This window comes from Acomys russatus, chromosome 31, assembly GCF_903995435.1.
Source record: "Acomys russatus chromosome 31, mAcoRus1.1, whole genome shotgun sequence".
Taxonomy (NCBI): Eukaryota; Metazoa; Chordata; class Mammalia; order Rodentia; family Muridae; genus Acomys; species Acomys russatus.
Genome location: NC_067167.1, coordinates 43,365,401 through 43,509,579, shown reverse-complemented (window position 1 = coordinate 43,509,579; position 144,179 = coordinate 43,365,401). Strand labels below are relative to the sequence as shown.

The following is a 144,179-nucleotide window of genomic DNA, read 5'->3' as shown; positions in this document are numbered from 1 at the left end:
CACACTTCTAAGCGGGCTACGATGGAATATGAGGCGTCTGTTAAGTCACGTTTCCAGCTTTCTGTTCTTAGACGAATGTCTAAGAACATAAATCAGGGCTGGAGAGAGGGCTCAGAGGTTAAGAGCACTGACTGCTCTTCCAGAGGTCCTGAGTTCAAATTCCAGCAAACACAGGGTGGCTCCCAGCCACCTATAGTGAGATCTGGCGCCCTCTGCTGGCGAGTAGGTGTACATGCAGATCCACACACCATGTCCAGATTTACTCTGTGCTTCCTATGCTGCAGGCTGAGATGTGAGCTAGCTTCTGCTGTGGCTGCCAAGTGGGTGACACTTGCTGCATTGCCACTCTCATAGTGATCCCTTTGCCATCTTCAACCAAATTAAACCTGTACAGCTTGCCTAAGACATTGATTTATCACAGCAAAGAAAATGTAATTAAACACAAGCCATCAAGTTTCATACCTATCATTGAAGAGACTGTGAAATCTAAAAGGGATACCTAACTATTTGAATTCATATCTTTGGGAAGACTTTGCAAGTCAAAATAAAGAGGGACCATCATAATGTTTGAATAGATTCTGACACTTGTCAGCGTTGCTCCTCAATGAACACTCTTGTGTACTGAATGTCGTGTTGGCTAAGGATTTTACCAAATCCTGTACTGCCCTAGCTTCCCTCGTGTATGAGTTCTTTCGGGTCCGCAAAGACTACTGTGACATGCAGGGCTTTCACTGGTTGATTACACACTAAAGGTTTTTACATCTGCTGTAAGAAAACAGAAAGTGGAAACTTTACCACCCTGACTACAGTTAGGGGCTCTCCTGAAGTATGCTTTTTTTTTTTTCTCACGATGACTAAAACTGCTGCCACATACAAGTCTTTACCGCACTGCATACGTTTTCTCTGCAGAATGTGTTCATTTTATGTATTTGCAGGTAACTGTGCTGTGAAAGGGTTTGTGACATGGTTACATTTAATGGGTTTTCTTCGATGTTGTTCTGTCTTAGCACATTTCAGTACGTGTACGACTGGTTTCGTATATAGTTTTCATTATTGGTATGAAACTAAAATGATTGGCAGGTCTACCGCCTAGCTCAGGGGCTAAGAGCAGCGACTGCTCTCCAGAGGAAACCGGTCCAATTCCGCACCCACATGGCACCTCACAACTGACTGTAACTCCAAGATCCGACACCCTCACACAGACATATATGCAGGCAAAACAGCAACGCACATTGACATAAAATAAATAAATCAGTAAAAAGATTACTTTTTAAGATAATTGATCCTTTCTTTGTAATCACAGATTGCAGTCTGTCAGTGAAAAGCAAGCAACTGGCTAAAAAATTATCTTGCTTGCTTTCACTTGTTGATCTATAACACGCTGCGTAGTTTTGAATAGATGTAGGTTCTTGGGAAATAATTGGGTTTTCTTCACCTGCAATGTAAAAAGGTTGGGGTACATACTGTTTTTACATGGCCATTCACTAAAAGAAAAATAGAATGTAGTCACTTTATAATGCTTGGAAGTTGTTTGTTGGGATATGTAAGCTATAAGAAAAATAAAGTTGTTGGAACGTGCCTTGCTTTCATCTACCAAGTGTGCGTGTGTGCGTGTGTGCGTGTTGCTTTGTTCTTGTGTGCTTGTGTGTGTGTGTGTGTGTGTGTGTTTGTGTGGTGAATATTCCCCTCCTTTTTATTTTTCTTCTTGCTAGGGACAGCAATACTGGCCCCCAGCTGCTTGCCAAAGGGAGAACTGGCTCCAGTAAATCAAGCCAGATTCCTCAGAGAAAGTCTGGTGAGTGATCAGTCACCAATCTATTCCTGCCTCAATTTCCCTGTAGTGTAGTCAACTGGCCTTCAGCAGAAAATGTACAGAGGCTTCACCTTATTAAATACACTCACAGGCTTTCTCTCCAGGATGAACTTTTTCATGCCCTCGAAGATGACTGGGACATGGGAAGGCTTTACTATACTTAATCATTAAATGCATAGGGTTTCTCCCCAGTATGTGTTCTTTTATGGTATTGGAAACTACTGTGATGTGCAAAGGTTTCACCATATTAATTACCTTTAGAATATCTCTCCACAGTGAACTATTTCGTACCTTTGAGGATGGCTCTGATGTGCGAAGACTTTACCACATTGAGAATATTGAGAGTGTTTCTCTCCCGTGTGACTTATTTCATGCCTGCAAAGATAGTGAGGGCATGTGAAAGCTTTCCCACATTCATTACACTGAATTAATTTTCCTCTGTGAATTAATTTTACACTTGGGTATAACTGGAAAGAGGAACCAGATCTTAAGGCTTTATCACTTTGCTTACGTTCATGGTGTTCTCCTCTCTTCATGTGTTGAGTCTGTGAAGAGACCTATGGTAGTGAGAGCATTTATTACATGCCTCACATTTACAGCATCGCCTTTCTATATGATGTTTTTCACATATTTGAAGAGAACTGGAAGAACTCAGAGCTTTACCACACCGGTGGCGTTCACAAACTTTTCTATACTGTAAGTCATACCACATTTGAAAAGTGAACCAGGACAAACAGATTTTTCACATTCTTGGTACTCAGAGATTGTCTGCAGTGTGAGTTTGTGGAGGTTCACAATGATGGTGAAAAACCAATTAATTGTAAACTTGTATCACATTCATAAAGTCTAGTCAAAGTGGGAACTCCTACATATCTTCTCATGGTTCTAGAGAGAGGAATGCTTGCTTCTTCAATATCCCTATGCCACATGGCTAGTATCCATTGTGACCTAGGATACAGCCACTAAGAATAAAAAATGACAGGTTTCCACATCGTATTCAGTTTCGATTCTTGTTCCTCACAGACACGGTATGAGAGTAGGGGTTCTCCACAACAACATTCATGATTACCATAAACTGCCCTCTCACTGATCTTAGCAACAGGACTACAAGTCTACGTCTAACACTAGCAACGCTAGGGCCCTTTTTGCTTATAGAAGGTTTTGCACACATACTGATCACATATTCAATGTGTATTCCTTTTGCAATACCCTAGTACGAAACTAAACCGACTGGCAGTTTTACAGCACAGCTCTAATCGGGCTACGATGGAAATAGTGACGTCTGTTAAGTCACTGTTTCCTTGTTTCTGTTCTTAGACGAATGTCTTAAGAACATCAATCAGGCCTGGAGAGAGGGCTCAGAGGTCAAGAGCACTGACTGCTCTTCCAGAGGTCCTGAGTTCAATTCCCAGCAAACACAGGGTGGCTCCCAGCCACCTATAGTGAGATCTGGCGCCCTCTCTGGCGAGTAAGGTGTACATGCAGATCCACACACCATGTCCAGATTTACTCTGTGCTTCCTATGCTGCAGGCTGAGAATGTGAGCTGAGCTTCCTGCTGTGGCTGCCAAGTGTGGTGACACTTGCTGCATTGCCACTCTCATAGTGATCCCTTTGGCCATCTTCAACCAAATGAAACCTGTACAGCTTGCCTAAGACATTGATTTATCACAGCAAAAGAAAATGTAATTAAACACAGCCATAAAGTTTCATACCTATCATTGAAGAGAATTGTGAAATCTAAAAGGGATACCTAACTATTTGAATTCATATCTTTGGGAAGACTTTGCAAGTCAAAATAAAGAGGGACATCATAATGTTTGAATAGATTCTGACACTTGTCGCGTTTCTCCTCAATGAACACTCTTGTGTAACTGAATGTGTGTTGGCTAAGGATTTTACCAAATCCTGTACTGCCCTAGCTTCCCTCGTGTATGAGTTCTTTCGGGTCCTCAAAGACTACTGTGACATGCAGGGGCTTTCACTGGTTGATTACACACTAAAGGTTTTTACTCTTCTGTAAGAAAACAGAAAGTGGGAAACTTTACCACCCTGACTACAGTTAGGGGTCTCTCTGAAGTATGATTTTTTTTTTTTTTTCTCACGATGACTAAAACTGCTGCCACATACAAAGTCTTTACCTTAACCGCACTGCATACGTTTTCTCTGCAGAATGTGTTCTTTATGTATTTGCAGGTAACTGTGCTGTGAAAAGGGTTTGTGACACTGGGTTTACATTTTAAGGGTTTTCTTCGATGTGTTCTGTTACACATTTCAGTACTGTGTACGACTGGTTTCGTATATAGTTTCATTATTGGTATGAAACTAAATGATTGGCAGTTCTAACCGCCTAGCTCAGGGGCTAAGAGCAGCGACTGCTCTCCCAGAGGACCCCGGTCCAATTCCCAGCACCCACATGGCACCTCACAACTGACTGTAACTCCAAGATCCGACACCCTCACACAGACATATATGCAGGCAAAACAGCAACGCACATTGACATAAAAATAAATAAATCAGTAAAAAGATTACTTTTTAAGATAATTGATCCTTTCTTTGTAATCACAGATTGCAGTCTGTCAGTGAAAAGCAGCAACTGGCTAAAAAATTATCTTGCTTGCTTTCACTTTGTTGATCTATAACACGCTGCTTAGTTGTGAATAGATGTAGGTTCTTGGGAATAATTGGTTTTCTTCACCTGCAATGTGAAAAAGGTTGGGGTACATACTGTTTTTACATGGCCATTCACTAAAAGAAAAATAGAATGTAGTCACTTTATAATGCTTGGAAGTTGTTTGTTGGGATATGTAAGCTATAAGAAAAAATAAAGTTGTTGGAACGTGCCTTGCTTCATCTACCAAGTGTGCGTGTGTGCGTGTGTGCGTGTGTGCGTGTGTGCGTGCGTGCGTGTGTGTGTGTGTGTGTTTGTGTGTGAATATTCCCTCCTTTTTTATTTTTCTTCTTTGCTAGGGACAAGCAATACTGGCCCCCAGCTGCTGGCCAAAGGGAGAACTGGCTCCAGTAAATCAAGCCAGATTCCCTCAGAGAAAAGTCTGGTGAGTGATCAGTCACCAAATCTATGTCCTGCCTCAATTTACCCTGTAGTGTTTCAAGCTGGCCTTCAGCAGAAATGTACAGAGGCTTCACCTTATTAAATACACTCACAGGCTTTCTCTCCAGGATGAACTTTTTCATGCCCTCGAAGATGACTGGGACATGGGAAGGCTTTACTATACTTAATCATTAAATGCATAGGGTTTCTCCCCAGTATGTGTTCTTTTATGATATTGGAAACTACTGTGATGTGCAAAGGTTTCACCATATTAATTACCTTTAGAATATCTCTCCACAGTGAACTATTTCGTACCTTTGAGGATGGCTCTGATGTGCGAAGACTTTACCACATTGAGAATATTCATTGAGAGAGTGTTTCTCTCCCGTGTGACTTATTTCATGCCTGCAAGCAAAGATAGTGAGGGCATGTGAAAGCTTTCCCACATTCATTGCACTGAATTAATTTTCCTCTGTGAATTAATTTTACACTTGGGTATAACTGGAAAGAGGAACCAGATCTAAAGGCTTTATCACTTTGCTGACGTTCATGGTGTTCTCCTCTCTTCATGTGTTGAGTCTGTGAAGAGACCTATGGTAGTGAGAGCATTTATTACATGCCTCACATTTACAGCATCGCCTTTCTATATGATGTTTTTCACATATTTGAAGAGAACTGGAAGAACTCAGAGCTTTACCACACTGGTGGCGTTCACAAATTTTCTATACTGTAAGTCATACCACCTTTGAAAAGTGAACCAGGACAAACAGATTTTTCACATTCTTGGTACTCAGAGATTGTCTGCAGTGTGAGTTTGTGGAGGTTCACAATGATGGTGAAAAACCAATTCATTGTAAACTTGTATCACATTCATAAAGTCTAGTCAAAGTGGGAACTCCTACATATCTTCTCATGGTTCTAGAGAGAGGAATGCTGCTTCTTTCAATAGCCCTATGCTCACATGGCTAGTATCCATTGTGACCTAGGATACAGCCACTAAGAATAAACAATGACAGGTTTCCACATTGTATTCAGTTTGATTCTTGTTCCTCACAGACATGGTATGAGAGTAGGGGTTCTCCACAACAACATTCATGATTACCATAAACTGCCCTCTCACTGATCTTAGCAACAGGACTACAAGTCTATGTCTAACACTAGCAACGCTAGGGCCCTTTTTGCTTATAGAAGGTTTTGCACACATACTGATCACATATTCAAGGTGTATTCCTTTTGCAATACCCTAGTACGAAACTAAACCGACTGGCAGTTTTACAGCACAGCTCTAATCGGGCTACGACTGAAATAGTGACATCTGTTAAGTCACCGTTTCCTTGTTTCTGTTCTTAGACGAATGTCTTAAGAACGTAAATCAGGGCTGGAGAGATGGCTCAGAGGTTAAGAGCACTGACTGCTCTTCCAGAGGTCCTGAGTTCAATTCCCAGCAAACACAGGGTGGCTCCCAGCCACCTATACTGAGATCTGGCGCCCTCTGCTGGCGAGTAGGTGTACATGCAGATCCACACACCATGTCCAGATTTACTCTGTGCTTCCTATGCTGCAGGCTGAGAATGTGAGCTGAGCTTCCTGCTGTGGCTGCCAAGTGTGACACTTGCTGCATTGCCACTCTCATAGTGATCCCTTTTGCCATCTTCAACCAAATTAAACCTGTACAGCTTGCCTAAGACATTCATTTATCACAGCAAAAGAAAATGTAATTAAACACAGCCATAAAGTTTCATACCTATCATTGAAGAGAATTGTGAAATCTAAAAGGGATACCTAACTATCTGAATTCATATCTTTGGGAAGACTTTGCAAGTCAAAATAAAGAGGGACATCATAATGTTTGAATAGATTCTGACACTTGTCGCGTTTCTCCTCAATGAACACTCTTGTGTAACTGAATGCGTGTTGGCTAAGGATTTTACCAAATCCTGTACTGCCCTAGCTTCCCTCGTGTATGAGTTCTTTCGGGTCCTCAAAGACTACTGTGACATGCAGGGGCTTTCACTGGTTGATTACACACTAAAGGTTTTTACTCTTCTGTAAGAAAACAGAAAGTGGGAAACTTTACCACCCTGACTACAGTTAGGGGTCTCTCTGAAGTATGATTTTTTTTTTTTCTCACGATGACTAAAACTGCTGCCACATACAAAGCCTTTACCGCACTGCATACGTTTTCTCTGCAGAATGTGTTCTTTTATGTATTTGCAGGTAACTGTGCTGTGAAAAGGGTTTGTGACACGGGTTACATTTTAAGGGTTTTCTTCGATGTGTTCTGTTACACATTTCAGTACGTGTACGACTGGTTTCGTATATAGTTTCATTATTGGTATGAAACTAAAATGATTGGCAGTTCTACCGCCTAGCTCAGGGGCTAAGAGCAGCGACTGCTCTCCCAGAGGACCCCGGTCCAATTCCCAGCACCCACATGGCACCTCACAACTGACTGTAACTCCAAGATCCGACACCCTCACACAGACATATATGCAGGCAAAACAGCAACGCACATTGAAATAAAAATAAATAAATCAGTAAAAAGATTACTTTTTAAGATAATTGATCCTTTCTTTGTAATCACAAATTGCAGTCTGTCAGTGAAAAGCAGCAACTGGCTAAAAAATTATCTTGCTTGCTTTCACTTTGTTGATCTATAACACGCTGCTTAGTTGTGAATAGATGTAGGTTCTTGGGAATAATTGGTTTTCTTCACCTGCAATGTGAAAAAGGTTGGGGTACATACTGTTTTTACATGGCCATTCACTAAAAGAAAAATAGAATGTAGTCACTTTATAATGCTTGGAAGTTGTTTGTTGGGATATGTAAGCTATAAGAAAAAATAAAGTTGTTGGAACGTGCCTTGCTTCATCTACCAAGTGTGTGTGTGTGTGCGTGTGTGCGTGTATGCGTGTGTGTGTGTGTGTGTGTGTGTGTGTGTGTGTGTGTGTGTGTGAATATTCCCTCCTTTTTTTATTTTTCTTCTTTGCTAGGGACAAGCAATACTGGCCCCCAGCTGCTGGCCAAAGGGAGAACTGGCTCCAGTAAATCAAGCCAGATTCCCTCAGAGAAAAGTCTGGTGAGTGATCAGTCACCAAATCTATGTCCTGCCTCAATTTACCCTGTAGTGTTCAAGCTGGCCTTCGGCAGAAATGTACAGAGGCTTCACCTTATTAAGTACACTCACAGGCTTTCTCTCCAGGATGAACTTTTTCATGCCTTCGAAGATGACTGGGACATGGGAAGGCTTTACTATACTTACTCATTAAATTCATAGGGTTTCTCCCCAGTATGTGTTCTTTTATGATATTGGAAACGACTGTGATGTGCAAAGGTTTCACCATATTAATTACCTTTAGAATATCTCTCCACAGTGAACCATTTCGTACCTTTGAGGATGGCTCTGATGTGCGAAGACTTTACCACATTGAGAATATTGAGAGTGTTTCTCTCCCGTGTGACTTATTTCATGCCTGCAAAGATAGTGAGGGCATGTGAAAGCTTTCCCACATTCATTACACTGAATTAATTTTCCTCTGTGAATTAATTTTACACTTGGGTATAACTGGAAAGAGGAACCAGATCTTAAGGCTTTATCACTTTGCTTACGTTCATGGTGTTCTCCTCTCTTCATGTGTTGAGTCTGTGAAGAGACCTATGGTAGTGAGAGCATTTATTACATGCCTCACATTTACAGCATCGCCTTTCTATATGATGTTTTTCACATATTTGAAGAGAACTGGAAGAACTCAGAGCTTTACCACACCGGTGGCGTTCACAAATTTTTCTGTACTGTAAGTCATACCACCTTTGAAAAGTGAACCAGGACAAACAGATTTTTCACATTCTTGGTACTCAGAGATTGTCTGCAGTGTGAGTTTGTGGAGGTTCACAATGATGGTGAAAAACCAATTAATTGTAAACTTGTATCACATTCATAAAGTCTAGTCAAAGCGGGAACTCCTACATATCTTCTCGTGGTTCTAGAGAGAGGAATGCTGCTTCTTTCAATATCCCTATGCTCACATGGCTAGTATCCATTGTGACCTAGGATACAGCCACTAAGAATAAAAAATGACAGGTTTCCACATCGTATTCAGTTCGATTCTTGTTCCTCACAGACACGGTATGAGAGTAGGGGTTCTCCACAACAACATTCATGATTACCATAAACTGCCCTCTCACTGATCTTAGCAACAGGACTACAAGTCTATGTCTAACACTAGCAACGCTAGGGCCCTTTTTGCTTATAGAAGGTTTTGCACACATACTGATCACATATTCAAGGTGTATTCCTTTTGCAATACCCTAGTACGAAACTAAACCGACTGGCAGTTTTACAGCACAGCTCTAATCGGGCTACGATTGAAATAGTGACATCTGTTAAGTCACTGTTTCCTTGTTTCTGTTCTTAGACGAATGTCTTAAGAACATAAATCAGGCCTGGAGAGAGGGCTCAGAGGTTAAGAGCACTGACTGCTCTTCCAGAGGTCCTGAGTTCAATTCCCAGCAAACACAGGGTGGCTCCCAGCCACCTATAGTGAGATCTGGCGCCCTCTGCTGGCGAGTAGGTGTACATGCAGATCCACACACCATGTCCAGATTTACTCTGTGCTTCCTATGCTGCAGGCTGAGAATGTGAGCTGAGCTTCCTGCTGTGGCTGCCAAGTGTGGTGACACTTGCTGCATTGCCACTCTCATAGTGATCCCTTTTGCCATCTTCAACCAAATTAAACCTGTACAGCTTGCCTAAGACATTCATTTATCACAGCAAAAGAAAATGTAATTAAACACAGCCATAAAGTTTCATACCTATCATTGAAGAGAATTGTGAAATCTAAAAGGGATACCTAACTATCTGAATTCATATCTTTGGGAAGACTTTGCAAGTCAAAATAAAGAGGGACATCATAATGTTTGAATAGATTCTGACACTTGTCACGTTTCTCCTCAATGAACACTCTTGTGTAACTGAATGCGTGTTGGCTAAGGATTTTACCAAATCCTGTACTGCCCTAGCTTCCCTCGTGTATGAGTTCTTTCGGGTCCTCAAAGACTACTGTGACATGCAGGGGCTTTCACTGGTTGATTACACACTAAAGGTTTTTACTCTTCTGTAAGAAAACAGAAAGTGGGAAACTTTACCACCCTGACTACAGTTAGGGGTCTCTCTGAAGTATGATTTTTTTTTTTTCCTCACGATGACTAAAACTGCTGCCACATACAAAGTCTTTACCGCACTGCATACGTTTTCTCTGCAGAATGTGTTCTTTTATGTATTTGCAGGTAACTGTGCTGTGAAAAGGGTTTGTGACACGGGTTACATTTTAAGGGTTTTCTTCGATGTGTTCTGTTACACATTTCAGTACGTGTACGACTGGTTTCGTATATAGTTTCATTATTGGTATGAAACTAAAATGATTGGCAGTTCTACCGCCTAGCTCAGGGGCTAAGAGCAGCGACTGCTCTTCCAGAGGACCCCGGTTCAATTCCCAGCACCCACATGGCACCTCACAACTGACTGTAACTCCAAGATCCGACACCCTCACACAGACATATATGCAGGCAAAACAGCAACGCACATTGAAATAAAAATAAATAAATCAGTAAAAAGATTACTTTTTAAGATAATTGATCCTTTCTTTGTAATCACAAATTGCAGTCTGTCAGTGAAAAGCAGCAACTGGCTAAAAAATTATCTTGCTTGCTTTCACTTTGTTGATCTATAACACGCTGCTTAGTTGTGAATAGATGTAGGTTCTTGGGAATAATTGGTTTTCTTCACCTGCAATGTGAAAAAGGTTGGGGTACATACTGTTTTTACATGGCCATTCACTAAAAGAAAAATAGAATGTAGTCACTTTATAATGCTTGGAAGTTGTTTGTTGGGATATGTAAGCTATAAGAAAAAATAAAGTTGTTGGAACGTGCCTTGCTTCATCTACCAAGTGTGTGTGTGTGTGCGTGTGTGCGTGTATGCGTGTGTGTGTGTGTGTGTGTGTGTGTGTGTGTGTGTCTGTGTGTGAATATTCCCTCCTTTTTTATTTTTCTTCTTTGCTAGGGACAAGCAATACTGGCCCCCAGCTGCTGGCCAAAGGGAGAACTGGCTCCAGTAAATCAAGCCAGATTCCCTCAGAGAAAAGTCTGGTGAGTGATCAGTCACCAAATCTATGTCCTGCCTCAATTTACCCTGTAGTGTTCAAGCTGGCCTTCAGCAGAAATGGACAGAGGCTTCACCTTATTAAATACACTCACAGGCTTTCTCTCCAGGATGAACTTTTTCATGCCCTCGAAGATGACTGGGACATGGGAAGGCTTTACTATACTTAATCATTAAATGCATAGGGTTTCTCCCCAGTATGTGTTCTTTTATGATATTGGAAACTACTGTGATGTGCAAAGGTTTCACCATATTAATTACCTTTAGAATATCTCTCCACAGTGAACTATTTCGTACCTTTGAGGATGGCTCTGATGTGCGAAGACTTTACCACATTGAGAATATTCATTGAGAGAGTGTTTCTCTCCCGTGTGACTTATTTCATGCCTGCAAAGATAGTGAGGGCATGTGAAAGCTTTCCCACATTCATTGCACTGAATTAATTTTCCTCTGTGAATTAATTTTACACTTGGGTATAACTGGAAAGAGGAACCAGATCTAAAGGCTTTATCACTTTGCTGACGTTCATGGTGTTCTCCTCTCTTCATGTGTTGAGTCTGTGAAGAGACCTATGGTAGTGAGAGCATTTATTACATGCCTCACATTTACAGCATCGCCTTTCTATATGATGTTTTTCACATATTTGAAGAGAACTGGAAGAACTCAGAGCTTTACCACACTGGTGGCGTTCACAAATTTTTCTGTACTGTAAGTCATACCACCTTTGAAAAGTGAACCAGGACAAACAGATTTTTCACATTCTTGGTACTCAGAGATTGTCTGCAGTGTGAGTTTGTGGAGGTTCACAATGATGGTGAAAAACCAATTAATTGTAAACGTGTATCACATTCATAAAGTCTAGTCAAAGCGGGAACTCCTACATATCTTCTCGTGGTTCTAGAGAGAGGAATGCTGCTTCTTTCAATATCCCTATGCTCACATGGCTAGTATCCATTGTGACCTAGGATACAGCCACTAAGAATAAACAATGACAGGTTTCCACATTGTATTCAGTTTGATTCTTGTTCCTCACAGACATGGTATGAGAGTAGGGGTTCTCCACAACAACATTCATGATTACCATAAACTGCCCTCTCACTGATCTTAGCAACAGGACTACAAGTCTATGTCTAACACTAGCAACGCTAGGGCCCTTTTTGCTTATAGAAGGTTTTGCACACATACTGATCACATATTCAAGGTGTATTCCTTTTGCAATACCCTAGTACGAAACTAAACCGACTGGCAGTTTTACAGCACAGCTCTAATCGGGCTACGACTGAAATAGTGACATCGGTTAAGTCACCGTTTCCCTTGTTTCTGTTCTTAGACGAATGTCTTAAGAACGTAAATCAGGGCTGGAGAGATGGCTCAGAGGTTAAGAGCACTGACTGCTCTTCCAGAGGTCCTGAGTTCAATTCCCAGCAAACACAGGGTGGCTCCCAGCCACCTATAGTGAGATCTGGCGCCCTCTGCTGGCGAGTAGGTGTACATGCAGATCCACACACCATGTCCAGATTTACTCTGTGCTTCCTATGCTGCAGGCTGAGAATGTGAGCTGAGCTTCCTGCTGTGGCTGCCAAGTGTGACACTTGCTGCATTGCCACTCTCATAGTGATCCCTTTTGCCATCTTCAACCAAATTAAACCTGTACAGCTTGCCTAAGACATTCATTTATCACAGCAAAAGAAAATGTAATTAAACACAGCCATAAAGTTTCATACCTATCATTGAAGAGAATTGTGAAATCTAAAAGGGATACCTAACTATCTGAATTCATATCTTTGGGAAGACTTTGCAAGTCAAAATAAAGAGGGACATCATAATGTTTGAATAGATTCTGACACTTGTCACGTTTCTCCTCAATGAACACTCTTGTGTAACTGAATGCGTGTTGGCTAAGGATTTTACCAAATCCTTTACTGCCCTAGCTTCCCTCGTGTATGAGTTCTTTCGGGTCCTCAAAGACTACTGTGACATGCAGGGGCTTTCACTGGTTGATTACACACTAAAGGTTTTCACTCTTCTGTAAGAAAACAGAAAGTGGGAAACTTTACCACCCTGACTACAGTTAGGGGTCTCTCTGAAGTATGATTTTTTTTTTTTCCTCATGATGACTAAAACTGCTGCCACATACAAAGTCTTTACCGCATTGCATACGTTTTCTCTGCAGAATGTGTTCTTTTATGTATTTGCAGGTAACTGTGCTGTGAAAAGGGTTTGTGACATGGGTTACATTTTAAGGGTTTTCTTCGATGTGTTCTGTTACACATTTCAGTACGTGTATGACTGGTTTCGTATATAGTTTCATTATTGGTGTGAAACTAAAATGATTGGCAGTTCTACCGCATAGCTCAGGGGCTAAGAGCAGCGATTGCTCTTCCAGAGGACCCTGGTTCAATTCCCGGCACCCACATGGCACCTCACAACTGTCTGTAACTCCAAGATCCGACACCCTCACACAGACATGTATGCAGGCAAAACAGCAATGCACATTGAAATAAAAATAAATAAATTAGTAAAAAGATTACTTTTTAAGATAATTGATCCTTTCTTTGTAATCACAAATTGCAGTCTGTCAGTGAAAAGCAGCAACTGGCTAAAAATTTATCTTGCTTGCTTTCACTTTGTTGATCTATAACACGCTGCTTAGTTGTGAATAGATGTAGGTTCTTGGGAATAACTTGTTTTCTTCACCTGCAATGTGAAAAAGGTTGGGGTACATACTGTTTTTACATGGCCATTCACTAAAAGAAAAATAGAATGTAGTCACTTTATAATGCTTGGAAGTTGTTTGTTGGGATATGTAAGCTATAAGAAAAAATAAAGTTGTTGGAACGTGCCTTGCTTCATCTACCAAGTGTGTGTGTGTGCGTGTGTGTGTGTGCGTGCGTGCGTGCGTGCGTGCGTGCGTGTGTGTGTGTGTGTGTGTGTGAATATTCCCTCCTTTTTTTTATTTTTCTTCTTTGCTAGGGACAAGCAATAGTGGCCCCCAGCTGCCGGCCAAAGGGAGAACTGGCTCCAGTAAATCAAGCCAGATTCCCTCAGAGAAAAGTCTGGTGAGTGATCAGTCACCAAATCTATGTCCTGCCTCAATTTACCCTGTAGTGTTCAAGCTGGCCTTCAGCAGAAATGTACAGAGGCTTCACCTTATTAAATACACTCACAGGCTCTCTCTCCAGGATGAACTTTTTCATGCCTTCGAAGATGACTGGGACATAGGAAGGCTTTACTATACTTACTCATTAAATTCATAGGGTTTCTCCCCAGTATGTGTTCTTTTATGATATTGGAAACTACTGTGATGTGCAAAGGTTTCACCATATTAATTACCTTTAGAATATCTCTCCACAGTGAACTATTTCGTACCTTTGAGGATGGCTCTGATGTGCGAAGACTTTACCACACTGAGAATATTCAGAGTGTTTCTCTCCCGTGTGACTTATTTCATGCCTGCAAAGATAGTTAGGGCATGTGAAAGCTTTCCCACATTCATTACACTGAATTAAGTTTCCTCTGTGAATTAATTTTACACTTGGGTATAATTGGAAAGAGGAACCAGATCTTAAGGCTTTATCACTTTGCTTACGTTCATGGTGTTCTCCTCTCTTCATGTGTTGAGTCTGTGAAGAGACCCATGGTAGTGAGAGCATTTATTACATGCCTCACATTTACAGCATCGTCTTTCTATATGATGTTTTTCACATATTTGAGGAGAACTGGAAGAACTCAGAGCTTTACCACACTGGTGGCGTTCACCAATTTTTCTATACTGTAAGTCATACCACATTTGAAAAGTGAACCAGGACAAACAGATTTTTCACGTTCTTAGTACTCAGAGATTTTCTGCAGTGTGAGTTTGTGGAGGTTCACAATGATGGTGAAAAACCAGTTAATTGTAAACTTGTATCACATTCATAAAGTCTAATCAAAGCGGGAACTCCTACATATCTTCTCATGGTTCTAGAGAGAGGAATGCTGCTTCTTTCACTATCCCTATGCTCACATGGCTAGTATCCATTGTGACCTAGGATACAGCCACTAAGAATAAAAAATGACAGGTTTCCACATTGTATTCAGTTTGATTCTTGTTCCTCACAGACATGGTACGAGAGTAGGGGTTCTCCACAACAACATTCCTGATTACCATACACTGCCCTCTCACTGATCTTAGCAACAGGACTACAAGTCTATGTCTAACACTAGCAATGCTAGGGACTTTTTGCTTATAGAAGGTTTTGCACACATACTGATCACATATTCAAGGTGTATTCCTTTTGCAATATCCTAGTATGAAACTAAACCGACTGGCAGTTTTAGAGCACAGCTCTAATCGGGCTACGATTGAAATAGTGACATCTGTTAAGTCACTGTTTCCTTGTTTCTGTTCTTAGATGAATGTCTTAAGAACATAAATCAGGGTTGGAGAGATGGCTCAGAGGTTAAGAGCACTGACTGCTCTTCCGGAGGTCCTGAGTTCAATTCCCAGCAAACACATGGTGGCTCACAGCCACCTATAGTGAGATCTGGCGCCCTCTTCTGGCCTGCAGGTGTACATGCAGGCAGAACACATAAATCGAGGAGGGAAAAAAAAAAAAAAAAAAAAGAACACAAATCAGATTCCTGACATTGAGATACCTGGTTTGGTGAGAATGTAATAATCATCACTTAACTTAAAGCAGCGGGGTTTGGTGTTTTGTGTTTTTTTTTTTGTTGTTGTTTTTTTTTGGGGGGGTTGTTTGTTGTTTTTTTTTTTAGGTGTTTTTGTTCATTTGTGTTTTCTGTTGTTGTTGTTGTTGTTGTTGTTATGTTTGTCTGTCTGTTGTTTTGACGATTCTGAGTTTTATAGCAAACCATATTGTACAGACTTGGGGGTTTAGGGGTCCAGACCGGCTGGGTCCCTCACTTGCCTCTTGCTGCGGTGCTTTCTTCCCTCTCCCTTAAGCGCCACCTTAGTCAAGCCTTTCTCCAACCCCAGGCCCACCCCTCCCATCTGCCTTTGGTCTGCTCAGCCCCCACTCCCACCCCGCGCATCTTCCGGTAACCTGAGGTATGTGGATAGATTCCCCTTCCCTACACCAATGTGGTGCGATCCAGTTCCCCCTGGCCTAGATTGAGTGGGACCTGGACCCAACTCCTCCCTCAGGCTCTTGAAACTCTAACGCCAACACTGGAAGAAGGAAAGGCGTGGGGAGAGGGGAGGTGCCAAGAGTCTGTTAACTAAGTTCCCACAGCAACTGGGATACAAGTGTCCATGACAATGAGAGAATGGGATGAGACAAGCTGGAGGAGTCCCATCTTGCTCATCTTTAAGCTGACATCCCCCATCAGGTCAGAGTGGTGGAGCTGTTCAAGACAGTAATGCAAGAGAGCTGGGGGGTGGGACAGTCCAAACGGGGTGCCCACTAGCCCAGTTTAGGTCAAGCTGGTCCCCTCACATCACAGTCCCCCAGATCAGAGATTCCCCTGGTTCAGTACAGATGAATGTTCAAGTATCGTGTAGAGAGCCAGGCAGGGGTCTGGGCTACCCCTCACCACTCCCCTGGACCACGAGCTGAACAGCAAGTTGACCCGTGGCCCCAACTCCTTGTAATAGCTGCCATTTTCAGCGACGTTCAAGGAGTCAGGGTCAGGGAAAGAAATGAAATCTGGGCAGAATGAAGGGAGAGGGGTAACCACACAGAGAGGGAACGAGCCCCGCGTCTGCTCTTCTCCCAGCTCCCAGTCCTGGCATTTCCTGCTTTGTAGAGCCCCCTATCTGACTCCCGGATCCCCAACTGCTCCTCTGGTTTCCCCTTTTTCTTGTGTACATTTTATATATGGAACCCAGATAATGAGGCATAATTTTTGGTTTTGTTTTATCGAAAAATAGAAAAGGAAAAAGAAAAAAAGAAAAGAAACAAAAACAAAAACGGGCGGCGGTGGCGCACGCCTTTAATCCCAGCACTTGGGTGGCAAGGGCAGGCGGATCACTGTGAGTTCGAGGCCAGCCTGGTCTACAAAGTGAGTCTAGGCCAGCCAGGGCTACACAGAGAGACCCTGTCTCGAAAAACCAAACCAAACCAAAACAAAACAAAACAAAGCAAAAGAAAAAATAGATCAAAACAGAGACAGGGTTTCTGTGTCAAACAGCGCCGTCTGTCCTGGACTCACTTTGCAGCCAGGCTGGCCTGGATCTCACAGTGATCTGCCTCTGAGTGCTGGGATCAGCGGCGTGCGCCACCACACCTGGCTGATGCTGAGGCATCTAAAGGCTTAAAGAGTTTTTCTAGATCATGAAATGGTTCATGTAACAGAAAGAAAGCATGAGGGCTTGAAGCCAGAGAAACTCTGAATTGATAGCACCCTGAGCCTTTCCCATCTTCAGGCAGCCAGAGTGGATAATCTCATTGCAGACTGTACACTCCATGAGGCTCAAACCATACTTCTCTTCCTCTCCATCCACCTTCCTCCTTCCCCGCTTCCCCACACAGAAGGCACAGAGCTGTGTGTGGGAGCACGGGCGCAGTGCACTGCCGAAAGCAGGCAAGACTGCTTCATTCGCCCACCCTGCCGACGCCGCCAATTTCTTCATGTCTCCTCAAAAATAGCAGTCCCCCCAACTCAGTTCGCATACACATACAGCTGTGTGTGGGAGCACAGAGGCAGCGCACTGCCGAAGCAGGCATGACTGCTTCATGCACCTGCTCCGCCGACGCCCACAGCTTCCTCAAATCTCCTCAGAAATGGCAGTCCCTGTACTCAGATCACACACAGGCCTTGCAGCGGAGGCCGCAGGTTCCGCGTTGGTGCACTCCAGCCCCAGGGCCCTGGTCCAGTTCATTTCTCCTGGTGTTTCCTGGTCCTCTCTACAAGCACTGTCCTTTCCTTCCTGATCTTTCTCCTCCCCTCACTGGACCAGGGTGTCCCACCCTAGTCTCTCTTATTGCTCAGCACTGGCTAGTTGACTTTTATTGGAAATAAAGAGAACAAATGGTGACACAACTTGACACAAACTTGACACCAGAGATACATGAAATAAACATCACAATGCAAACTAGATAGTGGGGTAGAGAAATCAGCATGTGAATGAACAAGAGTAAACTGTACACAATACACCAACAGAATCTAGAAAGGCTCCTCCTACAAAAGCATCCATAAGCTCCCCAAAGAAAGCCACAAAGGCCAGACAAGTGTTGGAAGACAACCTCTAATGTACAAGTTTTTTGACTCAAACAACTGCATTCTCACCCTGGTCACTATAGGCTCATGGTCATCCTGTGACGCAAATGCATTTAGTCTAACTGTAATGATTCTAACAATCTGCAACAGCATGTTCACTGTCAAAATGCCCAAAGCAACAGCCTCTACACTGTAAAAATGCCCAAAGTCGCTTCTGCCGATTACAACAACCTCTTGATTTACACATCTTATAAAATCATTAAACAAGTTCTATCTTTACAACACAAATGGCACAGAATACTCCTTCTCATTCCAGTAAATAGGAATGTATACACAGTGAGGGAAGATTGGACAAAAGCAAGAAACATCTTCATGTCAAAGGACTTAGATGCTCTATTCCTGTACCTTTTCGTGCTTCCCTCAGTTTGGCTACTTCCACTCCCTATCTGCATCTCTCCATGCAGATTTCTCAATGGCTTGGGTGTCTCAACATCTTGTTTGTGGTCTCAAAATGCAACTCAGGCTTCATCCTCACAGCTTCAATGCAGTGAACTCTCTCAGTCTCCTCACTGGGACTATGAAGCTGCCAAACATAAATAGCGGGGACACTGCTGAGCTGAAACCACAGAGGACGAATCTTTGAATTTTGCATCTTTTTAAAAAAGGTTTAATTATTTATTACTATGTATACAGTACTCTGCCTGCATATATATTTGAAAGCCAGAGGAGGGTATCAGATCACATTATAGATGGTTGAAAGCCACCATGTGGTTGCTGGGAATTTAACTCAGGGCCTCTGGAAGAGCAGTCAGTACTCTTAACTGCTGAGCCATCTCTCCAGCCACTGAATTTTGCATCTTTCCTGTTTCCAGAGCCAGCACAATAAGGCGATCCTGTAAAGATTGGCTTCTAAGTTGGGATGGACCTTGCCACACTTGGACCACAGTAGCAGCAGGTTTTATATAAAATTTCTTCCTGGGACTAGGACTCACTTTGCATACTCTTTCCATTAATTTAAGGCTTAGCAGGAGGAAGTACTGCACTTAAGGCACCTTGTTAGGCTTCCAATCTAGATCAAGGGCCCTCTTTCTTTTCTCCTTGAAAAGTCCTGTCTCTGTTGCAGCATCTGACTGCCATCTGAAACTGCCTAGTGCTGTTTTTCTCTACAAACCGCAGACTTTGAGTTTAATTCTGGCCACGTTTTGCTTTTTTTTTTAATGTAGTTCTGAGTGAATCACAGGTATTAACCATTCAAAAGATTGAATATTCCATCTAAGAATCAGCCCACTGTTTTTTAATTCTGTCTCAGGGCATGAGCAGAATAAGAAACATTTTGGGAAATATCACACAAATGTCCTCTAGCTAAATTTTTCCTGGGGTCTATTTTCTGCTGAATCCTCATGACCCTAACTTCCTCTGTCTGCACTCCTCAAATCACTCTGACCTTCCAGGTCCTACAGGAACAGCCAATTAAGCTCAATTTCTGATATTTTCCACATTCCTCCTAAAGAGAACTTCCCAGGATGTGTCCAACAGCAAAATCACTTTTTGTGTACCATTTTTTGTTTTAACTTGCTCTATCCTCTAATCAAAAGCATCTCAGGTAGTAAATGGAAGTTTGGGATGGTTCTGTCAGATCACAGTCCATCATTTTGGGAGCTCAGGATAGAAACTCAAGCTAGAAAGTCAAAGCAAACACCATGGACAAACATTGTTTCCTGGCTTGCTCTATTGCAGGGTCACCATGTCATGTTTGGCTGGCCCAGGCCCATTTGCTTAGGGATATTGCCTCAGTGGATGAGCCTTCTGAAATCAATCATCAGTCACACAATCTCTCACAGACATAGCAACCAGACATTCTGATGAGAGCATGCCGTCAATTGAGGCTCCCTCACATGACTGTGGGGTCAGAAATGTTGAGAGCTGAAGCTAATTAGGACACAGAGACATTAATATATGAGAAAGTTTGAAAAACCCCAAATCAATGTGTTAACCATACCAATCATTTAAGTAACAAAAACCCAAACATTGATGATTATAACTGGAAAGCACAAACTTGCCAAGAAATAAGAGGCAAACCTTTAGGATCAAGAGACAACTAAAAATGTTCCTCCACAGAGAGTTCCCAAACTAACAAAAAGCTAAAGGAACTCATAACACTCAAAGTAAATAGATAACAAAGAGAAGGAAACAAAGAATCGGGCAGCAGTTGCGGCACCTGCGAGTCGAGGATAGGACAGGCATGGTCACACTGAGAGCCCAGAGGCCGCAGGGTCTGCGGCCCAAGGGGCCCACATGGGCGGCAGCAGCTCCGAAGCTCAGGGACTCTGGCCCTTTGCCTCTGTTACCCGGGCGGCGGCCCTAAGGCAGCCGGCACTGAGCGAGCAATCTTTGGTACAGAGCCAGAGCGGTGCCTCCCTTCATATTCACGCGTCTCGGCTCCATGTTCTATGGTAAAGATGGGGATCTGGCTCACGAGTTCTATGAGGAGACAATTGTCACCAATAACGGACAGAAGCAAGCCAAGCCGAGGCAGATATATAAGAATCTGATTCCTCAGGGCATCGTGCGGCTGGATACCCCGGCCCAAATCCACGTGGATTTCCCCCGTGTTGCCCTATGAAGTGGGAGCCTGTGGCATGGCAGACACAAGCACCCATTGCCCCAGCAAGAAACTCCCAGGATCAAGGTGTAGCTTCCGTTCAGGAATCCAGGCTAACGCCACAACCCTGAATAGACTAAACTCCATTGGACCAGAAAAAAATACAACAAAGCAAAACAAAACACCAACAACTAATAATCAATGAAACAGAGTGGATTCATAGCAAATAAAACAAAATAAACTAACCCTTATCCAAACTAACTAAAACACAGAATAATATGCAAAATGTAAAAATAGGAAACAAAAAGGACATACAACCAAACAATGAGGAAATCATAAGACTACTTAAGGACACACTTTAAAAACCTTTACTCCAACAAATTGGAAAATCTAAAAGAAATGGATAATTTAATTGATAGGCAACTCTTACCAAAGTTAAATCAAGATCAGGTAAACAACTAAAGTACACCTATAACCCCTAGTCAAACAGAAAAATTCATTACAGGACTCCCAACAAAAAAAATTCAGAGCTGGATGGTTTTAATGCAGAAATCAACGAGACTTTCAAAGAAGACTTAACACCAATACCGCTCAACCTATTCTGCAAAATAGAAACAGAAGGATTATTACCCAGTTCATTTTATGAAGCCACAGTTACCTTGATACCCAAAGCACATAATTACTCTACAAAGAAAGAGCACTGCTGACCAATTTCCATCATGGACATAGATCCAAATCACTCAATGAAATATTTACAAACTCAATCAAAGAACAGATCACAAAGATCGCACACGATGTTCAAGTTGGCTTCATCCGAGAGATGGTTCCACATACAAAAATCAGTAAATGTAACCCACCATATAATAAACTAACAGAAAAAAAGAAAAACACACAGGATCATCTCATTTGCTACCTACCAAGTCTTTGACAAAATCCAAAACCAATTCATGATAAAAGTCTTGGAGAGATTAGGGATACAAGGGACATACCTGTTGTGGTTAATTTATCAGTATTAGACCTATAATTATTATTACAGCATTATTTTCTACCCTGCTAGCAATCAGTCAAGACACAGACACCTGGTATATTTTAAAACAGCCTTAGTTAACCTTGAGCAGGGCAAATATCAAATCCATAAACTATTTCTCACACCATCTGCTTCTAATAATTTCTATCAAGCTACCTCCCACCCATAATCCCAAATACTTGCTTATTTTCAGCATCTGGACCAAATCTCCATCCACGCTGGCATATGCTTCTCCTTTACCCAACCCATGGCGCAGCCTTCATCCTCCTCTCCTCCCCAGGTCCCTTCTCGCAAGATTATCTCAGTCTCCCCAAAGCCAGGGAACCTTAGCCACACCCATCCCATTTGCCCTGCCCAGGGGTAATGGCCTTTTATTGGTCAAACAGGTTAGGCTCCTAGGCAAGATACAAGCTGGCAAGCAGTAATTAGCATCAAAATACACCAGACCCACCTCCAACACATAATAAAGGAAATCTGCAGCAAGCCTGTAGCCACCAACAAATTAAATGGGAAGAAACTCAAAACAGCTCCACTAAAATCAGGGACAACACAAGGCTGTCCATTCTCCCATCTATTCAATATTTTATTTGAATTTCTACCTAGAGCAATAAGACAACTGAAAGAGATCAAGAGAGTAACAGACGCCACAGAACTTGAGTTCTGGAAAGATGTCAAGTCCCCAGACAGACACAGGAAACTGAACCTGGAAACTACAAGAACAACCACTGCCCTTAACTGCTGAGTCACATCTGCCCTTTAATGGTTCCTTAAGTAGCTACTGTGGACTCTTAAATCATTGAATAGTGAGTCAGAAATGATGGAGCACCAAGGACACTTTCTTAGAGCATCAGAGGAGTGACAGCTCAGGAAAGACAATCACACACAAGTGGGGTGACAAAGAGAAGTCAAAAAGTTTGACAGCAAGAGGCTCAGGTTATGAAAGATATTTGCCCAGAGTTATGTGCGTGAGAGCTTTACAAGCATGAAAAGAATCTGAAATAGTATGTAGAAAGATAATAGTAAGGCTATGCGGAGATTAATGAACTAGATAGAGACTCAAAGATAGTACAATGATTCAACATAACAGAACTGTTTTGGTGCAGAGACTAAAGTACTAGCAAAGCATCATTCACCTAATTCAAACTGGAAAAGTGAATTTATATGTATTAGAAGTAGAGCTAACATGGGGATACTGCAAGATTTGACAAGGACTTCAGTGTTACCTTGTGCAGTGCTGTGGAAAGTCACATAAACCACAACTGAAGAAGACATGCTGAGTTCCTAGAAACAAGTGACTAAATCAGCCTCCTACATGATACAGCTACGACACACAGCAAGCAGCTGCTGAGACTGAGGCAGTAAGAGTTTCCGCCAACAGTGTCTGAGGACTGGACAGATTAACATGGAATTCTCCTTTCCATCAACAAACCTTATACGAATGCCAAAAGGAGAACACTGCATACAATACAAAGAAGAGGAGCAATAGAAAGCCCTCATGCAAAGCTGGCTTTACCTCAGTTCACAAAGCAGGGGAGCCCAAACAAATATATGAAAAAATTAAAGAAATCATAGAGCAGTTGCCAGGATCTACACAGACACAGAGATCATCTCCAAATAACACAGAAATGGAAAAATTGAGTTCACACCAAGAGTGCAAGGCTGTTTCAACACCTACAAACGAATCTATGTAAGACACCAAATATGTAGACTCAGTGAATAAAAATGGCTATGTCAATAGATACATTAAAGCCCCATGGTAAAATATGACATTTTCTCAGTTTAAAACCTCTCAAGATATGAGGACAGAAGGAACATACCTCAGAAGAATACAGTCAGACACAAAGCTAAAGCAAACAGTGTCAAAAAGGACAACTGGAATAATTCCATTCTAATCAGGACTAACTCAACACAGTGCATCAGTGAGTATATGGTTCTCTGACAGAGAATTAAGGGGACAATAAAGTCAGAAAGCAAATGGATCTCCTTAAAGGAAAACAACTACAACAACTCAGTCCAACAGTGGTGGCGCATACCTTTAATCCCAGCACTCAGGAGGCAGAGGCAGGTGGATCTCTGTGAGTTAGAGGCCAGCCTGGTCTACTAAGTGAGTACAGGACAGTGAAGATTACACAGAGAAATACTGTCATAAAAAAATAAAAATAAAAATGAAAAAGAAGAAGATGAAGAAGAAGAAGAAGAAGAAGAAGAAGAAGAAGAAGAAGAAGAAGAAGAAGAAGAAGAAGAAACCTCAATCAAACCACTCACACTGTCTTCAGATATCTTGGACTACATAGTAATACCATTAACAATGTCAAAAATAGCTATGCAGACTGAGGAGGAGGGCAGAGTCATCAGTGGTCACATCCCAATTTGGATCCTGTGTGCTACAATCCCAATCTGTCAGACATGCCCACTGAAGCCATACTGGCAAAACTCTTTTTAGTAACAAAAGCTTTTCTGGTTCAATATGAGGGTAATTGCACAGAGGGGCAAATGCACAGATTACACTTGGAACCTGACCAAAGCAAATGATAAGGAAGGTCACAGGCCCTAGAAAGGAATCCACTATGACATTTGCTACACACACAAATGGCTTGGTTCACACCCAAGGCCAGGGCTGCTTTCAGTCTGGGTCAGAGACTTTGTTTTCAATGGGCAACAGTTACTTCAGAGACTGGAAACTAATCAAATACAGGGAACTACTGAATGCTTACTGTACTGCCTATAATGGGGAATCCATTTTACCACATCTAACATTATCCTCAGTGAAAATTTCCAGAATCATTAATGAAATAGAATCTTGCAAAATCAATTTCATGTCCTGTTCCTATTGTCACTTCAGAGCCACCCCACACCATGCTCAATCTGTCTAACATACCTGGATCCTTTGCTGCAATCTCTGTCCTCACTATCTAGGGCTCTTAGTTGTCATTCACAGGTGAGCAGATCTGGCCGAGCAGGAGGAAACCTGCCCATGGGAAAGAGGTGCAAAGCACTTACTTTCATGGAACAAAACTGAAAGATGCTAACACCTACCAAAAGGATAACCATGAAGCAAAGACAAAATATCATAAAAATGTCTCTTTTTCACTGAGGATTTCACTTAGTCTATGAGATGTGAGACTCACTCACACACAGTTTACACACATGCAGAACCATTTTCCCGGGTAGCCTGAGGCAGGAAGACTGCAAGAAAACTGGATCCTGACCCACAGAATCCAGACTGCTGCACTGCTACCAAAGGAGGTCTCTGACAAAAAGCCCTGAGGCCAGGGTCCAGGCATTCCCACTCCTGCAAGAAGTATACAGTAAAAAAACTCAGTGTTAACAAGACATGGGTTTCATAACAAGAGTTTGGCCACATGTGCACAGGCACAGTGATTTCCTTGAACCAAGGAAACAGTTTTCTGATTTAAGTTAGCAATCACAACCACTCAAAAGGTGTATTCTAATTTTGTTGTAATCTATATTGAGTTTTCTATCTATAATAACAGTGTGGACTGATGTCATGCTCTCAGGACAAAGATTAACATATTAAAGAAGACATTTTTTGAGAGGTAATTTCTTGCTGCCTGGTTCCTCTGTAACCCCTAGTCTCTCCTCCCTTCTCCTTCTGTCCCCATCTCCTCCCCTCTCGGTCCTCTCAAGAGCTGGCTCAGTCTGGACCCTTCTAGATACATCTGGCTGTTTTCTCCCTCATACTGTAAAGCCCAAAATCGACCTGCAAATACCACCTGCCCAAGAACAAGATTAGCGACCTGGAATGCTGGGAGTTGTAGTTCTTCAAAAATAACAAAGCCACATGGGAAAGTATGGTGGCATATAGGTTTGTATTCATAAGCCCCTGTAGCTCTTGACCTAAGTCCATTTCTTGGTCAATATTTACTATTTATATTATTACCTGCTCAAGTGTAGGGGGCCACCCTTAGTGGCTCTTGGCCTAAAACATAGGCAGTTCCACCTTGCCTGTAGACTCCATTTTCTACACTTATGTTTGGCATGTAGCAAGCTGAGGGTCAGCCCAAGGCCACACCACCAGGTCCCTAACCCTTGTTTGTCTTATCTCTGCAGCTACATTCCTCAGAACTTACCTCCCTGTCCTTGAAGTTTCTACTACTGAGATATACAGCAGAACATCCTCATTAGCCCCTAGGAACCCGCTTGCTTATCACCTCTACAGCTACATTCTCTCAAAGTTTACTCCCTTAGCTGGAAGTTTTTACTACTGGGCTAGAGAGCAGAATAGCTGCCATTAGGTTTCCATAGCAACCATGCCCTTGCCTCTCTGAGACCCTATAAAAACCCTGTGAAAATTTTCAATAAAGGAGGTTTGATCAGAATACAGACTTTCCCTCATTTCTTCGTGTCTCCCTGTCCTGTCTCTTTTTCGGTCCTGCATCTCCCTCCCAGGTTCCGTTTGAACACCCCGCGGGCTGGGGCACTCAAGTGGTGAAATTGGTTTTTCTTCTGGGAATCTTAGGATGAACACGGCATAGAATAAACCTCAACCATACCCTGGAGCAGTCAGATCTTCAGTTTTCATCAGACCCAAGGTATAACATTAATAACTCAGCATTGAAGACACATTTCTGAATGCTGTGCTCACATTCAAGATGTTAATGCTTCAAACCATAACTATGGTGCTTTATAAAGTATATTTTCTGATTCAATCAAATCTGCACTGGTTCCACATAGCACCAACATGTACAAAGCTTTCTGTGGATGCCTACACCCCAGGACAAAGGACACACTCTTGAATAGGCAAATAGAGGAACAGGGGAGTTAAGAAAGCATGAGTGAATTTGAATTCGAGATTTGTAAATGCTGTAGCAGTGAACCCGGTGTGCAAATACACATACTGCAAATGATCCATGAGATGATTTTATGAAAATTATTCTAGCAACCATAAAAGAAAATTTTTAAAAACTCACAATAAACCCCCTACCCGACAATGGTAAGATATCATCAAGAGAACTGTGATAGTGGCATCCTTAAGAGCAGGAGGCAGAGGCAGGCGGATCACTGTGAATTAAAGGCCAGCCTGGTCTACAAAGTGAGACTAGGGCAGCCAAGGAAACACAGAGAAATCCCGTCTTGAAAAACAAAAGCAAAACAAAAAAACCCAACAAACAAACAAACAAACAAAAGGCAGCTGAGGAAATCACGCTGCTGCTCTTCCTCTGTTTCTCATGCAGCAACCCCTCTGACCTGGGAGGGTCCAGGGACACTGTGCTGCTGACTGGTGACTGTCCCAGGCCCGCAGCCAGGAAACTGCATCTGAGGAGAGTTGTTGGGTTTCTGTAAACAACCTGCCCCCACATGCCTCCCATCCACAGAAGGAAATGGTGCATATTCATAAAGACCCACCCACTATCCCTCAGTTCCAGTCACATGGTTCCCCTAAAACTTTTCAAGGGCCACCCAGATTTTTTCTCTTCCTTGTCACTCTCCTGGTTTTTAGTGTCCCTGCCCTGCAGAGACTGGTCCCTCCACCTCCTTCTCAAGTTGCAGGCCACACAGCTCTGTAGGCTCAGTTCTCTTAACTCACTTATAACCTGGCTAACCAAAACGACAGGAGAAGAGGATTAAAGAACACAGTAACAATACCGTAAGGATATCAGTTCCGAGGAACGATTCTCCTGGCATAATCAGCAGGATTTCTTCTGCTGGAACCTGGAGTAACCAGAACCCGGAACCTCAGCAGGAGCTGGAGCCCAAAAGCCTTCCCTCAAGCGGTCTCTCTAGGAGGGTCTCAAAGTGGAGCACTGAAAAACAAAAACTATCCCAAGTCTCCCAAGGCCCCGCCTCCAGTTCTGGGCTCCTTTAGATATCTCCTCCCAGAGCCTGTTCACGGGATCTTTTCAGCTGGCAACAATCAAGCTCCCGCAGGAGGTGGTTGGTCTTCTAGTGGATTAACCTCACCTGTTCTCTCACAAGAGTGTTCCTATCCCAGGCTTGGGATCGTAAAAAACAGGTTTATCTCTCCTTCACAGCTCCAACTGTCAGGCTGCCCTGGCTCTGCTCTGCAAGCCTCCCAGAGTTCTTGCTGCCAGCCTAAACCAGAACTGGGTCTAGTAGGCTGCTGCACCCCAATATCTGAGTCCTATAGTGAATTCTGGACCCTTCATATAAAAGATAAGCAGCCTAGCTTGTTATATTGGAATACAAGCCTCCTAGGCTAAAAAATGCAGGACAAAAGACATCCAACACCCAAATTCCAATTTCTTTTGGTCTCATTCACAAAACAAATTATTTTTTCTTTAAAAAGTACTAATGCCAATCACAATCATAGCTGTATCCCCTAAAAAGAGCAATTTAAATAATATCCAACATTCAAAACACAGTGTCATGAAGATAAGCACAAGGAAAATGGTTGATGGTATGGAAATGTGAGGAAATGGACAAAGGAACTAAGGACAATGTAGGATAAGAAAACTGCCGGGCATGGTGACACACACCTTTAATCCTAGCACTCGGAGGCAGAGGCAGGTGGATAGCTGTGAGTTCAAGGCCAGCCTGGTCTACAAAGTGAGTCCAGGATGGCCAAGATAACATAGAGAAACCTTGTCTGGAAAAACCAATAAATAAATAAATACATAGGTAAATACATATATAAATACATAGGTAAATACATATATAAATGGATAATATCAAAATATATGAAGGGAAAGCCTTTGTCCATATTGTGTAAGGGCATCAGATATTGTCTAACACCCCTTTAAAAATTTTTTTACACAAGAGCCGGGCGTGGTGGCGCACGCCTTTAATCCCAGCACTCGGGAGGCAGAGGCAGGTGGATCGCTGTGAGTTCAAAGCCAGCCTGGTCTACAAAGTGAGTCCAGGATGGCCAAGGCTACACAGAGAAACCCTGTCTCGAAAAACCAAAAAAAAAAAAAAAAATTTTTTTTTACACAAATGGTAAATTTATTTGTTACTGTTACATCTCAGGTTATTTTCAATTTTTTTATACTAAAAATATTTATGTAAAAATTAAGGTGGTTAAGTATAATCAAAGGTCTCTAGCTCTTTATCTTCTACTACATTACTTACTTACAAAAATTTTCACTCATTCTAAGTCAAGGATATTCAAAATTCCTGATAAAATGTAAAGCTTCTTTCTCAACATATGCAAGACCATGTGGGGAGGGTTGGGGGCAAAGATAAAATTCCAAATGAAAAAACTTCTTGTGAAAACCTGTAACAAAAAGGTTATTAACTAAAAATCTATACATAGGCAATCTTAATTTGTTATTGTATACTTATATATAACTTCAAATCAACTCTTATTGCTGGGCATGTTGACACACACTTTTAATCCAAGCACTCCAGAGGAAGAGGCAGGCAGATAGCTGAGAGTTCGAGGCCAGCCTAAAAACACAGAGGAAGTCCAGGACAGCCAAGGCTACACAGAGGAAAGTCTGTCTCAAAAAACCAAAAATAGTGCTGGAGAGATGGCTCAGCGGTTAAGGGCACTGACTACTCTTCTAGAGATCATGAGTTCAATTCCCAGCAACAACAGGGTGGCTCACAACCATCTATAATGTGATCTGATGCATACTGTTTACATAATAAATAAATCTTTAAAAAAATAACAAAACAATACAAACAAAAATCACCTCTTGTTATCTCTTTTTAAACTAAGGAGATAATAACAGGTCTCCAAGACATTTTGGATTAGGATGGATTTTTATTCTAAAACTTTTATTTAAAAGACCAACAAATTTAATAAATAAAACATATTTAATATATAAGATTAATAAAGTCCTAACATTTACACAGATTAACAATTACTGATTTAGAGATTACACGACATTCTAATGTTCTCTAATATACACAAGAATAAAAAACAAAACAAAGTTTCCAATCATTTTGTGGACTATATTTATGGTGTTATAAAACTACCAGTTTCTCTGTTGCTCTCAAGCAAAACTCCAGGCAAGGCAGGAGCCCCAGATTCTGTGTTTTGGTGTGAAAACAAGACTCCACACTTGTGAATTGAACCAGCAAAGTCACAAAGAGGAACCTGGAGTTCCCTCTTGCACTGTCCTGGGACACAGTACTTTCTTTCATCTTCTTTGTTCTCCCCTCTTCTCTCCTTTTTTCTTTCTGGCAATGAGAATTGAACCAAGGGCTTGTGATTGCCAGGCAAGTACTCTAGCACTGACTGTAACCCTAGCTCTGTTACTTCTTATAATTCAATATTCTGGATTTTCTCTACAAATTATAGTACAAGGAGGACACTAATAAAGTTCAGTTACCTGCTGTATTTTATTGTCTTTAATTCCTATATTTTTCTATTTCAAATAACCCCCCATTGGAATGTTAGCTCTGGGCAGATAGGACATTTTCTGTCATGTAACTGCTCCATTCCCAGGCCAAGCATCAAGCACTGCGGCCGATGGTCAACAAATGTTTACTGAATGAATACTGAACGCATAAATAAACAGTGAGGGAGGGGTAGGGGCTTAGTTTCTGGGAAGAGTCAGGTTAACATAAATAGGCTAGTGCTGCTAAGGCGTTTTGTTTTTATGTGTATGGAGAGAGGCGCATACAGAGACACAGATAGCTGGGCAGACAGGTGTGAACTTTGTGGAATGGAGAGAAAACACCGCAAACAGGCTTATTTTAGGATGAATGGAGAGCTTTGCCATGAAGCAGAAAGGTGCTGAAAAGGGAAGAAGGGTTGTGGAGTCATAAAACAAAAGCTAGCAGGGGTGTGCGGAGCCCTCTGTGAACTTGGAACTGGAACATGACTATTTCCAGGTGTGGCACAGGTGTGATGCCAGGTGTACATGCTCTACAAAGTGCTCCCTTTTCACAGCTGCACTTTTCGTGAGTGGGTCTGCATATTTAGGAATTTGGACCTGTAGATGTCACAGAGGGTTGTAAGCAAAGCCTTTCACCCCGCAATCCACAGTGATGCCAACTATTTATATTCTCAGGAGGAAATTGTTTTATTCATTATTTAGAAACCAAAGACCACCATTTCAGCTCCACAGGCCTAAAGATCTAACTCTTAGCCCTCACCCAAGAATCTCTGGGCTCTGAACTACTGTTTAATGTCTCCATTTCTACTTTACTGTTATTTTATAATGTTTTTCTATGAGGCAAATAGATCTTCCCTTTAATAACAATTACAGCTGTAAAAGGTGTGTTACTGGTAAGTGGATGCTAAATTTTCCCTTTATATTCTCACAAAGAAAACACAGTAAAGAAGGTTTAAAACAGCCGGGCGTGGTGGCGCACGCCTTTAATCCCAGCACTCGGGAGGCAGAGGCAGGTGGATCGCTGTGAGTTCGAGGCCAGCCTAGTCTACAAAGCGAGTCCAGGACAACCAAGGCTACATAGAGAAACCCTGTCTCAAAAAAATAAAATAAAATAAAATAAAATAAAAATATAGTCCTTATTCTTCTGATCCATGACAAACTATAGAAAGGTAAGAGTCTAAGCATGCCCAATGCAAAAAATTATTTGGCCTGTGAATTACATACAGCCATACTTCCCTAGTGACAAACTTCTCTGCCTGTTATTGCCTGGGATGATCCTGAGGGGAGAGACTGCAGCCATAGGTTGTCTCCTGACAGTGATGTCTATAGTATATGTAGAAATTTCTGGAGATTTTTAAGCTAAACAGACATTTTTAGACAGTAAACGCTGATGCTTTGTATTTGAATGGAAGCAGTGTCAACATGAGACAAGGAGGAGGGGACACAGTGGACAACAGAGCCAAGACCCAAAGCCCAGCAGCTTGTTCCAGGCTGGGGCAGCAGGAGGGTGGGTACTCAGGCAGGATGAAAGGTAGTGCTGCCACATGCATATTAGTTGGTAAACAATGATGTGTTAAGTAATTTTTGATTTCTGAGTAAGTAGGAATCAATTGGTGTCAGTGACTTAATGTCTTGTAAAGTTCTGTTAAAGATTTTGGTAAAGTATTCCTCATTACTTCCCCACGTGATGCTTTCTGTGATGTTCAATAAATACAAAGCCAGGCATGGTGGGGCACACCTTTAATCCCAGCGCTTGAGAGGCAGAGGCAGGCGGATCACTGTCTTATAACTTTATATTAGTAACTACCAACAAAACTTTCAACATAATATTTTATGGTAGAATGGGCCCCTTGTCAACTCATAATTCATACTAGTGACAGGAAGTAAAATATTACTTTTCTCATTCTAACCAGAATTATGTTCTTCACTTTGTAAGGCATGGTAGTGGAAACAAAAGAGTGGTGCTGCTGCGACCTCTTCTGGCCAAAAGTGGTCATGCGCTTGGCCTGAAGAAATGAGGATGTGCATCACCAAGTATGGGGCGCCACCTTGTGGAAGAAAGAATTTAGTGCATCTGATCTGTGTCTTGTCCAATAGTTGACTTGGTTTGCAGCTACTTGATAACATGAGGCATCCTCACCACAAGCACCTCTTCTCTCCCAAAAAGAAACCCAACCTTGAGCTGGGTGTGGTGGCACAGGTCTTTAATCCCAGCACCTGGGAGGCAGAGGCAGGAGGATTGATGTGAGTTCGAGGCCAGCCTGGTCTAAAGAAGAAGAGGAGGAGGAGGAAGAGGGGGAGGAAGAAGAAGAAAGAAGAAGAAAAAGAAAAAGAAAGAGCGAGTGAGCCTGTCAAGGCAGTGGCTCATTATTAGTGCAAGAACTGAGGACAGAGGTAGATATCAGGGTTCTGATCTACAGAAATAGCTCAAGACTAAATATAAAGAGAAAGAAAGCTTCTGTTCCAAAATATGATTTTCACTAATTGACCACCAAGATAAACATGTCTTTGCAGGTGTGTGTCCCTTCTGGGTGAACAGTATAAGATCAAGCTTTATTATGCCAAGAGAACATTCATGAGAAATTAGAATGAATCAACCAGGCAGATAAGAACAAAAGTGATTAAAACAGTAATATAAAAGTGTAAAACTAGAGCAGGGTGTAGTGGCACATACCTGTAATCCCAGCACTCAGGGAGGCAGAGGCAGGCAGATCTCTGTGAGTTCGAGGCCAGCCAGGTCTACAAAATGAATCCAGGACAGGCAAAAATACACAGAGAAACACTGTCTCAAAATTAATTAATTAATTACAAAATAAAAAGTAAAACTTAGTTTGACATATGATATTTTAAAAGCCAAAGTGGCAAGCCGGGCGTGGTGGCGCACGCCTTTAATCCCAGCACTCGGGAGGCAGAGGCAGGCGGATCGCTGTGAGTTCGAGGCCAGCCTGGTCTACAAAGTGAGTCCAGGATGGCCAAGGCTACACAGAGAAACCCTGTCTCGAAAAACCAAAAAAAAAAAAAAAAAAAAAAAAGCCAAAGTGGCTGACCTTGAAGTACTTTAAAAAAAAAAAAAAAGTAGGACTGGTGAGATGGCTCAGAAGGTAAGACTAAATCCAAGGACCTGAGATTAATTCATGTGAGTCACCTGGTAGAAGGAAAATACCAACTCCTGCAAGGGATGCATTTCTATCCACCTGAAAAAGAAGACCATAAACAAAATAAAAAAACCAAATAGGTTAGGTAGTTTGTATTTTGTTAAGAAATACAACTATATCCATTGCTGCTTTACATAAATGTTTTGGATGCTACAGCACCCTTTTATCTATAATACTCATTTCCATATCTCTGAGACCAATGGCTTTTATGAAACAACTTTAAACTATGTCATGTGTACTCAATTGATGGTTCCTGGGTAGCCATGCCGAAAGAGTCCTTGTATGGTTGTGGTAAGAAAATTTGTTTACTATTTTCCACCATGCAATTTTAACTATGCAAATGAGAGTATTTATGAAGTAACAGGCTGCAGGTAATTCTGACTGGTTGCATTTTTGTGGCACCAGCTGAGTAAAGAGAAACCCAGCGTTTTGTGCCCAAGGGATTAAAAAAAACAAGGTTTATCTATTATTTATACAGTATTCTGCCTGCATTGTGCTAGCAGGCCAGAAGAGGACACCGGATCTCATGATAGTGTTATGAGCCACCATGTTGTTGCTGGAAATTGAACTAAGGACCTTTGTAAGAACAGCCAGTGCTCTTAACTTCTGAGCCATCTCTCCAATGATTTTTTTTTTGTTAAGTTTATATTTTATTTTCCCCCCTAAGGCATTCTTTTGTAATGTGTTTGAAACTTGGACCTGTATCCCATTAGTCCCACCCTTGTATGGCTTTTCTTAATATCTCTAACCTATACCTCACCCAAAATCCAGCATTAGCATCAATGTTTCTGTGGCATACTTAGTGAACAGGAAAGTTGGCTTCCTACCCTCTTACATTTGTCAGATATTTGGAAGAAAGAATAGCAGGGTGTTTGAGAGAGAATGACTGGTGGAGATGGAGTGACATGTTCCCTGTAGGTGCCTCTGGATTGTTTAATATGCTCTTTGTCTTCAGGTGTCAACAGTTCTGAGTCTGTTTCTCCTGCATCTGAGGCTGTTTCTTCTGATACAAACCTTAATTTCTTCCTGATGTAGCTGCCTTGCAGGCCCTGAAGAGGAGGAAGAGGTTTGAGAAGCAGCTCACTCAGATTGACGGCACACTTTCCACCATCGAGTTCCAGCGAGAAGCGCTAGGGAACTCGCACACCAACACTGAGGTCTTACGGAACATGGGCTTTGCAGCCAAGGCCATGAAAGCAGTTCATGAAAACATGTGTGACTCAGCCTCCTCATCTTCAATGTTGAGAAATGCTTTGAAGTTATATTATGATTTTGGTGGGACTGGGTCACTGTTCAGTGTATTGAATTGAATGTTCTCTTAGAGATAGTTTCAAACTTACAGTGACAGTTTTTTTTTAATTGAAGGAAAAACATAATAGAAATTTCCTTTCAACATTTCTCAGTTCCTTTATGAAATCCCATCTGTGAAAACCATTAGCAATGCCAACATCAGTGAGGGTGTAAGAACTGTAGAATAGTGATTGCCAAACTTTGGTGGGCATCATAATCATCTAGCTAAAAGTGATTCAAGAGGTTGCAGAAACCCAACATCCCTCAAACAAGACAGAGATTAGACCTTTGTTTTTAACCAAGTTCTCCAGGCCAGGACTGACACTTGCTAATATTTGAAAACCACTGACATAAAATATTAGTTACAAAAATTGGGGTTTATAGGTTGTTTTGTTTTGTTCTGCTGTAATCCTGTTTCCACAATTGCCATGTACCCTGGCAAATGACTTTCTTCCAACTCAGTTTCCTCACCTGTAAGTTCTTACTTACATGGTCTGGTCATTGGGAATTCAGTGAGATACTAGATATACCTAGCACAGTTCCTGACACACAGTGAACACTCAGTCAGTACTTTGAATGCATTTGGTCTGCGTTCTCGGTGAGGAACGCAGACCTTGGGACCTTTGCAGATTATGTACATTTCTGTCCAAAAGATTAGAAAAGCAGCAAGTGCTGAGAGACAGATGTTGTTCCAGAGAATGGGAAGAGGGGACAGAAACAGCTGGGGTTGTGAAGACCTCTTTAAGAACATCTTGCCTCGGTAACTCATCAAGCAGCTGTTGTTCTTGAACCTCAGGGATCAGTGTGTGCATGGCTGGACTCCTGGTCCCCCCCAGTTGTGGTAAGCTGAGTGCTGAATGAAGTGGAGTGCAAAGCCAGCTTTGGCTCTGGCTACCTCCCTTAGTAGCATCAGATGATAGTGCCCTTTTGGACAGATGTTCAGTCACAGTCCCAAACTTCAGCCATACATGTCTTGTACTCACTTTAATAAATACATTTACTACAACCCTAATGAATATTGAGCATAGAGGGAGGTAGGAAAATGACAAAATAATTCTTTTCGGTATGGTAAGAGTCTGAGAAACTGACGAAAACATGAGTTCCACTGGGCTCAAACTTTCAGAGCTGAGGCCAGTTAATTATGGAGGACACTGTCACTTCTCTTCTAGCTAACCTGCTTGGCCTACTTTCTGCGCTGGAGGAATGATTCAGAAACACTGTTACAAAAACAAGACAAAACCTGACCTGTCCACCAGGAAGACTTTGAAGTAGCTGCCCTGAGCCTGGACCTCCCTGTCTTCATTTGCTGAGGTTGTGGCCTCCGTGAGGGCATGCTGGCTCAAGTCCTGCTGTCTTTAGTTCCCTCCCACACACAGTCTACAGGGGAAAACCTTCAAGGAGTCAGCATTTCGGAACTACTGTGCTATATAAAGTGATTTTCCTGTTTAAAGATTAGTGAGAGCTGCCTTGTGATCTCAGTCAAGTGGTGCCACATATGTTCTATCTACCACGTGCACTTTCCAAACTGATCTACAAATATTGTTAATGACAAAATTATGTTATTTCAAGTGATTCTCAAAGGTAGAAAGTAATATTGAAAATGCATGTGATTGTACAGAATTACTAAATTTTTTTGACATGAAAGTTAGTTGTTTGTTTTTTCATTTTTTTTTGTTTTTGTTTTTTACATTGGTGACCAGGAATTTTTGTTATGGTACTGAAATACCTAATGAGTATATCTGAAATTAACTGGTTTTCATATAGAATTAAGCCAAGGTTCGTAAGTGTCGGATGAAATTCTAAAACTTTAACAAACTGTTTCCCAGAGATCTAGACAAGATCGACGACTTGATGCAAGATATAACAGAGCAGCAGGACATTGCCCAGGAAATCTCTGAGGCATTTTCTCAAAGGGTTCAGTTTGCCAGTGGCTTTGATGAGGTGGGTGCAATACTACAGAGTGTGGTCCTGTGGCTGCCATGGAGGGCAGCTTCCGATCACATGATGCAGACAACTTGCTCATTGATTAGCAGATAAATTATATTTATAGAAAGTGAATTTTCTAGGAGGGAAATGAGGTGTTAGTAGCTGATTTCCAGGAAAGATGACTAGTTTGGGAAACAGCTTCTTAATTAGGTTTTCAGCTATTAAGGAAGAAGAGAACAGCACATGATTATGTAAAATTAGTGACTTGTAATGGGTGGAGAATAAATAGTCTCATTATGAGGAATTGAGCTCTCACATCTGGCCAAATGCAGCAGCGGTGTCACTCTCCAGGCAGCAGATGGATTGTGCTCTGTGGCTGTTAAATTAGGAGTTAGGCTCCCTCTGTTTATTACTCAGCCTATAAAACAAGTAATTGTGTAATTGTGGAGTGGCGTCATTTACACTCCCGTTCCATTCACACTATTCAGTCCCACAGCCCAGGAAGACTGTAGTTACATTGGTGGTGCCCACCGTGAGAATACCAGTGGTTCCAGCCAAGCCACATGTCCAGGATGAGTATGGTGTTAGCCATATTCCACAGGGACAGAATAGCGCAGCTTCCTGTTTCTATGTCATATGATGGAGGATGAGTCTAAAAAATGAAGATGTGGCCCAGGAGTGTTAGGAAACAGTTTGCGGCAAGTAATGTTAGAAAATGGTAGTGATCTGGGGCTTAGCACATGGGCCAGAGGTTCAGAGCACTGGTTGTATTTGCAGAGGAGCTTGGTTCTATTATTAGCATTCAGAGTGGATCAAACTCATCCATATTGCCAGTTCCAAGGGATCTGATATCCTCTTCTAGTCTCTGTGGCCACCAGGTACACATGTGGTACACTCACACACATGTAGGCAAAACACTCATATACATAAGGGGTTGGCAAAACATGGCCTGGAGGTCAAGTTGGCCATGGCTATTTTTGTGTAGTCTTCAAGGCAAGGGTGCTTTCCAGCCTCTTGAACTATAGGAAATAAGAAAGAAGATCCTATAACAGGAAGGTATCTGGCCCACAAAGCCCAAAATATTACTGTTTGGCCCTATGTAGAAGTGCAGGATTGTTAATTCAAGGTCAGCCTTGGCTATGTAGTGAAGTCAAAGCCATCCTGAGATATGAAAAGAGACCTTGTCACAAAACAAACAACAGCAACAAAATAATCACATATAATATAAATGTGTATGTGCATAAATTCAGGGATAGGCTCCCTGGATGTAGTGGGTACTTGGTTTACCATTGCTCTGACCAGGAATCAGATCTCAATAAATTTGTTAAATGATGGGCAAATATATAACTAAGGAATCTATTTGGATGGATATACAGTTATGATAGATCTTTTCTGATAGTTTTCTGCTGAAAGACTACACTTCCCAGCCTCCGTTGTAGAGAACGTGTTAAGTATTTCTGCCCCTATCAGGGACCACATCTCATCTTCTTCTGTAGGCATTTTGCCCATGTACACACGTGGGTGACACTATGCCCCCTTGCTGTGAATAAGCATGGTCCCACCTAAGGCAAGCCTCTCTTTCTGCCTTTTGGCTCTCTACAGTTTCTTATGGTGTCAGCTTCTGAAGTATAATGAAAAGTCTTGTTTCTACAACTACTCCCTTCTGGAAGGGCTGATGTATGCTGGAGGGCTTCCCAAGTTAGTTGCTGTGAGCTATCTCAGACTAGGCAAGAGGTGACCCACATCCTTCAAGTCTCAAGCCGACTTTAGCTTTCTACAGGTGCAGGGTACAGGATGCATTAAGATGAAGGCAGCCATCTTAACATGTTGGGGCCATTGCAAATGAAAAATGCATTACTCTAATTTTGAAGTTTGGTTAACACAACCACATGGGCTGGGGACATAATTAAAAAGTAAAGCATGAGCCGGCCGGTGGTGGTGCAAGTCTTTAATCCCAGCACTTGGGAGGCAGAGGCAGGCGGATCCTTGTGAGCTCAAGGCCAGCCTGTTCTACAAAGTTAGTCCAGGACAGCCAAGGTGGCACAGAGAAACTCTGTCTCAAAAAAAAAAAAAAAAAAAAAAAAAAAAAAAAAAAAAGTAGAGCATGAACAAGCTACTGCTGTGTTCTGTACCCAGCACTGAAAAAAAAAAAAATCATGAGAACACACAATTGATATTGACTTTGATGCTTTGATAGAGGAACTACGGTATCTTTTTTTCTTAAACTTTCTGTGCAATATATTTTCCTATGCTTGTTTTATTTTCAATAGCATTAACTCAAATAAACTATTTATTTCATTTAATTAAAGTTGCAGAGATTCTCAACAGGAGAGGAAAAAAGAGCATACTGGAAAAATAACAATCAAGGTGTGAATTTCCAGAACCTGAGGAGATTATATATTCAGCACAAATTACTTGAATAGCTGTTTACTGAAGTATTATAAGATTAACTACAACAAATTTGTACAACCCAAAATATTCATTTCTAATCATTGCTCAGTGTTGCAAAAAAAGTTTAGTCTTAAAATAAATATTCCGTTTCACTGGTTTCCCACATATCAATCGGGTGGCAGATGTTCTCCTTGTTGTGTTTAGGGAACCCACCCCCCTGAAACAGTAGCTTCATAATTCTTTCTTTCTCCGGTGTTCAGGAAGAGCTGCTGGCAGAACTGGAGCAATTAGAGCAGGAGGAATTAAATAAGATGATGACAAACATGGAGCTTTCACATGTGCCTTCTTCTTCCCTCCCAGCACAGCCCAGGCCAGCATGCCGTCCTCTGAGCACCGATCTCAAGCAGGTCTGTTACCCTCCCATGACCCGAGTTCACACAGTTCCCAAAACATTTGCCAGGCCTGCTGCTTTCAGTACTTATTTATATTTCATTTGTATACAAAGACACATTTTACATGCAATTCCTACCTTTTTTCTATGTAAATGACACTGATGACTGATTTTCCTCATTTTTATGTTCTAGCATCTTCCAGGAGAGCAGAGGAAGATGATGACTTCAAGCAGCTGGCAGCTTGGGCTACGTAAACTAAAGTGGAAAAATTGGACACCTAAATTATTGAACTACACATAAGACACAAATGCTTTTGCAAAGCTTAGAAGCTAGCAAAGACATATTTTATATAAGTAATTGTCTTTTAAGTAACAGTTAAGTCATTTTTGACATAGTCAGGGAATGGAAAGGGCCAACAGCATCTTAGAAGACCCTTCCAGATTGATGGGGTCTGTTTCGTTCTCTCCTGTATTTCTGCTCCTGGTACACACCTAGTTGATTATGTATATATATCAAACTGAATTCTACTGACATTTAATACATAGTCCATCTTATAAGCCATCCCTGAGGAATACAGTTACTTAGGGTAACTGTTGGGAAATATTTATGCAAATACAAGGCAGCTATGTGCACCCAGGCCACCCATGGTAAAAGTAAATACACTTTATGTATTACTTTTTTTTTTTTTTGAGACAGGGTTTCTCTGCATAGCCTTGGCTGTCCTGGACTCACTCTGTAGACCAGGCTGGCCTCGAACTCACAGCGATCTGCCTGCCTCTGCCTCCCGAGTGCTGGGATTAAAGGTGTGCACCACCACGCCCGGCTAGTAAATATATGTTAGAACAGATCTGGGACAGCCCAGTGAGTCAATACATACATAGTTTCAAATGAGTTTTATGGTTCAAAGTCTTCCAGGAGCTTTAATTGACATTTATTAGGCCCACTGAGCTTTGATTGGGGCAATGGATGCGTCTCCCCAAATGTCTGAAAGCACTAATAGTTTAGCCTGCTGAGCGGGACTCTCCTGGGTGTGATCAGCCATGTACAAAACTGAGTGGACATGCACCAGCCATTATGAGACTGTCTTGGTTTCACAGCACTGTTCATTCTTTTCTGTTTTGTGCTCTCTTGTACTTTAACAAAAACAAAACAAAACAAAATTCCAAATGCTTCACAGCATGCACTTTGTAAATATATTAAAATAATGGCAATTAAAAATACATCTTGAGTACAATTTTAGCCATAATTATCTTTGATTGAAAATAAATTATAAAATTAGGTATCATGTATGTCATATCATAGACTGTAAAATGACAAATACCAGGATGCAAGGTGTTTTGGTGTTCTCTTCTCTCATTTGAGCAGCAACCCTGTGGTTGCTGTACTGGCGTGGCAGTCTCTGGGCTCTTTTTTTTTTTTTTTGTTTTTTTGAGACAGGGTTTCTCTGTGTAGCCTTGGCCATCCTGGACTCACTTTGTAGACCAGGCTGGCCTCGAACTCACAGCGATCCGCCTGCCTCTGCCTCCCGAGTGCTGGGATTAAAGGCGTGCGCCACCACGCCCGGCGTGTCTCTGGGCTCTTATTTCAGGTTTGGAAGTCTAAGTGTTGGGCTGGATGACGCATGGGGTGCCACTGTGCCACAGATGCTCAGCGCTGGCTGGTTCTCTTGGCATTCTTCCTGCCCCTCAGAGCACACATACCAAATTCTCTTCATTCTTTAAATTCTGGCTAAAATATTACATCTTGGGAATCTTTCTTTTGGATTTCCTGGGCTAAATTAGATCTTTTTACTGTGTGTTTGTTTGTCTTTGTTTTTGTTTTTGTACCCTACTTAGTCTCACAGCATTTTCCATGCTCTCTATCACACCTGAGAGCTTTCTTATGCTGGACTGTAGCAAGGTGAGAGATGAGACTATATGTCTTTAAATAGTCTATTTCCAGGGCTCTTCAAACTCTCTCATGTACAGCAGGCAGTCTGTCAATATTTACTCAATGCACAGCAACTGGTAGACCAACATGATTTACTTTCTGCCCATAAACAATTGTAAGATTGGACCAAGGCTGTGAAGCAACAGTATTGAGGCACTGAACTAAAGACAGCACTGGACAGCAATGCCTAAGAGAAGGAGACTGGTGCAGAAAGCACACCAGTGGCCTGGCTCACTGAAGGGGACCTGAACAGACCAGGTGCTTTTGGTGAGTTAATATGTGTTGGGGAGAGGGGTGTGTGTCAGGGCAAGAAGGCATAAACTATAGTCTGAATGTTTGAGTGCCCCCTCCTTCTCCCATACTTGCAATCCCACATCCATGATGATGGATTCAGGCAGTTGGGCCTTTTAGGACATGCTTAGGCCACAAGGCAGAATCTTAGGAGTGGGAATTGTGGTCTTATAAAGTTTAAATATGAAGGAGCTTGTTCACAAACTTAATCTTTGTAAGAAGATGGCCAGGAGGTGGTCTCAGATCCAGTGTGAGTCCCCACCAGCCCTGCTGCCCTGACCTTGGCCTGCTCTGCCTCCAGAACGTGATGAATAAGTTCTTGATGTTTGTAAGTTTTAAGACAATGACATGGCAGCCAAAACAATCTATCAGAGGTAAAACACATGAGCAGAGGGGTCCCTTCATATCTACTGAATGGATCTGTAAACAAACATGAGGGAAGTAAATTTCATGGACAGGTACCTTGTGTAAGATCTGAGATGCTCTCTATCTGTCCTAATTAAACACATGACCCATCTGGCTGACAGTGCAGCTGGCTAAGAGGACAAGACTGTTTCCACGGATCACACAGTGCCAGGAACACCCTTCATTTTTCCCATTTTCCAGAGTGACTTCTTAATTAGGGCAGGAGGCCAAATTATACCTATACTGAAAACTCTTCTAGGTCTATCCAAAGAAAACTAAAAATGAGCCTGAAAGCATCAGACGATTCTACATAACTAATTTTCATCCATAAAAATATATCTAAACAGCTAAAGGAGCATAAAGAGCTTCTTGATACCCAATGGTGTATTGGAATCAGATATAGAGAAAAAAAAATCATAAAATAAATAAATAAATAAAGAAAGAAAGAAAGAAAGAAAAGAAAAGAAAAGAGTAGGAAAAGACTCAAACCAGCATGGATAATAGAAGGCAAGAATATTGAAGGGGCTCTTGAGTGTACACTTCATATAATCACTACAGCTGCTGCTTACGTGCTAGAAAGGTGAGCAAATTACACCTGGGATAAGAAGAAAAGCACATGTCATTAAAAAAGCCCAAGCTGAAATGCTAGGCATGACGCCTACAGCAACTGGATGGGTATTAACAATAGCTCAAGACACTGCAGAAGAAAAGAGGTGTGTAAGTGAAGACACAGCAAGAGATATTACCACAAACACACAAGCAAAGAACAAAAAGAGACTGGGGCCAAACAAACAAACAGAGAAAGAGTGAGTTGTGGCGCCACAATAAGCCAGTCAGCAATGGGAGTCCTAGCCTGGTGTGGATGTCCTGCATGAGTGAGTTAGAAGGCACTGGGGAAGAGAACCAAACAAAAAGCTTCTTGAAAAAATAATGGTCGGAGCCGGGCGTGGTGGCGCACGCCTTTAATCCGAGCACTCGGGAGGCAGAGGCAGGCGGATCCCTGTGAGTTCGAGGCCAGCCTGGTCTACAAAGTGAGTCCAGGATGGCCAAGGCTACACAGAGAAACCCTGTCTCAGAAAAAAAAAAAAAAAAAAAAAAAAAAAGAAAAGAAAAAGAAAAGAAAAAATAATGGTCAAACTTAAAGTTTGACAGAACGGTAAAGTTCTAGTTGAATAAGATTCAGCATAACTGTTGATCCATTTTCTGCTGCTGTAACAATACCTGGGGCTGGATAAATCACAAAAGACTTAATTGACTCAGTTTTTGAGGCTGGTAAGTCCATGTGCATGGTACCTGCTGTCTGGTGATGTGTGGAGGAGAGTGTGGCTAAGTGGGTTCCCATTCCTTAGAAAGCCTCCCCCAGGGCTAATGACCTCCTGAGGGTCCTAGCTCTGCATATGATTAGCCCGTGAATCTGAGGCTTGTCTCCTGTTGTGAACTTTTAAGGGACCCATCCAACCCACAGAAATAGCTCAAGCAGAACAGTTGTCAAGGGTTACTGTAGACATGTAACTTCATGGACAGGTACCTCGTGTAAGATCTGAGATGCTATCTCTCCGTCCCAGTTAAACGCATGACCCACAAGCCTGACAGTGTAGCTAGCTTTGGCAGTGGGAGTGGTCTACACAGTCTCCATCAAACTTGTGAAATGAGCTTGTTTAGAGTGGATTTTAATTATGCTAAACCTTAGCTAATTTAATGAAAAACTGTTTTACAATACATTTATTAGAATCATTGAAGTATTTCAACAACTTGGCTTTGCCCTTTCCACCATTAAATTTGTAGAGTCTGTCTATGGGCCAGTGTTTTCTCGATGTCCCGAACTGTCATTCTGCCTCCCTCCCTTGTTCCCTCTCTCTGAAGTTTTGAGGCTCACTATGTAGCACATGAGCTCACTTCACACTCCAGGCCGACTTTGAACTTCACTCCTCTTGCTTTAGCTCCCAAAGCTCTAGAATTACAGGCTCGCATCACTGTGACCAGTGCTCGGCAAAACATTTGTGGTGGAAATTTACAGCTTGGATTCCAAGGACTTGGTGTATAAAACTGTAAAATATTTCATTAATAATTGCATATTTACTATATGCAGAAATATTATTTTAAATGGATTGCGTTAAATAAAATACATTATTGGGCATTTATTCTACCTATTTTTTACTTTTTAAATATGTAGTTCCTAAGAAATTTAAAACTATGAGTACAGTCTCATTACATTTCTGTTGGTTAGTTCTGGGCAAGACCAGCTCCTCCCTATCACTGAGTGTCCAGCTACTGTACGGGTTGAGACTCTACAATGCTAAAGTATAAAAAAAGTTTATTTTCAAACCTATAAATAATATCATCCTGAAAAGAAGCAAAAATAATTTGAAATGAATCCTAATACTGCCCCGTGTTGATAATTAGGAATGAAATAAATAAGGTACAGTAAGGCAGACCATGCTCATTCTGAGGGGGAGGCTCTGAGTAGGCTACTGTGGCAGAGCATTCTCAGCCTAGAAAAATCTCTTTAGTCGCATCCTGGAACATTCACTAAAGCCATCCACGCACACCACAGTATAACATGGATCGCAGTGGAAGACCCCAGGCTTTGCTCCCTTGTCTTGTGAGAAATATACTCAAGATAATTAAAAACAAACAAACAAGCCCAGGCTAGTGATGAGAATCAAAGGAAATTCCTAAAATGCAAATGGAAGGGCATCCCAAAGCAGAAAGACTTCTTTCTCAGAGTGGCCAACTGCAGGGAACGACGGAACGACACACTGTATCATTTGAGCAAGTGTTCTCCTCAGAAGTCACATTACAGTATCAGAACATTGGACTGGCTCCTGTAAGTACCCCTGGGCCCTCCAAAATGAGAGATCAAGATGGAGGTGGGGGTTGTGATAATCAGTGTGACCTACCTGCGGAAGAGGGAGCTGCTGCCCACCTAAAACGTCTACATGCTACCTACCATCATGTATGTCCAGCCTACAGGGGAGAGCAGGTCAGCCCTAACTGTAGTATTTTCTTCCTTGGAAAACAGAGTCAGAGCACTGGCTTATTTAGTGGAAACAGTTAAAATTTCACAATGGCATCTGCCTTAACAAACACATTAGGTAGTATGGTAAAGCTAGCCTGCCTAACAAGAGCAAAACAAAGAAACAAACAGCAAGTATGCTACGACTAATAAGGAACCATTACATTACAGCTCCAGGAAATAAACTGATGATGTGTTGGTCGATTTCTTTCTGTCTCTCCACTTTCTTTCTCCCATCCCTTTAATTTAAGACAGACATTAATGATTCCTTTGAAGAAAGTGCTTCTTAAAATAGCTGGAATCCTCCTCCATCTCTAGGCTCAGTTAATATCTTTTTTCTTTTTTTTTTCTTTTTTTGGCTTACTAGAAGTTTTATCGCATTATATCCAGAACACTTGAGCTATTTTTCAAAAGAAAACGAGCTAGGAAACGTGAAGGGTGGGAAGCTAGGACAAGCAGGAGGGTCACTCAGAACGCGCATGCTCAAAGGCCGCGTTCACTAGTTTGCTCCGACAGTGAAGGCTGCTTCTGCTGCTGAGACATCGTTTATAATGTCAGTGAGTAACCGGTCCCTCTTGGAAGCAGGGAAAGTAATTTTGGCTTCTTTGTGGAATCTGATGTGCGAATAGTTATTATTTTGATTACAGAAGTGCCACACTACTCTCACTTTTGATTTTCATGGTTTCTGTTACCCATGGAAAGCAACCATGTGAACACTAAGAGGACAAAAAAATCAGAAAGCAGAACTTCGATTTTATCAAGCTGCTGATAAAATCCTACACTCTTGTGTGCCTCTGGCCTGGGATGTGACTTGTGTTTTGTTTTGTGTGTCCACATAATAGCTAACTAGTAGCTTTCTTGATTACCAGATTGTCACAGTATTACAGTGCTTGTGGCCAAGTGACCCTTATTTTACTTAATAATGTATTCAAAGAGGAGGAGCAGAGGCACATGTAATGTTATTTTATTCTATTGTTGGAATTATTCAATTAAGTTATTACTGTGCCTAATATATAAACTCTGTGTGTGTAAAGTACATGTACACATAAGAAAACACACGGTTTGGTCAGCCTATGAGTTTAGGTATTCTCTAAAGATCTTGAGCCATGCTCCCTGCAGATATGTGTACATGTAATACATATGTGTTAAGCACAGATTACACATATTCTGGATTACTTTGTCTGTGCTAGGCATACTTTTGAAAATCTCCTCCTTCTTGCTCTTCTTGTTTATTTTCTTGTGTTTTCTTAGCCCTGCCTCTTGCTTTCCCTTCCCTTGCTTATCATATTCACTGTGTCTCCATTACTCACCATCTCTCCATTTTGTAGTTTCCACAGTTCTTTAAGTTATACCTTGTTATGACCACCTTATAATCGTGCCTTTGTTTCAAAAGGTTGTTATGACCAACTTATTATGCCTATGTTCTGCTTCTGCACCTTGGCTTTTTTTGCCTGCCAAACTCCCCATTTGGAAAAAACTACTCTTGACCTATAAAAACATTATCCACTGGAGAGATGGCTCAGTGGTTAAGAGCACTGTCTGTTCTTCCAGAGGTCCTGAGTTCAATTCCCAGGGCCCACATGGTGGCTCACAACCATCTATAATGTGATCTGATGCCCTCTTCTGGCATGCATGAACACATGCAGATAGAACACTCATATACATAAAGCAAATAAATAAATCTCAAAAAAACCAAACGAAATTAAAAACCTTATCCTTCCCATGTTCAATACTAATCTGTTGAACCCCTCCTTAGGGGGAGACAGCCCATGTGCATGGATCAACCTTGCTTTAATTGGTTTGTCTGTGATTATGGTCAGTGGTCTTCCTTCTCAAATCTGTGGGATTAACAAGGCGACTGGGAAAAGAACACCAGACAGGCACGAGAGGGACCAATGTGGTTTTAGGTAAGAAATAGCAGGGAAGATGCAACTGAATAGACAGAACAATCCAAACTTAACCAAGCAACACGAAAGCTTAAAAAAAGATTTAGTAATGCGAGAGCAAAGACTGAAAAACTAAAATTAAAGGAGATCCTTCCTGGGATGGGTGCTGGATCCTTCCCTTCCTTGAGAGGTATTCCAGAGCACATGCTAATGGGAGAGCTGCTGTTGGTATCTCCAGTCCAAACCTGTTTGATAGATTCCTTTTGTGTGCAGTATCTCAGAGGGGTTCAAACAAGTAACCCTCCTCCTGTTGGATTAAATTTCTGCCCAGAAGTGAGTGGGGTCAGCCCTCCTTAAGAGTTATCTAGTCCTCGGGCTGGGTGGTGGTGGCACATGCCTTTAATCCCAGAACTCTGGAAGCAGAGGCAGGTGGATTGCTGTGAGTTCGATGCCAGCCTGATCTACAAAGTGAGTCCAGGACAGTCGAGGCTACACAGAGAAACCCTGTCTCGAAAAACAAAAAAACAAAACAAAACAAAGAGTTATCTAGTACTCGACTAGAGCTGCTCCAAGGTAAGTTTCACTCATCTTTCTATGCTGGATGGTCAGCTTCTTGTAAGAGTTTCAATGACTAGGTTCTCTAGGTAGCCAGCCCCATGTTTGTGTTTACCTTTTGGCCTGGATGTGCTGGTCTTTCCAGTGCATGAGCTGTCTGTTGGCTCTGGAGGGGTGTTCACGTGATTCTGGGGTTTTCCAAGTCTCTTGGCTGTGCCTCCTGCAGAACTACTTCTGTGGTGCGTGTGTGTGTGTGTGTGTGTGTGTGTGTGTGTGTGTGTTTGTGTGTGTGTGTGGTCTTTGCCTCAGCATGACTATTAAGACAAGTGATATAGACTGGCAGGCACCTGGTGATTCCTAGCATCTATTTCATGATGCCTGTGGCACCTCCTTCCACAAGTGTGTATCTTCTATATTCACTTCTGGAAAATTTACCTTTTCCAGTTTGTGTTCAAATCCATCCCTTGGGATAGGGAATTCTTTTCTTCCCTGTCACTTTCTTCCATGCTGTATGTTAGAGTCTGTAGTGTTCCTATTTCTTTGTGTTGTCTCCTTCATGCTTGCTCTTTATGAAGGCCCTGCATTACGCCCCCAGACTCACACCCTCCTTCCTGAGCAGCAGGTCAAGTGTTTTTGTTTTGTTTTGTTTTTCATTGATAGGGATGGGAGCTGTGGTGATTAATCTTGATTGATGGGATTGAGGATCACTATGGTAACGAACCTCTAGGAAAGTCTGCATGGGAGTTTCTAGATTGGGTTACCTGCAGTGGGAACACCCACTATAATTGTTGACTGCACCATTTTATGGAGGCTGGGACTAATCAAGCAAATGGGGCATTCCAGTTTCCCAGGCCACCAGCAGCCAACTGTTTCAGGCTCCTGCCACAAGAACATCCCCACCATGAGAACAAGCAAAGCTACCCTCAGTTACTTTTGTCAGGTTTTGTGGCAGCAATAAGACAAGCAACTAAAACAGTAACCACTCAGTATTTTGTATATTAAAAATTATGTCTAAAACCAGCAAGGCAAAAAAAGATATGGTTTGGATATGAGATATCACCATGGGTTTATATGGTGTACTCTTGGTTCCCAGACGGTCCTGGAAATGTTAGGTAGAACGACGTGTCAGGAGTTGGACCTCTGAAGGTTCACTCCTCCCTGGCTGCTTCCTCTCATCATGAGGTGAGTTGCCTCCTCCTGTGCATGCTCTTGTTTTCTTTCTAGTCTGCTTCATTACCAATCCAGAATCCACAGAACTGGTGACGTGCATCTTAAAGCTCTGAGGCCTGGAGCTACAATAAGTGTTTTTTCTCTTAAAATTTCCCCTCAGGTATTTTGACCACAGATACACACAGGATCAGTTTTATGTTCTCTTGTGATGGTGAAGAATTTGTCAAGAGAGTCTCAGTAAATGAAATACACTGTTGAAATTATTTGAGAGGTAAATGGAATGAATGAACACACTGATTTAGCTGGTTCCATTCTTAGCTGGGGTAGGCAGTCAGTCATCTAAGATAAGTCTTGGGATGTGCCTCCCTTAGGCAAGACCATGAAATATGAGCTGGTCAGTCATCTGAAACCTTGGGGTTTTTAATCCTGAGCCAGGCTGATTCTCCCTTGCCCTTCTAAGGAGAAAAATCATCATTGTGTTGTTACTCATAAGAGCCACGAGGCGGCACTCTAAGCCCATCGTAAATGCTAGGAAGGCGCACTGACTAAAATCTGTCTCTAATTGTGGGAAATTGGTAATAGTTTATATGTTATTAATTGGATCTTGCAAATGAAAATAGTTGCTTCAAAACGAGCCAGTAGGGCTGACCATATAGTTTAATGTCTTTGGAGAAGGCTTCTGTTGCCTTCTCTCTTCTCTCATCTCTCGGACCGCCGGGATCAGGCTACAGGTGGCAATGACATTTGACGGTACGTCCCACCTTCTACTACAGGTGGGTGGGACTGCCGCAGCCGGGATAGACGTCTATGCCTAGAGAAGAATTTATGGAAGACCCAGAAACCTTAATCAGATTAGAGCTTACTCATTAACCATCAGCCTCAGATGCCAGGTCTCCGGCTCCTCTTCGCAGAAGGGCTAGGACCTCATGACTCTAGCCTTGGCGGTGGGAACTACTGCCTACCTTACAGGGAGAGTACAGGCATTGCACCGTATTTACCTTCCATCCTTTCAAGAACCCACCTAGGTGAGCATCCATTGTCGGTTATTCTTGTAAAAGAATTAGAGGTTCGGAGAGCTTCACTCTGGGTTGCGAAGGGCCAGCGATTGGGGATCTGTCTGTTTCCAGTTGCTGATAACCCTATCGTCACAGAATGTAGGGGCTTGCAATGAGACACCTTAAATCATACAGGCCCGAATTCAAACTCTCAAAGGTTTCAGAATGAAGGCGACAGTAGGGCTGTGATTCCAAGGGAGAGTATCTCTGGCTCTTCATTCCTCTGTCTTCAAAGCCACTACGCTGCAGTTCACGATTATAGACAGAAGATGGCGCTCTGCATCAAGAGCGATCACACTGGGCTACCCTGAAAACCAAGGGTGGCTCTTCATTCTAAGGCCTTTCTTTCATCACATCTACAAAGCCATTCAAAAAGGATGGGGACATCTGGGAGCTAAGTCCCCACAACACTAACTTTACAAGTCAGAGTTCTGTTTAGTACTTTGAGTTGACACAAGTGTGGGGTCTTCTTGTCAAGCACTATAGCCTGAAACAACCTGTATAGGAATATCTCTGAGCCTTTCTAGGCATGGGTTACTAATGAACTCCTGGTGTGTGCCAGGTCTCCTGTTAGGTGGTGGCCATGCCGTGGTAAAAAACCGAACTCTTCTCTCTTCACACAGTGAAATGAGGGAAGTCACGGAAAACGGATGCATGTAAGAAGTCACACTAGGAGAAATTGCACTGGGGAAGGCTCTGGGGAGGGAGGGTTTAAGAGCAATGTTCTGGGACTTCTAAAGCAGCCATGCATTCAACGTGACTTTCCCCCCCCCCACTGTGGATTCTGTGTTGAGGAGGTTAAATAAATCCTTTCTAGAGTGAATTCTTATTCATAGTTCAAGTTAATTTTCTGAAAGAGTGTGCTCCCATTTTAGCAGAAGCTGGCGAAGAAAAGTGTGAAAAAGAGATCTGGTGTGAAAAGTGTGAAAAAGAATAAAATACAGATCTAAAATAGATGGAAGGAGGGAACTGGGTGGGAGAGGAGGTGGGAAGGGCAAAAGGGTGGGGAATCAGGTATGGGGAGAGTGGAGGTGGGGTGGGGGTTGGTTGGGGGAGGCAGGACCAGTAGAGGGAACAGAAGTGGTGGTGGGACATCCCTGGGACAGGGGAAGCTCCTAGGAGTATACAGGGTGACCCTAGCTGAGAATCCTAGCAGAGAGAGCTATGGGGCCTGACATGGCCACCTCCTTAGCCTGGTGGAATTTCCAGTGGAGAGAGGGGGACACCAACCCACCCATAAAACCTTTGGCCCAAAATTTGTCTCACCTAAAAGAAGTGTAGGGATAAAAATGGAGCAGAGATTGAGGGGATGGCGAACCAATAAGAGAGAATTTCTTATTTACAGCCTGGAATGAAAATGTCAGGCAAATGACTGGAATATCATGGCTCACAACGCTAGGTCTGATCACCAACACTGTTCTAACAAAGTTCTATTGTATTTTATGTTCACGGAGACATTTCTGAATGGCCACTGAGGGTGGTGTGGTATTCATTTCATTCTATATGTGCAGAAGAAGCTGCCATATTGTAGGCCAGGGAGGGTGTAGTTTGCTCATAATTCACTTAGAGCGATCAATATTGTAATCTGGAAAGCATTCTCTTCATTTTATAGAAAACAAATTGCATTTGTTAAGAATGAAACAGATGGTGGAACAATGCACACACATATGTATATATCAGTTATGTATTTGCTATATAATTATTACTGGCTTAAAGTTAATTAGGATATTATTAGTTTAAAATAATTGCTTTAAGTTACAGCTTAACAGAGGCTGTAGAGATGGATTAGTGTTTAAGAGCACTTTCTGCTCCTTCAGAGAACTGGGGTTCAGTTTCCAGCACCCACATAATGGCTTACAACTGTCAGTAACTCTGTTTCCAGGTTATCTTACCTCAGTGGGCACCAGGCATATACACAGAACATAGGCATACATGCAGATCAAACACACTCACACAGATAATTTTTTTTAAAGTTACAAATTAATATATATGCTAACCTTAGGAAAATGAGAAAATAAAGGCATACAAAAAGAAGAAAGATTAGGTCACAGTTCGTGGAGAAAAAGCACAGTCATCGTTTCACTATTTGCTCTTCCTGCGCAGAGATTCACAAACAGATGGCTTCCGGCCTCTGACAGTGAGACCCTGCTGTTTGTAGTCTCCTTCTTTCTGTACCACAAGCATCCTTCTTCCTCTTTGGCAGTGTCACTTCCCTAAAAGTGTAAGTGTAGGTTTGAGTGTCAGCAGTAACCTGACAGTTCTGTCCATAAGGAAACTTTGTGAGTGATGTGCTGTTCATCCTTTGAGACAAACCTTACATATCATGCATATGGCTTCAGCTTTCCTGTGGAATGATGGATATACATATCTTTGACAGCTGGATGGTGTTTATTATCTCTACCAGCCATACATGTTCATGTCCACACATTGCAGTGGAAATACCTTCACTGAACTTTTGACAGCCCTGTCCCTTCCTGTGTCTGTGGATGTCTTATATTTATGATTACTTCTGAGATCAAATTTACTGTATTTGAATGTCTTTTCCTTACATTTTGTTTTACATACTAAGTTTTATTAAAATAGGCAAAGATTAAATTCTGCGCTACTATTGAATTTCTCTGGAAGGAAAACATGATCTTCTCTGAAAACCAATTACTTGAGGGAAGAAAAACAAATTAACTGGAGGAGATACCTCGGTCTTGTAGGCATATTTCCATGACATTTTTCACCAAGGCATATTAGAGTCTTCTTCATTTAAGTTCTGCTAACACATGGGTCTCTAACACCCTCTAGACCAGTGTTGCATGGGCAAGAAATACAGAGATACAAAAAGAAGGTCGAGTATCTCTCAATTAATCCAACCCCAGTTCTATCTAGTCAGGGCTTTCCCCTTTGTTAGGGACAACTTTCTACTAGGGAGCTTGACCTGAACTGCCCAAATACTCATGGCCAGTGTGCTCTAGTGAAGCAGACCCTCTCAGTCAGTAACACAGCATGGACTAAAAGAGTATCAGCCGTCAAGACTGAAAATTTCCTTTGCTTTGACTTTTAATTTCTCCAATAATACAGTTTCAGGTTTTATGATGTCATTCATTCCATAACAACTGAATATGCACTGTGGTAGATATTTTTTTAAGTACAAGGTGCAGAGCAAAGACTAGAGGGAAACAGAAAGGCTCTGTTTTCTGGAGGAACTGCAGAGGAAGGCAGAGGATACAGACAATTAAAAAGTAGAGAGTAAACTTGGGATTTGGGAGGCTTTAGGATGCTGTAAAAAAAATGATTAGACTGGACTTGGGAAAGAGCCACCAGCATGGAGGTTGGGTCTTTTATTGTGGTCCAGGGATGTGTCAAGGTTGGGAGGCACTGGAGTCTGACATGCTGGACAACAGGTAGGCAACAAGTGACCAGTGGCCAAGCATTCTAGTTAGGTTTCTATTGCTGTGATAAAGACCATGATCACAAGCAACTTGAGGAAGAAAAATAAAAAGACCTGAAGGTAGATGTTAGACAGAAGACTAGTTGACAAGTTGGGAAGAGGGTGACCATCAATGGGAGAAGGATAAAAGAGGGTAATGGAAGATGAATATGATCATAGTACATTGTATCACATATGAACTTGTCAAAAACAATAAGACATCAGGATGGACGCTCAATGCTTGAGTAAAGTAAGTGATCACTTGAACATATATTAAACCTACTTTGCCAGCACCTCAATCTTGAACATCTTGCTTCCATACCTATGAGAAAATAAATTTGTTTAAGTAATCCAATTCGTGGCTTTTACCATAGTAATATAGTTATAGTTATATATTTTTTATTTCATATATACTTTGTCTGGATAAAGAAGTGTCTTACTTACTGTTCGATTGCTGTGAAGAGGCACTATGACCAAGGCAAATCTTAGAAAAGAAAACATTTAATTGGGATCTTGATTACAGTTGAGAAGGTCAGTCCATTATCACTATGGCAGGGAAAACAGTGGCAAGCAGGGCACTGGAATAATAGCGAGCTACATTCTGATCCAGAAGCAGAGGGGTTTGAGGGGGTGGTGGTAAGGGGGAAAGACTGGGTCTGGCAGGAGCTTCTGAAACCTCAAAACTCACCTGAGTGACACACTTTCTCCAATAAGGCCACTCCTTCTACTGAGGAAGGACAGCTGGTAGCCAAGAAGAGACTTGATACCCTATGAGAATATACAGGGGGAGGTAATCCCCCTCAGGAACAGTCATAGGGGAGGGGAATAACGGGAAAATGGGGGAGGGAGGAATGGGAGGATACAAGGGATGGGATAAACATTGAGATGTAACAAGAATAAATTAAAAAAAAAAAGTTCTACTCTCTGGTGAAAAAGTTCAAATATATGAGCCTAAGGGGAGTCGTTTCTACTCAAACTACCACATTCCAGGCCCTGGCCTCCCTAGGCTTGTAGCTGTATCATAATGCAAAAATGCATTCAGTCCAACTTCAGAAGTTTTTATAATCTCTATGAGTCACAACACTGCTTAAAAGTCTAAAGTTTAAAGCCTCTTCTAAGATTCAAGATAATCTCCTAACTGGAATCCCTGTAAAAGGAAAATTAAAAAAGCAGATCACATACTTCCATCATATAGTGGCACAGAATAGACATTACCACTCCAGGAAGGGGGAAGAATAGCATAGTGAGGAAATACTGGACCAAAGCAAGACTGAAAACCAACAGGGAAAATTTCAAACTCTTCATTTCCATGTCTGATGTCAAAGTGATCTATTGATCCTCAACTCCCTTCAGGTCTAAAAACAAACAAACAAAAAAACAAGCAAAAAAACCCACAAATCTTTCCACTACTTAGTTTTTGACTTTTTTCTCTTTGGCCCTGGCCCTGATTTTTTCTGGACCAGGGACAGTAGAGGTCTAAAAACAAACAAACAAACAAACAAACAAACAAAAAACCAAATCTTTCCAACTCCCTTCAGCTTTGATAACTGAAACACATCTCTCTCTCTTGGGCTGGTTCTACATCTAATCTTCAGCTTTATTTAGCAGGTATCTCATACCTCTGGCATCTCCAACATATTAAGGTCAGAAATGAAAAGGGAGACATAACAACAGTGAGGAAATCCAAAGAATCATTGGGTTGCACCTCAAAAGCCTATATGCCACAAAATTTGAAAACCTAAACAAAATGGACAATTTTCTCGATAGATACCAACTACCAAAATTGAACCAAGATCAGGTAAACAAATTAAATATCCCTGTATCTCCTAGGGAAATTGAGGCAGTCATCAAAAGTCTCCCAACCAAATAAAGCCCAGGGCCTGATGGATTCAGTGCAGATTCTACCATACTTTCAGAGAAGAGCTAATACCAATTCTCTTCAAGCTATTTTGTAAAATATAAACAGAAGGAACATTACCAAACTCATTCTATGAGGCCACAGTCACCTTGATACCTAAACCACAGAAAGACTCTACAAAGAAAGAGGATTGCAGACCAATTTCTCTTATGAACAGTGACACAAAAATACTCAATAAAATATTCGCAAACCAAATCCAAGAACACATCAAAAATATCATTCACCATGACCAAGTAGGCTTCATACCAGGCACGCAGGGGTGGTTCAATATATGGAAATCCATCAAGGTATTCCATCAGATAAGTAAACTGAAAGAAAAAAAAAATCACACGATCATCTCCTTAGATGCCAAAATATTTGACAAAATCCAACACTCATTCATGTTTAAAGTCTTGGGGGAGAGCAGGAATACAAGGCACATACCTCAACATAATAAAATCTATATACAACAAGCCTATAGCCAACATAAAACTAAATCAATTCCACTGAAATCAGGGACAAGACATGGATGTCCAGTCTTTCTATATCTCTTCAATATACTACTTGAAGTTCTAGCTAGAGCAATAAGGCAACTAAAGGAGATCAAGGGGCTACAAACAGGAAAGGAAGAAGTCAAGCTATCACTATTTGTGGATGATATGACAGTATACAAAGGTGACCCTAAAAATTCTACCAAGGAACTCCTTCAGCAAAGTGGCTGGATATAAAATCAACTAAAAAATAAAACAAAACCAGAAGCTCTGCTCCATACAAATGATAAATAGGCTGAGAAAGAAATTAGGGAAACTACATCCTTCACAATAGTCACAAATGGTATAAAGCATCTTGGTGTAACTCTAACAAAGCAAGTGAAAGACTTATACAAAAAAACTTCAAGTCTCTGAAGAAAGAAATAGAAGGAGATATCAAAAGATGAAAAGACCTCCCACGTTCATGCATCAGGAGTATCAACATAGTAAAAAGTCCATCTTACCAAAGATATATATTTATATTTATATATAGATTATATATAGATTTATAGATTGAATGTAATTCCCATAAAAATTCCAATACAATTCTTTACAGACCTTGAAAGATCAATTCTCAACTTCATATGGAAAAACAAAAAAACCCAGAATAGCTAAAACAATTTTGTACAATAAAAATTCTTCTGGAGGAATCTCCATCCCAAGTCTCAAGATGTATTATAGAGCAACAGTGATAAAAACAGCATGTTACTGGCATGGAAATAGGCTGGTTAACCAGTGGAATTGAATAGAAGACCCAGAAATAAACTTACACATTTATGGGCATTTGATTTTTGAACAAAGAAGCCAATTCCATACAATGGAAAAAAGATAGCATTTTCAACCATTGGTGCTGGCCGAACTGGATGGCTACATGTAGAAAAATACAAATAGACTCATATTTTCACCATGCACAAAACTAAAGTCCAAGTGGATTAAAGACCTCAACTTAAAACCTGACATCCTAAATCTGTTAGAAGAAAAAGTGGGAAGAGCCGTGAACTCACTGGCACAGGAGACAACTTCCTGAACAGAACACTAATAGCACAGGCTCTAAGATCAACAATTAATAAATGGGACCTCATTAAACTGAAAAGCTTCTGAAAGGCAAAGGAAACAGTCAACAGAACAAAATGACAGCCTACAGACTGGGAAAAGATCTTCACCAACCCTATCTCTTAAAAAATGGCTAATATCCAAAATATATAAAGAACTCAATAAATTAAACACCACCAAGCCAAATGTCCCAATTAAAATATGGAGGAACAGAGTGAAACAGAATTCTCAACAGAGGAATATCAAATGGCTGACAATGAAATGCCCAACATCCCTAGTCATCAGGGAAATGCAAATCAAAATGGCTCTGAGATTCCATGTTAGATCCTTCAAATTGGCTAAGAGCAAAAATTCAAGTGACAGCACATGCTGGCAAGGATGCGGAGATAGGGGAAGACTCTTCCATTGCTAACGGGAGTACAAACTTGTGCAACCACTTTGGAAATCAATCTGGCACTATCTCAGGAAATTGGGAATAAGTGTATCTCAAGACCCAGCCATGCCACTCCTGGGCATATACCCTAAAGAGTGTCTACCATACAACAAGGACATTTGCTCAACTATGTTCATAGCAGGCTTATTTGTAATAGCCAGAATCTGGAAACAACCAGTGTCCCTCCACTGAATAATGGGTAAAGAAACTATGGCTCATTTACACAATGGAATACTACTTAGCTATCAAAAACAAAGAAATATTAAAATTTGCAAGCAGATGGATGGAACTAGAGACAATCATACTGAGTGAGGTAACTCAGACCCACATGGCATATTCTCACTCATAAGAGGATGTTAGGCATGTAATTCAGGTTAACCACATCACAATACAGAGACTGATGTGCCAACCAAGGTCCCTGTAGGATGTGGACCTAGACCCTCTGCTCAGATGTAGTAGACAGGCAGCACAGTCTCCTTGTGGGTCCCACAATATGGGGAGTAGGGACTACTTCTGATGTGGACTCAGGCCTCCTAATGTTGTTCACTTCCCCCGGGCAGGGTGGCTTACCAGGCCACAAAGGAAGAGGTTACAGGTAGTACAGAGGGCACTGGATAAGTTCAGGTCAGATGTTAGGGGAGGAGGGCTCCTCTTTCTAAGCACCAGGGGAGGGAGGGAAAAAGGATGAGGGAGGGGGATGTAAAGAATTCAAACTGCAGAACAAGCAGGTAATTTATATTGTTAATCCCACTACATGGGAATAGCTCTAAGACTGGTTGAAATGTCTATGCACAGACAAAGCTTCATGTTGGTTACGGATTCTCTATGACTTATTATTAGAGGCCATTCTTAGTATGGCATGAAGGAAGATTTGCAGATGTCCTACTTTTGCTCATACAATGAGCAGAGAACCAGCCTTAATTGTTATGTGCATCCCGTGGACCTCATACAATTATAATGTTAGAACTGCATAGTGCTTGTGAGAAATTATGTTTTCAAAACAAAAGAACCAGACACTGTTGCTGGATCAGACCTGACAGGATTAATTCTTCTCAGCATGCTAGATGCTGACATCTTGCATCCTTCATGTTCTAGGCCCAGGCGCCTTGGTTGCTGTTACCCATCAGAACAGGACAGCGTTGTAGAAAGCTTCTGATTCCAATTGGTCCAGCATTTCAGATTGTCCCACACAGGACTCCTATTAAGCCTGGAATTGCTCAATATTAAGAAAATGGATCACAAATGCTACTTCTGGCTTGCTTAACTATTTTACCCAACTTTATTTGGGCCCCTTCATAGGAGTTATTTGCCTTAAATCAGTCTGAAGAAACCTTAAGACAATAATGTCCCATTTCCTCTAAGGGGCATTGGGTAGGTTTCTGTTTGCTCTCTTGGTCTACAGAAGCTTATTTTCTTTTTCTTTTTTTTTCCAGAAGCTTATTTTCATTGGGACTTGGTTATAAGTTATTCTTGCTCTTATACAGAGAGAATGCTAGGTTGGACTCAGGGACATCTCTCTTTTCCTTTATCTTTCATTCATAGGTAAGGAGATAAGAGCTGAAAAGAAAGAAAGGGGGATATAGAAATATAGAGGGAGGATAGAACAAAAGGTAGATTATTCAATCTGCTCCTCAACTCAAGGCCTTAATTGTTACTCACAAATAGGTTTTTTTAATTCACTGGTATAGAATTTTGTATATTGATGCAAAATAAGTATAATTCTGATACACTGGTATAGAATTCAAATCTAAGATTATTCTACACACACACACACACACACACACACACACACACACATACACACACACACACACACATTTCTACTCTAATATGAGGTATTATACCCATCCAACTCAATTATAATACAAGGTTTACTTCCAATACTTTGAAACTGGTGCTGCAGCCAATTTAGGATAATTAAGTAATACAAGCTAAACTGTTAGTTGAACAAATCATGGTCATGTCAAATACTAATCTAATTTTATCACAAGATTATATATTCTAGGTCATATCAGATAGATATGATTCTATACAAATAAAAGGTAAAATAATTAAATAAGTCTTCAAAAGCCCCAGAGACCTACAGAACATGGCATTTAAAGATGTTTTTATTAGTCTAAAGATTCTTTGACAGGACAAGTTACCTCTTGGTAACACTCAGCCTATCTCAAAGAAGATGATGAGCATCAAAGAACCTCCTTATGGAGTTGGCTTCAAATGTGGCAAACCAGATACTGGACAAAATGTCCTCATTTCTGCAACAGGCAGAATTCTGCCTAAAAATGGACAAGCTTAGATACAGGCAGAGTCAATGGCCGAACTCTGCCAAGACAGGGTAAGCAAGTCCTCAATAGTTCCTGCCTCGCAAATATGTCTGTCAGATATATTGGGCTAGAAGGCTGAAGATGATGCCAACTTTATAGTGTTGGGTGACTGTTCAGGCAGTAAACTGTCTCAATCATTTTTTTCATTTTGGAAGCTGCTAACCTGCACTTCCTGTTCACTTAGGTAATTAAGCTTTATTCCTTCTCAAGTGTCTGATGGGGTTGAAGACCAGCTATTTTAGTTTTACAACTAAGCTTAGTTGGTTAGGGCTTAAGATGTTTTAAGATCAAGATAGATATTTTAAGTTAATAGAGATATAAGATATTGATTTTCATTGACAATTTTAGACCCAGCAAGATAGGAAAGATGTTTAATTCAAGTTTGCCAAATATAAATAGCTAAATCATCATGAATATAAAATTTATATAGTTCCTGACTGTTTTGTGGTTCTTCTTGTTGTATATAGTTTATTTTATTCATATGTAATAATAGAAATGTATATGTTAAAAAAGAAACATAATAATAAAGCTTTAAAAAGGGGGTCCTAGAAACCTACAAGTAGAACATTATGATTGGCAGATTTGGGCCCAGGGGTCCCGCTCAAACTAAGGCACCAGCCAAGGACAATACAGGCGGTAAACTTTAAACCCCTACCCAGATCTAGCCAGTGGTCAGAACAGTCTCCACACTTGAGTGGAGAGTGGGATATGACTTTCTCACGTACTCTGGTGCCTCACATTTGACCATGTCCCCTGGAGGGGGAGACCTGGTGGCACTCAGAGGAAGGACAGTAGGTTACGGAGAAGAGACTTGATACCCTATGAGAATATACAGGGGGAGGTAATCCCCCTCAGGAACAGTCATAGGGGAGGGGAATAAAGGGAAAATGGGAGGGAGGGAAGAATGGGAGGACACAAAGGATGGGATAACCATTGAGATGTAATAAGAATAAATTAATAATAAAAAATTTTTAAAAAAGGGGGAGATATATGATGATAGGATGAAAGGTGCTTATTGAATTTACTAGTCTCAAATATTTTACATTGCTATGGTTTATTTTATACTGATATAAATCTAAGATTATTTTGTTCAACTTTTACTTAATATATTGTACATATGCAACTCATTTATTGTATAGTGATAGGAATCTAAGGATATTTTGTATAACTTTTGCTTAATGTACTATACAAATGCAACTCATTTAAAAATATGATGTAAAGGTCTAGTGTTATGAAAGCTAACTATTGCAAACTGTTCAGTTTGGAGATGCAAGTTAGTAGTCATCTATAAATAATCTTACATGTAGTCTTGTTAGATACTAGTTTAGCTAAGTACAGAAATAAACATTATGTACTTTCTTATATATGTTTTCAAGGTTAAGCAGATAGTACCTAGCTAGAAGCAAGTAATGCTTATCTATTTAGATATTCTGAGATAAGTGGTCTTCAAACACTTCAGAGATCTACAGAATATGGAATTTAAAGATGTTTTAATAATAAAAGGCTTTTCTGACAGAGAGACCCATCTGTTCCTGGTAGCACCCCTAATCTACTTCAAAGAAGAGGATGGGCATCAAGACAGAAACGTGGCAAGATAGGCACTGGACAAAAGCTGTCCTTACTTCAACTGCTCACAACAGGTTGTTCAAACTGTTGACAAGCAGGACACTGAGAAATTGACTGTCCAACTTTGCAGAGACTAAGACAAAATTCCTGATTCACAGAATATCTGTCGGATATTCAGGGCCAGTAGGCTGAAGAGTAGATGCTCCAATGACACAGAAAAACCTCTGCTGACTGTCCAGGAAGTCAGGTGTCTCTGTTATATAGTTCTGAATGCTGCTGGCACTGTTTCTAACATACGTAGGCAATATTTTCTTCTCAAATCTTTGATGGGGTTGAAGACTAGATAGTTATAGTCTTACTACAACTAAGCTTAAGTTGATTAGGAGCTAAAGACATGTTTTTAGGTTGATAAATGTTAGTTATGATAAGTGATTTAAGTATAGAACTTTGGACACTAGGATAGGACTTACTAGGACAGGATAGATAGTGGAACACATTCTCCAACATTGCCAAATACAAACGGATTGGACCTTGTAAATGTAATTCTTACCTTATAATTTTCTCAATCATTCTTATTGTAGTTTATTAATCTTAGAGAAAAGCCATTTTTTTTAAACAGAAAGAGAACATGTAGTGGAAATTTTGGTTTCTTTATGTAAATGTCTTTGTTTTAATGCCACGTGTGTGATGTGAGAATGCTTTTAGTTTATCCATACCTGCTAACAGGCTCGTGAGAGGGGTGTGGTGTTTGCCAGGTGGAAATAGCCTCGTGAGGGTTCTGAGAGGGTATAAAGATGAGAGCAGACTGACAGGAGAGGCTTCGAGACTCTGTAGGAGATGTTTGAGGAGACTGTTGCTGGTTCCTCCTGCTGCCGTTTGCTGTTTTAGCTGAACTGCTGGATATACTGACAACGAAGATTGAAATCACCCCAAGGAACTAAATCTAATAGGTCTATGTCCCCTGTTCCTTCTAACCTTTCTCTCCTACCTAGGGTCAGGGGTTGGAAAGGAGGTATAGGTGTTAAGGAACCTCAAATAAAGTAGGTTTAAAAAAAAAAATCAATGCCTACACCCTCTCACTGGCCATGTGCAAAATTGCCAGATGGTGGCAAATATCTGAGTACTCAGAGGAGAGTCTCATGCCTTACTCCACTTCTCTATGTAGGGGTGAATTGTTGACCAGCCTAGCTGGTGTAATCTTTTGTGTGTATGTGGGGTAGGGTACAGCTGAATTCCCCACTATGGTAGTTACTTGGCTTGGAGGACAGTCATATCATTATAGAGAGAAAAGCCTTCTATTTTTGAAAGGGCTTTTTCCTTTATAAGCTACAATCCAAATTTCAGATAGATTTTTTCTCAGTATAATGAACAAAACCCTCTATTTACAGTGGCTTAAGAAACAGTCTGAGTCTGAGATTTGCATCCTGCTCCATGTCCCTGTCCCTATATCATCATCTAAGTTTCAGGGGATGGGTCAGGGGAGGGGAATGGATTCATTTCAATTTAGAACAAGGGATAGGTGAGACTGTATGTACAGAGTGTCTTACAGAATATATTCCTAAAGTCAACCTGTTGCTTCCCACTTGTCTCATTGGCAAAAATCAGGGCATGCTCAATGATCTTCCTCCGGGGAGTTGAGAAAAACAGCAGTTTCCCCAATTCCTATCTCTGCAAACCATTAAGGGGTGCAAATAAATAGACTCTATTTTGACTTCGCTCATGGACAGTGGCTGCTGCCTAAAGAAGCAAGATTAGATGAGAAGACCAACTAAGAAGTTCATGGAGGGACCTTCACTGCAATTTTCCAAAGGACTTTAAGAGTATGTGAGGTACTACTACCTCTTTGATCATAATGACTTCAGCTACAAACCTTTCATAAGTCTGTTAAGACTTAACTTATCCTCATTAGGATCTATTACAAAGCATTCCATTTCATTTTTCATGCATACCCTGGCTGTTTTGCTATTTGTTTTGTGTTGATAATGACATAGATCTTCATAAATGACAAATGAAAATGGCAGGTGATGTCTCATTTCAGGCTATGGTCAACCTAGGGTGTTAACTATGTATTGTCCTTTAGCCAAGAGCCCTTTGATGGCCTCCTAATTCCCAGCATTTTAAATGTGCAATCCAAGGGTGTGTTTCTAAGGGTGCTCTAAGGGAGAAAAACTTCGCTTTTTGTAATCAGTAGCTGGAGTCTTAAATTGAAGTTGTAAGATTATTCACAAGTACATTTTGTTTCAACTACATCCCAATTTTGAAGTAAATACTGGTTGGTTTAAAGGGCATGGCACCTAGTTACATAGTCTTCACAGAATACCAAGGATATCTAGTATAAACCTAATAAGAATACGAAGTTAATTCCTTTCCTATGAAATGCAGCTCTTAAATGGAATTTGAGTTATGAAAGCTGCAGGGACAGGGAGAATAGAGGCAGCAAAGGAATGTGGCTAACCTTTGAGCAACACAGCTACTCCTGTAACTTAAAAAGTCATTTATTAAATGGGGATAATACTTGGGAGTAGAATATGCAGCCTCTAAATATAAATAATAGGATTTACCTAATAAACTTTGTCAGTCATTTAGAACTTTAAATATAATCCATGAAGCTGGACTTTAAATATCTAGTTCCCTTTAAAACAGAGATATAGGGCTGGAGAGATGGCTCAGTGGTTAGGAGCGCCACTTGCTCTTCCAAAGGTCCTGAGTTCAATTCCCAGCAACCACAAGGTGGCTCACGACCATCTATAATGTGATCTGGTGCCCTCTTCTGGCCTGCAGGTGACATGCAGGCAGAACACTGTATACATAATAATAAATAAATCTTTAAAAAAAAAAAAGAGAGATATAGAATATTAACATAATATATTTGGCAAAGATCACTGTTTTATTAGAGTCAAATTGTATTGATGTTTTTTGTTTTGTTTTGTTCTTGGTTTCTCGAGACAGGGTTTCTCTGTGTAACAACCCTGGCTGTCCTAGAATTCACTTTGTAGACCAGGCTGGCTTTGAACTCACAGAGATCTGTCTGCTTCTGCCTCCCGAGTGCTGGGATTAAAAGCATGCACCACCATGCTCAGCTGTCACTGAGTAATTTAAGTGATTTTTCTTTGCAAGCTTTTGCAAAGCCTACAATAACTTAATATGAATAACCAGGCTAACTTATTATTTTTCTATCTCTAAGTATTACTAAGAACACTTTTTCATACACTGTTCTGATTCGGAAATGTTTGGATTCAGAGCATATTTGTGTATTCTGACAGACTTAATTTTAGTGATTTGGTAAAAAGTATTTTCCTTGTAAGATCAAAGGTTAGTAGCATCAGTCACTGGATGTAATGACTTGTGTTAGGAGAATTTTAAACAACTTCACCTCAATATGTACCTTAAGACACTAAAGGAGAAATAAAGATGTTTTTCTATTTCTCCAGGAGGTTCTTTCAGGCTTTAGGCGGCTCATGTCGTCCATTGCCAACTGGGATTTCATGATGGTACTGTAATTACACTGCACATTAAGAATAATATGCAAACTTTGGAAATGGAAAACATACAAGTTGACACTATCAGGATGAAACAAGGCATTTTCACAACTGCACACAGAGCTGAAATAAGCATAGATGTTTCACAAGGCTGTCTCACAGACCCTGGGAGACTTCTCTACTAAGAGTAAAGACACTATATCATCCTTCAAGCTAACTCTATTACTAAAGAAACTCACCAAATGAACTTGGCACAAATGAGTTTAATTATCATAAAGTGCATCAGTTGGCTAAATACATTATAAACAAAATCAGCCATAATACAGCATAACATCTTCACATACATAGAAATACAAATGGAACACCAGGAGTCAAGCTACTTGGGAATTTTGCAGAATATATGGTTACTTATTTTGTTTTTCTATAACACACTTGCCTCAAAACTGTAATGTATTTTGAAAAGGATATGCCTTGATTAGCAAAAAGAGGTAGTGTTCTGAATGAGGCAAACCCCACTGAATCTATGGGTAGAAAATTGAGATGACGATTATGCAGAAAATATCCAAGTATAACATATTAATAAGCCCGGACACTTACAGTAAGTATCTTGACATTAATTAACCATCATTTAAATCAAGGCTGTTTTATCGCTTTGCCTATCTAATTACAGCCCAAAACACTTATCTTTGGTTCTAGAAAGTCATCTTCTTTTAAATAGTATTCACATTTTAAATAAGCAATTTTTTCTAGAGATGATAGGCATATCAACATTTCAAACTGGATTCATCTGTATCTTCCCTGTATGTTCACTGATTTAAACCTATATCATGTCTGAGATAGAAACATAACCCTGATTCTAACATGCAATTAATTTTCACCTAATATAACTGGTGATTTAAGATAAGCAAGCACACACAAACACACACACCAACACACACACGCACACAAACACAGTAGTTTGGAGCAATATATAGGCAACACACTGTAATAATTTATGTAATGTATTTAAGAATATGGGCCCTGATAACAATTCTAACTAGTTTTGTTTTTTTTCTTCAGTGTAGTAAATACAATGATGGGTAAAAGACAGTTAGAAGCAGCAGTGAATATAGTTCCTATTCTGATCACTTAAAAAAAAAACTTTATGTAAACTTTATACACGTGCTTTCTTGTTCTCTTCTGTTGCAGTCATTTAGGGTGGTATTTGCCACTCTGCTGAAAATCTGCTGAAATGACAAAATGGACGATCTGTCACCAGTGTGTTAGTCATCTTCAGCATTATATGCCAACTGTGCAACTTCTATGTCTGCTATTGCACTTCTGGTTTCTCTAGAGTTGAAGTGTGGCTTATTATCAGCTCTGTGAAGAAAGAGATTATGTCAGTGAAGGGGACAAGGGACAGACAGATACATACTCTCACTTTATTACCTTCCCACAGAAAGGCTACTTATACATTTAATGGAGAAGTAAGCATATGTTCAGCCAGAATGTATTTGTGTGTGCATGTGCATGTATGTATTGATCAGAGGTCAACTTCAGGTGTCATTCCTTAGATGCTACCCACTTGAAAGTTATATCCATTTCTTTAGATTATATGTGTGTGTGTATGACTTACGGGAATCGGTTCTCCCCTTCAACGGAGTGGGAAGAAGGAACTGGATGCTCACTGTCAGGGCAGGAGGCAAATACCTCTATGAGCAGTGAGCCATCTCACTGGCCTCCACCTAATTTTCCAAGACAAAGGCTCTTACTAGACTGGGTTTGGCAATTAGAAAAGGTAGGCTGGTCAGCAAACTCTTTTCTTAGGGATAAACTAGTGTATTCTCATATTCTCTCTCTCTCTCTCTGGAGACTTATGATGTAGCAACACAAAGCTCATAAACAGTACTCTGAATTTAAATGATCAGGTTGTAGTAAACTAAACATTGTGCTGGATAGTTTTATCTCAACTTGACACAAGCTAGGGTCATCAGAGAGGAGGGAATCTCAACCAAGAAAATGCCTCCCTAAGGCTAGGCTGGAGGCAAGCCTGTAAGGCACTGTCTTAATTAGTGATCATAGGGAAATGTCTAGCCCATTGTGGGTGGTGTCATCCTGTGCTGGCAGTATTGAGTTCTATAAGAAAGCAAACTAGGGGGCTGGAGAGATGGCTTAGAGGTTAAGAGCACTGACTGCTCTTCCAGAGTTCAGTTCTCAGCAACTACGTGGTGAATCACAGCCATCTATAATGTGATCTGATGCACTCTTCTGGTGTGCAGGTGTACACGAAGGCAGAGCACTGTATACATAATAATAAATAAATAAATCTTAAAAAAAAAAAAAAAAAAAGAAAGCAAACTAGTAAACTGCAACTCTCCATGGCCTCTGCATTAGCTCCTGACTCTAGGTTCCTAACCTGTTTGAATTCCTGTGTTGACTCCCTTTGATGATAAACACGTAAGCCAAACAGCCCCTTTCCTCTCTGAGTTGCTTTGCTCATAGTGTTTCAGCAGTCACAGCAACCCTAACTAAGACAATTATATACCTAGATTCTTCATCCAAGACATCCCGATTGACTTGAAGTACAGAGGACTCCACCCTGAGGATCTGTCCACCTTCTGCTCCTGACACATACAGTGATGACTCAGGTTCTAAAGACAGTGTTCTAAAAGTATGTTACAACAGAAAATTATTTATTCTGAGTAATATGTGTGCCTTCACTGTTGTGAAAACATGCAATATTCTTAGCCCCCAGCTGCTAAATCTACGTAGTCATGGGGCTATTAAGGGTTAAATAAGGGAATCCACAGTGAAATCAGCAGCTGTAGAAATTTAGACTCTTTCCTACATGCATTCAGTATATACTGATGGGGAGGCAAGCTCTAGCTTTTGTAGTCAGAAGTTAGCATATCATGAAATCACTTAACATTTTCATCAGCCAGAGCTTTATCGTCCTGAGGTTTCTTGTCCTTAAATGTTCAGCCTCTTGCATTCAAACAGTTACAAGGAAGTAGGCCAAGAGCCCAGGACTTTCAGAATCAGACGTTTCCTAAGTCACATTAAAATCTAAAGGACACAGAGCCTAGAGTGTTAGGAGGTGTTAGGAGTCAGATCAGCCAGACTGCAGCTAGGAGTGTGTGTCATGACCCACCTGAGTCTGCTCTCTAACGTTTCTATATGGAGTTGCTTCTCCCCAAGCAGTTTCTTCAGGGATTCCACCTCCTTTTGCTTTTCAAGCAGCTCTCTCTGTAAATGGTAGTTAGTCTCTTCCAAAGTCTCACAGAAAGCCTTTACAAACAACATGCAGGCAGAGGAAACATTATGTACTGAAGTAGTACTACTTCTCTCAAAAGCATTACTGAAGAGTGAGGAACACAGATATCAAAGTAATATGTGTACAAATCCAAGCAATTATTTCTTCATACTTATCTTTTTAGATTACTACTATTTTGGCACTCAGTTTCCATGCACGAGTGGTACTTCTATGTGCTCTTCACTGAGATAACTATAGTAGCAAACACTGAAAAGTGGATATATAATTACAGAGAAAGTAACTGAATATCATGTAAGAAAATAAAGAATAGCATTACATGGCTTTATTTTTAAAACTAGAAAAACTGTCAATTTCTATTAAAAAACCCCTACAAAACAGTTTTTCCTCGAGAATAGATAATCTGAATAAACTACAGCCACTTATTAAAAACAATAGAGTTGGTTATTTAAATTCTGATAAACTAAAGGAATTACCAGTCAAATTAGTCTTACAGGCAAGTTCTAAGAAGATTGAAGTAACAAAAGCCATTAACAGTATTCAAGTAGCTCTGGAGAACAGAAAAAGAGGAACTATTCTGAGCTTATGAGACTGGAACAGTTCTGACTCTAAATTCACCAAGAGATGGAAAAGAAAACAATACACCCAGGAATTTGATCCAAAATCACTGTCATCTAAATCCAGCAATTAAAAATGAATTTTATCTCAAAAATAATTCTTTATCATTTAAAAAAATCTATGAATAAAATTTGAGCTGATTAAAGACAAGGTTATCCTTACATATGTCAATAAAACCATCAAAAGCACACAGAAAACATATACCCTACAACATAGCAAACTTAGAATAAGGAATAACTTCCTTAATCTCAAAAAGATACATGTGATCAAACCACAACTACAATAGCTCACAGAAAACACCTGACATGATACAAGGTTTCTTCACGGTTAGGAAGAAGGGCAAAGAATGCCCACTGTGATGATTTCAATTATCTCCAAGAATATTAGCAAGAACAGTAATACATGAAAATGCCATGCATGGGATTAGGTACCAGAAAGGAAAAACTGTGGATGTAAGGATTTTAAGAAAACAATTAGCAACACAGACAATTCAAAAGGGTCAACCAAGATACAGTAGGGATGTGAAATAAACATACAAAACCCAGCAATTCAATCACAAAAAATTGAGATTATAAAACAGCAATTATCAATAAAGGATTAAGAGTAAATCCTTTCTTGAAAGTTAAGGAGAAAAAGAAATCAAACATTTACTGAAGAATATTCCCAGTAATATGCAAAAGGATATTCAACGAATTCACAAGTTGATAATACAATTCCTACAGGACAGCCAATTTTGGAAACAAAACAAAACAAAACAAAACAACTTGGAGAACCTTTGCTCTTCAGACTCTAAGCTTCTAAAGCTGCTCTACTTAATTGTGCATAACTGGCAGGAGGAGATACTAACTGAAACAGAGCTGCCTGGCTACACACAGGCAGGGTGAATGATTTACAGTTCAGGGAAATTTTAGCTCATGAGGACAGGTGAGCGCTTCCAAAGTCAGTATTGGGATGGCCATAAAGAAAGGCCAAGTCAATTAAAGCACTGGTGTGAAAAGTGAGCTTTACTATCAAAAAATAATTTAAAGATTACACTTGTGTCCTAGAGTGTAGTAAAATAAAAATCACAGAAAATATGATGAAGTATGGTAATGGGACAATTACAGAAGAGCCCTATGTATCTATTAATATAGACATTTCAGCTGGTAACCAAGAAAAGCAGCCTACAATTAAAAGGGTAATAATATTATAGATGAGTGATGATAGGAAGCACTGGGAAAACACATTGCTGATGTATCAGCTGACAGAACAAATATTGGGAATAACTCTCCAAAGTAGTGAAGCTGAAGAGTAAAATATACAGTAATAAAATCATTCCATTCTACAAATAAGCTTTCTATAAGCCTTTGGGTTTCTCCCAGTATTAAAAACCCTCTCTGCAAAGGAGCATTAGTTCTAGGGACTATGCTTTCAGAATAACCATTAGAAAAATGGTTTAGCTCCTAGTGAGAACTCAAAATACTCTGTATCCTTAGTAAACAACCAATCTGAAACAGCTCTGAATGACTTGTATTGTTAAATGATGACAGATGTGATGTACATAATCTTCTGTGACTAGCAGCAGCTTCTAGAAAACATGTCTCAACCAGAGGCATTCTTCACATGCCTTTCTGGTTTTCTCAAACTTAGAAACAAGAAAAATTAAGTTCCTAAGCTACAGAATACCTCAAGGTTGGAATTTAAGTGGGGGATAGAAAGTCTAAGATTTAGGTTTTTATTATTTGTAGTCATAATGTTTTCTTAAAACTTTTTTGAATCCTCAATACATTCTGTGATTGTTGAGACTGGGCATTCATATAAGTCAAAGCCAACACTGATCCACCTACTGGTGCTGGGATTACTGGTATGTGCCCCTCTACCTGGTTCTCATTACTGATTTCCTATCACAACCTCTTTATTGCTTGTGTGCTCCAACATCCTTTCTTCCAGTGATTTATTCCCTCAGAGGGACAGTTCTATATTTCCCAAAGAGGGCAGTCCAAGTTAATGTCCAGCCTCAGTGTCCTTTTTGGCAGAGGCATTTAGAGGGGTAAAAATGTCTCCTGTTAATATTGTGCAGGTTGAGAAAGTAGGAACAAGATTTACTGGATTGAGTCCCCTGATCTTTTGATTAATTTCAAGTTGTACTGAAAAGATGTTAATTATTGTCATTTTACATTCTCTAAAATAAGAGGCTGCTGAAGGAATCTGCAAGCCAATGTTATAAGCCATTGTAGTCAGTTTTGTTTTGAAATAAAAAAGCCAGAAGGGAATTTCTAAACAAATATTCATTTTCAAATACAATTATAAGAAACTACAATTATTTTACAGAAAAATTCTAGGAGCTACATTCCACATTGTCTTGTTGAATGCATAGGCTTAATACAGCTTTGATGATTTATTTAAACAAGATATTCCAAACAATTTGGCAATGAACTGGCCTTGCCAAAGAAGTATGTAGTCCCTAATGCAATATCATGGAGTTTCAGAAATCTGAACTAAAACCAACTCCCATTCTTTCCCAACTAGCCAAGTGTATATTTTGAATTAAAACTATGTAAAAGATTTTTTTTTTTTTTTTTTTGGTAAAAGGAAAAATATAAACCTTAAAGTGTCTAAGAACTGTCTTATAGGAAGGATGGGACTCAGGGGCTTGATAAGGTGAGGCAGTGATAATGCCAACTGTTCTGCAGTACAATATGGTCACCTAAATACAGCTTGCCGAACACAGCTTAGGTTTATGTAACAAACCCAGTGACTACATAGGTATCATAGGTATTAAACGAGGAGACCATTAACAACAGTCTATGGAGCAGATACCAGATCAAAAGCTGCTAAATGTGTGTGAAATGTCTCGTATTCAACAATAGAAAATATGAAAAACAAAAACAAGAGCAACAGTTAATAGACGCTATCTCCAAATGACCTCAAATAATGGTATACAGAATGACTTTTGAAGCAGCTTGTGTAAAGCCAAAGAAATTAAAGGTATATTTATTCTTCAGTAAATAGAGAAATGAAAATTCCAGGGAGAAGGGAGTAGGGAACTAAGAGTTACTTGAGGATAATGGCCAAGACACCTGCACATCTGAGGCACAGTGTCAGCCACCAGGTGCAGGGAGCTTGAGTACAATAAACACAGGGGACACGTGTTGATGCAGCACAATTACATTATTAAAGATCAAAAATAGAGATCTTCAAAACAGAGTAAAAGGATCCATCATATACAAGGAAATGACAATAAAAGTAAAGGCTGGCTTTTCTTCTAGATTAATAGAGAAGGCACGAAATGACCTATCTAAGGTCCTAGAAGAAAAACAATGTAAGGGGAAAAAGGAAGTTATATAATGTCACATGTCTGTGAGGGCATGGAGAAACAGAAATTTTTAAACTACTAGTGGGAAACCATTCAGGTAAAACAGTCCATTAGTCTAGAGATGTTTATCAGTTTCATTAAGAGGTTAAATATCAGCATGTGTTACAAGAAAATAATTCCTTTTCTAGGTAACAACGCAAAAGAAAGGAAGCACACATGTACTAGGGTTTAAAAGAAATTGTTCATGGTGAGTAAGATGGAATAAAACTGCAAACAATGTAAGTATCATTCAGATGATGACTAAGGAAATGCAATTTGGTGCACGCACTAAAAAGTGATAAAAGCACAACAGATAGAAGCGATAAATGGAATACCCTGTAAACATGCTATGTGAAAGAAAGTAGAAAAGATTAAAACATGTACACTCTACCATAACATCCACATCATATACACAAAAGATTATGTACACTGTATGTGAAAGATATGTATAAACATGTCACATACTACTGCATGAACAATATACACATATATGAAACAAAGAGAACAAGCAAATTTATAGGAAGGAAAGAAGATTGTGGGTTGTCTTGGGCTGGGGATGCAGACTGTAAAATGATGTGAGGTAATATGAATATTCTAAACCTAGATTATGATGATGGTTCCACAGCTGTATAAATAATAAAAACTACTAAGCTGTGTATTAACAATGAAATAACAAAATAGCAAATGAATAAGGCTTTTGAAGGTTTTACTTCAATAAAGCTGATTTTAAAAAAGCTACAGCATTTACTCCAACACAAAGAAGTGCTACAGTTTAACTGCACAAAACTACAAGCCAACCAATTACATCTGTTTCATTTAAATGCCATTAAACATTTGGGGTAAACGTGCATAAAATTCCAGCTAATCTATTATTACCAAATCTGTTTTGTGAATCTAGCCTATTGCTTTAAGAAATGGGCCACTTTAATGCGTCAATTATCGCAATTTGAGTGCCATCAATCATGAGCTGAATTGCTAACGGGACAATCCCGTCTACCGCTGAAGATCAGCTCAATTTGAATATAACAGCAAGTTCCTCACTTGAATACTTTAAAAAAGGAATGATCATCAGAAAATCATACTGCCAAATGACGTAAATCTAAATTCCTATACATTTTATTAATTTTTAGGCAGTAAAAATAAAGTAGAAAGGATTTCAGATTTTTATTCATTACATGCCATGTATGAATTTATTATTATTTTTTTTTTGCTAAACTCGATCCACATATTTCAATGAAAGAAATCTTTGATTCAAACATTAAAAGCTGTCAGTATAAAACCACTACAGTTTGAACTGATAGTATTTTGCTGTTTGCTAATCTATTCAGGAAACAATGTAGTAATTGTACTGTATTATTTATTCTTCTTTCATATGAAATATAATACAGCACTTACCCTGCTTTCTTCTAGGCTATCAAAGGGACCCGGTGGATCATCCAGACAAAGAAATTCTCTCACTGCAAGGCTTTTCAAAGGTAAAAAAAAATTAGCTGGCTTACAACTAAGTTTACAAAAGAGAGCAGAAAGCAAAGGGCACATTAAAGCTACACAGTGTGTGAGCAAACAGTTTTGTAATAATATAAAAATGTCTTCACGGAAGTAGCCACATGCAAATTTCAAACTACAAAAGACACAAAGGTATTATGCTATTCATAGATCTTACAAATGTAAATAAACACTACAAGACTGCTGTTATAAATATGTAATATATATAATGACGGTAGAGGACAGCAAGCTGAGTAGCAAAGGCCTTTCAGGGCATGAGTACAACAGCTGAAGAGTTGTCACCTTGCTATGAAGGAATTGCAATTCTCAATTTATGCTCTCCTCGGTGACTCCTTCTGAGGTCTGAAATATATTAACGACTGCCCTTGCTATGTTTATTACTTCATATACCTATTTCCCCCCAGATGTTAAGAGTAACAATTCTGACCATGTCATCAGCAGTGGGTGAAGACAGTGGACTTTCTCACAATAAGCATGCTCTCTTCTTCCAAACAGCAATTTATCCTGACATATATGTAGCTTAAACTTTTCTTATTTGTAAAAGACAAGAATGTTTAATTCACATACTATATAAAGGAGATGCCACCCTATGTTGAAAGAGAATAGGGCTTTGGGGTTACACTGGGACAGAGAGGTTTATAGTGACAAGGCTGTGTAATCATGAGGAGATTAAGATGGATATTCAATGAGATCTCTTCAAAAGCAAAATAGGAATATATAAATACAGTATGAAGAAAACCACAAAACTTCCAAAGAGAGCAAAGAAGCTGACGGTAAGCAAACTCTAGACTGTTACATATTTACAATACAACAGGAAAGAACACATGTTCAGGGAAGCTGAGAAAAGGCAAATGTCCATCCATAATCATGGAAGAGCCTCAATGTGATGGAGCTGAACCACCTACTTTGCCTTTTGTTCCTTTTAAACTTTGGACAACAGGTAATGCTCCATTTCTGTCTCTTATAGAAACCACCCTGTGGGTGAATCAGTTATTTTCTTTACAAAGTTAATTTGTCTCCCCTAGGCTTCTACTTATGAGTCTTCGTTCAGCACTTTGCACCATTTTGGGTAAGGCAAACCTTTTACATGACAACACCAAGTATTAAGGATGTTACTCCATTTCCTCTAATGCTTCATGTCCTAGAAAAAAAACACCAATACACTAAAACTTTCACACTGCGTAACAGCGCTCTCACACTCACAGCTGCTCTGGAAGGCAAGATACTCCTTTCTTTATCTCAGAAATGATACCAAAGTCTAGACAAAAAACTGACCTTCTCAGTAACATAATGCATGTGGTAGAGATGGACCCTACATCCGTCTTCAGAGTGTAAGTCTGTGGACATTTCTATATGAAAATTATTTTGCTTATGCCTTAGTTAGGTTAAATATTTCTTTGTGGGCCATTTCTCTCTGAACATATTCAGTTTGCATGTACCACTCTCAAGTTCTGGCATTTAGAATACTGCAACTGGTTTAAGAGCACAGAGTACAGAACAGGACTACCAGTCTTATGGTGTAGAAATAAAAACAAGCAGTTAAATCTAATTAATAAGCTGAACCAAGAATTTAGAAGAAATACAAATGGCTAATAAACATTTTAAAAATGTTTAACTTGTGAAATGCAAATTAATCCCAGCCCCCCTTATTCCATCTCACCCCAGTTAGAAAGAATGGCTTCATCAAAAACCCCAAACAGAGTTGGGGAAGATATGAGGAAAGAGGTATTTTTATTCACTGCTGTTAGGAATGCAAGTTGGTACAACCACTATGGAAATCTAGATGGAAACTCCCAAAGCACTAAAGACAGAACTACCAGTTATCCCACACTTGGGTATATATCCAACGATATCTAATACCAGAAATCTTTGCACATCCATGTCCATTACTAGTCACAGTAGCTAAGAATGGAACGAGCTAGTTCCATTAATGAAAGAATGTGGAATGGGTAATCAAAATGTGGTACATATATATACACAAAGAAATTTTATTCAGCTGCAAAGAAAATGGAAATCATGACATTTTCAGGAAAGCAGATGGAACTGGAAGTTATTAAGTGAATTATCTCAGAGTTGGGAAAATACCAACAGTTTTCTTTCATATGAGAACCCTAGTATATGGGTATATGTGTGTGGATATGCATGTGCCTATGCCACGAATCTTAGAAAGAAAACATGAGAGAGGAGGGAGAAGAAGGTTGTGGAGGGAGAAAAGAGGACAGCAGAATGTATGTAACATGACTGCAGGGGAGACAGTGGGGTGGAGGAAGGGTGAGCAAAAATGGGGACAGAAGAACAGGGAGGGAAATGGGAAGAGACCAACAAAGACAAAAGTAAAAATGAAATTATCACAGTAAAACTCATTACTTTGCATGCTGACTAAAACAAAGAAAAATTAAAAGGAGTCTGCTAAGAAGCAAATGGGAGCACATGGATCTTTAGTATTTTCAGTCCATAACAACTTAATGGGAGATGTTTTTTAACAGGCGTATACCTAGATTTCCTCATACTTCTCTAACAGGTATGTTTACCAATTAATTGTTGGAATGCTGCTACTTGGAAAGGACACATAGTTATGAAGTGTACTCACTCGCTTTATCCTCCCTCCCCCAGGTTAAAGGAGAAATTACTGCTGTTATAAACTCAATACTGATGCTGACACTGTACCCCACTGAAGGATGTGGGGTGGGGTGGCAATTTTATTTAATTCTCTTCTAAAATCTTTTATGATCTGTGGCTCACTAGTTGAATTCAACGGTTCCCCTAAGTTGTTTTCAATGTAGTTCTATTCCATGTGTAAACTGGTTCCAACTTTAACGTGGTTCTCTATCTTTCTTCTGCTTTAATAGGACTCAACTGGTAGAATAAGACACTCACATCCTCAAATGGAATGTAGTCAGTGTTTGAATGAGGACAAACAAGAACCTCCAAGAAGTGGTATTATTTAAGAAAACCAAGAAATGTCAAAACTTTTTTTCTTTAGGAAAGGAAGTCATTATATTTATTTGGGAATCACTGACCACAGAGCATTAAATATTCAGAATCAGTAAATATACATCCATTGCTCATGCATGCTATGGATCGGCTCAGTTTTACTATCATTGCTAATATATGATTTATGGCTCAGGTGGTCTTAATAATACATATGCACCCAAAGGCTCTATTCTATGACATAGATTCACTGGATTCTGTACTGTAACTTGAATCTTTCTTTGCTTCTCTTTAAAATGTGTTCTCAAAGAGTCCAATTGAACTTTCCAACTATGTAAACTGTCGATCATTAAACCTTCACTTTAGATTTACTTGTCCCCCTTTTCTTTCATAGATATTTTATTTCTGTAGACTTTAACAGTTTTTGGAAGATAAATAGTTTAGTAGCTAAATGGTCTTTATACTTCCCTCTGCATTTAAAAAGAAAAACGATCATAAAACAGTGCAGTGGCTATATATATGTATATATATATTAAAGACAGTAATACAGATTTTGGCACAGAAGCCACTGTATGAAAGTATTAGAGGGATTTCAGATAAAAAGACACACACAGAGATACTAAAGAAAACACTGAAGGTGAAAAGTTACAACTGGTGAGAGACGATTGTAGTGTATGATGAGACTGGTGGGTGGAAGTGAGGCTTCTGAAGTAGTGGGAAGTGTGGTACAGGGCGCTTAGGTAGATTCTGATCACCTTCCACGCGGATACTTTTAGCCCACTAGAGCCTCTAGTAGTCAGTTTGGTTCTTTGTGATCCAGAATACTTCAAGATCCCATTCACAGTTCTCAGAACTGGATAAAGCAATTACCTAGTCTAGTGTTAATTTTCTTCACAAGACTCCTGGAACCTATACCTAGTATCTGGAGCTGTATCTCATGCTGACCAGCGTCCACTCACGCTGGCTCTTACCCTGGATCAGCTTTCCCTGCTCAACCTGCTCTTATGCCTCATGGTCCACCTTATTTATTATTATCCATGAGAGTTTCTCAGTAGGCATAGTGTTAAGTGTCTGAAAGCCCCTGTGCACAGGACTTTCTAAGGTTTAATTGGTAGATTAAAGAGCTTAAAATGAGAAAAACATCGGAATTACTTGTGAAAACAGAGAACAGTAAAATATTGCTATGGCACACAATGGTGAAATGATGTTGGTGCTTTAACTATAAGACTGTGCAAGTAACTGTACCCCACTCTGACAAACCATTTTGTGTTGTTGCCAGCATATGGCCTGTAGGCTTTACTTCTCTAGTTTGAGTAGAAAATTGTCTTTCATCTGGCAAATCCCTGTTTACTATCTCAAAAATGGTCCAAATATCATTAATTCTTTAGAGAGCAGCTCAAATGTCATCTAGTCATAAGTTCTGACATTTCTTCCCCTAAGACATATTTCTTTCAATTATTACTTTTGGGGGTATATCTTTTCACTTAGATTTAATACAAGACTTAATTCATCTTTGTGTCCTCACACTTCCACACAATAAGCTCTAAGTAAGTATTTGTTGAACAGGTAAAACTTTCAATAAATCCTCTTATAATGGAAATAGTCTGCTTTTGTTTTTGCTGTGTTTTATCAATAGACCTGAAAACAATATTCTCAAGGAGCAATCCTAACAGTACTAAGAGCGGCTAGTTATTTAATGACAACAGCTGTGTTGTAAGGAGTACAGGCTATTAGACAGGAAAGTGAGAGAATAACTTAATACACGAACAATTATTTGGATATAAAGATACAGTAAAATTTATCTTCATTTACTTTTGATACTTTGATGTTTATGGGTGTGTTACCCTTGTGTATGTCTGTGCATTATACATATATACACACAGAAGAAAAAAAGGTGTCAGATTCTTAGAACTGGAGTTACACAAGGTTGTCAGCTGCCAATGTGGGTGCTGGAATTTGAAATTGGGTCCCTTGGAAGAGCAGCGAAGCTAATAACCAACACTCTAGTAGGAGCAAACAGGTTTCCTGTATAGGCCAGCAAAGTCCGGAAATTGAAATCCTCCTGCCTCACTTCCTGAGTGCTGGGAGTACCTGGTACACCAGAATACATTTCTTTGTAGTGATCTATCATAAAGAAGTATGGAGATTTTATCTGTTCTTTTCTCCCTTGGGATGAATTTCCTCTGTTCCCTTTCCAGCATAAGAAAATGAAAGACTTCTTTCCTATATTTTTAAATACTATAAAGTCTTGTCTTTGAACAGTGGAGTCTTTTCTTCCCTCTCCTATGTGACTTGAGATTGAAAAGACCAAAGAAATCTTATAGATGGAGTGCAACAGGAACAGTTCAACCTCTGACAGGCTGAGAAGGCATTTGTGTTTCTAGAAGACACCATCCTAAAAGGTGGAGAGACAGTAAGTACAAAAATAAAGCAGGGTAGCACTATGCCAGTTTTAACATTTGTCAATAGCTCTTTGGCAGCCTCAGACTTACTATGAATCTTCTGATTCCTCCTTTCTGATTCATACATTTTGCTACTCCCAATCTCAACCTTACCTTGTAGGTATACAAATCCTACTTCCAGTGCTGCTCCTCACTTCCAGGGCCTCTGCTTTAGTAATTTACATCGCAAGAACAGCATTTTATAGACTTCATTGTTTTATTCAAACAGGAGCCAAACTTAACATGACATGAAACTATGGAGTTCTGAGGCTAACTTTTTTCGTAGTCTGCCTATTTTTCTTTGAGTGCCACCAGGGCTCCCCATGAAGGGGAGGTCATCAAATATGGGGCACCAGAGCTCATGTCAGAGTTAGTCCCTGCTGTCCACATAACTGCAGAGGATGTCCTGTCCATTGGCTAGATCAGAGTAGGGGTTCGGTGTTTACTACTTGTATTGTCCTTGGTTAGTGCAATAGTTTGAGCAGACACCCCTGGGCCCTGATCCAACCATTACGATGTTCTTCTTGTAGGTTTCTAAGATCCTCTGGATCCTTCTATTTCCCCATCTCCTATATTTCTCTTACCTAGAGTCCCAGTAGGATGTCCTCACATCTGTCCCAATCTCTTGGTAAGTGAAGACACTCATGGGGCATGCCTTTTGGGCTAGTGTCCAATTATAAGTGAGTATATACTATGTGAGTCTTTCTATTTTTGGGTTAACTCACTCAGTATGATCGTTTCTAATTTCCTCTATTTGTCCACAAATTTCGGGAATTCCTTCTTTTTAATAGCTGAGTAGTATTCCATAGTGTAAATGTACCACAGTTTCTTTATCCATTCTTCCACTGAGGGACACTTAGGTTGTTTCCATGTTCTGGCTATTATGAATAAGGCTGCTATGAACATGGTTGAGCATATGTCCCTGTTGTGTGGTGGGGCATTTTCTGGGTATATTCCAAGGAATGGAATAGCTGGGTCTTGAGGAAGCTCTATTCCCATTTTTCTGAGAAAGTGCTGGGGCTAACTTTTACAATAGATGAACAATCCTCTTCACCCTCTCATACTAACCATGTAAGGAACCTCTTTCACTGTAGGATAAATGTTACACATCACTCAGAAGGAATAATGTATACTTTGTGACAAAGAAAGGTATTCCATTTTTCAATCCAATATAAGTTCTTTAGTGGATTCCCTAAATGTCTGATGATATAAGACAAAAGTAATAATAGACCTAGACCAATACATGTTGAGGTAAACGAGATACTTCTAAAGTTTTAATACTCTAAGATGTCAAGAAATTGGAAACTTTCACCAATTTACTTGATAAGAGACTTTCATTTTCCCGAAATGCACATTTATGAATTGAGCAAAGCTCAGTGAGTGTTTGAGAAATATTTTTAAAAATGTTTTTAGAGTTTGTGTGTACAAAGTGTTCTGTCTGCATGTGTGTAAGTACACTATGTGCATGCCTCCTGCTCAAGGTCAGAAGAGGAACTTATTTATGCTGCCTGCCTGCTAACTGAGCAAGCTCTTCTTCCTCCTCTTCCTCCCCCCCCCCCTCCTTTTTTTCCTCTTCTGTTTTAAGACAGGCTTTCTCTACATGGCCCTGATGTTCTGGAACTTTTTATATAAACCAGCCTGGCCTCAAACTCACAGAAATTTGCCTGCATTTTCCTCAAGTGCTGGGATTAAAGGCATGTTCCACCATGCATAGTTTATGTCTACTCTTTTTATTTGTATTTCTGGGTTCAAAGCCAAGACCCTGTGCATATAAGGCATATGTTCTCCACTGTCCCACAGTTTTCTTCTTTTTCTTTTTTCTGAGAAGTAGATTTGATTGATTTTATTTCATCAATTTCATTTTTTGACATGGCTTTCTATGTAGCTCAGGCTGAACTCAAATGTACACAATATTCCAAACTTTACTTTCCGAGTGCTGGTATTCCAGGTTTCTGTACTAAGCCTGTCTGCAATACCTTACTTTCTGTGACTGAAATCTATTACTGGTAATTTTTAAAAAGATGCATTGGAATAAGTTACATTTTGCTCCTTAACAATTGAGTTACAAGAAAGTTACTTAAAGTGGCCAAGAGTGTAATTTAGCACATTTTACTTACTGAATATTGGGCAAGAGAAAAAAGAAAGTAAGAATAGGTATATTATATTACAGTGTTTCTTTATGATATAGTATAAGATAAATTTCAAAGTCCTTTTTTATGATTTTAGTTGCTTTTTTTTGGTCCTGGCATATTTCTCCTTTTATATGTGTGTGTGTGTATGTGTGTGTATACATATACACACATATACATATACACATATACATATATATATACACATATATACACATGCACACGCATATATATTTGCACAAACTTCTCTTTTCTAATGGAATACCAACAGTCCTGCCATTCCTTCCTTCCTTCACTCATTCAAGAGACACTTACTAGGAGCTGCCTAACTCAACAGTCTGAGAAACATGGGACTGCACAGTAAATAAAATAACGACATAACTAGATCTTACAATCTGGCGAAAGAAACAAACCCAAATAATCACAAAAATAATGTGCAACCCAAAATGTGATGAAAGTCAAATATCAACCAGCCTTTCTTAACTGGGTGTGATGAGAACCAAACTGTATTTGTAATGGCTTAAGTGTTATCATCTAAATTCTCAAGACTGGTACAAAGCCAATACCATCCTACCTAGAAGATAAAGGCTCATTACACACCACAGGTGTCTTAAAGCACTAGGAGACAACTTTCAAAGCAGTGAAGGGCTTCTGCAAATACTACAAGAAAGAAGAGACTCTGTTTTTGGTGGTGGAGAAGGCAGGAACTAGCCAACAAGGCCGGTTAGCTAATGAAGTGAAGTCTATGTTGAAATTTTGGGGGTGTGCAGGAGTCACAGTGGGGTAGGAGTCTGAAACGCTGCCTTTCTAGGAAACAATGTGCTTGAAGACCACAAAGCATGATGACACTAGAGAAAGAGGAGATGGATATGGCACATGCACAGAGAACAGGTGAACGGAGGAGTAACAAACTCATGGCTGAAAAGATAGGCAAGGATGGGACCAGAATGATATCATCAAACTATATCACAAAAAGATAAGAGACTCTAGTGAGCCACAGAAGTGTGACTGAGGAGTGGAAGATAAGCAGGAAAGACTACTTCAATTAAGGTAGCGACCTACTAGCACCAGGATGAACATGGCAGTGACAGAGGAAAAGTAGATAAGTTTGAGTGGATCCTAAAACATAAGGGAAGATATTAAAGTAGTGAAGGATGTGCAAAAGACGACGATGCTGGAAATTGGTGTAAACTGTCAAGACTATTCTGCAAGCTGAGGCAGCACACACTGAAGAGCAAGATGCTCATATGGAGTGTGCAGGTGTGAAGGAAGACTGTAGGAGATATACATAAAGATAGAGTGAAAAAATAGGAGAAAAAGAGGGTTCCTTAGTTACTTTCCATTATTTGAAAAACTGCACACAGCTGCAGACATCCACCATATGCTCCTGCTCACTATAGTTTTTCAAAACAGTTCTCATTTTTCTAATAATGTAAATCCTTCAAGCAAAGTAATTCATTAAGGGATTTTCTTATATTCAGAAACAAAACAAGAACAAAAACTTCGGAGGATCCAAGATGGCGGCGAGCAGTGTGGACCGCGTTTGGAGGCTCCAGTGAACAATTCAGGGAATTGCACAGATTTCTGAGCCAGGAACACCGAGGTCCGAACATCACGGCCAGCAGGAGTGCTCCACGGTTCGGAGGGACCAGGGTGCGGAGGACCTGCGTGCCCCTGCACACAGGGAGGAGCGTGGTTTTTTCTCTGATCGAGCGGCAGCGGCAGAGGCAGCAGCACCAGCGGCACAGCAGCGGCGGCTGAGGTTTGCAGCTCATAGCCTTCCGGTGGAGGCGATTGGTGTGGTGGCTGGTGGGAATTGCTGCGGGAGAGGGGAATCGGGGCAAGGATTTGGGTCGCGTGGAGCCTTTGGACCCAGACTTGGACTCGGCGGACAGTTCGGCCCCAGAGTCCCGGGTATTGGCCCGGCCCAGCAAACAATTCTGCCTGAGGCACTAACTCAGCGTGGCCATAGCTCCCCTGCTGTGGCGCAGGCTCAGTTGAGCACGCTGCTCCACACTAGGCACTCACCTCAGCTCAGCGGCAGCTCCCCTGCGGTGACACAGTCTGGGCGGAGCACTTGGTTTCACCACAGGCGCTAACTCAGAGCAGCCGCAGTTCTCCTGCTGTGGAGCAGGCTTGGTGACGTGCTCGGTTCCATCCTAGGCACCACCTCAGCTCAGCGGCAGCTCCCCTGCGGTGACAACAGTCCGGGCGGAGCACTTGTTCCACCACTGGCGCTAACTCAGAGCAGCCGCAGTTCTCCTGCTGTGGCGGCAGGCTTGGTGACGTGCTCGGTTACATCCTAGGCACCACCTCAGCTCAGCGGGCAGCTCCCCTGCGGTGACACAGTCGGGCGGAGCACTTGTTCCACCACTGGCGCTAACTCAGAGCAGCCGCAGTTCTCCTGCTGTGGCGCAGGCTTGGTGACGTGCTCAGGTTCCATCCTAGGCACCACCTCAGCTCAGCGGCAGCTCCCCTGCGGTGACACAGTCGGGCGAGCACTTGTTCCACCACTGGCGCTAACTCAGAGCAGCCGCAGTTCTCCTGCTGTGGCACAGGCTGACAGAGCTCTCGGTCTCCACCAGCTCTAAGACTCTGGTTGGACACAGTGTGCAGTTTGAATCCAGAATTCCTGGCTGAGATTGGTGGGTCAGTTCGGGCCCTGAGTCAATAACTGACCACAGCACGCACTTTGGGCCAAAAGGCCCTAGTGGAGCTTGGTGCGTAGTCCCAGCCCAAAAATTCTGGCTGGACCCTGTGTGCATTTTGGGCCCAAATCCCTAGCTGAGCTTGGCAGACGGTTCAGGCCCTGAGAATCTAGCTGAGTTCTGCCCGTGGTTCGGGTCCCAGTGCTCCTGGCTGGACTTGGCAGGGAACACAGAAGGCTGTGGATACCTTGGCCTGACCCAACGCTCATTCAGAGACCCAGAACAATTGCAGGATCCACAGCAGAGAGGGGACTGAGGATCACTGGCTGTGAGAGACCAGAACAACAGGGCTAACCTCCTAACATCCACACCAGTGAAGCTTTGAGCTCGCAGCCTAGGGAAATCGTAAGAAAACAAGTGAATCTATCGTCAGACACCCTCCATTCAACTCTGGAAGCTACCCAACAAAAACAAAGACGGCAAGATGTCTAAAGGACAACGAAAAAGCATACGCAAAAAACCCCAAAACAACATGGCGTCTCCAGTTTCCAGCTATCCCAAAGAAAACCACCCAGAGAACTCAAATACAACGGAAATACAAGAAAATGACCTCAAATCCTTAGTAATGAGGATGATAATGGAGGAAACAAATAAAATTCGTAATCAAATGCAGGAAGACGCAGACAAACAGGTGAGAGACATAAAAGAAGCACATAGAGTGGAACTGGAAAAATTGCAGGAAAATGCAAACAACCAGATGAAAGAATAACTAAAACGGTTCAAGCTCTGAAGACCTATAAAGAGGCAATGGAAGAAACTCAGGAATATACAAAAAATCAGATGAAAGAAATCAAAAAATCAGTTCAAGATCTGAAAATGAAAATGGATTCAATGATAAACACACAGACAGAAGAAAAAACGAGAACGTGAGACCTCAGAGAAGAGGCGAGCAACACAGAGGTGAGCTTTTCTAACAGAATCCAAGAGATGGAAGAACGAATCTCAGGGCTAGAAGATACAATCACAGATATTGAATCAACCATTAAAGAAAATGCCAAATCTGGAAAACTCCTGACACAAAACATCCAAGAAATTAAGGACACCATGAAAAAGAGAAATTTGCGGATAATAGGCATTGAAGAAAGAGAAGACATCAGACTCCAGGGCCCAGAAACTATTCTCAACAAAATCATAGAAGAAAATTTCCCCAATCTAAAGAAAGAGATGCCTATAAACATACAAGAGGCCTACAGAACACCAAATAGAATTGACCAGAAAAGAAAAACTGCCCGCCACATAATAATCAAAACACAAAACATGCAGAACAAAGAAAAAATATTAAAAGCTGCAAGGGAAAAGGGCCAAATAACATTTAATGGTAAACCTATCAGAATTACACCTGACTTCTCAGCAGAGACCATAAAAGCCAGAAGGTCCTGGACAGAGATCCTGCAAACCCTAAGAGAACACAGATGCCAGGCCAGACTACTTTACCCAGCAAATTATCAATAACCATTGATGGAGAAAACAAAATATTCCATGACAAAAACAAATTCAAACAGTACCTATCCACAAACCCAGCTTTACAGAAAGGTACTAGAAGGAAAACTCCATCCCAAAGGGTCAAGCTACAACCAAAACTACCCAGGAAATAGATAACTATCCCATGGCAAAAACACAACTACACAAACGCTCGACTGGAAACAACATCAAAATTAAGACTCTTAACAGTCACTGGTCATTAATATCTCTCAACATCAATGGCCTCAATTCTCCAATAAAAAGACACAGACTAACTGAATGGGTACATAAACAAGACCCAACATTCTTCTGCATCCAAGAAACACATCTCACCCATAATGAAAGGCATTACCTCAGGGTAAAAGGTTGGAAAAAATATTCCAAGCAAATGGTCACAAGAAGCAAGCAGGTGTAGCCATTTTAGTATCGAACAAAATAGACTTTCAACCAAATTAATCAAAAGGGATGAGGAAGGACACTTCATACTCATCAAAGGTAAAGTCAACCAAGATGACATCACAATTCTGAACATCTATGCTCCCAATACAAGGGCACCCACATATGTAAAGATCTCCTAAAAAAGCTTAAACCACACATCGATCCCCACACAATAATAGTGGGAGACTTCAACACCCCACTCTCACTGAAGGATAAGTCATTGAAACAGAAACTAAGCCGAGAAATAACATCATTAACCAATGCATGGGTCAAATGGATCTAACAGATATCTATAGACCTTTCACCCAAACAAGAAAGAATACACCTTCTTCTCTGCACCCCATGGAACCTTCTCCAAAATTGATCACATCGTAGGTCACAAAGCAAGCCTCAACAGATACAAGAGGATTGAAATAATACCTTGTATCCTATCAGATCACCATGCTCTTAGGCTGCAATTCAACAACAACAGAAATAACAAAAAGCCTACACGTTTGTGGAAACTAAACAACTCTCTGCTAAATGACACCTGGGTCAGGGAAGAAATAAAGAAAGAAATCAAGGAGTTTCTGAAATTCAATGAAAATGAAGAAACAACATACCCAAATTTGTGGGATACATTGAAAGCAGTGCTAAGAGGAAAATTCATAGCACTAAGTGCCTTTAAAAAGAAATTGGAAACATCGCACATAAGCATCTTAACAACACAACTGGAAGCCCTAGAAAAAAAGAAGCAGAAACACCCAAGAGGAGTAGACGCCTGGAAATATCAAACTCAGGGCTGAAATTAACAAATTAGAAACTAAGAAAACAGTCCAAAGAATCAACAAACCAAAAGCTGGTTCTTGAGAAAATCAACAAGATAGACAGACCATTTAGCCAAACTAACTAAAAGGCAGAGAGACAGTATTGAAATCAACAAAATCAGAAATGAAAAGGGAGACATAACAACAGACACTGAAGAAATTCAAAGAATCATAAGATCCTACTTTGAAGGCATATACGCCACAAAATTTGAAAATCTAAGGGAAATGGACGATTTTCTTGATCAAGTTCACTTGCCAAAGTTGAATGAAGAACAGATAAACAAGATTAAATAGTCCCATTTCCCCGACAGAAATAGAAGCAATCATCGATGGTCTCCCAACCAAAAAAAGCCCAGGGCCAGATGGTTTCAGTGCAGAATTCTACCAGACCTTTAAGGGCGAGCTAATACCGATACTCTTCAAGCTACTCCAAAAGATAGAAATGGATGGAAAATTACCAAATTCATTCTATGAGGCCATAGTCTCATTGATACCTAAACCTCACAAAGACTCAACAAAGAAAGAGAATTTCAGACCAATTTCTCTTATGAACATAGATGCAAAAATACTAAATAAAATACTTGCAAAACGAATACAGGAGCACATCAAAGATATCATTCATCATGACCAAGTAGGCTTCATTCCAGGCATGCAGGGATGGTTTAATATACGGAAATCCATCAATGTAATCCACTCATATAAACAAACTGAAAATAAAAACCACATGATCATCTCCTTGGATGCAGAGAAAGCATTTGAATAAAATTCAACACCCATTCATGTTTAAAGTTTTTAGAGAGATCGGGGATACAAGGCACTTTCCTCAACATAATAAAGGCTATATACAGCAAGCCAATAGCCAAAATCAAGTAAATGGTGAGATACTCAAGGAAATTCCTCTCAAATCGGGAACAAGGCAAGGCTGCCCACTCTCTCCATATCTCTTCAATATAGTACTCGAAGTTCTAGCCAGAAGCAATAAGACAACAAAAGGAGATCAAGGGTATCCAAATGGGAAAGGAGGAAGTCAAATTATCCCTCTTTGCAGATGATATGATAGTGTACATAAGTGACCCTCAAAACTCCACCAGAGAACTCCTAAAGCTGATAAACACCTTCAGCAATTGGCTGGATACAAAATTAACTCAAAAAAGTCTGTAGCCTTCCTATACACAAATGACAAGCTTGCAGAGGAAGAAATTAGGAAAACCACACCCTTCACATTAGCCACAAGCAATATAAAATATCTAGGAGTTACCCTAACTAAGCAAGTGAAGGACTTGTATGAAAAAAATTTCAAAACTCTGAAGAAGAGATTGAAGATGACCTGAGAAGATGGCGTGATCTTCCTTGCTCATGGATCGGGAGAATTAACATAGTAAAAATGGCCATCCTACCAAAAGCAATCTACAGATTCAATGCAATCCCTATCAAAATAACTACACAATTTTTTAAGACATTGAAAGTTCAATTCTGAACTTCATATGGAAAAACAAAAAACCCAGAATAGCTAAACAATCTTGTACAATAAAAGATGCTCCGGAGGAATCTCCATACCTGATCTCAAACTGTACTATAAAGCAATAGTACTTAAAACAGCATGGTACTGGCACAGCAACAGGCTGGTTGATCAGTGGAATCGAATCGAAGACCCAGATATGAATCCACACACATATGGTCCACTTGATTTTTGACAAAGAAGCCAAATCCATTCAATGGAAAAAGGATAGCATCTTCAACAAATGGTGCTGGTCTAACTGGAGGTCTATGTGTAAAAAAAATGAAACTGGACCCATATTTGTCACCTTGCACAAAACTCAAATCCAAGTGGATTAAAGACCTCAACATAAAACCAGAGACACTAACTCACTTAGAAGAAAAAGTGGGAAAGAGCCTGGAACATATTGGCACAGGAGACAACTTCCTGAACAGAACACCAACGGCCCAGGCCTTAATGTCAACCATTAATAAATGGGACCTCATGAGGCTGAGAAGCTTCTGTAAGGCAGGAGACACTGTCAAGAGAACAAAGCGACAGCCTACAGACTGGGAAAAAATCTTCACCACCCTACATCTGACAAAGGTCTAATATCCAAAATATATAAAGAACTCAAGAAATTAAACACCACCAAACCGAATAACCCAATTGAGAAATGGGCTTGGAAACTAAACAGAGAATTCTCAACGAGGAGTATCAAATGGCTGAGAAACACTTAAAGAAATGCTCAACCTCCTTAGTCATCAGGGAAATGCAAATCAAAACAACTCTGAGATTCCATCTTACACCCATCAGAATGGCTAAGATCAAAAATTCAAGCGAACACCACATGCTGCGAGGAGTTGGGAGAGAGGAACACTCCTTCATTGCTGGTGGGAATGCAAACTAGTACAGCCACTTTGGAAATCTATCTGGTGCTATCTCAGAAAAATGGGAATAGGGCTTCCTCAAGACCAGCTATTCCACTCCTTGGAATATACCCAGAAGATGCTCCAGCACACAACAAGAAAATTTGCTCAACCATGTTCATAGCAGCCTTATTCATAATAGCCAGAACATGGAAACAGCCTAAGTGTCCCTCAGTAGAAGAGTGGATAAAGAAACTGTGGTACATATACACTATGGAATACTACTCAGCTATTAAAAACAAGGAATTCCCGAAATTTGTGGATAAATGGATTGAGCTAGAAATGATCATAATGAGTGAGTTAACCCAGAAGCAGAAAGAATCAAATGGTATATACTCACTTATATCTGCATACTAGCCCAAGGGGCATGTCCCCACGAAGCCTTCACTTAACAGGAAACTGGGACAGAGGGGAAGGCATCCTATTGGGACTCTAAATGAGAGGACGCATGGGGAGAACAGCAAAAATAAAAGGATCCAGAGGGTCCTAGAAATCTACAAGTAGAACAATATGATAGGCAGATTTGGGCCAGGGTCCCGCTCAAACTAAGGCACCAGCCAAGGACAATACAGGAGGTAAACTTTAAACCCCTTCCAGATCTAGCCAATTGTCAGAATATTCTCCACAGTTGAGTGGAGAGTGTGATACAACTTTCTCACATACTCTGGTGCCTCACATTGACCATGTCCCCTGGAGGTGGAGACCTGGTGGCACTCAGAGGAGGACAGCAAGTAGCCAAGAAGAGACTTGATACCCTATGAGAATATACAGGGGGAGGTAATCCCCCTCAGGAACAGTCATAGGGGAGGGGAATAATGGGAAAATGGGGGGGGGGAGGAATGGGAGGATACAAGGGATGGGATAAACATTGAGATGTAACAAGAATAAATTAATAAAAATAAAAATAAAAAAAAAAAAAAAAAAAAAAAAAAAAAAAAAAGAACAAAAACTTCAATCCTTTTCATACTATTCAATGTTTCCAGAAATTTTACTTTACTGCATGAATTAATCTAATGTCCTAATTTTTATATTACTTTGGAGAAATATAAAAACATTAGCCTCAAAGCCGTTTTTACATTAACCAAAAATTGACCATTATAAGAGCCATTTTGTCTAAAAGATTGCTAACATGCTGGGTACTAAAATCAAGGTACAGCTGGGTAGTTTGAGGACATTGTACACTGAGATTTTTCTCTTTACATTATGAAATGCTAAATAAAATCGTCATCTAAAAGAAAGCAAGAAAATTCCATGTATTTGAGAGAAGTAATTATATCCCTCCCTCCATTATGTGTGGATATGAAGTCGGGCCTAAACTTATTCTTTAGTTTAAACTGGGTTTTGAAATGATTTTATAATCTCTTACTTCAATTTGTTACATACCAGTTAGCAATGTCCTTGTGAGCTACTAAGTTTTGAAGAAATGCTTGTAATCCTAATTGTCTATCTTCTAAAAAGTCTGCGTTGTAATTATCTTTAAACCAGCGCTTTGGAGGAAGTGCTAATCGAAAGCCTGGAAACATCTCTTTTAACTGAAAGAGAAAGAAAGAGGGAAAATGTTCAATGCAGTTACATGAACTGAATACTGTTCTATAGCATGGGTTATTTGAAACTATTCACCAAACAAGTGTAAGATAACTAAGCTAAGCTTTTTTCTGCTTTTGCTTCTTCTTGTCTCCCACAGCTGTGTATGCGTGCATTCTGCTTGCTTCATACCAGTATCTGCTCATGGTATTTTCCACCTTCTGTGTTGGTCATCCTGGTGGGTAAGGAGTAAGAGTCACTACAGCTGTAATCTGCACTCTCATTTCATAGATACTGACTAACTGGCTTTGTCAATCTGCTCTGGTGCATTATTTATTCAGCTTTTGAGTAGTCCATGAAAAAAAGTTGGGCTGCAGCTTTAAAGATGGAGGAACCACATAAATGGACGGATCCATGCCCTAAGAATAATCTCTGGCTGACAGGCATCAAGCAAACAAGTGCCAGGCCCTACAACATCAAGAAACTAAACTCTGACCAAAACCTGAATGAGCTTGGAAGCTGATTCTTCCCCAGAGACACCAGATAAGAGTCCAGTCTGGCCACAAGCTTGACTGTGAGCTTGTCTGGTTCTAAGGAGCACCCACACCACTATTCCAAACCACTACTCCAAGTTTTAACAGTGTAGACAGCAACAGAACTAACATTAACATTACACAATTTTGTTCTCTTTCCTTTAATCCTTGTAAGTGATGTTAAATAGATTTTTCTCAAACACTTGAGGTTATATAATCACATATGAAATGTTAAGCATTTCATATTTATTGGAACAATTTTTCATAAATATGCTGCAAACTGTATAGATGAGACTGAACAACTACTCTAGTGAAATGGATGACATGGTTTTCTCATGAACCCACAAAGACTGTATAACTTACAAGGAAGGTGTACACAATGAAGATGCAGGGGACAGATGCATCACTCACAACTGAAAGACAGTTTGGGATGTGACCACTTACTTTGTCATTAAGCCTAGAGAAGTCAGTGTATCTTCTGAAAACTACCCAGCTTTCTTCTGGGGTTTTCTTTACTAGTATTTTATATACCTAGAAAGAGAAGAGAGAGGAGAGAGGGGAGAAGAAAGAGGGGAGAGAGGAGAGAGGGGAGAGAGAGGAAAGGGGAGTGAGAGGAGAGGGGAGTGAGAAGAGAGGGGAGGGAGGGAGGGAGGGACGGGGGGAGAAGAGAGAGAGAGAGAGAGAGAGAGAGAGAGAGAGAGAGAGAGAGAGAGAGAGAAATTGAAAAGGGGAAGAGGGAGAAAGAGGGGGCAGAGAAAGAGATCAAACATTTGTAGAAAACGTTACCTCATATATCAAGCAATTTTTATGCAAGAAATATTAAATCATTTAGAGAATCAAATATATGGAAGTGGAGACACCAAAATAATTTTTAAAAGTATGACGAAGACAAAATGCCACAGCACATGTGTGGCGGTCTGAGAGCAACATTCAGGAATTGTTCTTTCCTACTGTGTGGGTCCTGTGAACGAACCAAAGTTATGATGCACTTTACTACTCACCAAGCCATCTCACCAGCTCACTTCTACATCTTAGCAGCATCACCTTAGAGGTGAGGCTTCAATACATGAATCTAGGTGGTCACAAGCATTCATACCCTAGCATACTCTTAATGAGTATATATTCTTTTATAAGATGGGTAGGTCAATATAAATAAACAGCTATCAGGTTATAATTGGTAAAATGTTCTGAATGATAGTTTCATGCAGATTCTCAACCTATCCCATCAGTATGATACTGCATCCTATACTAGACTGTTTCTTCAAAAATCATGTCAATAGTTTTTCTTAGAGGTCACCTTCTTCAGGCATGTTATCAACATAAAGCAGCAGAGTAAACATAAAAACTTTACTGCAAGAAAATCCAAAAACAAACTCTTTGATCCAATGTAACTTTAGCAGGGTTAACGATAAACACATACAGGCCAACATGCATAAACACACAGTATTGAAGTATATAAATCAAGCAGGGTGAGGTGGCCCATGCCTATAATCCCAACATTTGGGAGGTAGAGGTTGGCAGATCTATCTGCATGCGTCCAAAGCTAGCCTCATCTACAGAGTGGGTTTCAGGGGCAGCCAGGGCTACATAGAAAGCATATAAACATAGATTTCCTCTAGGAGTATCCAAAGCATGGACAACTGCAGAACATCCTTAGGAGGGATTTAAGAGGGTAAAGCCAACATGTTCATCAGATATCTGTGGACATTACTGTGAGGATGGTGGTTCTCTCCAGTTTGCTTATAGATCTAACAAAACCCAACGCCCAGTGCTGTCCTGAGAAACAGCAGGGCCGGAGCATTGAAACGACTGGGTATCATGCTGTATTAAGCACTTTGCTAATCAGATTGTAGAACTGGTAAAAGAGAATGATGGAGGACAGGAAAGTGACCTTTATGATTTATGTCACAGGCAACATTGGAAGTGAAGAGCGCTTTAAATAAAATAAAATAAAAAAAAAAAATTAAGTGATTTCACAGAAAAATGTAACTGGCTGGGCCTTTCATCGTAACATGGACACAGGAATCACCCTTAGATGGTCTGCAGATGTAAATGTGAAAGGTCTAACAAGAAACTGTTAGACAAAAGCATGGGCAGCACCTTCACAGCACCAGAGGAGGCAAAGATTTTAAAGAAGTGCTTGCCAGAGCCAGAGCCAGGTGTAGTCGACATGCCCTAACCCTAGCACGGGGACCCTGAGGCAGGAGCATGGTGAGCCTGAGAATAGCTTACACCACCTAGCAGAGAGCATCTTTAGCAAAGGAACAAGAGAAAAGGCTGTTAGCAATAAAAGAAAATAGTAAACTGCGGCATGTTAAAAGCAGGCTACGAAGAAGAGACTTGATACCCTATGAGCATATACAGGGGGAGGAGGTCCTCCTCAGTCACAGTCATGGGGGAGGGGAGTAAAGGGGAAAATGGGAGGGAGGGAGAAGTGGGAGGATACAAGGAATAGGATAACAATTGAGATGTAATATGAATAAATTATAAAATATATATATAAAAAAAAGCTATGCTCATCACATGCCCCAAGGATGGAGGACAACAGAGAAGGAACAGTCACAACACACATATCTAAGAAAGAACTTGTGTCTAGAGCACAGAAAATGTAAAATGGAGATGTATAAGAGAACATGCAAATAGCCAAAAAGAATTTGAATGTTTTAATGTAACTAGTCATTAAGGAGCCGGGCATGGTGATGCATGCCTTTAATTATAGCACTTGGAGGCAGAAGTAGGCGAATCAATGTGAGTTCGACGCCAGCCTGTACAGAGTGAGTCCAGGACAGTCAGAGCTTTTATACAGAGAAACCCTGTCTCAAAAAAAGAAACAAACAAACAAACAAAACAAAAACCCAAAACAAAACAAAACAAACAAACAAAAAAGAAAAAGAAAATATAAACTAGAATACATAAAATAAGGAAGGAAAAAGGCAAATGCACCAGTAGGGAGGCGTGGAATGAGGAAAAATTGTGCACTGATATGGAAGGCCCCCTTCAGAGAGAGCATGGCTCACCAGCATCTTCCAAGGCTGGCCCTCTGAACTAGCTGTTTTACTCATAAGTAAATGTGTGCATGTGTATTGCAAGTGACCAGTACTGAACAGCGTCTGAAAGAACCCCCAAACATAAGTATTACCAAGAACAAGAACGAGCTCCCTAAATTCATGTGAGATTAATGGTGACTCTCAAAAGCATAGTGCTGAATCAAAACCAGATCCCAAAGACTTTATGCTCAATAATTACAATTATGTCAAATACAAGAAGAGGCAAAATTAATGGAGGCTAAAAGAAAAATACTGGGTGAGTAGGTACTGACTGTCAGGAGAATGGGGTGGTCCAAGTGTGCTAATGTTCTTTTTCTTCATCTGTGTGCTAGTTACAGATGGGTGGATGCCTGGTAGTAAAATATGAGTCTGCAGTAGCATGGCAGAACTCACTGGGCAAAAGGCACAGACGTTTAGGGTAAAGAATCTGAGCTATAGGCTTACTTTGATCAGCATACACTTAAGCACACCGGTAAACCAATCTTTTACATGTTACCAGCATGCAGCAAAAACCAATACTTACGGTAAATTTGGCTCGCTCTTCCATAACTTCATAACCCAGAATTGTAGGTGTAGAAGGTCTGTCTTCCCAATTCACTGCATCAGGATGCTGTTCTTCAGTGTCTCTTGGTCTAGCAGAATATTCAATGGAAGAATCTGTACCTGTAAATTTAGTCCTAATGAGAGGACTGCCACAGGCCGGTGATGTACTGTCCATCTGATCCTGAACGTTCGTCTGCTTAAAGTTACCCATATTTGAGTCTTCTAGTGGGCCTTTGGAAGAGTTTGAGCCTGTCGAGACACTGCCAAAAGAAGAGCTCCGTTGATTTCGGTTGTTTGTAAAGCTGGAAGCTGAATTTCCAATTGGCATAGGAACTGGGACATAAGGGGTTGCCATCTTCTTTGGCCTTGGCAGCAAACCTATACACCTTTGCGTCTGAACACTTAAAGAGCAACCAATAGACAGCTCATTATTTTCTTCTTAGGAATTCACTATCTAAAAATGAAAAGGACATATTCAAAGATTAGTCTTCAACCTAGAACATAATCCAAAAGAAAACAAAATGTTCTTTTTAATTTGTAGTACTCAATTATTTTATGAAGACATACTTCTAACAGCATCCTTTTGTCTAAATTATCTCTGTGGACGCCTTTGGAAGGTAAATTTAGAGAACAAGCTTTTTACATCTTTTTTCTTGACCTTCATAACACACATCATTATTTTTGTCTACTTTCCTTTATTTTTCATCTTCACTGGACTTAATCCCAACATACATACAAATACACCCCTGCCTCCTCCACCAAGTAATAGGAGATTTTTGTCATCCTCATAGTACTAAATGCAGCATAGGAACAGAAGGAAAAAAAATCGTTCATATTATTTTGTTAATATAATTACTGAAACTCCCAAGGACTTATACAGGCTAGTGATAGTCAACCCGAAGGTTAGGTTATTATTAAGGAGTGCTCCTTTGTTTTGGTAAGGTCTTGTAAATTCTACCCATCTCGCCTTAAAAAAATATTAATTTTTTAGAGAGGGTCTCGATAACTTACCTAGGTGCTGCCTGTAAACTTCTTGGGTCGCCCAAGTAGGCTTGCACTTTTGAGCTTAATCTAGCCTCCAGAGGTGCTGGGACACACACTGCACCTTCAAGCCAGCAACAGCTGTTCTGAAAGTGACATTTTTTAAAATTTTAACTTAGAATCAAACATATTTCAAAAGTAATCTTGATCAAGTCAATGGAAAGAACAAAAATGAAAAAGGGTTATCAGGTTTATAGTCAACCAAATTAAATGATTAAAATTTTGCTTTAGTTTCCCTGGGCTTGAGAATTCTCCCCGGGCTTGAGAAGCCGCTGAAACAGGGGTTTTAACCTCACGTGGCCAGTGCAACCTTCCTTATTGTTGAATATTCAAGAAACCTGAGCTGCTGATTCACATCTTGGATTCTTCTTGACGCTGCCTCGCCCCCCCCCCCCCCCCCGCAAGAATTACTGAACAGGATTCTGAGAGTTCCAGGCGCCACGGGGCTGGCCTCTGACACCTACCACCTGAGGCCCTGGCTGCCAAGGGCGGCCTAGGTGCGCACCCGGGGACTTCCACCCGCCGCAGCCGCCAAGCGTGCGGAGGGCGTGTCGCGTTCTTCAGAGGCGCCTGCGTTTGTCCCCCGGGAGGATGCTCTAGGGCTACCTGTGAGGTGGGTGACAGCAAGGTGGCGGAAGGCAGGCCCGGGGGACCTGGCAGCCCCGCACGGACCGCGACCCTTCGGGTCCGGCTCCCCGCATCTCCAGCCCTCTGGGGCAACTGCAGGCCAGGGGGTGCGGCGGGGTCCCGGCTCTCGCGGCGTCCCTGCCCGCAGCCTCCAGCCAGCCCGCCGCTGAGGCGGCAGGTGTCCCCGCTTCCTACCTCTGCGCGCTCCGCTGCCCGCGCCTTCAGGTGAACGTAGGTGGATCCTCTTCGACTGCGGCGTTTCCTTCACGGACACCCGGACGACTAACGTGACCCTCCGCACCGTAGCAGCCGCTCTGAGCCTCTGCTCGGCCCCAAACTAGGTTCCCGCGAACCGGAGAGAAGAGCTGGCTAACCCTGGGAAGCCGCTCCCGGAAGTGACGTCACACCACGGCGCCGCCTCGGGAGGCTCACACAGGAGTTTTTAGTCCCTGTCTTTGCTGGAGCCAGAACAAATCTAATTCCCTAACAGGGAATCGACAGTTTTCCCACAGACTTTATTACTCAAAGCGACTTCCTGTGTAACGGGACTAAGATAACTAGTTTCCCAAGTAGGTGATCAGAAGACTTCAATTCCCAGGAGGCACTGTGGGCAATACAGGTTCAGGCTCGAGCTTTGCATTATGGGACTTGTAGTTATCACTGGTTTGGGCTCTAGAAGATTATTAGTCATTTTCCATAATTAGCATCTCTTCGATGGATAAAAATTGGTTTGGAGAACAGGCAAATAGAACACTATTTTATTGCATATGCGTCCCATGTAATTTAGGATTATGGTAAAGATTCCTGAATTTCTTAGTAGTTTATCCAAAGTAATAAAAATATTAGTTTGCTTAGATTTGCTCATTTGAAAACCTGTGTTTCATTAACACTATTATTTGATGGATATATGTCATAGCTTACAGAACAATTTATCAATAGTATTGTGAAGCCTAATTTAAAGATCATCCCATGACTTCTAGGGTTTTGGAGCAATACCAAAAAAGGGGAAATTGATAATGATAATTCCAAAATGATTATGATTTCTGACATTACTGTAGATTTCATTGGAAAAATACTTCCTTTTAAGTATGAGTGAAACAGAATTCTTTGAAAACAGGAAGGTAGTTTTCAGGATGAAATTGACAATTTTGTCCTTGGATAATATCATTGAATAAAGGGAAGAAAAAAAGTAAAGCAATGAAAAATGAACCTTGGCTACAGGGGCCAAGGAAATCAAAACTTTCAAAAGAGTGTACAGATACAGGTACAGGAAGAATGATGAAGATCTTGAAAAGGTTGCTGGAATTTTACAAGATTTTTTTTTAAAACAGATTATTGAACGTAGCATAACAGCACACATACATACATACATACATACATACATATATATGTATATATGTATATATCATATATTTTCTTGTATTGATAAATGTCTAGATTTTGCTTTCAGGAAATATATAAATAGATTTAGTAACTGAGGAAGAACATTCTAAGCATAGTCAGATAAGGGCTACTACACCATCATAGACCAAATATACTGACCAATTCCTACTTCCAGAACTTTTAGTTTATAGTCTTTACAGAGTCCACAATTGAACTGAATTTTTCACACAACATACAAAGTAAGATTTTTTCTGACTTTTTGTTATTATCTATTATGTGTGTGTATGCATACATTACAATAAAAGGGCATTTGAGCTCATGCAGGGTATTGTTAAATAAGATGCATAGCTGTTATCAGTTTGAGGTAGTAGTGGGGTGAGAGGGAAAAACTACAACTGAAAAGAGGCATTTGAAATGGGAAGTGCTTTATCAGTCACTCACGGTTCCCCTTCTAAGGAATTGCTCTATCTTCTGTACATGTGGCTTCTCTGATGGCTAGGTTTATATCCTTGCTTACACATATTTTCATTAAACTAGTTTTTTTTTCAAATAGAGTATTTGATCCAACTTGTGTCCAACAGAAGCTCTTTCAAAAGAATTAAAATGGTTTGAGCAGGACCCCTGGGCCCAGATCTGCCCATCATAATGTTATTCTTGTAGGTTTCTAGGACCCTCTGGATCCTTCTATTTCCCCATTCTCCCATGCTTCTCTCACCTAGAGTCCCAATAGGATGTCCTCCCCTCTGTCCCACTTTCCTGGTAAGTGAAGACTTTCATGGGACATGCCCCTTGGGCTAGTGTCCAGATATAAGTGAGTATATACTCTTTGACTCTTTCTGCTTCTGAGTTAACTCACTCTGTCCCCTGGAGGGGGAGACCTGGTGGCATTCAGAGGAAGGATAACAGGGTACCAAGAAGAGACTTGATATCCTATAAGTATATACAGGGGGAGGTAATCCCCCTCAGGAACAGTCATAGGGGAGGAGAGTAGAGGGAAAGCGGGAGGGAGGGAGGGAGGAATGGGAGGATACAAGGGATGGGATAACAATTGAGATGTAATATGACTAAATTAATAAATATTAAAAAAAGAATTAAAATGGAAGTGGGAGTGAGGAACGATATAAAGTTGATGTCACAGAAACTAATGTCAAAAGAGTATCTATGGTGAGAAGTCCCTGAAAGTCCCACTGCCAATCCCTCTAAAATTGATCAGTTCTTTTCCCCTTCTTGACTTTCCTTGGACTCTATGAAATAACCTAATGATCATAATAGCTTTTTGCCTAAATCTGGTCAAAGTTGGTGCTTTAGTGTAAAACCAAAAGTGGAAATAACACAGACAAACTGAAAATGAATAGTAGACACCTATAAAAAGTCTTGTAAACATTTAAATTGGGCTGAAGAGATGGCTTAATGGATAAAGCACTTGCTGGACAAGTACCCACAGCCGGGAGTGTGTGTGTATGTAATCCCAGTTTTTGGGAGGCGGACACAGGAGATCCCTGGAACAAACTGGCTCTTGCCTATCTGAATTAGTTCTAGATCCAGTGACATCCCTGCCTCAGTAAAAGAGCAGTCAAGGATGAAATGTGGTCCTTCCTGATCTGCGTGCATGTGTACTAGCATCTTCATGTGGCCACATTAAAAAAATATATTTATTTTTATTTTATGTGCATTAGTATTTTGCCTGCATGTATGTCTCTGGGTATCAGATCTTTCAGTTACAGACAGTTGTGAGCTGCCATGTGGGTACTGGGAATTGAACCCGGGTCTTCTGGAAAAGCAGTAAGTGCCCTTTAACCTCTGAGCCATCTCTCCAGCCCCGTGTGCCCACATTGTGTAAACACACAAGCAAGCATGCACACCCCATACAGACATGCAAAGATAATAATTTAAATGTGTGATTTCAAAGTAAAGTGTGGCACTTCATTAGGGAACATCATTAATTCATCCCTTCAATGCCTCTGTGCTGTAATCTGATGTTTGTAATGTAGGAAAACAATTCCTCGGTAAATTATAACTAAATAAAACATAAAATAACCCCATTAAGTATTAAAAATTAATTTTGTGATGTGTGCTTGTTCTCCATGGGTGGTGTTCTTGCAATCTTGTTATTTAGGATCTGTACTCCACTTGTTCTGTTTGCTCACAGTCATGACATTGTGAGTCTAGAGAAAGAGCCACAGGTGACCTAGTTCCAGAGGACTGGCGGTCAGCAATGCAGCAGCATGGCAACACGACCCCTGACTCCGTCCTCATGCATCTGTGACCTCTCCATATTTTACATCCAGGGTGCAAATCATGTGATATTTGTGACGCACAGAGATGACTGCTGCCATTGATTATTTTGCATGCTGTGTGGGAGTCCTACTGGGAACATTTCAGAGGGATAGAAATTCTTCCTCCAAATCAGATTCATGGCCTTCTAGCTGACAGGGTGAATACTATCCATAAGGAAAAGCCTCTGTTCTACTGAGAAGGATCCTGACCATTTCCTTGAGCTTAGAAAGCCAATTTCATACTTCCTCCTTCTCCACAGTACAGCAATGTTCTGTCCTTTTCTAGGTGTCTTTGATGGTTTTTCTGCTACATTTTCAACTAGTAGCTGACACTTGGGAAATTACCATGGATTTTATGAATGTGAAAGTCTGCACTGGCCTTTAGGGGTTAGCAGGAATTGTTCAAGGAGGGAGGCTGGCCTTTCTGCACATAGAGAAAGGCTTAATGGAGAACATAGCACAGTATTGGGTGTGGAGGGAGGGTTAAGGGACAGCCTGATGCAACTGAAAAGTGTAGGGTGTAACTGGACATAGAGACAAGCTTCTGATTGTTTAAGTCAAATACGATCTTATCAGTCATGCCTTCCTGCTCACCGTGCATGGAATCACGGAAGCAAACCTGTATTAGCCTATTGTTCTTGGTTCATGAATGGAAGCTAACCTCATATTATATCATAAGTGCTTGCTTGTTCAGCCTCATACTGGATTATGCATTAGGTATCTACCCACCCACTGAACCTTAACACCAAATAAGGCCTAGTCCCCATGAGTACAATTTTAAAAATACCTGCCCTTTATACACATTCACATTTCTGCTGCCCCCACGGAACAACTCCAGAGGCAGTGAAGAGGAGAGAAGAGAGGTGGATCCGCAGCAGGGAGAATTGAGCAGGCAGTGAACAGCTGCTTAAGAGAAACCAACCGTTGATTGAACAACTAGCTAGAGGAACCAGTTGTTGAGGAACAGAGGAAAAAGAAATACTTGGAGGATCAGGTATATCTGGTACAAGCTGAAGGTCTCAAAGCCCAGGAGAACTTTATTTTCTGTCTTTCTGTCTCTTTCTTGCCTGTTGTCTGTCTGACTCCTTGTTTGTTGTCACTCATCTTTCTATCTCTCTTCTTACTTGTTGTTACCCATCTTTCTAGCTCTCTTACTGCTTGCTGTACCCATCTTTTTTTTTAACTCTCTTCTTGTTTGCTGTCACCCATCTTTCTAACTGTTTTCTGTCTATCTCACTCTGGCTTACTCTTTCATGTCTGTTACTTGCTTGCCATCTCCTTGGGCCAACCCCAGTATTTTATTTAAGGTGAAGTTCAATTTTTTTCACTACAGATTATATCATGATTTTTCTCATCTTTTACAATCAACAGGGCATTCAAAAATCAACAAAGTAAGAGAACAGTCTAACAAGGAAATACAAAAAGTTATGCATAACCTACAATAAAGCATAGAGCATAATAAATCAATTTCTTTTTAAAAAAGATTTATTATTTATACAATATTCTGCACACATGCTGGAAGACAACACTAGATCTCATTATAGATGGTTGTGAGCCACCATGTGGTTGCTGGGAATTGAACTCAGGACCTTTGGAAAAACAAACGGTGCTCTTAACCTCTGAGCCATCTCTCCAACCCCAAATCAATCAGTTTCTAAGCAACAGTCAGCATAACCTGATTATTATTTCTTAAACAATACCCAGGAAAGTTTAATCATAAATTTCCCTGGTCTAAAGCCATTGTGTTACAAGATTGTCATAGCAGCATAGCTTGAGCTAAATGTTCTCTAATAAGACACTAAATCGGTTAGAAGAAAAAGTGAGGAAGAGCCTGGAACACATTGGCACAGGAGACAACTTCCTGAAGAGAACACCAACAGCCCAGGCCTTAAGGTCAACAATTAATAAATGGGACCTCACGAGGCTGAGAAGCTTCTGTAAGGCAGGAGACACTGTCAAGAGAACAAAGTGATAGCCTACAGACTGAGAAAAGATCTTCACCAACCCTATATCTGATAAAGGTCTAATATCCAAATTATAAGAAGAACTCAAGAAATTAAACATCACCAAACCAAATAACCCAATTGAGAAATGGGGCTCAGAACTAAACAGAGAATAATTCTCAACAGAGGAATACCGAATGGCTGAGAAACACTTAAAGAAATGCTCAACGTCCTTAATCATGAGGGAAATGCAAATCAGAACAACTCTGGGATTCCATCTTACACCCATCAGAATGGCTAAGATAAAAAATTCAAGTGACACCACATGCTGGCGAGGACGTGGAGAGAGAGGAACACTCATTGCTGGTGGGAATATAAACCAGTACAGCCACTTTGGAAATCTATCTGGCACTATCTCAGAATACTGGGATTAAGGCTTCCTCAAGACCCAGCTATTCCACTCCTTGGAATATACCGAGAAGATGCTCCAGCACACAACAAAAACATTTGCTCAACCATGTTCATAGCAGCCTTATTCATAATAGCCAGAACATGGAAACAGCCTAAGTGTCCCTCAGTAGAAGAATGGATAAAGAAGCTGTGGTACATATGCACTATGGAATACTACTCAGCTATTAAAAACAAGGAATTTCTGAAGTTTGTGGACAAATGGATTGAACTAGAAATGATCATGAGTGAGTTAACCCAGAAGCAGAAAGACTCAAATGGTATGTACTCACTTATATCTGGACACTAGCCCAAGGGGTACGTCCCATGAAAGTCTTCACTTACCAGAAAAGTGGGACAGAGGGGAAGATTTCCTATGGGGACTCTAGGTGAGAGAAGCATGGGAGAATGGTGAAATAGAAGGACCCAGAGGGTCCTAGAAACCTACAAGTAGAACATTATGACGGTGGATCTGGGCCCAGGGGTCCTGCTCAAACTATGGCACCAGCCAAGGACAATACAGGCTGTAAACTTCAAACCCCTACCCAGATCTAGCCAATGGACAGGATATTCTCCACAGTTGAGTGGAGAGTGGGGTCTGACTTTCACACGAATTCTGGTGCCCCATATTTGACCACGTCCCCTGGATGGAGAGGCCTTCTGGCACTCAGGGGAAAAATAGCAGGCTACAAAGAAGAAGCTTGATGCCCTATGAGCATATACAGGGGGAAGCGGTCCCTCTCAGTCACAGTCATAGGGGAGGGGAGTAAGGGGAAAATGGAAGGGAGGGAGGAATGGGAGGATTCAAGGGATGGGATAACAATTGAGATGTAATATGAATAAATTAATAAAATATATTTTAAAAAATGTTCTCTAATAAAGAAAAAAATTGACTTACTCCCAGTCCCAAACTAACAAGTGTGCTATCCCAGCCTAGATTAAGTATCAAGGGGTCCTTTATTATAAAATATCTGTAAAGCATGACATTCCAAGCCCAGCTTATTTTGCTCTCAAAGCAGATATTAAAGAAAAATTTTTATAGGGTAACAGTAAATAGCCAGGTACTGTTTTGTCAAGGTCTTAACTTTCTTTCATGAAGTTTCTGCTTGGGTGCTCACAGTCAGAGCAAAAACTCTATCATTGTCTCAAGCCTTGGCCAGATGCCCTCTTTCAATATTATCTATAGGAAAAGTTTTCCCTGTATGAACTTCATTAGTACTGAGGAATACAGAGGAAAAAAACAGTTTTATGAGAAAGAGCAAATTTCTAGTCAAAATTACACCTAGGACATACATAATATTTAGGAGCAGTGGTGATCAGCTGGAGAGCTTTGCAACTTTGTCAAGCAAAGCCTCTACAATTTGTCCTCATGTCTGCGACACATTTCCACAAGACGGTTTTAGATTTTTGTACTTTCTAGTTCTAATTTGCAAAACAAAATACTTTTGAGAAACCTATACACTCCTTTATGAAGTTTATATTTCCCATGTAACAATCAGTTAGCTAAGCCCACCAATCAGCTCCTTCCTGGGTCCATGGCAGGAAATTCACTTCCAACTCCAGCTCTAAGCATCATTTGCCACTCTGAGCACTAAAGTTTTTCTCTATATGATTTGCTGATTCTTCTGTCTGTGATTTTCATATGTCCTGCATCCCAATTAAGGACCTTAGGTTAGTGTCCCTACACAAGTGCCCGAATGCCTTTTGACAAATTCCTGTGTGTTGTTACTCCCATCGCTGTCAGATATGCTTATCTCTGTGTCTGCCTCTTGAGCCAGAATGTAATAATCTTGAGGGCACGAAAGGTGGGCTTTTCTTCTCCATTGCTTGACAGAATCTCTGGCTAAATTTGGTAGGGCCAATTTGAATAAATAAATGACTGAAAATGAATGAGTGAAATTTTAATTTTTTTCTTTCAGGTTAGGAAAATCACAGGCAAAAGCACCCACACCTTTTCAATGGAATTTTGTTTTGAAGAAACAAATAAAATCTCTAAGAACAAAAGCAGAGTGACTGTGCTTAAGGAGAGTGAATACCAGTAATTACTGAGAGCAATTTGTAAGCCAAGGTAAGGATCAGGAGACTTGTAAAGTCTACTTCAGATCTGACACTTGGAATTTATGTTACTTGGAGTCAGAACTGTCTTTCAAAACAAACACCATAGTCTGGTTAGCAGCACAAAGGTCCATGAAAGGTCTTAGGAGAGAAAAGATAAACTGAAAACCAGGGAGCAAACTTCTGAACCTAAGCAGACCAATGAATCAGACTGTACAGGACATTTAAGCCTTTGTCTTAAGTTGGCTTGACAAATGCCCCTGGCATATGACTAAATAATGAAATCTCTAAGTTCCTCACAGTGTCAGCATTTTAAAAAAATTCTGCCTGTTAGAAAGCTAAGATATGGAAGGGCTACATGGTTCCCGGCTGCCAACACTGTAATTGTTGCTTATCTCCTAGTGGAAGGAGTCTGACACCTTCTCAGGGGATCTTTTGTTAGGCTCCTCTTCACTATTTCATGCACAATATGGTGCAGCACTCGCCCACAATTATTGTGAGAGTTGAAATGATCATGCTTCTCAGGGCTTCATACCGACAAAAGGAACAATAGCTCCCACTGCTATTTCCAGAGTATCGAGGCAGTTATGTCTAAAATGTGTGAATAGTAGCTGTGACGATGTACTTAGATACACATTGAATGAATGGATATTGGGCACCTCTACATAGAACTGCTTGCTATATTGGTTTTATATACATTAATTAGTATTTTCGTCTTTTCTCTATTGACTTCTAGTTACTTCTCTCTCTGCTTTATTGAGATAAAGTTGACAAACTGTATAAGTATAAAATGTCATGATTTGATACATATGTATTAGGAATTGTTTTCCTTAATAAAGCTAGTGAAGACATTGCTTTAATTTCCTCAATTCTCGCAATACTTTTTCAGACATCATTGTTACTGTGGATGATATTACAGAACTGTGTCTCTCTCTGTGTGTGTGTGTATTGGAGGAAAAGTTATTCTGAAAGGTGAGTCTGTAGTATGTTGGTATTCACACCTAGTTCTGTCTCTACCCTGGATCCTCAGGTTCCCACTATGTAAAAGTAACTTTTATTCTCAATTGTTGTCTGCAAGGCTTATTGCCTTCTTCTTCTGGCCTAGGCTTAGACCTGGAAGCTTCTAGCCTCTGTATAATCTAACCAAGGCTTGGAATGTTTTCAGCCTCTGAGACTTACTGCTTAACAACCTCACCCTTACTTGCTGGTTCAACTCAGCTGTTCTGGCTCAAACTCCTCTTCCAGCCGACTTATTTAATTTAGCTTCTCTTGGCCCAGAATTGCTCTGCTTGGTCTCAAACTGACTCAGCAATCTGCTCTAATCTTTTGGCTTCTTCTCATCCTCTGGCTTATTCCGTCTTCACCTGAGTTCTCTCTCTGAAACCCATTTTTCTATTACTGTCCTGGTAAAACTACCTCTTCTCTCTGAAAAACTGCCTCTTAAGTAGCTTCCCTTTTCTCTCTCTTCTTGTGAGAGTTGGGCATATCCTGTTCTGTCAAATCTTCTCTGATTCTTCACCTTTTCTGTGACTCAATTAGACATTGACAGACCAAAGTAACTCCATTTTGCTTAAAACTTCCATTTCTGTATTTGGGTGACCTATCCCTGAACTCTGGATCTAGAAAAACTCATAGAAGACACACTTGGCATAGGATTTAGGATAACTAATCAGCTGGAAAACAGGAAAGTACTAAAAGTCCAGACACTTTCCCAGATCTCCCAAAAAGTTATTCCTAAGAAGTTAATCATCTGTGGTTTGGCACCAGACTCGTACTGGACTAGTATGATAATATTAAAGGGCAATATTCCCCCACAAATATCATCCAATCATATACTGTAAATCTCATTTCTTTGTCTAAAAATTATAAAAACCACACACTTTCTAAGCTCGGGGCTCCCATTCCCAATCCACTGCATTGGTGAGGGAGGTAGTCCCTGCCTGGGCTTGAATAAACAACCCTCATGCACTTGCTTCAGAAGTGGCTTCCTGAGTTGTCTTTAGGGACCTTGAGATCTGGGCATACCAACATCACTTTCAAACATGGGTGATTCCTTCTACAAACTTTATCTTTGTTTGGAATTAAGGGTATGAACCACTATGACTGCATTTCAGCTTTTCTTTGCCTGATACTTTCTCTATACCAGGCTGGCCTTATGTCTGTCTCCTGGATTAAAGGCATGTTTATATTCCATCAGGATCACACAGACCTAGAAGATCTTTGAATGTGATCTCTTGCCAGCTGGATCACATAGACCTAGAAGGTCTTTGGATGTGATCTTTTGCCAGAACAGCTATGTTATGAACTAACATTCTTCTACACCACTCTACTATGCTTTTTATATCACTGTGGCAGTTGAGAATGGAACTTGACTTTCATATACTACACTGGCCAGACACTGGTTGAAGAATCACTCAACTTAGATACAAGAGTTGTATGATCATATGGTTCACATTATATCTAGAGAAAACTGATTTTTGTTTCCCTTTTCTTTTTCATAAAACATTAGCTAGTTCTAACATAATGTACCCATCCTAGCTATGTCTCCTGAAAATACACCTGCTTTGTCCTTATCCTTTTGCTTTTATCTTGAATTATACTCTGGCATTTGGCGAATGTCACTTCTTCCATTTTACTTGTTGAAAGACTGAATAAACCAGGAAAATTGGAAGTGGTTGGTAAGGTGAAAAGTGTTTTTGAAATAGAGTTTAAGGGTTTAGCTAGGTGGAGGACTATCCCCGGCAGGAGTATCCCGAATATCCCAGAAATTCCTTAACGTGTGATACAATATGGTTACAATTCAAATGAAGGATTAAAGACCTGATATTGTGTGTGTGTGTATGAGAGAGAGAGAGAGAGAGAGAGAGAGAGAGAGAGAGAGAGAGAGAGAGAAAGACAGAGAGAGAGAGAGAAAGAGAGAGGTGAGGTCTTGCTGTGTATCCCAGACTGGCCATATCCTCCTGCCTTCATCTCCCTAGAGACAGATTAAAGAAATTTGTCACCATGTCTGAATTTCCATCTGAGCATATAAAATGGTTTCAGTTCTGTGAAGAGCCCCATCTTAATATTCATCTAACAATATTTGTTGCGCACTTGCCATGTGCAGCAGTTATTGCTCTACATCTAGAGGAATTCACAAACAAGATATGTAAGATCCTTGTGCTCTTGGAAATCACATTCTGGTGATATGTGTGCAGAGGTAGTCAATAGGTACATGAAATAAGTTTTAAGAATTTAGCTAGACTTATATTCTTAAAGATAATAAAACACAGTAATATAGAAACAAGGTGGAAGCAGTGAAGAGTTCTCTGTTAGAGTTCCAATGCAAGTCTTTCTGGAAAATAAAGTCCTGAATTGCTGAGATTTTAAGTCTATAAGAAAACATTCTTGCAAAAATCTGGAGGTCAAGCCTTCAGGAAAGCAGCCACCTGTTTCCTGGAAGACGAGAGGAAGCAAACTAATTGGCAAAGCCTCCATTTTCCTTCCAAGTGCCATTTCCATTCCAGGAAGATGACAGGTGTTTCCCTCATCACATATATGGTCTGTGTGCCCCAGAGACATGGGATTTTTCACATTCATACCTGTTACTTCTAAGTCCTCACAAGCTTGTTAAGGAATCCTCATCTCCTCATTGCTTGTTCCCTTTCTAGAATATTTTCAGCATTTCTTGGGGGTGGATTCAATGCTCCAGGTAACCTTTTCTGGTTATTGCTCCCTGCCGCTCTTGTTGGATGAGCCACTGTCATTGTGTTTGCTGTTGGATGAGTCACATTTGCCTTGACAGCTCTACAGTAGCCTTAGCCCTGCTAGAAATTAGACTGTGCAGTGGCTCTTGACCTCAACCCTGACATGGCTACAAGCTGGAGCTCTGCCAGCAGTGATACCAGCCCCCTCTGATGAGGGAGATCCATGGAGCAGTGAGTGTAGGATCATTATAGTGAAGAAGCTTCCTTCTTTTTGGCTGGAATCCTAAAGCATTGCAGAGTGTTGAGTCAACCTTTTCAGTTTTGTTTTCTGGGGAGCTGGGTGGCACGTGGGTGGCTCATGTGAGAAGGTCTTGTAATAGCCTCAGAGTGGGCCTCACGGAATGCCCACACTCTGAATCTCTTTGTGTCAATGGCATTGCTGCCCTATGACTCACAAGAGGTCTGCACCCACGGCCAAACATCCCAAAGGGCATATGCTTGCCCTCTCAGGCCTTATGAGAACTTTTGATTAGATGAGCCATTGACAATGCCTGCTTCAGAGGTGTCTGGGATACAGGGACGAATGCTCAGAAGTTTGAAGGTTTGCCTTAAGAGTTGCTACTGTCTGTATTGTCCCAAGATTTCCAGAATTTATATAAGCTAGTTTGTATCTTTATATAAATGTCATATTTCTTAAATTGGGCAGAGCTTGTCTAATAGTGATGTGAAGAAACAAGCCAAGGGAAAGGCCAAGAGAAGAGCCTTATGACCCCTAAGGGCACATAAACAAGGAAGCACAGACTCTGATTGCTGTTGAGAGTCACTTTGAAGTGAATCAAGTACCAGGATGGCAGAGGGAAGCAGGACAAAGATTTTTTTTGTGACTGGAAGCAGGACACCACTGAGTCTCAAGCCTACTCTGCTGATGAACCTGAGATTGCCTGAAATAGTGCAGTTCCTAGTGTAAGTGAGTTCAATGCTGGATCTTCTGTTGTTATTAACTTTACAATTAATTAATGCAAGGCATAGCACCTCACCTTTTATAGAACTTAAATGTTTCAGGGACTTTTTTCAGTCATTCAACAAATATTTATTCAACATCAATGTCTTATTGACTTTATCATAACAGTAAGCCTAGTAAAAGTATTATCTATGTAGCTACATGTGGTGTATATATATATATATGGATGCATATAAATATTGGTATAACCCTGGCTATAGAAATAGGCACAGACATAGATCCAGTCATAAGAATATGCAACTAGGTCCAGGAAGATTATTCAGAGACTTAAAGGAGTTGTTGACAAGCCTGCCAACCAGCATTCCTTCCCTAGAACCAACATGGTAGGAGGGATCTTCTAAAGAAATACTGTGGTACTCATGTAACACACACACACACACACACACACACACACACACACAGAGAGAGAGAGAGAGAGAGAGAGACAGAGAGAGAGAGAGAGAGAGAGAGTCTATAAATACAAATAAATATTAGAAAAACCACTTGAGGAAGAAAAGGTTTATTCTAGCTCACAGTTACCAAAAATAAGCCCTTGTTGTGGGGAAGCCAAAGCTGCAGGAGCTTGAAGCAGCTGGTCACACTCAGCAAGCAGAGAGGGATGGATACATCTCAGTTTCCGCTCTGCACATATATAGTCGACGATTGGCCAGAAAATGGTGCCACCCACAGTAGGCAGCTCTTCCTTCCCCAGTGAACCAATCAATTAACGCCCCACCATAGGTATGCCCAAAGGTGATTCTAAATTCTAGATTCTGTCAAGTTGACAGTTAACACTTACCATCACATGGTCTTCTGGGTATGGAGTAAGTAATTGAAGCCAGTAATCATTTATTTTAAACATTAAAGTTTCTTTCTTTGTTTCTTTTCTTTTTACGTGTGTGTGTGTGTGTGTGTGTGTGTGTGTGTGTGTGTGTGTGTGTGTTTACACATGAGTGTGGGTGTTACAGTGCTCATGTGGAGGTCATTGGACAACTTTGTGGAATTGATTATCAACTTCTACCTTTATGTGTTTTCTAAGGAACTCAATCTCTTTCTCTCTCTTAAATAACGTTCTGTAGCTTATCTGGCATTTCTTCAATGCTGCTGTTTGTCCTTTGTGTTTTGGCCTGTTTTTCTCCCCATTCATTCAGTCAGCCTACACTTGAACACTTTGTGTGTGTGCAGAGGCTCTGGCTGCATAAAAATGAATATTTTATACTTGTTGGCCTTAGTCAGCAGTTAGACAGAGATAGGAATTTAAGTTAATAAACATGAAAGCATTCTGGATACTAGGTTGGATATTGTCATAGAATACCTCATCAACAGAAAGAAGAGAGGAACAATTTTACGGAGAGTTGGGGATCAATCATGTCAAGTTCAGTGCTTGCCACCTTGTATATGCTATTTCATTCATTTTTCATCATTAGCAGTACTTACTGAACACAAGTGGATGTTTTTCTGTAGCTTAAACAGTGGTGGTCTAAATAGAAGTGTTACCTTCACGTTACACATAGTATGGTTGGAAAGAGACAGTCACTGCACATAACTGGTAAGCTACAAACAGCTCACACAGAGAGGGGTGCCAAACCAGGTTGGGGAGTGCAGAGACAGCAGAAGATTTTGTAAAGAAATGACATCTAAAGTCAACATGAAGGATGAGGAGTTAGGTAGGTGTGTGTGGGTAGAATCCTGTGTGTGTGTATGTGTGTGTGTGTGTGTATGTGTGTGTGTGTGTGTGTGTGTGTATGTATGTAAGTGAAAAACAGCATGGGAGAATCAGATGCTTTAGAAGCAACACATTATGCATACACAAATACATTTATTTTTCTATGTATGCTTAACTTTTAAGGTCAAGGGTTCATTTTGTTGACTTTGCATAACTGAGTATTTAGTGTTCTCTCTCTCTCAATCCATCCTTTTTTTTTTTTTTCTCTCTACAGCAGATGTTGAGTATATACCATCTTCCCAGGGAGTTCTCTATGTGCTTTTTTTTTTGACAACATGTGGAAATCCAGGGCCTGAATCTGCTGATTGCCAGTCCCTTATAGACCATTCTAGAATGGATTAATTTGATCTTCAGGCTTGATTGGGAACCTGGAGTCCATGGACTTTGCATGTAATGGGGAGCTACCTTCATGGAGTGCAAACAAGAACCTTTGTGAGCTGCTTAGGATGGCAGACCTTTGGGAGAAGCAGCGTCAGATGGAGATTCTCAGAAAGCATTGGTGGGGACTAAGTAGCATCGCACTAGTATGGACTTTAAGAATCCTGCTTTTTCAGAGCTACTCAAACCATTTAAATGTTCAGAGACGGACCCATGAACTGTGGCTGCAATAACAACAGAGACTGGGTTTTGAAGGGTCCTGGGAATTACTTGACTTTCAGAAGGAAAGGTAAAACAAAGTAGGAAAAGTTGGCAGAGCCAACCCTACAGCTCATCCAATGAGTTTGGAGACTCAGGCTAGAACAAGGAGCAAAGGAGGACCAGGCTATCAAAGGCTCCAAAAGCAAGGGTGAAGAGCTTAGAAACGAACTACTTATTGGTGAAAGGAAGACAGGGAGAAGGGATCAGAGTTGTAGTGCAGTGCCAAGAGATTGCTTATTATTATTAAATCTACTGTGGCAAGTTTAATTGCATTGGCATGAGACCCTAAAGAAGCAAATCCCCCAAACACCACTAAAAACCACAGGGAAACAAGGGAAGGAAAACAGAGTTAGACTACCATTCAGACAGGTGCTTTGTGTCTAGTGTCCAGAGTAAATCAGAAGAGTGAGACTGAAAGCAGGTGGCTTGTGAGGGGAGCTGCCACCACTGGGATGCAGGTATTACAGCCACTCCTCAGCATCTACGTGCTTTTCACCCATAGATTCAACCAGCCTTAAATAAAACATAGTAAAAGGCACCCTTAGAGCCATTCTGAGCTGGCTTTCTTCCTTGTTATTATTTTCTAAGCATTTTAGTGTAACAACTGTTTATTAGACATAAGTAATCTAGGGAGAGTTTAAAGTGTCCAGAGGGATTGTGTAGAACTATATGCAATGAATATGTTCTTTATCATTATCTTTTGTGGGATACTAGAGATTAAACCTGGAATATATTATGTTCCCTATCACTGAGCTCCAGCACCATTTCACCATTTTATGTTAGGGACAGCAGCATCTTCAGACTTGGTTATCAGTGCTGTGTTTTCAAAACCAATACAACAGAAATTCTGAGCAAAGAAAGAAAATCATAGATGTGTTTGAAAGTAAACACAGAAGATGAGTACCCTGAACTCCAGATCCAAAGCTCACTCTTTCCTCAGAAGACAGCACTTCCCTTTGTACTAGGCCACACTGCTCTTCTGGTAGCTCTTTTGTTTTGGGACTGCAGTGTTTCCCATGGTCATTCATTTGTGTATGACTAACCACAGATGGAGTTGGGAATAAAAACTCTGATCTTGCTCCCGTATCTTGCCTGGCAGGCTTAGCTCTGCTCTATTTCCCATAGGCATGATCTTGTTGGCTTTGAGATGGTGAATCCACATTACACTCCTTCATATGCGTGTCTACAAATTGATGCCCTTGTAGTGCCCTTTGTACCTTAGATGAGTCTTGGCAGAGCATCCACATGACTTTTCCTTGTGTCTTCATAAAAGCAATAAGTGGGTTCCCTCGAAGGATGGCTCTGAAGTTCTATCATTATTTGATGGCAGTCTGTGCTATTAATCAGTACACCTCACTAAGACCAGCCCATATCCAAAGAGAAAGCATTAGACTTCATTTTTACTTTTTTGAGACAGGGTCTTACTCTAAAGCCCTGGTGAGCTTAGAATTTACTACATAAAACAGGCTGGTTTTGAACTCTGGGATTAAAGGCATGTAGCACCATTCCCAGCCCAAGAATTTGACTCTTGAGGGGAAGAATATCAAAGAATTCATCAATGACATTAAATTCACCACCATGGATTTAATAACAATAACAATAACACTTACAAAATACTTAAACATAGCAAACTCCTCTATGACCTTTAATTTTGTTGATTACTTTTTTATTCACATTGTATTATTATATTCACTTCCCATTGGAGGAAATCTGTTCTTCCCAAATTAATGCAGATTACAGCAACAAGAATAGCCACTCCTGGGACCCAGCCAGCATGGGTACTGGGTTTATTTATCTTATTTTATTACTTTTGAAACAGGGTCTCGCTACACAGCCCTGGCTGTCCTGGAACTCACTGTGTAGACCAGGCTGATGTTGAACTCAGAGATCCAACTGCCTCTGCCTCCTGAGTGCTAAGATTAAAGACAATGCATTGCCATGTATGGTGGGTGCTGAGTTTAGACGATTACTTTCCATGCTCTACTGTTTACTGTGGGATGACGTATAGTCTGGGAAAGTCTATCCTGCCAGAATGAATGGCTGTTTTGTTCTTTCAATTTCCCTCAAATGCTAGCAAAGCTGTTTCTTTTTTTTTTTTTTATTAATTTGTTCTTGTTACATCTCAATGGTTATCCCATCCCTTGTATCCTTCCATTCTTCCCTCCCTCTCATTTTCCCCTTACTCCCCTCCCCATGACTGTGCCTGGGGGGGACTTCCTCCCCCTTTATATGCTCATAGGGTATCAAGTTTCTTCTTGGTAGCCTGCTATCCTTCCTCTGAGTGCCACCAGGTCTCCCCCTCCAGGGGACATGGTCAAATATGAGGCACCAGAGTACATGAGAAAGTCATACCTCACTCTCCACTCAACTGTGGAGAATGTCCTATCCATTGGCTAGATCTGGGTAGGGGTTTGAAGTTTATGGCCTGTATTGCCCTTGGCTGGTGCCATAGTTTGAGCAGGACCCCTGGGCCCAAATCTGTCTATCATAATGTTCTTCTTGTAGGTTTGTAGGACCCTCTGGATCCTTCTACTAGCAAAGCTGTTTCTTAAATGAACAATTTCAAATGTTATCCTCTTCAGCTATTGAATGGAGGGTATGCTGTTGTGAAACTGGAGGTGAAAATCCTGGTTTTCCAGCTAAGTGTGAGAAACCCTGTCCTGGATGGCTTCTGCTGCGCAGCTGCTTTAGTCCTGTCTTCTGCATTAGTTACTGAGAGTGTGGAGGGTCTTTGCTTTTCATTAGTCTTCTTGAATTAGCATATAAAATGATGGGGTTTATGATGACATTTCCTTACTTTATTCTTTGTCCTCCTCCCCCAGTCTCATCTCCTATCCAACACTGGCCCCTTCCCTTCCTGTAAGAGACCTGTTTTCATGATAGCATGACTATCCTCTAAGAGATGAGTTACGATAAGGGCCTCCTGCTCTTACACACACACACACACACACACACACACACACACACACACACACACACACACACACACACCTTTGAGTTTCTCCCAATTTATTTTTCCCCCATTTTCTTAAACTGACTTCATTCCACTACTATTTATTTTAAAAATCTTTAAAGGACTATGGGAAAAAATTTGAGAGGCTCACATGATAGACTATAAGAAGAGCCACCTAGTGGCAAAATTTAGCATGCCACACTGAAAGAAATCAATAGAACAATAAATTAAAATGTGCTAATGCTGCATAACACCCACACAGTATGATTCCTGAACTATATCACTATAATTATATATGTGTAAAATATTATACTATTGATACTGTTGTTGTTTTGTGGTGTTGGGCATCAAATCAGAGCCTGATGTGTGCTGGAAAAGCACCAAGCCACTGAGCTACAACCACAGTTCTGGCTCTTGATCTCCTTTGAAAAATGTTCTGGGACAGGGTCTCAACAATTTTCTCAGGCTGACTAGAACTTCCAACCTTGTCAGTCTTTCAAGTATCTGGGATCACAGGCCTGCACCATCAGACCTAACTTGCGCAATATTGGTTTTTAATGTCAGTAGATATTATTCAAAGACATCCACTAAGGATTTCAAATGTCCAGATGAAAACATACAAGAGAGATTTATTTGGTATTGAGTTTACAATTCTTGGGTCAAAGCCTCTGTTTTCTATAGCACTCCCAGTTTCAGAGCTGACTGGACCTTAAAAATAAAAATTCCAAAGGTCCACTGAATTAGATTTTTCTTGATATCATATTTAATTTCAGTAAAGCTTAAATATATTTGAACTTTAGACTTTTAAACAGAGTTGAGATTGTGATCAAGCCAGATCAAATCCCAGCATCTCCCAGGGAGGAAGTTACAATGTCCCATCCCTAGCTGAGATCTATTGGTAATTGATGATGGCTGTGGGAGGCAAAGCCAGTTTTCTTTAGGGGTGCTGAAAGGCTACCCACACACATTCCAGTGGGTTTATAAAAGAACACATACAACTGAGAGGGAATGATGGTTGGCAGAGACAGGAGAGACATTGGCTGGGAAGGAGTGGGGGTATTTGATTGGTACAAATTATATGCATGTATAAAATTCTCAAAGTACTACAAGAAGAAAACAAATGACAGTGAATGCTGACAAGGATGTAGGGAAGGAGAAACCTTTATTAACTGCTGGTAGGAATGTAAACTACTGCAGCTTCCACAAAAACAAGTGTGGCGGTCCCTCAGGAGCTGAAAACAGAGCAAAAGAAATGATTCATTTATACCAGTATTGCTATATCCAAAGCTATGGAGGTACTTGCACTTCTGTGTTTATTGCTGTGTGAGTCACAGTAGTCAGGAGCAGGAACTAGTCTAGATGTCTATCACAGATACACAGACAAAGAACACAGGGCACTTACACAGTAGGATTTTATATGGCCACAAAGAAAAATCAAATCGTGACATTATATTCAGTAAAGCCAGACTCAAAAAGACCACATGGTTTCTCTCATATGCTGAAGCTTTAGTGTGTGTGTGTGTGTGTGTGTGTGTGTGTGTGTGTGTGTGTGTGTGTGTGTGTTTTCAGGCTGTATAATAGAAAGGGAATTATTATAATGTAAGATGAGATATTTTTCTTTTAAAATTTTTTGAAAGGACTCAGAGTACAGAACTTCAGGTAATATATGATCTATGTTAGACACTTAAAGCAAAATTTTGTTTGCATGAGCCTCCACAAATAGGGGCCATGACTTTCATGGACTTAATGTGTTAATGAACAAAAATATTTTAAAGCAATGAACTTTGCCATCACAGCAACGTATTTGGACAACATGCGTCTGGCTGTTTACAGCTGGGAACTTCTTCTTCTCATTACTTCCTCAGCTCTGTGAGCATTCTGCATTGAAGTTTATCAATCAACTGGAAATCTGTCTTCTGAGAGTAAGCTTAGAAAACAGGTCAATGTTCCTGTTATGTTTCCCATACTGCCTTCTCAGTGTCTCGGTAAGAAGATTTTAAGTGAGTGGAAAATAGGGTAATGAAAACTGTAGTGAGAAAGCAGAAGACAGGGCTAATTGGAGGAGGAATGAAAAATATCTGGAGGGCACTGAAGGGAGGCTGTGGGAAAGGGAAAGAAGTAAGTATAACCACAATGACACATTTGTATGAAGAGGCAAAGACAAAACCCATATCCTTGTGTGGAACCTGAAAAACAAGCAATCTTATAGAGTAGGGATTCCTAAAATTGTGAGGAGAAAAGAGTGACCATTTTTAGCTATGATATGTTCTGATAATACTCTCCATAAAAAGTTGTAAGGTCCTCTTCCCTTAGGTTATCCCCACATTCTTGCCAAAGTTGACATTAATGTGACTGAGCAGAGAAACTGTAGCACAGAAAGTAAAGAATTTCTATTTCAATGAAAGAAGGGCTATTGATTAAAGTCTGGGCCAGCATTTTTATGCTTCCTGTGAGCAGTGGTGTGATCTTGAGTAAATACTTGGTTTTTTTTTGTTTTTTGTTTGTTTTTTGGCCTCTGAGCCTCCATTTATACCATTCAGACAATGTTAACTTTTCTGGATATTTGAAAAGTTGAAGAATAAAAGAGCTAACTACACATATACAGTGTAAGATGTAAATCTTAGAATTGTACATTATAGTTGAACTAGCTTTTGCTTTTCCTCATTAAATCTGTATTTTAAAAAATTACTTTAGAATATAAACTTTGCTACAAAATTTTCCTTGCCTAGTAAATTTCAAAAGAAAAAATTTCAAAATTTCTTCTGAAATTATTCTTTCAATTGAAAAACACACCCAGAAGGATGCATTCTGATATTGTGGCTTTTACAAGCTATTTATTGGCCTATAGTCCTTTAAAGCTTCAGTTTTGTTTTCTCTGTTTAGCCACACAACACTGTTACATTTATTGATATACTTGAGTCTGTGCTGTATCATGTGAATTATGAAGACATGTTCTGTCTAGATTTTTTCCAAGCTAATATACTGCATTAAGAAACTATTTTTAAAAAGCCGAGTATGTACCTGCTCATGCCCACATCTCCCCCAAAAGTTAGACCGTATTACCACATCACAATGACAGGGTAACTTTTGATTGTTTTTCTATAAAAGTTGCTTGTTCTGACTGAAACTGTTCAGTTTGTAATGAGTTTGAGGAAAAAATGAAATATGTTTTTTAATTGAAAAGAGACTATGATTGTTTTTTTCCCCAATCTAAATCAAATTATTATTGTAGTGCTTTCAGGCAATTGGAAAGAGGAATTATTCTCTGGAAATAATGATCTCATTATACAGTCTAAAAATATAAGTTAGGAAACTCTTTAGTTGTCTTTATGCTGCGACAAATGATTTAAAAGTGAAAATATTTTTAGAGCACATCTGCAGAATTAACTTTTGTCTCAAAATACTGTATAGACAGTAGAAAAAATTCTTTACTGGAATTTCCATTTGTGCTACAATAAAATATAAATTATCTAGGCAAGAGATGCGAGGTTCTTTTTATTACATACAGTAATGTTTCTATTTTGATTTATTTTCATAGAAATTTCAATAAATTATTTTTAAATTTGCAACTTAGTATGGTTTAATTTTTATGGAGACTAATGTTAATTTTTATATCATATGTCCTAGGATTACTATTGCTCTGCTGAAACATGATGACCAAAGCAATTTGGGGAGGAAAGGGTTTATTTGACTCACATTTCCATATCATTGTTCATCATCAAAGGAAGTCAGGACAGGACCTTAAATAGGGCAGGACTCTGGAGGCAAGGACTGATGCAGAGGGCATGGAAGGGCGCTGCTTACTGGTTTGCTCCCTATGCCTTGCTCAGCCTGCTTTCTTTTTTTCACTATTTTTTTTTACATTTTATTAATTTATTCAGATTACAACTAAATTGTTATCCCATCACGTGTATCCTCCCATTCCTCCCTCCCTCCCACTTTCACCCTATTCCTCTCTCCTAGGTCTATGACCAAGGGGGACTTCCTCCCCCACTATATGGTCATAGGCTATCAAGTCTCATCTTGGTAGCCTGCTTATTCTTTTTTTGAGTGCCACCAGGCCTCCCCACCAAGGTGAAGTGGTCAAATATGGGGCACCAGAGTTCATATCAGAGTCAGTCCCCGCTCTCCACATAACTGTGGAGGATGTCCTGTCCATTGGGTAGATCAGAATAGGGGTTCGATGTTTACTATTGTATTGTCCTTGGTTAGTGCAATAGTTTGAGCAGAACCCCTTGGGCCCCAATCCACCCGTCATTATATTCTTCTTGTAGGCTTCTAGGACCCTCTGTGTCTTTCTATTTCCCCATCTCCTATATTTCTTTTACCTAGAGTCTCAGTAGAATGTCCTCACATCTATCTCAATCTCCTGGTAAGTAAAGACTTTCGTGGGATGTGTCTTTTGGGCTAGTGCCCAGTTATAAGTGAGTATGTACCATGTGAGTCTTAGCCTGCTTTCTTAAAGAATCTGGATCCAGCAACCCAGGGATGACACCACCCACAATGGGGTTGGCCCTCCCCTATCGATCTGAATTAAGAAAATACCTTACAGTTTTTCCACAACCTGATCTGATGAAGGCATTTTATCAATCAAGGCTCCTTCCCCTCCAGTGACTCTCGCTTGTGTCAAGTTGACATAAAACTATCTAGCACACTGTGCTAACACAAACATAATCAAAGCACACAAAATGAAAAGCAAAACAAAATCCAATGTATATGGTGGAGGTTGTCCTAAATACTGTTGCTTGTGAAGAAAGCACAGCCTATTAGGGCCATCGATAGAAGGACTATGTCTGAGTATTTGCTTTCATCATTTACATAAAATACTATGCTCCAAAGTCCAGTTCTCACTATACTTCTTAATAACTTAAAATACCACACAATTTAAACCCCAAGAACAACTATTAATCGTCTAAGCCGAGATGTTAGAAACAATTACCAAGGCCTTCAGTCATCTTCCCTTTCCCATTTACTGGTACATGGACCATGTAAATCATGATTCAAGTGTAGCTTTTAACTCTTGGAATCTTAAAATAATTGCAATTTCCACACTTAAGATACTGAGAAGTTGACTAAAAATGCAATAACATTTACCTGTCTGTCTGAGTATCATATACTCAGTTATGATATCTGTCAATCTATCTGCCCATCTACCTGCCTGCCTGCTTCTTACCAATTTGCCAAAAGAACTTACACCCCTCCCTCCCTCCCTTTCTTTTTTTCTTTCTCTTGTTTGTTTGTTTGTTTGTTGTTTTTTTTTTGTGACAGAGTTTCTCTTTGTAGCCTTCACTGGCCTGAAACTTGCTCTATAGACTATGCTGGCCATGCACTCACAGAAATCTACAGGTTTCTGCTTCCCTAGTGCTGGGATTAAAAGTGTGCACAACCCCTGCCAGTCTTACATTCCTCCTTTTGCTAAACATGAGTATGCTAGATTTTCCATTTCTATAACTAAATATCCAAGAGAATAATTTAAAGAAGAAAGGGTTTTATTAGACTCATGTTTTTAAGGGTTTCTTTCCAGGGCCATCTGGCTCCATTGCTTTCACATAGGTGGAGAGGCAAGATGTGAAGGAATGGCACAGTGGAAGATAAGCTTTTCTCCTCTTGGTTGCCAGGAAGCAAAGTGGAAAGACAAAAGTGGTCAGGGTCAGACATAGTCCCTAAGGACATGCCATGGGTGACCTTTTCCTCTAGTTAGGTTTCAACAAACTCCCAGGATGGTGCCATCAGCTGGGGACTAAACTTTCTTAGTATGTGCTGTAGTCAAATCCCAATGTACCATTGCTTTATATATATCTAGGGTCTCTTTGCTTTGTATACATATGGTAACTATGCTTCTTTCCCAGTTAAAAAAAAACTCAGTAGGTCCTGGGAGGATAGGAGGGTGACTCTAGCTGAGATTCCTAGTAGCAGAGGTCATGGAGACTGAAGAAGACATCCTCTAACTAGACAGGATTCATAGTGGATGGAGGGAAACATCAGCTCACCCACAAGAACTTTGACACAAAATTAACCCTGCCTACAAGACGTGTAGGGGTAAAGATGGAGCAGAGATTGAGGGGATGTCCAACCAATACCTGGTCCAACCTGAGACACACCTCATAGGAGAGAGCCAACCAATGACATTAATAACAATATTCTTCTATGCTCACAGACAGAAACCTGGCATAGTTGTCCTCCAAGAACCTCCACTCAGCAGTGGGTTGAAATAGATGATGAGACTCACAGTCAAGCATTGGGCAAATCATAGGGAGTCTTGTGGCAAAGGACAGAAGGACAGAAGGACTTGGAGGTAACAGGAGCACCACAAGAAGACCAACAGAGCCAACTAATCAGAGCCCAGAAGGGCTAGTGGAGACTGAAGCACCAAACAAGGACCATGCATAGACTGGACCTAGGCCCCCTACACACAGATGCAGCCAATGAACAGCTCAGGATTCATATGGGTCCCCTAGTAAGGGGAGCACGGGCTTGCTCTGACATGGATTCTGTTGCCTGCTTTTTTATCATACCACCTGGAGAGACTGCCTATCCAGGTTACGAGGGATGGTGGGGAAGAGGATGAACTTAGTCCTGATGTGACTTGATAAGCTGGGGTGACTTGGGTGGGTTCCCCTTCTCTGAGGAACAGGGGAGTGGAGATGAGGGAAAAGGGTGGAACCAGGAGGAGAGGAGGGAGGGTCCCAAGATTGGGATGTAAAGTGAATAAATAAATTAATTAATTAAAAACATTTCAAAGAAGGCATTTAAGATTAAATACTCAGAATGAACCCATCAATTAGCCCTTTGGCAGTTGCAATTTAGGAATACTCTTCTGTTTTGAGCCAAAGCTTCAGGTTCTACCCTCAGCCCCACTCCCATAATAAACAGCCAATTTATGTTGCCTGTAATGCTGGTCTCATTTCATACCATTCCCTTCTGCTTCGACCTTAGCAGTCTTCTCACTGCTGATGCCAGCTTGCTCTAAATATCTATCTCTAAACAAAAAGCATTTGTGAGCATGAGGACACATAGCTGCCCATCTTCCTACCCACTCCCTGCTCTGCATTCCTTCTCCTAACCTCATTCTCCACAGGTCTTAGTTGCAAACATTTCCAGAGCTACCATTTACATGCATGTTCTTGCCCAGAAGTTATAAAGTAAACCCGAGGCAATAAGCCAGTGGTAGTAAATCTGCCTCATCAGTGCAATTCAGATGCCTCCTCTATTCTTATGAAAAAGCCTTGTTCTAGCCAATTCCTCAAAAGCTTTCGTTAGCTCCACACAAATGCTGTTCCAGGACAATACAGAGCCTTTGATCCATCTTGTCCATTTTATCTTTAGCTCCTCTCTTACCAAACACATTATCCAAATAAGCTTGTTCTTTATCCTTTGACAGCCAAGGGCATGGTACAAGGGCCAGGCTGCCTGTTTTATTTTTGTTCTGTCACCCCTTGATGTATTCCTTGGGTAAGTTAATTTACCCAGTCATCTAACTAACTGTCACTACTGAAAAACAACTACTAATGTCTATTCACCCCTTCCCAGTGATATTTGAGCAAGCAAAAGTGTTACTTCATATAGGATTATAGAGAGTTGTTCATGACAAGTGGTCAAAAATTTAGATACATGTGTAGATTTGTGTGTGCAATCATGCATATATTTTGTTTGTGTGTACAAGTCTATATGTGTGTACATGTATATGTGCATGTTTGTGCATGTACAAATGTATATTTATGTCTGTGTATATGTACACAGTATGTGTACAAGTGTATGTCTATGTATGTGTAGATGTATATGTAGTGAAAGTTTTGGTTTATTTTATGTGCTTTTTTTTTTTTTAGTAACAAATATGGGATGTGGGAGTGATTTTCCACCTCTGAAGACAGTCTTGTGATGTTTGCTAGTGGAAAACAGACTAGTGAGAGGGCACATGATGTTTTACTGGAAACTGTGTTGTGGGGGGGCATGTGATGTTTTGCTGAAAGCAGACTCAAGAGGGCATGTGATGTTTAAAATGAATATAAATAGAGCCCCAGGGACAGTGAGAGAATGCTTTTGCATTGCTGGCAGTTCAATGGTTTGTATTGCTTTCCTGGTCTTCACTAAGCAGAGAGAAATGCTTCAGAGAACTTTATTTTTAAGAAATGATTTAAAAAAGATTCACTTAACACCCCAATTGCAGCTCCCTCATTCATTGCCTCCCAGTCCCACCCTCCCTCCCTGAACCTTCTTGCCCTTCCCCTAACATCTGACCTCAGCCTATCAAGTCTCATCTGGATTGTCTGTATCCTCTTCCTCTGTGGCAAGGCTGCCCTACCAGGGAAAGGCCTCCATGAGTGGGCACCAGAGTTTATGTTAGAAATATTCCCTGTTTCCCATATTATGAGAGCCACAAGGAAACTGAGCTGCATATCATGATATCTGATACGAGGGTCTATATCTTCAACACACACAGTCTTTGGTTGGTGTGTCAGTCTCTGCAGCACCTCCCTCCTTTGCCCAGATTTGTTAAATCCATTGGTTTCTTTGTGGAGATCCTGTCCCTTCCAAGTCCTTTTACCTCCCAACTCTTCCATAAGACTCCCTGTGCTCCACCCTGAAGTTTGGTTGTGAGTCTCAGCATCTGTTTGGATCTCCTGCTGGTTGGAGTCTTTCAGAGGTCTTCTATAGTAGGCTCTCCTCTTCCTTCTCTTCAGTGTTTATTCTATTTGTCCTTCTGAATGAGAATTAATATTTCACCCTATGGTCCTCATTTTTATATAGCTTCTTTAGGTCTGTGTATTGTAGTGTGGTTATCCTGTATTATGTGGCAAGGAGCTGATGCAAAGGCAAAAGAGGAGTGCAGCTTACTGCCTTGCTTTGCATAAAATACTCAGCCTGCTTTCTTATAGAACCCATGACTACCAGCCCAGAAGTATCTTCATCCACAATGGGATGGATCCTTTCTCATAAATTGCCAATTAAGAAAATTCCCTACAGGATTTCTATGGTGGTTTGAATAGGTATGACCCCCATAAATTCATGTGTTTGAATGTTTGGCTCATAGGGAGTTCCAACTATTAGGAGATACGGCCTTGTTGAAGTAGACATGGTCTTGTTGTGTCACTGTGGGGTCAGGCTTTGAGGCTTTTATGCTCAAGCTACACCCAGTGTGGAACACAGTCTCCTTTTGCTGCCTGTGGATCAAATGTAGAATTCTCAGCTCCTTCTCTAGCCCCTTGTCTGCCTGCTTGTTACTATGCTTCCCTCCATGACAATAACAGACTAAACTTCTGAAACTGTAAGCCAGCCCCAATTAAATGCTTTTCTTTATAAGAGTTGGCTTGGCCATTGTGTCTCTTCAAAACAATAAAAGCCTAAGACAGAAATTGGTACCAGAAGTGGGGCATTGCTCTAACAGAAAATGTTTAATGAAACACAAAGAATTCTGTCATCCTAGAGGGTTACAGATTGTTCCAGAAAAAAAAAATACAAAGAGAAGATTCATTTACCTATTTGGGTAATAAACAAACAACAACAAAAAAATTGACCACAAAAGGTACAGATCTGTAGAGACCAGTGTAAATGCAATGAGTTTCAAAACTTAATGGGTGATATTAACTGGCCGAAGCCTAAAATTGGATTAAGCACTTATGAGTTAAGTAGATTGTTTCAAACTTACAAGGAGAGATAGATATAAACAGTTCATATTTGAAAATGTGATATAAAGTTCTAGTCTTATGAAAGCTAACTATTGCAAACTGTTCAGGATGGTTGGAGATGCAAGTTATTAGTCACTTATGAGTCTTAGTTGTAGTCTTGCTAGATATTAGTTTAGTAATCACAGAAATAAGCTTTTTAAAGTGCCTTGTATATATTTTCAAGGTTAAGCAGATAGTATATAGATAGAAAAAAGGAGGATTTGTCTATTTAGATATACTGAGATAGATAGATAAATTGGTCCATCGATAGATAGATGATGGATAGATAGATATATATGAATACACACTATAGTAACTAAAAAAAGGTCTTCAAACAATTTAGATATCTACAGAATATAGCATTTAATAATAAAGGGTTTTTCTGACAGACACACCTGTTCCTAGCAGCACCTTCAATATACTTCAGTGACGATGATGGGCATCAAAGAAACAAATGTGGCAAAATAGCCATTGGACCAAAAAACTGTTTTTATCTCTAATGCTGATAGAAGGTTGACTATCCAAACGGTGAACAATTATGACATTGGGAAATTGACTGTCCAACTTTGTAGAGACTAGGTGGGCCAGTCCTTCAAAATTCCTGCTTCCCAGAAAAGTCTGTCTGATATTTTGGGCTGGTAGGCTGAAGATTGGATACCCCAATGATACAGAAAAATCTTTGGTGACTGTTCAGACAGTCATCTGTCTTTGTCATGCCTGTATTTTTGGAAGCCTCTTGCCTGAACTTCCTACATATTAGATAATGTATGTAGTTTATTTTGTATATGAGGAACAATACAAATGCATATGTAAGAATACTAACTAAAAAAGATAATATTTCCTTCTTAAGTCTCTAATGAAGTTGAAGTCTAGATAGCCATAGTATTACTACAGTTAAGCTTTAGTTGTTTAGGGTATAAAAACATGTATTTAGGTTGTTAAATGTAAGTTATGATAAGAAAGTGATTTAGGAAAACCTTGGACTCTAGGATAAGACTCAATAGGATAGGATAGATAGTGCAATACTTATTCCAACATTGTTAAATATAAATGTACTTGACCTTATAAATGTAACTTTTACCTGATAATTCTCATAATCATTCTTACTATATATAGTATTTTTTAATGGAAAGGGGGACATGTAATTGATGTAAAGATGATTTTGTTTTGATACCAAATGTGGGATGTGAAACCAACTTGTGTGAGCATGTGTGGTGTTTTCCATTGGAAACAGACTTGTGAGAGAACAGCACCAAACAAGAGGTTGTGCTTTTTGGTTTTGGCATTGTTTCCTATTGTTTGGCTGTTCATTGCTCTGCTTTGAGATGCTTCTAGAGAGAAATGCTCCAGAGAATGGTTAGAGGTTCCAGGTTCTGGCTACTGCTTTGGATTCTGGCTTCTGCAGTTGTAGTCACCCTTGCTGAATTGCTGGTTTGCTGTTAATAATGGGTCTGCTGAAATCCTGACTACTACTACTCCAAGGAACTGAGTCTAAAAAGGTCAATTTCTCTTGCTCCCATTAAACTCTTTTCCCTCCTATCTAGGGTAGGTGGGTTGGAAAGGAGGTATAAACATTAAAGAACCACAAATAAAGTAGTTTTGAAAAAGTTCAAAGCCTACACAGAGATGCCTTTTTATAAATAATTATTTTTATTCTTTCAAGGTATCATACATATAAACAATGCCTATTTATCACATTCATCCACCATTATTATCTTTGTTATAAGTTCCTTAGTATTCCCTACATCTTTTCCCTCCCTACTTAATATTTTCTTTTTAAAATGTTGCTATTGGACACATGTAGTGGCTCATGGTTTCAATTTCAGCACTCAGGCATAGGCAGGAGGATCTCTATGAGTCTGAGGTCAACTAGGGATCTATAGTGAGACCCTGTCTCAAGACACAACACCTCGAAACCCAACCTCCCCCTAAATAAAACAAAATAACACCAACAAATCCCAGAAAAAGGAAAAACAAAAACAAAAAGAAAAGAAAACCAAAAACCCCAAAACCCCCCAAAAAACAAAAACCAAAAACAAATAAAAGAGCCAACCACCCCCACCAAAAAAACCCAAAACCCCAACCAAACCAACCAACCAACCAACTAACCAACCAAACAAACAAAAAACCCAAAACCAAACCAAACCAAACCAAACCAAACCAAACCAAACCAAACCAAAATAAAAAACAAAAAACCTTCTCTTTTAGTGTCCCTCAATACCAAGGTGAAGTCACAATAGGTGCTACTGAGGTAAGTTCATCATTATTACTAAGAGATTCTCATAGTCCAATGTGAATACACATCATGGCTTTCTGTCTATCAAAGCCTTTCAGTCAATTAGTGAAAATAAAATAAAACACAGTAGCCAGGCATGGTAGCGCACGCCTTTAATCCCAGCACTCGGGAAGCAGAGGCAGGCGGAGCGCTGTGAGTTCGAGGCCAGCCTGGTCCACAAAACAAGTCCAGGACAGCCAAGGCTACATAGAGAAACCCTGTCTCGAAAAACCAACCCCCGCCCCAAAAAAACCCATAGTGGTTCTTTAATTCTTTTCATCTTTCTCATCAGCTTAGGCTCCACTAGGAATTCTTTGTAACAGCCTTCTCTATGGAAATGGTACCTGTAGATAAGGACCTGAGCAAACAAGCTTTTGTTAATTAAACAATGCTGCAAAAGAAAGGTATATCAACATTTACTTATTGTATTAAGAGTGAGGACCTCTGGAACCAAGATACCATGCTAACTGTATGCATCCCCAAAGTCTAGACATCCAAAGGGATGTTCAGTTAGATCTTCCAGAATCAGTGACCCTAATTAACCCTTTATTATTCTGTATCATTCTACACATGTGTAACCAGTCATTTTGTTCGTGCAACAGCTGTGGAAGGAAATGTTGTCTTTGTTAAATTGTAGAGATTATCATGGTATTCATGCTGTGAACATGTTTATGCACAAGTTGTAATGTATTCTTATATGTATTATTGAATATTACACCTCTTCACATTGTACAGTGGTCAAGCAGACACCTCAAACTTTAGCATTTACATTAAGTACTTTAATACATTTTAGGCACCTAGCACCAGATTTTATATTGCTTATTGCTGAGGGTAAAAGTGATATATTGTTACAGAATGGCCAAATATTTTTGATAAAATAGACATTTTATTTTTTTAATCTTAAAAACTTGCTTAACCATTCAAATGCATTTAATAATGTTGGCCAATAATTTAGCACTTATGTCTACAATATTTTTAAGAACTTTTCATATCCTTATTACTTTTTAAATTTTAATTTTATTAATTTATTCAGATTACAACTAAGTTGTTATCCCATTATTTGTATCCTCCCATTCTTCCCTCCCTCCTGCTTTCACCCTATTCCCTTTAGACAACATTTTATAAAATGGTATTATAATACTAAAGTTGTACCTCAAAAGTCTCACAAATAATTTGATCAAATACTCTGCACATCTTCAGACAACTTGTTTATGGCTTATTATCACTCTTATTATATGCCCTTTTGCAAATCATGACCTTCATTTTTTACTTACATGACCAAAATTTTTACTAATAAACTCCTGAACAAAATTGGTGTTGTTCATTGATGCATAGATGTGTGGCCATTTATGGGACATGAGGGGTCTACCAGCACCCCACCCTGGTTCCCAAAAGACAAGGATACTTTCAATAAAGAAATGCCCTGATGTATTGAATGAAAAGGTGTCTGGCCTACTTTCCCTTCTATTTTTATTGATTCTCTGTATGAATCCTTTGGGAACATGAGGAAGGCAACAGCTGTACACAGGTCAGCAGGCAGGTGGAGAGCAAATGAACGGCAGGTGGAGAGCAAGTGAGCAGGCAGGAGAGCAGGTGAACTGGCAGGAGGAGAGCAGGTGAACAGGCAGGAGGAGAGCAGGTGAACAGGCAGGAAGAGAGCAGGTGAGCAGGCAGGAGGAGAGCAGATCAGTAGGAACAAGCTGGAAAAAATTAGCTCATACATTCAAGTTAATGGGAAGCAGGAAGGAAATAAAGTCCATAATCAAATTCTTTTGCTATTGTGGTGAGAAATGCCAAAGAATCTATTTTTTAAACTTAATTTTCTGCTCAGTAGAAGCTAGAGGGATTGTGAGTACTTGGAATTGGGTTTCAAAGCCACAGCATGGCTGATCTCTTCATGAATGGGTATAGATCCTTCTGGGCCTTAACTGTATTAACCTAGTGCCAAATGATTTGTGAGCTACACGTCTTAAAAGAGTCCAAATGATGAACCAGGCACAGCAATGACTGTAGCTCCAGGTCTAACTTACTTTGAAATCAGTTTGTCTCTGAAACAGTTAGTTCTAGAAGACAAGAAATCCAGAAGCCAGAACTAGGATGAAGTATAATCAAAGAGCACAGTACCAACTCAGTGGGGTTTACATCAGGGCACTCAGACTGAGAGTGCAGTCTTGGGTTAGCTTGTTAACATGCTAGCAGGTTTATACCAGTTGTCTTGAAGCCATAAACTCAGTGGGAACAAACAGTAAAAGGTTAATTTTTATGTCAGGCATGGGAGGAGAGTATTTATCTTCTTTTTTTCCCAGATTGTGGCATTTGAAACCATGCTGGAAAGTTTAGGAGCTGTTAGTGGTTGGTGGAAGCTTCCAGAGGAAGGAGGCAGACTTCAAGAAAGCCCTTTGCCATATTCAAAGCCTTTTGCTTCTGCATTCCTCCACTGCACCTATGCCTCGTTTCTATCTATGCCTGATACTGGGCATGTCAAACCAGAAGCTTAGAGGTGTGGTGTAGCATATACAAAAGTGGCTGCCAGATCCTTAACACAGTAGCAACATAGGTCCTTTCTTTTTACACTTGATAGGCCTCCATGTAAAATGATTGCTAACTGCCCTTGGACCTTTGTCTCAGCCACAACTTCTTAGGATGCCGAACCTGGGAGAACTCAGGTTCAGAAACAAAGTCTTGCACCCAACCCTGCCTCAGTATGCTTTAGCCCAACCCTTTGGCAAAGCTCACAATCTTAATTCTTACAGCTGGCAGGTTGTAGTTGTGGTGTATGTACATATGATACCGTCCATAGTGAGAGCTGCTGTAACCTGTGGTCACCACCATGGGAAAAAAATACCATGAACTTCAAACCTTAAAGCCTTTCAAAGCAATTCAGAGGAGCAAAACATAAACAGCATCACCACTGCAAATTTCTAGATTGTCAAATGTAAATTTCTATACACGGAAAAATTAAAAACTGAAGCTATTTGTCGCACTTGCTTGGGAGTCTCAGTTTCTACCTATGTATGGCAATGTTCTGCCTTGTCATCTAGTCTCTGCTGCAAGATCCTGTGCTGTGTATATTATCAGACAAACCCTCATACACCCTCTTATAAAAACAATCAGTCTCCTTGTCCTCTACAGGCTAAATCTTACTTCCAGGTCTAGAACAGTCCAAAACAAATCTTTTGAGGGAGTTTGGTCCCCAAAGAAAGAACAGAAGAAGTGGGATAGCTCACGCCCAGTTTGTGCTATAGCAGCCACAGGCACAATTGCTTGGCAGTTTGTGTTCCATAGGAGCTGCTTCTGGGTAAATGACTCAACACCAGTAGTGCCAGGGTTCTGGTCAGTTTCTGAAGACTGTTTCCATACAAAACTTTGGATGTGGATTTTCATTGGTTTTGTAAAACTTTTGGAATGGCTTTATAGAAGGAGGCTTGTCTTACTCAATTCTCAGAGAGGGTTGGGCTCCAAAAGTTTTATCTCCTTTTTCATTCGTATTTCTCCAGATACATCCCTCATATCAAACCTCATCTTTACCATCCTCTCAGGGAACTCCAGCTGGTTGGTACTCTAGATCAGGTTGTTAGATTCTGCTCTTCTCTCTGAGGACCAAGTAAGGAGAAAGAAAAAGTGTGTGATGTAATGAGAGTTCTTCCCCAGTGAAGATAACATTGCAACTAACACAGACTTTGTCTGCTATATGATTTAATTGGGAGATGCTGGGCTATTTGTGTGAACCAGCTTTTCAACACCAAAACAAAATCCTGACACAGCACCATAAAACAGGTGATTGATTTGGACTTACAGTTTCCAAGGGTTCAGTATCATGACATGGAGGTGGATTAACTCCACTCACTCATGGTAGGTCCAAAATCAGAGCAAAAGTAAGGCCAGAGCCCACTCAGATCTCTCTCTTTTTTGCTTTTACTATTTGTGAACCTTCAGCTCATGGGATGGGGGTACCCACATTCAGGGAGGCTCCCCTCTCAGCTGATCCCTCTGAAACACCTTACAGACACACCTAAAGTTATTCCTTAAATTTCTAGATGATTTTACATCTAGTCAAGTTAAAAAGTGTACATATATGAACTTTGTCTTACTTTAGATACATCTACATAAAACATATAGTCATGAAATTGTCAGTAAGTGAATGCTGAGAGGGCCTTGATATGGCCTCAAAATGTTTAGTCATGAAAAAAACCCATCTGAGTGTCTTAGGCAGTGGGATAAAATGACATCAGTTATTGAAGTTTTACAATTTCAAATGATTGCTGTTGTGTCTTAGAAATGTTATGTCTTCTCAATTATTGCTTTAGTGCATTTATACTACTTTATTAAAATTGTCAGAATCCATGCAGTCACTGAGCTTACCAAGTCTGATTTGTTTCTTTCCTCCAAGGCCCATAGTCAGTCATTTGATTTAAAGAAGGCCCTCTTCAGAGAGCCTGAGATCTCTGACCTTCATTCCCCGCCTTCTAATGGTGCTCTTGTCATCTCATTTGACCTATTTCAGTCATCTCAGCCTCAAGGCTTTTCTTCATTCTTTCTCTTCATGACTTCAGTTGATTCATTTTATGATTTATAAATCAAATTATATTATACCCTTTCTCAGAAACTGCTTCCCATTATCTATCTGTAAGATGAGTTAAAACCACGATGTGAAGCAAACCTCTTAGGGCCTCACACTGATAACCCCTCACTCATGCCCATGTCCCAGGAGCACTGTGTCAGGGGATGAGCTTGCCTCACTTGCTGCTTGTTTTATTGCTTATTTAGATGATAGGAATTTCCCATCAGACTGAATTTTATTTCTCCTTCTTATTTCCTTCTCACATTCTCTATATTCTTTTAAGTCTGGCACAAAATAATATCCTCTCAAATAGCTTCCAAGATTTTCTCAGGAAGAATTGATCATTCTAATGTTTACCCTTAAAAGTTGCATATGTGGATCTGTTATCACACTCTTTGATTACACATTATCTTATCCACATGTCTCTGCTCCATTTGATTGTAAACATCAAGGAGAGCAGGCAATTTATGTTGGCACATGAGAGTTTAAGAAAAAAATTCTAAGATGTCATAAATTATCAATATCTGATCCTGGTACTTTATCTCCTGAGCCATCTCACTAGGCCTACAATTTAAAATTCAATATTATGAAATGCTTGCTTTTCAGGTTTGACCTATAATATGCTAAAACCCTTAAATTATATGATCACACGCAAGTGTCTTTTACATCACAGCTACAAAGAAAAGTATTAATTCCAAAACGAAATGAATGCCTTTTTTGGGTTATATTTAGTTGTTCCTTCTTTTTTGTTTTGCAAAATTATCCTAGACATAGTCCATTGTGCTCTCCAAATTTGAACTTCATAGATAGAATATTAAACATGAGTATATAGCTGAGTAACAGTATGTTCATGCTTGTATGTGCACTGTAAATGAAACAGTGATCTGGATACAGATTCATTTTAATAGTCTTTTATTTGTGTTTACTGAGTGAAGGGAGAAGACACATTACCTTTCTGGGTCATGATTTTTTCAGCTGAGATATAAAAGGTTTGGAGTAGGGTTATTGATTTATTAAAGAAATGCTGGATGCTAGCACTGGAAATACAAAGATGAGAAACATACATAGAGTTTCTATTATCTAGTAACTTAACAGATATAAGCATAATTTAAATTAGTTTTCTATTTAACATCGCATACACTTGACATAGCATCATAAATTAAATGAGATAGAACACGAAATATTCATGTTTACTTTTGAATTTATTGAAAAGCACTTCTTAGTGAAGTGTATTGTATTAAAAATTCTCACTGGAAGACTAGTTTTGTTATAAACATATTACTATTGTTTTTGTATTAATTGTTTCTTCACTGAAGAGAAGCGACCTGATGTCTAGGGTTGGAATAATCTGGAGGTGTGTGGTTTTGGCTGTCAAGTCCTAAACCAGGCCTGATAAATAGAGCACCTATACATGGCCTGGTTTTTAGAATATAGAAGTCTCAGGAGAGCTGTGCTATGGGGTCTCACAATAGGAATTGCTTTCAATAGCCATGGTTTGTATGGTGACTCAGTAGTCTAGAAGAATGGTCCAGTAGGCCAGATGGAGGCTGTGTTGTTCTGTATAACACCTCTGGAAGTAATTTTTTTGCTGTGTTCTATACTAGAGCAATAATTTGACCATCTAGGCTTAGATATTCTTTATATATGTATACTTTCATATTTTTATGTATCTGCTATTAAAAATTAAACTAATTGTTAGTAGCATTCTGTGTGCTGATTGGTGTTGAATGGTGGCAAGGCCATGATGTACGAGAAAGAGTGAAATAAAAGGTGGTGTTCTAGCAATCTTCAGAAAGTACAAAATCAGATCTTAAAGAATTCTTGATTCAAACATAATGCTGTCGGAGAAGAGTGGTCAAATAAAATGATCATTGGTGATAGTTACAGGAAAGTTAAAAATTTCCTGATACTCAGTTGAATGTGGTTCATGGAAATGTTTTGTTTTGTTTTCATTTACTGGTGGTCTAATGTAGTTATTTTACAATCCCACTGTTAGCTTAATCACAAGTTTAGATGACATTGTATTTTCTTCCAATGATATTTTAGCTGTAGTAACTGATCTTAGTCATTGCTGCCTACCAACAGGGGTTTCCACTTCATCTGTAGTTGTAATAGCTTTTAATAATTACTTATTTCTTATGATATCAAAAGTCCTCCATCTTGAACACTCCCCAAATATCTTTAACACACATCTCTCCCAACTATGAGCACACCTCCTTCAGGTCACTTTTCTTTGCTTTTGAAAATTATGAGTCTCTATGTTACTCCCCAAGTGATTAGCCCTCATGCCCTCTTTCCACAGTCCTCGGTAAAATTTGTGTTTCCCAACTTGCCTATTTATTAAATTAGACTGTCTCATCACTTATTTCATTTGTTGAAAAGATTATAAGCTATGGTAGCAGACACATACACTTAAATTGAGAACATTTATAATATCACATAATAAAATAACTCAACACCATGCAAAAACATTTAATTATAAAGTTTTGGAATGGACTAGAGGACGTCAAGCAAGCCCCTGAGAACATTCTCAGCAGTAGCTTCTATACCCAGCAACCGGGCAAAGTTGAGGAGGCAAAGACAAGCAAGTGGGGAAGGGGAGCATAGGGTCTATTTAGCTCTCTATTTTCACTGAAATTAAAGGAATTCTAGGAGGATGGTTTTCATTTCATTTTAATTTTTAAAAATAAATTTATTAAAAAAAATACATTTATTTATTTGTTCACTTTGCATCCGCATCATAGCTCCCTTCATCCCCTCTCCCCAGTTCCTCACCCTTCACTCTTCCACCATACCCCTCCCCTATTCCTCAGAAAAGGGGAGCCCCACCCACCCAGCTCAGCTCATCAAGTCACATCAAGACTGAGCATATCCTCTTCCCATGTGGCCTGGAGAGGCACTCCAGTCAGTGGGGGAGTGATCAAAAAGCTGGCAACAGACTACATATCAGGGACAGCCCCTCTCCTTTACTGGAGGACCCACACGAAGCCTGCACTTTCCATCTGCTACATCTGTGTAAGGGGATGTATGCATGGTCTTTGGTTGATCCTTCAGTCTCCACAATTCCTTCTGGGCCCTGGTTAGTTAGCTCTGCTGGTCTTCTTGTGGAGCTCCTGTCACTTCCAGATCTTTCTATCCATACCCCCACTTTTCCACAAGACTCCCTATGCTTTGCCCAATGTTTGACTGTAAGTCTCAAATTTTTTTTCAATTCACTTAGGGGTGTAGCCTATCAGAGGACAACTATGCTAGGCTTCTGTTTGCAAGCATAGCAGAATATTATTAATAGTGTCAGGGGTTGGCTCTCTCCCATGAGGTGGGTCTCAGGTTGGGCCAGGCACTGGTTGGACATTCCCTCCATCTCTGCTCTATCTTTATCCCTGCACATCTTGTAGGCAGGGTATATTTTGAGTTGAAGTTTTTGTGGGTGGGTTGGTATTCCTGTGTAGTTAGAGGGCAGCCTCTTCAGTCTCCATGACCCCTGCTACTACGAGTCTCAGCTAGAATCACTCTCCTATCCTCCCAGAAGCCTACTCTGTCTTAGGTCTGCAGTTAGTCACAGAGATGCCAACTCCCCACGGTTTCTCTTTCTCTGTAGGCCATCTGTTCTTGACATATCTCCCCAGGTCTGATCTCTACTCTCATTTTTCTCTGTGCTCCCTCCCCTACCTTGTTCCCTCTCTTTAACCATTTCTTCTGTCTATTCTAGTTCCCCTTCTGAGTGAGATTTAAACAAGGGAATGGATTTTAAACAGCAGAAGCATCCATAGTTTTCATGTGCTATTTACTGACAGCACCTACAAGTTTAAAATTTAATGTTAGCAAAATGTATTCTTGTAATCTAGTAAATACATTTAAATAGAATATGTCTAATATGTTTTGTTATTGTTATACAAAGATTCAAAGAAGGCAATCATGACCTGAAGCTATAATCGCCTTCTCGTTAGAACAACTTTGTTAGAAAAGACAGAAAATAACAAACGCCAAGGAAGAAGAACTCATACATTGTTGGTAATGTGATGTAGTATCGCTATGACAAAGAATTCCATTCACTCTCATGTTTGCCATAGCACTATTCACAATAGCAAAAGTATGGATGCAACTGAAGCATAGGTTGATGGGTGGATAGGTGATGACTACATGTACACAGTATTAAGCCCTAAAACAATGAATTTCTGTCACTCATGGGAACATGAGTTGGAACTGGATAGTATTAAATGAAATAAATCAGTCACAGAAAGACAAATGGTATATCCTTGGTTATATGTGGAAGCTAAAGGAACTGATTTTATACACGCAGGTAATGGGATGGAATTTGTATTGTTCCCCAAGAGCCCATGGGTGATGCTGAGAGAACTTGGATCATGAGGATGATAAATCTATAGATGGATTAATCAATAGATGAATGCAAAGCTAAATGGACTCTAAATGGTGCCTCTTAGAGAAAGCTGGTCACTGAGGGTGTGCCATTGAAAGGTATGTATTGTTGGAGACTTTTCTTTTTTCATATCTGCTACTTGCTTGTCATGTGAGGGGCCCACACAACTACAGCCTATCATTGTCATAAAGATTAGGAGGGGAGGTTAGAGGAAGGCTGCATAATGAATGTCAAAATATAGCTAGAAATAGGAAAAGGTTCTATTTGTTTACCACAGAGCAGGGTGAAGGTAGTTATGTATTTCAAAGACCGGAGAAAGGAGATTACATATGTTTATTATAAAGAAATTATGTTTAAGGAGAGAGAAATGAAAAATTATAACTTGTCATGTCACCATTTCCTTGTGAATCTCAAAATATCACACAGCACCACATCAACACATGCAGTTTTTGCCAATGAAAAAATAAAATCTCCTAGCTCCTTTACATGGAGAGGCATACACACACTCCTTACAGCTCATGAAAGGGAAATTTTTTAGTTCGCATTAAAGCAACCAGAACAGCAGAGCTCTCAGCTCTCTCATAAGTGCAGGTCGGCAGGTATGCTAGCCCAAGGTCCCAGATGATAAGTCACAAAGAATGCGGAGCTAAGAGACAGAGGCCTATTGAGTGTTCCAGGGACTGGCTGGCCGTAAAAGATAGGGAGGGTACACAAGGACAAATTCCTGAGAGAAACAGGTACCAGGCATGGTCGAGTGAGTAATGAGCCAAGACCCCTCATCCGATCTTATGGTGTTTGCTTAATCCCCCCTTGAGGCCCACACACAATGTTCCAGGTTTGAGTTTAACCAGATGTGTCGTTAGCTCAGATAAACATCTACCCTCGGGTTCTGAGAAGAACAGGAACCAAGGAATGTTCCGTGTGATTAAGTCTGACCTTATCCCAGATCTGCCTACGCAATTTGCTGATGTTCACATGTTTGAAACAACCAATCATGTGTGGCTGCGCCAAAACTTCCCGCTCCCCCCGACCTTTGGCCATATAAACCCCAAACCCCTGGGCTTCTGGGTCGACCCCTCTGTCTCCTGCGTGAGATACGTGTCGACCCAGAGCTCCGCCAATAAACTACCTCATGCGTTTACAGCAAGACGGTCGGTCGTTTGTGTGTCTTTGGGTGCGCGCCATCCCGAGGCTTGAGTGAGGGTCTCCCTTTGGGGGTCTTTCACTCATTGACATACTCACACCCACTCCATATTTATAAATTATGTAGAAGGAGCTTCAGCAAGAAGACACTCTTAGACCTAATTTCATTATTAGATAGAAAGCTATTTCTCTTTTGATGACATTTTCTTATACTAAATTATAGGCAGGCGTGTTAAAATAATTTCAAATTTCCATCAACTTTGTGAAATTACTAGTTTTTCTTAATTTAAGGAGGAAATAAAGAATAATAAAGAAGCTACAATTTAACTAAAATGATTTTTGTGACAAGATAGACAAACTGTTAGCCAAACTAATAAAAAGGCAGAGAGACACTATCCAAATCAACAAAATCAGAAACGAAAAGGGAGACATAACAACAGACACGGAAGAAATACAAAGAATCATATGATCCTACTTTAAAGGCATATATGCCACAAAATTTGAAAATCTATGGGAAATGGACAATTTTCTTGATCGATTCCACTTGCCAAAATTGAATCAAGAGCAGATAAACAAATTAAATAGTCTTATATCTCCTATAGAAATAGAAGCAATCATTGATAGTCTCCCAACCAAGAAAAGCCCAGGGCCAGATGGTTTCAGCACCGAATTCTACCAAACCTTCAAAGAAGAGCTAATACCGATACTCTTCAAGCTACTCCAAAAGATAGAAACAAATGGAACATTACCAAATTCATTCTATGAGGCCACAGTCACGTTGATACCTAAACCCCACAAAGACCCAACATAAAAAAGAGAATTTCAGACCAATTTCTCTTATGAACATTGACACAGAAATACTCAATAAAATATTCTCAAAAAGAATAAAAGAACATAGCAAAGATATCATTCACCATGACCAGGTAGGGTTCATTCCAGGCATGTAGGGATGGTTTAATATATGTAAATCCATCAATGTAATCCACCATATAAACAAACTAAAAGAAAAAAAAAAAACACATCATTATCTCCTTAGATGCAGAAAAAGCATTTGACAAAATCCAACACCCATTCATGGTTAAAGTTTTGGAGAGATTGGGAATACAAGGCACATACGTAAACATGACAAAAGCTATATACAGCAAACCAATAAGCCAACATCAAATTAAACGGAGAGATACTCAAGGAAATTCCTCTAAAATTGGGGACCAGACAAGGCTGCCCACTTTCTCAATATCTCTTCAATATAGTTCTTGAAGTTCTAGCCAGAGCAATAAGACAACAAAAGGAGATCAAGGGGATCCAAATGGGAAAGGAGGAAGTCAAATTATCCCTGTTTGCAAATGATGTGATAGTGTAAATAAGTGAACCCCAAAATTCTATCAGAGAACTCCTACAGCTGATAAACACTTTCAGTAAATTAGGTGGATACAAAATTAACTCTAAAAAGTCAGTAGCCTTCCTATATACAAATGACAAGCATGCAGAGGAAGAAATTAGAAAAACTACAACCTTCACGATAGCCATGAGCAATATAAAATATCAGGGAGTAACTTTAACCAAGAAAGTGAAAGACTTGTTTGAAAAAAACATTAAATCTCTGAAGAAAGAGATTGAACATGACATCAGAAGATGGCGAGATCTCCCTTGTTCATGGATCGGGAGAATTAACATAGTAAAAATGGCCGGACCCGCCAGACAATCAACTGGGACCCTCGGACCCCTAGGGAGAGAATGGGGGACAAGAGACATGAAGAACGGACAGCAAGTCTAGGAGTCTGATCAAGCTGACCAAATTTTATTTTTTCACAGGCAATTATATACCATTGAAGCAGGAGGCTGAGTAGGGTGATCCAGGTGGGTGATTTTTGCAAGATATCAGGAAGTCAGGAAGTTTGGCAGGGTGAGGGCCCCTGTGGTTCCGGGTCTAGGTGGAATTGTTAGGCATCTGGAACCACAAGGTGTTATCTATAGACTTTGTTTCCCTCGTCCTCCTAAAGCCTCTGTAATTCCAGGAATACTGAGAACAGCTGGAGAGTTACCTTGAGGGAGGGGAAGAGGTCACAAGGTAGCCTGCCCCAGGTCCACTCGATGTGTTATGCCAAGGTCCAAGATGCTTGCCGGCTATGGTCTTGGCTCCCCACATTTCTCCCTTCCTTACAGAATAAAAAGGCAAGTCAGTCCTTACAGAGAAGGTGGGCATTTACCAGAGGGGGGAGGTAGGGACCCAATCCCCTGTGATAAATAAGGCATCCTTTTCGAGGGGAGAGGCACAAGAGGATCCCATAAGGCTCCAAAGGGGACTCCTTTAGAGAAAATGGGAGCCCGAAAATCAATGCCAACCTCTATGCAATCGGGTTTGCCTCTCAAGGGGCTCGAAAGCAGACAGATATGGTCCTCCCTTTGCGGTACTTTGTCTCGCACCCCTTGCAAGTGCCCTTGTTCATAGACAGGCGTTTTTCGAGTCAACGCCTTCTTGCCTATATGGGAGATTAGTTGGAAACATACAGGGGAAGCCAGTAGCCCTTTAGTCCCTAGGCTGTTAGCTGTGGTTAGAAGATGGGGTGTCGGGATTCCTCCTCCTCCTCCTTGGCAATGAGTTTGTGGTAATGGACCTGAATAGGTTTGGCTGCCAGGGCGTCTAGCTGTTGTTTAATGAAGGCCAAACAACTGAAGGCCCCGGGGCCAAAGGAGACTACAAGCAAGAGTCCAACTAGTGGACCCGAGCAAGGAAGGCAAAAGAGTAGACAGCCAAGAGGAGGTTGTGAACCAGTTTTTGTACCATCCTTCCCTTTCTTCTCTTTCACGTTGTCTTTTCCTAGGCCTTCTCTAACCCTCCGCATGTTATCCTTAACTAGGTCAGTCTTTTTTTTTTTTATTAATTTATTCTTGTTACATCTCAATGGTTATCCCCTCCCTTGTATCCTCCCATTCTTCCCTCCCTCCCATTTTCCCATTATTCCCCTCCCCTATGACTGTTCCTGAGGGGGATTTCCTCCCCCTGTATATTCTCATAGGGTATTAAGTCTCTTCTTGGTAACCTGCTGTCCCTCCTCTGAGTGCCACCAGGTCTCCCCCTCCAGGGTGAACTAGGCCGGTCTTATCTGCATAAAAGTAGCATTCTTTCTTGAGAGCTGCACATAGGCCCTCTTGTAGAAGGAAAAGCAGGTCGCCAAGCAAATTTCGTGTCCCGGCCTGAGGGAAAAAATCAAATCAGGGTTCATCTCTGACCTCAGAATCATCAGCAAACTCATCCATGCCAGCATCCACTTGATGCACAAGCCTCTCAGGCAGCCAGCGTGCAGCATCATGTTCCTGCGAGAAAACACAAACAGAGCCTCCACCCCATATTAATACAGGGTGGGGTCCATTCCACTGTCCAGTTAAAGGATCTTTCCATGTCACTCTAGCGAAGGATGACTATTAGTGTGCCAGAATTGATCGGCTGCGGAATTTCCTTTGGCATCGAGCAGTAAAAAATTTAAAATAAAGAGAACATGACTCAAAGCATTTTAGGTGATTGGGGGTAAAGTTCCCCCTTCATTACTTTTTGTAAAGAGGTTTTTAAGGTAGAATGAGCTCGTTCTACCATACCTTGTCCTTGAGGATTATAAGGAATACCTGTAACATGCTTTATGAAAAAAAGAGTATTTTAATTTTCCAAATTCAGGTATATGAGTGATATCCATTTGTTAAAGTTGGCTAGGGACCAGTCCTCTGGGATTAACTCCCATATATGGTACAGGAAGAAACTGAGGAAATATGGAGCATGCCTTTACAATGGCTCGAGCTTGTTCTTTAGTAATCCTATATTGAAGTCTTAGAGTTTGGCTATTAATAATGTAAATTATGAGCTTTTTGAGCCTTTTCTACATTTGTAAGGCATACCAAATTTTGGTAGCTACATCTGTTAATCCAAGTAAATCAGTGTGAGCTCTTAAATGTCCTATAAAAAAAAGGATGTTTTTTCTTTAGAATAGCTGTCTGGATTTGAGAAAATAATTCACTAGCCTGTGATTGAGGTTGGATTTTTCCTCCTGTTTCTAGGTGAGGAACTGCTTCTGCTACATAGACATTATCTGAATATAAATTAAATGAACACAGGGAATACTGTTGGAAAACAGTAGCTACCACTTACAGTTCAGCAACTTGAGCAGACTTAGCAGCAGTAGGAATAACATATGTCTGTCCTTCTACTATGTAACTAGCTTTTCCATTAGAAGACCCATCAGTAAAAATCAGCCAACCATCTATCACAGGCTGAAATTGAGTTAACTTAGGAAAAATAACTGGATGTTTATTTAAAAAGTGGAGAAGCCTATTAGAGGAAAAAATGGTTATCTAAATATCCACAAAATTGTGCACAAGCTAACTGCCAATCATTCGTGTTAGCAAGCAGCCAATTTTGTTGTTTCTTAGAATATGGCTGAATAATAAAATCAGGTTTTTGCCAAAATACTTTTTTCCTTGCATTCAACTTATATGAATCAACTTTGCAACAGCCAAATAATAAGGTACTATTACTTTACTGGGAGAAGATGGCAAATGTTCCCACAAGTTTTAAGTCTCAAGTAAGTTAAAAAATTTACATCTCTGTAAGTAATTTAGCTTGTCAGTAGAGTATGTCCTGTGGAGATCAAGTTGGAACTCTAGAGTTCCGCCTGTGTTAATCCCCAAGTGCCAGGATTAAAGGTGTTTACCACCATGCCCTGTCACAGAGATCCACTTGTCTCTGTCTCCCAAATGCTGGGACTAAAGGCATGTGCCGCCATGACTTGTTTAACTGTTTCATTCCAATTGTAGTAAAAAAAAACTTTAAACATCTCAAACAAAAATTAATCTGGGAAAAAAGAAAATTTTAAGATCTAGGTAGTTAACTACATTTCCTAACCTAGTTTAGAAATCGATCAGCCTCCTAGTTCCATCTCTCCAAGTAGCCACATGTCTGTAGCCATCTCTGCTTTGTAGGAGTTAAGCCCACAGATGACTAGGAGCAGTGTCTGTAAAATTATCTGGCCCTGGCTTGTTTAGCTAGTTGATCTAAGCTGGAAGCTCCCAGCTGTAAATATCTAGTTCCAAGGACACAACTAGTTTTACTCTCCTTTTGGAGAATCTAAAAAACTTTTAGAAGTATCTCTCAAGTAAAAATTAAGCAAAGAAACAAGAAAATTATAAACACCTTGTAGCTAAGGAGTTTGGAATTAACGCCATTCCCTAGGCCAACTTGGGAAATTGTTAAGTCTCTTACAAGCAAAAATTAAACACAAAAAAATTCTAAGTTTAAAGCAATAAACTTTATTCCTTAGATCATACTTCTCTGACCAGCCACATTTTCATAGCCATCTCCGTTCTGTAAGACTTGAGCCCCATAGGCAGCAGCCAGGAGCAGTGCCTGTGAAACATTTTGGCTCATGGACGCTCTAGTCCTGGGCTTGTTCCCCATGGGCAACCACAGTGCTTGGGTCCAGGCCCCTTGAAGGGCAGGCCTGCTACTGGCCGGCACCACATGGAGGCAGGACTCTCACTGCCTCATGGGTTGTGCGTGTTGCACTGTTTTGGAAAATTGGCCAGCGAGTAAAACTTGGCCCTCTCACAAAATATAGAAAAATATTTAAAAAATCAAACAAATTCACAGACATAGACATAAAATTTGACATGACGATCATAAAGCAAAGTCTGATAGGCAAGACAAAAATCAGTTTCGAAACCTTGACAATAAACAGCATATCTAGCGTCTGAACTTATCTTTAACTAAAGCCAACAAACAAACAAACAAACAAACAAATATATATAGGAACCTTTATATGTCTAAAAGCATAACATAGCATTTTTTTTTTCAACTTTATCTCACATTTTAAAATTATCCACTTTTTTAATGGATACAGATTTAGAGGGGCTTGAGGCAAGGAGGGATAGATCTTCAAGTTATGAGTCTAATTCTTTATGGGTTTTTAAGAGGGTTAATTGTTTTTGTTGGTTATGGACCAACTGAGTCAAAGTCGCCAAGTTGGAGGTGGCCAATAAGTCTGCCCGCGCCAAGAGGGGATTCACGGCGAATACGCGATCCAGGGGGGATGTCTCCTATGAGTCCCTATAAGGAGAGGATGATCGGGAATGTTCTGCCTCCGAAGGGGGGCGGTAACAACGGCGCGAGGCCTTTCCCCCTTATTCTACAACATTTCGAACACCAGGCCAATTATGGCGGGTTTTGAGGACCTCATTTATTAGATAACTTAAAGACAACGACAGGCACCTTCTCAGGGCCGAAAATATGGTAGTAGTCCTGCAGGCAATCTCCCACTCTCAACCATTTTTTTTTTTTTTTCTCTCATTAAGAGTGCCCTCTTGGGGAAATCAAGGGCAAACATCAACAAGAAAAGAAAAGAAAAGAAAAAAGTTTTATCAGGTCTTTCTCTTTTTTCTTTTCTTTTCTTTTTTTTTTTAAAACCATGAGTTCCTCACGTCTAGAGGGATTCTTTGAGGCCAGAAACAAACAAGTCATGTTGGGAAATTTCTTGTCCCATAATGGGGGAGTCCTTCCTTGTGAATACGCAGTCCTGAGTCTTTTCTTCCTGGTCTGCAGTTCCGGGGGCACTCCGAGCCCTGATCCTTTTTGTCACCGATTTCGGTTGGACGGTGGTCTCTCCCGGTGGTCGTCATGCCGCACATTGGGCACCATTTGTCCGGACCCGCCGGATAATCAACTGGGACCCTCGGACCACTAGGGAGAGAATGGGGGACAAGAGACCCAAAGAACGGACAGCAAGTCAAGGAGTCTGATCGAGCTGACCAAATTTTATTTTTTCACAGGCAATTATATACCATTGAAGCAGGAGGCTGAGTAGGGTGATCCAGGTGGGTGGTTTTTCGCAAGATATTAGGAAGTCAGGAAGTTTGGCAGGGTGAGGGCCCCTGTGGTTCCGGGGCTGGGTGGAATTGTTAGGCATCTGGAACCACAAGGTGTTATCTATAGACTTTGTTCTCCTTGTCCTCTGAAGGCCTCTGTAATTCCAGGAATACTGAGAACAGCTGGAGAGTACCTTGAGGGAGGGGAAGAGGTCACAAGGCAGCCTGCCCCAGGTCCACACGATGTGTTATGCCAAGGTCCAAGATGCTTGCCGGCTATGGTCTTGGCTCCCCACAATCTTACCAAATGCAATTTACAGATTCAGTGCAATCCCTATCAAAATACCTACACAATATTTTAAAGACATTGAAAAAGCAATTCTCAACTTTATATGGAAAAACAAAAAACCCAGAATAGCAAAACAATCCCATACAATAAAAGATTCTCCAGAGGAATTTCCATACCCGATCTCAAGCTGTACTATAGAGCAACAGTAATTAAAACAGCATGGTACTGGCACAGCAATAGGCTGGTTGATCAATGGAATCAAATCAAAGACCCAGAAATGAATCCACACACATATGGGCAATTGATTTTTGACAAAGAAGCCAAATCCATTCAATGGAAAAAGGATAGCATCTTCAACAAATGGTGCTGGTCTAACTGGAGGTCTACCTGTAGAAAGACACAATTGGACCCATATTTGTCACCATGCACAAAACTCAAGTCCAAGTGGATTAAAGACCTTAACATAAAACCAGAGACACTAAATCGGTTAGAAGAAAAAGTGGGGAAGAGCTTGGAACACATTGGCACCGGAGACAACTTCCTGAACAGAACACCAACAGCCCAGGCCTTAAGGTCAATAATTAATAAATGGGACCTCATGAGGCTGAGAAGCTTCTGTAAGGGAGGAGACACTGTCAACAGAACAAAGCAACAGCCCACAGACTGGAAAAAGATCTTCACCAACCCTATATCTTACAAAGGTCTAATATCCAAATTATATAAAGAACTCAAGAAATTAAACACCAGCAAACCTAATAAACCAATTGAGAAATGGGTCTCAGAACTGAACAGAGAATTCTCAACAGAGGAGTATCAAATGGCTGAGAAACACCTAAAGAAATGCTTAACCTCCTTACTCATCAGAGAAATGCAAATCAAAACAACTCTGAGATTCCATCTTACACCCATCAGAATGGCTAAGATCAAAAATTCAAGTGACACCACATGCTGGCAAGGATGTGGAGAGAGAGGAGCACTCTTTCATTGCTGGTGGGAATGTAAACTAGTACAGCCACTTTGGAAATCTATCTGGGCCTATCTCAGAAAACTGGAAATAAAGCTTCCTCAAGACCCAGCTATTCCACTCCTTGGAATATACCCAGAAGATGCTCCAGCACACAACAAGAACATTTGCTCAACTGTGTTCATAGCAGCCTTATTCATAATATCTAGAACCTGGAAACAGCCTAAGTGTCCCCCAGTAGAAGAATGGATACAGAAACTGTGGTACATTTACACTACTCAGCTATTAAAAACAAGGAATTTCCGAAGTTTGTGGACAAATGGATTGAACTAGAAATGATCATACTGAGTGAGTTAACCCAGAAG

At 40.4% G+C, this 144,179-nt stretch overlaps 1 protein-coding gene and 2 pseudogenes across 2 annotated transcripts; 2 read left to right on the top strand and 1 right to left on the bottom strand.

Annotated features, from left to right (window-relative positions):
• The first annotated feature begins 20,480 nt into the window (after window positions 1–20,480).
• On the top strand, window positions 20,481–20,808 carry LOC127183644 (tumor suppressor candidate 2-like; annotated as a pseudogene).
• A 12,691-nt stretch (window positions 20,809–33,499) lies between these two features.
• LOC127183643 (charged multivesicular body protein 4c-like) lies at window positions 33,500–39,489 on the top strand (annotated as a pseudogene).
• Window positions 39,490–65,230: 25,741 nt separating this feature from the next.
• Window positions 65,231–94,400, bottom strand: Snx16 (sorting nexin 16). Of its 2 annotated transcripts, XM_051172781.1 has the most exons (7): window positions 93,898–94,400; window positions 90,772–90,858; window positions 89,654–89,802; window positions 72,840–72,909; window positions 67,373–67,509; window positions 66,767–66,886; window positions 65,231–65,601 (listed from the first exon to the last, which is right to left on the bottom strand). In XM_051172781.1, the coding sequence occupies exons 1-7, from the start codon at window positions 94,270–94,272 to the stop codon at window positions 65,505–65,507; spliced, it is 1,035 nt and encodes a 344-aa protein (XP_051028738.1). In that variant the 5' UTR covers window positions 94,273–94,400; the 3' UTR covers window positions 65,231–65,504. The 2 variants fall into 2 exon arrangements, with proteins under 2 accessions (XP_051028738.1, XP_051028737.1); XM_051172780.1 differs by lacking the exon at window positions 66,767–66,886 and having other exon boundaries at window positions 93,898–94,398.
• Window positions 94,401–144,179: the final 49,779 nt, after the last annotated feature.

Excerpts from the sequence above, each read along its gene's own strand:
- Snx16 (XM_051172781.1), bottom strand. The coding sequence starts at position 94,272 with ATGGCAACCCCTTATGTCCCAGTTCCTATGCCAATTGGAAATTCAGCT. Across the intron at positions 89,803-90,771 it reads TCTCTAGGCTTAATGACAAA|TTAAAAGAGATGTTTCCAGG; the intron begins GTAAGTGGTCAC and ends TTTCTCTTTCAG. Across the intron at positions 65,602-66,766 it reads GTCTTGGATGAAGAATCTAG|AGCTGATAATAAGCCACACT; the intron begins GTATATAATTGT and ends CTTTCTTCACAG.